The sequence below is a fragment of the Amphiprion ocellaris genome, chromosome 1 (assembly GCF_022539595.1).
Source record: "Amphiprion ocellaris isolate individual 3 ecotype Okinawa chromosome 1, ASM2253959v1, whole genome shotgun sequence".
Classification (NCBI taxonomy): domain Eukaryota; kingdom Metazoa; phylum Chordata; class Actinopteri; family Pomacentridae; genus Amphiprion; species Amphiprion ocellaris.
The window spans coordinates 8,285,309-8,429,487 of NC_072766.1; the positions used below are offsets into that span (position 1 = coordinate 8,285,309).

General features: G+C 40.1%; 3 protein-coding genes and 1 long non-coding RNA gene across 5 annotated transcripts in view; 2 read left to right on the top strand and 2 right to left on the bottom strand.

Annotated features, from left to right (window-relative positions):
• Positions 1 to 44,841: 44,841 nt before the first annotated feature.
• On the bottom strand, positions 44,842 to 45,784 carry LOC129349039 (uncharacterized). Its single transcript, XR_008601855.1, has 2 exons — positions 45,177 to 45,784; positions 44,842 to 45,062 (listed from the first exon to the last, which is right to left on the bottom strand). It is a non-coding gene; the product is annotated as an uncharacterized LOC129349039 (long non-coding RNA).
• Positions 45,785 to 59,023: 13,239 nt separating this feature from the next.
• acsf3 (acyl-CoA synthetase family member 3) lies at positions 59,024 to 99,177 on the top strand. Of its 2 annotated transcripts, none has more exons than XM_023298791.3 (10): positions 59,024 to 59,106; positions 62,046 to 62,850; positions 65,893 to 66,048; positions 70,134 to 70,288; positions 73,036 to 73,181; positions 78,510 to 78,607; positions 78,776 to 78,902; positions 93,776 to 93,910; positions 94,290 to 94,401; positions 97,842 to 99,177. In XM_023298791.3, exons 2-10 carry the CDS (start codon positions 62,134 to 62,136, stop codon positions 97,954 to 97,956), a joined length of 1,761 nt encoding a protein of 586 aa, XP_023154559.1. In that variant the 5' UTR covers positions 59,024 to 59,106; positions 62,046 to 62,133; the 3' UTR covers positions 97,957 to 99,177. The 2 variants fall into 2 exon arrangements, with proteins under 2 accessions (XP_023154559.1, XP_054869522.1); XM_055013547.1 differs by lacking the exon at positions 59,024 to 59,106 and adding an exon at positions 61,811 to 61,949.
• A 23,001-nt stretch (positions 99,178 to 122,178) lies between these two features.
• Positions 122,179 to 142,929, top strand: cdh15 (cadherin 15, type 1, M-cadherin (myotubule)). Its single transcript, XM_023298796.3, has 14 exons — positions 122,179 to 122,427; positions 130,095 to 130,262; positions 132,028 to 132,183; positions 132,632 to 132,776; positions 134,421 to 134,602; positions 134,687 to 134,815; positions 134,949 to 135,131; positions 136,911 to 137,155; positions 137,250 to 137,386; positions 137,642 to 137,866; positions 137,959 to 138,198; positions 140,176 to 140,324; positions 140,601 to 140,792; positions 142,040 to 142,929. The coding sequence occupies exons 1-14, from the start codon at positions 122,377 to 122,379 to the stop codon at positions 142,238 to 142,240; spliced, it is 2,403 nt and encodes an 800-aa protein (XP_023154564.2). The 5' UTR covers positions 122,179 to 122,376; the 3' UTR covers positions 142,241 to 142,929.
• A 125-nt stretch (positions 142,930 to 143,054) lies between these two features.
• spg7 (SPG7 matrix AAA peptidase subunit, paraplegin) overlaps positions 143,055 to 144,179 on the bottom strand; it is a 9,393-nt gene continuing 8,268 nt past the window's right edge. Inside the window, exon 17 of the mRNA XM_023298786.3 lies at positions 143,055 to 144,179. This exon is cut by the window's right edge and continues 200 nt beyond it. Coding sequence (XP_023154554.2) covers positions 144,173 to 144,179 — 7 coding nt within the window. The 3' untranslated portion in view covers positions 143,055 to 144,172.

Sequence of the window (144,179 nt, forward strand, 5' to 3'; positions counted from 1 at the left end):
TCTTGCAAGCATAGCTGCCTGTGTTGTGTACAGTACATACTTACAAACACTCAATCATCTGTCATGGCCTCTCACCATGTGCGTGAGCAGAGGGCAACGTGTTGGTAGCAGGAAGTGACCCTACAGGAACGAATGACGGTTAACTATAAGGTAAAGGGAGGGACTAAGGCAGTAGTTCTCAAACTTTTTCTGTCAGGCCCCCCTTCAGAGGACAAAAAACCGTCGCCTCCCCAATGACTTTATCCAGACTATAAACCGCATCACTGCTAAAATCTAATCAAGTGGTCCTTGTGTCATTTCTGACCTTCCCTGAAAATTTCATCCACATCTGTTGAGAAATGTTGCGCATAGAAGAAAAGACAGATTAACAGAAGGACAAACATATGCAGATTATCACATAACTCCGCCGTGTTCCTTGGCAGAGTAATTATGTGTATCAAAATTAAGTTAACAAGTAAGACACATTAATGCTATTGTTTTAAGTTAAATCAAGTGATTCTTCAGTTTGCATTGCTGCAACTTCATTTTAAAGAAAATCAACCAGAAGTTTTCCGTTTTTACAATTTAAGTATTTACCCAAAAGCAAAATATGATTTTGCCATTAGACGTCTTTTCTTTCCTCTGCTCTGTCATCTGACTGGAATTGCAGCAGAAAATTTTGAAGAAATGACGACAAACAAAGCTGAAGGAATAGTAAACCTATTTTTGTACTTTTACCAAAATTTGGGGGCTGTGGCTCAGGTGGTAGAGCGGGTTGTCCATTAATTGTAAGGTTGGTGGTTTGATCTTAAGCCCCTCTGCTTGCTAAGGTGTCCTTGGACAAGGCACTGAACCAAAAATTGCTCCTGATGGCGGGCAAACTCTTTGAATGGCAACTGTGTTGCCATTGGTGTATGAATGGATGAATGGGAAATACTGTAAAGCTCTTTGAGTACCACTAAGGTAAAAGAGCACTATAAAAGTGCAGACAATTTACTATTTATAATTACAATACCAGTTTGAAGACAAAAAGTGTGATTTCAATTTGGTAGAATTCACAAAAGTAGAAAGATTCAGTACTTTGCTACGACTACAGCTCAAATACACTTTTTACAGTGTTTTACAAAGTTAAGGCTTCTATAATCTGTTTGATTCGTTTTCACCTCTAAACAAGTTTGGATGACATGGGGGCTCGATTAAGACATGTTTGACTATGTCTATTCCTTGCCCTTCCTTGATCTTGCTGCTTCTTCTCATGACTTGCCAAAGCAGGAAAATTTCAGGTGTTACTAATAACATTTACAATGGCTCCGTTCTGTCCCAGTAAGCCACGATAGTGCGACAGTGAGCCAGCGTAAACAATACCAGGAGCCTAAAACTGAAGCAGCTAAATGGATCAGCCATCAATAATTTTGTTATTTACACTTGCGCTTCCCCTGCTGTGATGTATCAGTAATTAATGTGGTGAGTATAATGTTGTTATTACTGATAGAAAGCATGGCGAAAGCGAGCAAAAATAACCTGCATTAAATCTGAATTTAGGTCCAAACACTTCTTTCACTGCCATTAATGACAAAACATCTCCAGCTCTGGGGCGTAGAGATGATTTTTTATTTATTATTTAATCTATATATAGAATAAGCCAATTAATCCAGGTAACACAGGTGCTGTCACCAGCCAACAGTAACAAAACAACTGATCCATGCAAGCAGGGTCTATATTCCTTATGTCTCCTATCAAAGCATGTGAATCCATCAGAATAATGTGATATCAAGGACTAAAAATGTCGATTGGTGCATATCAGCAGGCATTAGGTTATTTATAATGAGGTTCTACTAATCATTAAATTGTAGCCACTTTAAAAAGATGGAAGCTCTATGACTCCTTGTTTTTGCACACTGAAGATGGGCACCAAATAGCATCAGATTCCTATCAAAGGAACCGAAGCCTGCGTAGAATGAATAGAGGAGGAAGAGGGAGTCGTCTATGTTAACTGACATGACAGTGCATCACTTTGCATCACATGTGATGGACTGCCATCATGCTTCACATCCAACTGCACATCTCTCTTTAGCAGACTGTGGACGTCACATGATATCAGTAAAATGGAGAAGTTAACTTGAGGCTCTGTCCCTCCTCACTCTCCCACTCTCCCTCTCTCCTTATGTATATGCTGCTCCTCCACACCCCTCTATCTCCTCACCCTCTCATCCCCTCCACCCCTCCTTCCTCCTCTCCTGCCATGTTTGCAAGAGCGAGGGCTTTGGAGGGTGGCACTCTGATGGCGTGAAGCCAGATGGCAGCCACAAGGCAGGCGACGTGGCGCAGAGCAGCGGAGGGTGCACACGTACGCACACAGCCGCACACAATCACTCACTCACACTTTCTCTCCTTAATGAACAGCCATGAATTATTCATCACACACACACGCACACACACACGCCTCTCGCAGGGCACATACACAGCTCCTGTCAGCAACAGAAGGCTCTGCGACTTCTCTCTATTTTATTATCATTTCTCTAGGCATTTTCCTTGGTTGTAAAGGAATACCAGGTGGTGCTCGACCCCTCAAACTATCAACTCCTCCTCCTTCCTCCCTCCCATTTCCTCCTCATTGCACCCTGTCCCTCACTCTCCCTCTCGCTGTCTGAGTCCTTGTCATCCTCTCTGAGCCTTTTTTTTTTCAGTTTTTCTCATTGCCTCTTCGCTTCTCTTGTAAACAGGCTTCCCCTCTCTTCAGCTCCTCGTGAGTAGGGGTGCATTACAGGTCTATACGCAGAGGGAAAAAAAGGAAGAGGAGGAAAGCAAACCAGGGAGAAGAGTTTGGAGACTGGAGTTTGGTGTCTATGAAGAATAAACTAAAATACCTGCAAGAAATTAGCACTCTTCCAGCCGTAGCAACTCCCCTGAGCACCCAGGGGTGCTTGTTGTCCTGACCGACTCAGTCAACAATCTGTTCAAACGAATGCAAGAAATTCAAGATTGAAGGTGTTTATTGTCGTACAATCAAGGTAGCTAAGTCCCCAAGAGTTTAATCTGATACACTGACGCAAACGCCATCATTTTGTGGTCAACTAGTTAGTGAGTTGTAGACTCTTTGACAACGCTGTTATTTTTTTTTATTGTGCAATTTGTTTGTTGCTCTCTTATTTACTGAATACATGACAAATAGATATACTATATATAGTACATATATATACTTTAATGTGGATTTCTGCAAGAAGACCAATCTACACAAATTTAAAACTAACTTAAAGCAGATAAACCGTGAGCCTTAGTATATATTTTGCAAAGTAGTCAATTTTTCAAACAATGTCTGTATGACATGTAGCAGTGAAAAAATAATGCTTTATACAGAAATGTTTGTTCATCCAGTTGTTGAGTATTTTTCAGAGGCATCCAAAGATGAATGGTAGCTGTCTTCTCCTGAAATTAGGTCTTTTGTTTACAGTGTTCTTTACATTTGTACTTAATACATACTTATAGAACAAAGTGTATTGTTCACTGCTTTATATATTTCAATTCATGTGTCATTTCAGTGCACAAATCATCCTGCACAGCTTCGAAACCTCCTTGAAGCTGATAAGTTAGTAACTTGGATACACGGTATCTTGTTTTATTTTTATATGAGTTATGTTGCATTAAAAATGCAAACTCACTTGGCTACCACTGCTTACTTTTGCACCTGCAGCCCCAGGTTTCCGCCACATGCAATGATGCTAATTGGAGTGATGTAGGTGTTATGGAGGTGTGGTGGAAAGGGTCTTCTTTGTGTGATAGAGGGGGCCCATGCTAACCCCAGGTGACTTTTTAATCAGGGATCCCACTGTAAAAACTGCTGTTTTCATTGGAGCAACGCTCAGCTGTAAAACTAACACATTGTACCTCGTTGCTTTGTTGTACACAAGGTGCTTAGTTATTCAGCTTCCTCTTTTTCCTCAACATGGGGGGTAGCGAGTGTAAAGCGACTGTGACAGATATGACGGATGGATAGAAGAAAACTTGCCCTCACTGTCAGGGAGGTTCAAGGTATAAAAGGGAGATGTGAAGGGGAAGGGGTGTATTTGGTGGAACAGAGGGAGAAGCAGAGCTCTCTGGGGGGAGAGAGGGATGAGGCACCCTGATAAGGTCTACAGTACATGGATGAGAGGGGAGAAGGGGAAGAGCTATAGAGTGGAAGGGGACAGGCTGAGCTGCTGTGGTAAAGGTCACCAGCCTCCCCTGTGAGGTTGAGTGGTATTTGAACCTTACTTCTGTGGTTACAATGTCTGTTCACCGTGTGTGTGAGTGTGTGCGTCTCTGTGTGTGTAGGTTTGTGCATGTCTCTGCAAGAGTGCTTGTTTGTCTGGCAGGGAACACAGACCAGAGCTGAGTTTAATTGTCTGTAACAAAGAGCTGACTCCTTTAGGATCCATTGCTGTGCAGAGAGTCATTTGGGACACACACACACACACACACACACACACACACACACACACACACACACACACACACACTTGCATAGAGTACAGCACACAGTGTTTCCAGAACTGTGAGGTTATCATTAACACATGGACATCTATGGTCTTGGTGAGAAAGGTTGGGAATTCCACAGACAAAATCGCAGTGAGGTAGATGTGAAAAGGCCAAAGATTTCAACTGGAACTTGATGATCCCATATCTTAATATGAAAAACACCTCTATTCATTTTCCTTCATTAATCCAGACCTGGGTCATAGTGGCACCAATTAAGCACAATATCCTTTCTATACTTTTCCTGAGGGATTCTGATTATTATCATGTGAAATCCCTCCAGTGTGCTCTGACTCTGCGTCTCCTCCAGGTTGGACATGGTTTTTTCAAAATATCTCCACACCGAGAATTCAGTAAGGCACCTGATTAGAATAACAACAGATTCTTTTCAAGAGAAGGAGCAGTGATATAAAACTTACCCACTTTCAGATATCCTTGTTTTACACCTTGACCTGCACAGTGACCCCGAGACACACTGTGAATTACATTAAACCACAACTGCAACTTGCTCTCATGATCTATTAATCCGATGATTGTTTTCTCAATCAAGTTGTTAATCATTTAGTGTACTAAATATCTTGAAATATTTTAACAAATATTTCTCACACTTTTCTTAAAATCCCAGTTTATTCTGCTTACTAGCTCTTAGGGCATCAATAAATTAATCAAATAGTCAACTCCTGGTTTCAGCTGTAATTTGAACCAATTCGAAGCAATTAGTTCACTAATAGACTGACAGAAAATCGATTTTCAACTATTTTGTGAGTGAAATAATAATTTAGCTAATTTTAAAATCAAAATAAAATATTCTCCTTTGATTGTTTCTCCTTTTCTATGTTTGAATTGCAATTTTCTGATGTTTTAGAGACCAAACAATCAACTGAATAAATGACCAAAAAAGACTAATTAATGCATGATACTAAAATTATTCTTGCTTTTCTATTTATTTTAAACAAATGTTGGAATTGTTATTCAGATTTTCTTTCTCATTGTCTCCATTTCATCAAACTTTATAAATGGGTTAGGTTTTTTATGTAGGTTATGTTCTCTTACATAAAATGTATCAAATTTTAAGCATTTTCCATAATATTTTTAAAACAAAAAAGGGGGCACAGCTTTTGTTCATTAACTCCATCTCTTGTGGCTTTTTCTATCTGCCATGCAGTGACAGATACAAGCAAATGCTTTCCCAGCAAAAGAACTGAGATGTAAGTGATGTAATGAACAACATCCCAAATGTCAGTTAATATTAAGAGAAGTCTCTGGATGTGGGTTAAAGTTTAATACAGTTATAGTTTGTAGGCCAATTCTTTATAGACATTAAAGTCTGTCTGCGGCTTTTAATTTGCGCTTTTATTTTAATCACTGACTTTCTCGTTGAGATCACGATGTGATCTGAAAACGCCACAATCCGATAATAGACGGAGAGAACGCCATTGTTTTCGGTGCTTTATTTCTGTGAAAGTAAGTGTGACTAATTTTGAGAGACGTGAGGAGGGTGGCCTGTGTGTGTGCATGGATAAGTGTGTGTTTATCAGAGGCAGACAGACAGAGTGTGGAAGCAGCAGGAGGCCCGGAGACGACGTTTAAGGCCAACGTGATCTAGATGAATGGAGACAAGGAGGAGGAGGGCATAGAAGGCCGCGGTCGTTATCACCTGGGCTTCACTTCTGTGAGGCTTCGCTTCTGCACACGACTCACCAGCAGCACCTCATTTACTTAGCCCTCCGATCAGTAGATCTTTGGTCTGATTGGTTACGATTGAGTCTTCAAGAGGAGCTGGGGAGAAGTTGAGGACCTGCTCGTTTTGCCGACTGATCTCACATCGATATCCGTCCGCCTCCACCTCTGCACCGACATACATGTGTGCATATATAAAGAAGCAGTAGAGGTTGGTTGAGTTTGTCTGTGAGAGTTAGCGATGCCACATTATACCTGGTCATCTTTTACATCTCCATTTTTGAAGAAGTACATCTTTCTTGACTATCACATATGGGTTTTTTCCCCACTGTAATAAAAAAAAAACAAAATCCCTTGCAACCCGGAAGGCATTTTTCCCCAAAGACTTCTACATGTTACTAAAGATGCATTTGTAAAATTGCCAACAGGACATCCTCAAACTGCAGTCGGATCAATAATCACTCTGTATATCATGAATTCCAAATCTTTCCAGCATGTAGAAAGCTTGATTTGTCACACGCATGATATTATCTCAGTGTTAAGGTTTGTGAGAAGCCGGTGTGTTCAGGGATATTTGTGCTCCGAGCCCCATGACATGAAGCAATCTCTTGAGCAACAGAGCAGCAATAAACAATGTTAATTAACCCCTTGTTGCCTGACATTAACACGCAATCTGTATTTAGGTGTCTTGTGATTATAACTCAGTCAGGTGTAAAAACAAAAACAAAAAAAGCCAAGCCAGGAGAAAGCTTCAGATGTTGCCTTTGTCAGCAAAAGAAAGCACATCCTCCAGCTCCACCTACTTATTATGCATATTAAGATGTAATCAAAATGCAGGTGGAACTGAGATTACAAGAGCCATATATTTAGCTCAAATTTTAAAGGCAAGCTACAGATACTGCCCTCTCAAGAGGAATGAGCTGTTTTCCTCACAATATTTGATTTAGGTGACGTGTTCACACCAGCATGTACAAATGTGTCTATTTGTGTGAGCCCTTTCGTCAAACACTGGCTTTAGTGTGACTTTAAGGCCAAAAACCCAAGTAGGTTTTCAGATTTATCAGCACCAGTGTGAACATGATCCAAGTCTTCCCTGTTCGTCTAACATGTGTTCTGCGGGGAGCTTGGTTTAAGCTGCAGGCTGTAAAGCTGAAGGCCCTGGTTTGAGAGCTTTAAGGGGTTGGGGCCTCCCTCCCTCTGAGTCTGTCCTAAATGGCTATGTAATCGCCGGGCTGCTGGTCGTGGGCCCCCCGCTGTGTGGAGATGAGAGCTTGACTGCTTCAATCCTGACCTCTTGATCCCGCCTCTCATTCTGTCTTTTTCACTCTCTCCCCTCCTTTTTCTGTCTATTGCCTCTTAATTTCCGCCCCTTTCTCTCTCCCCCATTCTCCTTGTCTCTCCCAGACACACAAACACAGCGAGACGTGCACACTGACTGCACAGATACATTTCTTTCAGTGGTTAAAAAGTCAAATGTTCAGCCCAGGAGGGAGATGGACCCATGCGGGGTGACCACGGCTGGTCTGGCAGGTTTGTTAGCGTACGGAAGCTTTGGGGGGGCTGAGCAGGTGCCACATTTAAAGTCTAAACAATGACATAGAGATAAAGAGAGAGGCAGATGCAAGCAGCGAGGTGAATTTATCACCACTGCATGAGCAACCCTGTCTCACAAAAAATACACAAGTAAGCTTTATTCTCATTTATGTTTTGAAAAAAAAGTTTATTTTCTGCCTAAAAGGTAAGCCTGTGACATAGTCCACATAATAGTGATGAGTGTAGCCCAGGGCACCAAGGTTTATGTCTGACGTTTGTGTCTAAGATAAGGTAAGATATGACAAGATAAGCTCTTATTAATCTCACAGTGGGAAAACTTGCAATGTTACAGAAGCAAACATTTAAGAAATGTAGTACAAAAATAGCCTAAAATATACATACTTCTATAAATGACAGTATTGCACATATCAATGGTCGTGCACAGATTTTTTGAAGAATATAAATACTGAGAGTATTAACATTGCAAAGATTGTACATAAGTAGCAATATAGCTGATATTGTAGTACAAATATTGCAAAGAAAAATCATAAATATCAGGGTTTGGATTAAAATACAACCCCTTCAAAACATATTTAAAGCTTCTCCTCCATTGTTTTTAGGTTACCACGGTGATGAGCCCCACCCCATCTAATAAAGGATTGCTTTGATGAAAAGAAACGGCATTAAAGCAATAAAATAAATTGCAAAGATATGTTGATTGTAAATTTATGCATCGCGACCAAATAAAAATTGTTCTTCCCTCAATACATAATTGAGAATCCAATATTGTCGTATAGGAACCTATTTATTTTTCTTTAACAGCTAATTCAGAGCACGAGGAATAGTCTTGTCACTGTAGGGAACATAAAAACAGAAAGAAATTGTTTTAACAAGACAAAAGGATAATTTTTATCTTTAAATTTTTGCTTTGACAAAGTCATTGTCTTTTCAAACAACAACAACAAAAAATTTTAACTAAAAAACTGAAAATTAACATTGTTATTAACACGGTTATGTGATATTATGGCTTCAATTACGTCTTTGTCCTTGTTATCATTAGAAATTAACTTGCTCATCATGAAGATCTTAAAAAAAGACAAACTCTTAAGTTTATGAGTCAAGTGGTTGACAGACAGATGGATAAACAGATGGGTCGACGGACAGCTCCGTGGTTTTCGTGACAATGAAGCAGGGGATACTTAATGATCAATTTCTTTTCCTCTCTCTAACAATAAATCCTTGTGAGCTTATAACAGAAACGTTGCCATAATGTTGTGTTTTTCTCTCCAAAGTTCAGAGGGATTTAAAAGAAGAAGCTATTAAAATTCATGCGTGCAGCTTGGCTTCACAGCAGCTGTTGACATAATTACAGAGAGAAAAAAGTGTGAAATTAATTTCAAATTTAATGTAAACGATAGTGATTGGCAGAGCTGCGCTAATCGCCATTCATGTACAAAGAAAATATGCATGCCTCGAGCTTGTGCGGGTGCGCAGGGAGCAGTTTGGATAAATAGGCCATCAGAAAATGGACAGACACAGACATGCACAAAGATGAATGTAAAATGCATGAACAAACACACAAGTCCTTGAGCAACAGAAAAAAGGTCAAGTTGCAGCAAACATACTGTAGCAAGTAGGAGCACTGATCATTTTCACAACAAAATAGTGTTAAAAACATTTTTTTGCTGATTTCTGGACATTATGGGTTTATAAATAGTTGTAACTTCTCCTATGAAGATGTATCTTGTATTATTACTGCTGTTGTAAGAAATATTTTCATTAATGATCTGTTTAGACATCTTTCTTCTCATGAGAAGTGTGGACAAATACATGATATTAAAAGGCCATTTAACCATATTAAAGCATGTGTTATATTGTTTATTTAATGTTTATATATGGCTTAACTATGCTATGTGGGATTACTTTTGAATATCTAATTATTTTGGTCATTACTGGCTGCACATCAAACTTCTTTCTGCAGAAAAATGGAGTTTCTTTGTTGTAGTATTTAATTCATTTGTTCACTGGAGGGAACAATGAAGTTTATTTCGCAGAAGAAGTGAAGTGATGCTGCAGATTTCTTAATGGTTAATTATAAGACCACTAAAAGTTTAATCTCAGAAGTTGACTGCTTCCGACTCCTTGCTTCAGCCTGTCTACATGTGTGTTTGATTTAATTGACAGTAAAAATGTCAGTAAAAATGTCTAATGAACAAATGTCTTTGAAATATTTTCAAAACATCTGCAGACACATTTTATGCTAACATCTGCTACGACTGCAGTGAAACACCCACCAACTCACAGATTCTGCCTTCTTGAGCAGGTCCGACTCATTGCACACATCAAACAAAATCATCCTGGTTAGATGATAGTATTAAAAAGCATTTCTCACAACTGTTATGACAACTGTTGATCATTTTCTGGCTGGAAAATATTTACAAAATGCTCTTGACAACTGAAATGAACAAACTGTTGTTGTTTTGCAATCAGATTAATCAAGGGGAGGAGAAACACGACTCCACTCTGATTGAATCTTAAAGGTCATCTTTTGTTTTGTTAATAGAAAGAATTCCCGAAATAATTGTTTTGTTCTCATCTTATTTAGCGTGTCTCAATGCCCATCTTTGTAAAGAAAAGAACAGCAATTAAATATGTGTTATTATTACCCAGCTAAAATGGGTGAAGTTCTTATTTTAATTTTATACAGAATTCAGGGTTTCATTGCATAATCTCTGGGAATTTTCAAGTCTTTTTACCTTGTTAACATGTTCAGATGATATTTCTCATAAGCTAGATGACACATGATGAGTAAATTAAGCAGTCACCTTCATGGCTGAGCACTTTCACCTAAGTGCAGTGTACTGATGACGGTCTCAAAACCATGAATTTAGACAGCCGGAGTAACAAACACAAGAAACTAAAGCTGTCATCTTGCAATGTGGGACTTTCTACATTAGTATTGTACAGAATCAGTGACTGGTTTGTACAGCTGAATACAAAATGATTAGCCGCCCTATGAATTTTAGGAGTTTTTTTCAAAAAAATTCCCAAGTGCTGTTAAAGAGATAAAGGAATTATTAACACAGCTTTTCCAAACATCCTAGGTTTATTTTGGGTGCTTACATTATTTTGCTTTTCACACAGAAACAAAATTACTGAACAAAAATCAAAAACTACCAGGGTCAGAATTGTTAGCCCCCTTAAGACCTGGCCTTTTTATTGAGCCAAACCACAAACCACTGTTTTTCAATCATGTGCATTAACTTTGTAATGCTCACAACTTGTCATCAGTCAATCAAATAAGTTAAAACTGGGGGTTGTCCTATACTTTACACACAGTAGAAAAACTTCATTGAGGATTTGAGCTGTCTTTTGAGAAAGCATCATGCCAAAAACAAAAGAAATCAGTTTAGACTTGAGAATAAAAATTGTTGATGCTTACAAAGCAGGAGAAGAATATACAAAGTTACCACAGCATTTTCAAGTGTGAAGAAGTGGAGTGAGAAGTCTCATCAAGAAATTTAAAGAGAGCCTCACAGTACAGAACAAGTTTGGCAGAGTTAGGAAGCGAAAGATTCTCTGGAAAGAAAACTTGTGAGAGATGTGTTTAAAGATGCTAGAACAACCACCAAAACACTAGTTACTGACTTAGCCAAGTCAGTAGTGTCAAAGAAGACAGTCACTAGAGCCCTGCACAGATATGGACTGCGAGGATGCAGGCCAAGAAAAACTCCATTTCTACAGAAGAGACACCTTCAAGCCAGACTGAAGTATGCTAAGGACAACCTGGAGAAAGATTATAAATACTGAAATTTTGATACACAGAGTTGAGTTTTTATGGATTAAATCAAGAAGAGACAACTCTGGATACAATACAGATGAGAGAATAAAAGACTGAAATTTTTACCACAAATCAAAATTGTTTTGCTCCAGTTCTTTACCAGACATCTGCCTAGTTTCATTCTGTCCTTGAGCCACATCAAGATTCCACTTAGCTTGACTTTTTTTCACAGTTCCCTCAATGTTTTGCCCATAAACACTTGGGCTGAGTGTTTAGTGCCTGTAAGTGGTGGTCAGGTCAAAGGGTAAGTGGCCAGAGAGAGAGAGAGAGAGAGAGAGAGAGAGAGTGTGTGTGTGTGTGTGTGTGTGTGTGTGTGTGTGTGTGTGTGTGTGTGTGTGTGTGTGTGTGTGTGTGTGTGTGTGCGTGTGTAATAAAAGAGAAGGGCAAGAGAAAGAGAGACAAGATGAAAGTCTGCTTTTCCATCTTTTTTGAATTGTGACTGTTTATATGCTATGTATTACTCTGCAAAATAATTTATTAATAATTGATAAAGCAATACTGACTGCACTGTGCTGCATTACACACCTTTGTGTACTTACTTCCTCATGCTATCTGGCCGATAGGTCAGCTGCTGGCTAATTGGAATGGAAAAAGTCTTAAATCCACTCCATTTGGAAGAGAAGATGAAGGAGTAGGAAACAAGGGAAAGGTGGCGCAAGAAAGTAAAACATACTGAAAATAGTGTAACACCTGGAGCATTCAAGTTAATCCAAAGACTGACAGAAGGGTGAGGATTACACATGCTGGAAAAAAAAGAATGGTCCATTGCAACAGTTTCAGGAAAAGACAAAAAAAACAACACAAATTGCATCTAATTTAGTGGCTGAGTGAGACTATAACAGACCACAAGGTTCAGAATGAAAAGAAATGTGGGGGTGTGGATGAATGAATGAGTTTACCAGACGTCTGCATCCCACTGCTCATCTCTGCTCGAGTCTACAGGCCTGATTAGCTGCTATTGGTGTAACGCACCTAAATCACTCACAGAACTGATGGCAGTCATGTTGCATCATGGGTAAATTTTAGATAAAGAAGAAGAATATGTGTAATAAATAGACGGAACAGTCTACACAGGTCCAGTAATGTTATGGGAGTAAAAATGGAATGCTTTCTAAAAACCCTCTTCTTGTTTGCTTCAGATTGTGCTCAACCCACAAACATGCTAGTTACATATATGCATTTAATTCATATCATTTGTCACCACGAGCACATTTTAACTTAATGTTTGTTGCATTTATGAATCTAGAAAGTACCAGCATGTTTATTAGTGAAGGCAGAATTAATCCTGATTCTGTTCACCTAAAATATTCATTGTGAATCGTTCACCAAATTGTTCGTTTACTGTTTGCATAATTATTGTTAAGCAGAAAGCTAAATGTCTCCGGTACGTAATGTGGCTGAGCTACTGGACTCAACTCTCACACCAACTCGGTCACTCTTTGAGCGTTGGCTTTTTCATTACACATTATTTGTTCATTCATTTAAAGCCTATACATTCAGCCCCTGTTAGTTTCCAGCCAAAGTTATAGCACAGTCTTACTCACTGGCTCAAATGACACAGAAAAGAATAACTCTTTGCAGGGAGGGAAGCGAAGCTGAGTGTGTAGTTCCACGTTGGCTGTGAGCAAATCGTTTGTGAACGTCACACCTCCAACGTTCATGAAAAGCGTGAACATACTTTTGTGCAGATACACTCTCCTGGAATGCTGTCACTCAGCACATCACCCTGGCATCTGGAGTATACCCACCTCCACCCAAATTAAAACAAGGAGGGCAAAAAGATATTTTCCAATTCAGCAGATGTGAGTCATTTCATCTTGTGATTCAAATGAGTTTGGTGTTTTGTGTGAACAGATGTCCGTACCCCGCCTCCTTTATCAACATTAGCTGATTGGGTTTTAGCATGCAGCTTGCCGTGCCTCTGCCTCACAGGTACTAACACACTAATCTGCCTCTGCACAGCTGTGCAGCACTGTGGAGGAGGGAGGAGAGGGAAGGGAGAGGGGGAGAAAAAAAAGCAAGCGAGCAAGGGCAGAATGGAAAGATGGAGAAGGGCTGGGAGGGATGAAGAAAGAGATGGAGAGGAGAGATAGTGGGAAGGAGGGTGAGAGGGAGAGCCAGAGGGCGGCCAGAGAAGAGGATGTTAGTGAGACAAAGATTAGATGGGAGAAAAACAGATGCTGGTGGAGGGAGGAGAGGATGAAAGAGACAAAGAAAGTGAAAATAGAAAAATGAATGAATAAGTAAGATAGTTGTGGTAGACCAGAACCTTTCAGCTACAAAGTTTGCAATTGCGCATGTGTGTGTTAGTGTGTGCGTGTGCGTGTGTGTGTGTGCGTGTGTGTGTGTGTGTGTGTGTGTGTGTGCGTGTGTGTGTGTGTGCGTGTGTGTGTGCGTGTGTATGTGTGCGTGTGTGTGTGGTGAGGGCAGTGGCTCTCTGATAATCCCTCAGCGGCTTCTTGGCCTGTAGCAGTTCATACAGAGAGCACCTGCAGCACAGCAAGGGTCACACTGTGGTGACACACTTTCTGCTCTAATAGCGTGTGTGTGCTTGCAGGTGTGTGTGTGTGTGTGTGTCACTTCATCATTGTAATGCAGCTTTGTGTGTCCCCACAGCCATGTTAAACTCCATGCTGGACTTCCACTCTGAACTGAGATGTTAGATATCTGAGTGTGTGATTCTGTGGAATAAGTGTGTGTGCGTGTGCCTGTGTTTGTAGGTGTGTGTGTCTGTGACAATACAATGTGGCATGGACCTCTGGTGCGTTTGTTTACCCAGCCGTCGTGCCACAACAACGGGACTCTTTCTGTCTGCGCACCTGTTCAGCAGCCCTGACATCAGCAGCACTCAGCGCACAAAGACCACCTCTGCACCCCAGAAGGGAGCAGCAGGAGGGGAAAATGAATTAGGGCTTTGGGAGGAGCAGACTAGAGGGAGGGAAAGTGCATCCAATGATGAGAGAGGGAGGTAAGAATGAGTGGCGCGATGTTGAAAGCCTGGGTGACAGTCATGTGGAGACAGAGGGATGCAGTGTGGGTAAGGGTAAAGCAAGAAGGAGAGGAAAAAGTTAGTAAAAATATGGTTAGCCTGCAGTGGAATACAAAAAAGTGGGTTTTAAAACAGAGTTAGAGTGGGTGGTGGTGGTGGTAAAGAGGAAGGGGTGGGTGGTGACAGGGAGGTAAGGTGGTTGGGTGCTGTGTCCCTTGCGTCATTCTCCTCCACCCCGGGAGTTGATCGGGTGCACTCAGCTTGTGAGCTCATTAAAAAGCACCCATTATCCCGACATTTGCACGCATCGCATGCAAAACTAATTTACTTGTAAGAAATTAAAAGTTCATTTTAATTGAGCTCGCGCTGCAGTATGCAAATTAGGAGTACATAATGTACATTGATGCGGAGCAGACAACACACTGAAAATGGACTTAACCCTTTCGTAACAATATAGGGAATCTTTAAGTTGAAATTCAAAACAAAGAAAACTCCAAACTTCAACCTGACTGTGCACAGACGAGAAAGTGGGCATATTTGTAGGATACATACATACATTTGGATCCATTCCGTGCATATACTGACAAATCAATACATCTTGAATGACTTGTTTACTAAAAATGAGGAGATATTTAATCTCAGGCATTAAGTCTTTGCAGGATCATTCAAAAATATGAGCATATTTTGCTTCTTATTCAACATCTGTCTTAAAAGTCTGTATTGCAGATTCATGTCCCCTCTCATGTGCTTTTATGTGTGCATGCTCTATGTAAGAGCTTAGCAATTTGAGGTGTTCACGACTCAATAAGTCGGTGAAGCAGAGTGGATCTATGTGCATATTCCCCAGGTAGAGGTCAGGGGTGCGAGACAAAGATTGGGGTCAAGCAGTAAATAAGATGGAACTGAGCTTTCATTTCTGCAATGTGTGCGTCGCTCAGGAGTGTCAGCTTCACGTGAACCCTACAGTCTGACCTTCCTGATCCGGCCCCCAGTCTGTCAATAACCAAAAACGTCAATAAAATGACACCGTCACCTGGAGAGTTTCATTAGAGGATTGGGGGGGTGGGGAGGACACGTGTGTTAAAGCATCTGTGTGCTGATATGCAAGAATTCAGTCAGTGAGTGTAAAACAATTTTAAGTTAAGTCCATTCTATAGATATGAATGTGATTTTTTTTTCAGCTTTGGCATTATGTCTGCACTAGTACATCAATTTTACACTCAAAAACTAAGCTTTTTGAAAACACTTTTCTGAGCAAATCTAAAAACAGAGATTGGCATAACTTGCTAAGAAGTTACTTCCTCACTTCCAGCTTTCTTTCTGTCTTCCTGAGATAACTTGTTTTAACACTGAAATATTTGCTGCGATGCACAGTTTGTAGTTTGCCAACCTAAAGAGGAAAAAGAAGAGATTTAGCTGTTTTCATACTGAGTATTTCACTGTATCTGTATCTGTGTCTTTACAAATTTAAACTGAATTCACTTCTGTCATCTCACTACATTTCCACATGTGAAGAATAATTTATGTAGCTCTATACACAAGAGTGTGAGAGTGTCAAAACTTCTCTTGTAATTTTTTGTTCTCTTGTTAGTTTTTGGGTGTAGCAGGAGCTGTGAGCTTTTCTGTGGTGATACATGGACAATTTTTTAAGACACAGTTGGATGCTGCACCTTGTATCATTTTCCTGCAGTTTTCTTTTTCACAATAGAGTCTTAAGGTTAAATTATAAAGCTCACATCAGTTAATGATCTGTTACTAGTAGTGATGCCAGTATTTTCAATTAGAATTTATCTGCAACACAGAACGCTGGAGTTTGATTGAGTCATTTAAAGACTGCTGAATCAGCACTGACTCTGCAAAGCGTTTCCTCCATGCTGCTGTGTTCACCCGGCGACGACAGGTGAGTCTGGCACTCGCAGGGCATGGCTGGTTGGCACAGAGGGTCGGATACGGAGCGGCATGGAAGGCGGACGCGTTGTTAGCTGGCGTGTGCAGGCCCTTAATGAGCAAAGTGTTGATTTGGCGCTGATCCTAATAGGATCAAAGCTGTCATTTGGCTCCCCCGATGGCTGACAGGAGGCCAGGCCTGGCATGCCACCAAGAAGAAAGAGAGACAACGTCACTTTCACAGGCGACATATACACCGAGTAAATTTCGTCTTGTTTTCTGTTTTTTTCTGTTTCACTCACTCTCTCTTTGTACTGCCTCTTCATACTTTGTCACCTTTGATCTCCATTCTTCCTCTCCCCTCTCCCATCCCTTTCACAGAGGCATAGACTCACTCTACATGCACAAATGCAAACACACAAAAGAGCTAATGGAGCTCCAGTTCATTATGGGAGTGTATGTCAAGAATATGATACAGGCCTGACGCATGTTCATTTATGTTTGAATGTGCCGGGAGTCCACTGACAAAGCCTCAAGGCCGTTATTCCTCGCAAACTGAAATCACCCACAGCGAGGGCAATAGGAGCGATGTTTATTGAATGTAGCTAGATGATACTGTAATGCACTAAGGGGTGTCTCAGCTGGCTTCAGCTCATTGAGAAGAATGATTTATTGTGCGGGAGTAAGTGGGGTTTATTTTGGCTTGGGAGTGCTGCATGCCCTAAGGGCTGGTGATGGATTCACTCACACACATGCATGCATTGTCATTTACAGATACACGCACTGAGAGGGAGCCAAGAACAACTTAAAGGCAGATGTAGTCACATTACAACACTGTGAAATGGTATACGGAACAAAATAAATTCTACAAATCCCAAACGCAGATATTACCAGAGAGCGCAAGAGCAAGAGAAAGGAGACAAAGACAAAGAAAAAAAATCCTGATTGAAAAAAAAAAAACACAGTTCCCCCCCACTTCCAAATTAAAATGCAAATGTTTTTTCTTTTTTTTGTTATCATTATTTGCCTCATCCTCTTCATCCCACATGCCTCCCCTCCTCCACCCCCTTTCGCCCTCAAACCCCCACCAACCTCACCATCCCACCCCCCTACCCCCCTGTCTCCTCCATCCTTTTGTCTCAAAATTAGTGAAGCAGAGTGCTCGGGCGGCTAATTATGTATTCAAATGAAAGAGGCTCGTTAATGTTGCACTGGGGAGAGGCAAGATGATTGGGAGAGGGTGATGGAATTGAAATGAGTGCCGGGGTGTCGTTCGCTCGCTCGGGTGGCGGTGGCTGAGGCGGCGGTGGCGGCGACGGTGGTGGTGGAAGAGGCGGTGGTGCATCTGGAACCAGCCGAGCGCATCCCGGCAGATGTCACCTCCCGGGGGGTGATTGGAAGGCAGGGTGGGAGAGAGAGGGAGAGAGGGAGAGAGGGAGAGGGTGTGTGCTTGGGGAGCAAGGGGGGTTGGGGTAAGGTAGGAATGGTTGAAGGTGGGGAGGGTGAGGAGGGGAGGTGTGATGTGGGGGGTGAGGAGACAGGAGACGCACACTTTACAATGACAGGATGGGTGGGGAGTAGGGAGGGGAAGCCAGGGAGGGAGGGAGGGAGGGAGGGATGGGGGCAGGCACATGGCTTTGTTTCTGCAGAGGACACACAAAGAAGAGAAATGGGATGGTTAATTTAGCTCAGCAGAGAGAGAGAGAGAGAGAGACAGAGAGAGATAGAAAGAGAGGGAGGAAAAAACCAGAAATGAGCTAATGAGCATGTTGTTGTTCTTGTTGTCGCTCTATGTGGTGGCTCTGCTGTGTGACCTGCTGCAGCACATGTCAGCGAGGAATCCTGAAGAGACACTGATTCCGCCTAATAAACTTCTAGCTTGCACTCCAACAATATAGAAAGTTGCTCACCAGGCGTGCGTCTGTGCTTTTACATCGCGGGGCCAGAAGTGAAAAGGGTGTAAATATTGAACCTGAGATACAACCTCAGGTTTACCAGCGTTGCTGAACACAACTGCTATGTGTGTGTGTGTGTTTTTTTACTCTAGAATTCAGGGCTTGTGTGATGCCGAAGCAGTGAGCGAGCAGCGAGGTACATTGAGTCATGCTGCAGAAGGAAAAAGTCCAGGCTGAATGATGCACAGAGGCAGGCAGAGACGAGGTGAGGTGCTCATACAGCTCCAACCAGCCATCTGCTCCCCGTGTCCTTCATCTGACATACTTCTCAACCATATTGGCCCATACAGACACACACTCGACCTGTACGTAACACACACTCACACACACACACACAGTTTGCACCAGTCTTATCCTGTATTCATGAGGGCTGCTCTGCCAGCTCGGTACCCTGAGGCCCCTGGCCCTGTGGCCTGCAGCTATCATTAGAGAGAGCGTGTCCTCTCATTATTGATCCCCTGCCTGATAATCAAATGCATGCGCTGTCCCTAGGGGGCACCACTGGGACCGGTGGCCCCCACCTGCCTTGCCCCTCCGTTGTAAGGGTGTTCCATCAACGACACACACCGACACAGACACATATATAGACTTGACTTTCCAACCAGCCAGCACAGAGGCATGTGATATGGATACCTAAACAACACATGGGTTTAACTGGAGTGATGGATATTCTGCAGAGACTCTGTTGTACTGTGGGGAGACAAAGTGATGAAAGAGGATTAAAGGTTGCTTATGAGACCTATCAATCTTTGTATTGTGTGCATCTATCTATCTACCTATCTATCTATCTATCTATCTATCTATCTATCTATCTATCTATCTATCTATCTATCTATCTATCTATCTATCTATCTATCTATCTATCTATCTATCTATCTATCTATCTATCTATCTATCATATTTATGTCTGTCTCTCTCTCTTTCTCTATCTTTCCCTCCATCCCCTCCCTGATTTTTTTTCTTCTGTGAATCTCTGACGGAGATGCATGGTGTTTCTAATTTGGCATGCAGACATTAATTCCAGCACAGCTGCTGCCTCCTCCTCCTCCTCCCTCCATCCTCCTCTCCCCACCTCCCTCCGCCACCCTCAACCCCACATCTCCTCCTCCCTCACTCTCTCCCTGAAGGCTTCTCTCTAATGTGCAGCTTCAGAGAGGCGCGGCAAATTAACACCATTTGTTCTGCGGAGCATGCCTTCTTCTCAACACTACAAGCATATCTTATGAGGTTTGTCTAAATGTGAGAGGGAGCAGGAAAGAGAAATCCACAGAAATGCTACGATGTTGGTTGTTGTTTTTTTGTTTTTTCTTCTTCTTCTTCCTTCTATTCAAATCCACAGCAGACACAAGTGCAAAACAAATCTTGGAGTGTCTTTTTTCCCCCCAATTTTAACACAAGAGATTGCAAACCTTGTTACTTTCTTATCTCCGCAAAGTTGTGCCTTCAGCAACAGACAGTCTTTTGCCTCTCTGCTCATAAGCACTGACAAAGATCAAAATGTGTAAACGGCCTCTGATACAAGAGCCAACATCTGCGCAACAGCTCAGATCCATGTCAAAATGCTGCAGTAGTACCATTTATTTAATAGCACGCATCAGGATTGCTTGAAACAAATGTTTTATTCAAACTTAAAACCATCCAATTAGAAACAAATATTGGTTGTGTCTGAAGAATAGCGGTTAAAATGGTGGACCATATGTGAGAGGAGCAAAGGAAGAAAACAGAGCACAGGAGGTGTGAGGGGAGGAAGGAGCATCTGTATCCTCCCAGACAGGTTGTTTTGGTATTCTAAGTCCAGGCTGACAGGAATATTGAATATGTCAGACCTACCTTTGCATACTGCACACAAAGAAACACCGCCACATGCACAGATACGCTCACATAGACACAGAACCTCCAACTTCCACCTGCCCCACCGCCCCCTGCATATACCCAGCAGGGCTCTCTCTCTGTGGGCACAGCTCCTTTTGAACCATGAGCTAATTCTCCTCCCTCCCCCACGACCCCTCCCACCCTTTCAGCCTTCTTTTTCTTCCTCTTTTATTTACTTTTATTTTCCTCTCTGCACTCTTCAATCCCCCCCCCTCTCTCTCTCTCTCTCACTCTCCTTCCCTCCCTCCTTCTTTCTTTCCTCCCGCTTGCCTCCAAGATAACAGCATTATTAACTGGCCTAGTTGACCTACACTCCTGATAAACTCATCCTGCTGAGGATCCCTGCTTTTCCTTTCCCTGCTGCTGCGCAGGGATTACTATCTTTTGGACCAGAGGAAACCATAAACACTGAGTGATCAGAAGAAAGTCTACCTGGGAAGAGATTGTAGATAGAGAAGCACACACACTCACATAGACAGAGAGAGAAAATGAGGGACAGAGAAGGACACTCAATGTAGCATTCACAGGCAAATGTTTAAAATGAAATGTTTAGAGTAGCTAATAATTGAAAAATTATATTAGCTACTAATTAGCTCATGATGTAAAAGCAATTTGATTAGCTGGAGTGGAAATAGTGCCGGATGTGGGCCAGAGAGTAGTCAGCTGTGCCTCAGCTGGGAGAGAGCTGAATAACCTCTTTACCACAGGTGCATGCTGGGAGTCTGCAGGGGGATCAGTATCTCAAAAGAAACAACTGCTCGGCAGCGGACGAGTTTCTTTCTCGAACACAAATCTTCCGTCGTTGTGTGTTCCGCAATTTTCGCCGGATGGTGGGGAAGTCAAGAGGAAAATTTAAGAGAAAAGGTGCGCAATCAAGCCAACAAGTAAACTGTGCAAGACATGCAGAGAGACATACTAGAGGGACAAATGGATAGACAGGGTGCATTTTTCTTAGAGAGAGTGAAGAAGAGGAAGAGAAAGAGGAGGGAAACAGAGAGCAGGAGAGTAGGGATGAAGTGTTGCTGCACTTGGAAAGCTGCCGCCACATCTGCTCGTCCATGATGTCTGTGCGGTAGCCGTCAGCTGTCATTTTGGACCGCAGTCAAGTGGAGCAGAGGTACCGCCTGGCTCTCTGCCTTCTTGCCTCCTTTTGTACCCAGAAAGCTGGTTTGTCTTTCCGCTGCTTGAAAAAAATTGGCTCTTAAACCCTTCTCTCATTTTCTGCTCTTGACCTTGACTTTCTTGAAAACAGACTTTTATTCCCCCCCAGTTAAGATACACAATCTTTCCACGCATTCTTCAGGTTCCTCTTGCCATAATTTGAAATGGAGCGCCAGTATTTGGCCAGCGAGGCAGATTATGAAATGTTATTTGGGCGTCTACTAATAAATAATGGCCTCCAAACCTTTGTCCAAACAACAAGCCGATCCATCACGGAAAACATGCCACTAACAGCCCAACAGGATGCATTACTGTAGAGCATTTAGCCCAATTATCACCACCAAACAAAGAATTTAAGTGTCCCAATGCATTAGGCAGGGTTGTAAATAATGGCATTGTATTTAAGCACCGCCATTAGGATTCACAGACAAACATCAGTTATTCAACACTCTCTTCACTCCCCACCCATCTGCCTAATAAAAGTGAGGGAAAGAAAGAGTGGAGAGAGAAAATCAAGAGCAGGGTAAGAAAGGTAGATGGGGGGGGGTAAGGAAAAGATCCATCAAAGTATCCACAGATATGGAGTAAGGCATGTTTATGTATCCGGGGGAATTGTGGCATTGAAAAGAAGCACACTAAAGGAAAAAGGAAAAAAAGGATTTGGTGAGTAACTCTGAGAGAAACAGGAAGGTGAGAAGATGCTCATGTATGGCGAACTGTTGTTGTGCATTAGACAGCCAGGCAGCAGGGTGATGAAATAAATAAATAAATGGTCTCTGGTCTGCGTGGTGCTGTGCTGCTGTGGTGCCTGGTTGCCCATGAATATTCCATGAGGCGGAGAGTGGGGAAGTGTGCTGCCTGGAACATCTGGTCTAGTCCATAGGGACCCTCGTGGCGAGAAAGCTGCAGCTTCAGGAGGAAAGAAGGGAAGGAGGGCAAAAAATAAAAAAAATAAAAAATGCCAATAAAAAGCAGGGAGATGGGAAATAAAAACAGCAGCAATCAGCAAGCTTGTGCATCATATGGTTGATTTGTTTTGCTAATTTGATTTTAAGACCAGCAGTCCCAGCTAGTACAAAACACACTGAATGAATGAATTCAAAATAAATCCTGCGCCGCATCATCAGGGTCATCTTTTTTTTTTTGAGCTTCGGTTTTGTATGTGACCAAACATGCATTTCACACTGTATTTGTATATATGAGGAACATGTTTGCATACTGATAATTTAGCATTCAAATTGGCAAGGCTCAATATTAGATGTCCATGATGAAAAGAGTTCAGTTTTGCTGCGCTTTTATTCAGAAAGCTCCCAGAGTGTATTGCATGTGAGATGATGTTGTACTCTCTGAGTTGTCCACCTTTATATTAGGTTAGCAGGTATGTGATGGCGGGGCTAAGCATGCAAAGCTGGCATTTAATAGAGTTCACTGTACAGGAGCCTGCTAGGATGGAAATATGAGGATGGTAAAGAGGCGAAGAAGATGAAAGGGGGGCTGTTGTGAGCATAATGCATGTGGCAGAACGCAAAACTAAGTGGCACAATGACTGTGGCCTTGTTCCAGCAGCTGTGTTGTTGGAGAGGTCCTAACACTTTGATGAGATCATGAATGTTAAACGACTGTCCTTAGCTGAAAGATCAACTCTACTACCAGAAAAGAACGCCGGTGCAGGCCTTGAAGCACACTCAATGGGAACCTAATTAAAGTCTAACACCAGCATTTAAATATTCTGCTTTCTACCTTATCTGATGCACATGTCTCAGTTAAGCCTCGATTACACTCCTGTGCGGACATGCACACGCATAGTTGTTTCTATTATACTATTTCTAGTACTCTTTGAGTTCACTTGGAGAATTTGCACTCGTTGGTATATATGTGTTCCGAGCATGCATAATACTGTCAATCATGTGTGCTGCTGTCTTTATAGGGTAGTCACAAATTTTGGGCTGTGCATAGACGTTTGTGGAGAGGTTGACATACTTCAGGAGATGACGAAATTTATGTCACATGGATCCTAGCAGGCTAGACACAGAAAGCATAACACTGGCTAGAAAAAGATTTTGCTTATGGCAAATTATAATGATGGTTTAATGCGACTGTGGTACTTAAAAGTTAAGGTGTTTGCGTAGTAAATATGAAAAGCTCGTGAATGCCAGGCTCCAGTTTCAGAATCTACAATGACACATTAGAGATCATGTAAAAAAAAAAACCAACAACAACATTATCCAAAATTATAGTCATAAATTTGAGATTAAAAAGTCAAGCTGCTTTATTTGATATGAAACAGATGTTATCCAGCAAGGTCAAAAAAAATGTTCATCTGACTTTTTGGAACAGTCATGTGGGTGGTTTTGGAAGGCCCTGAAAAAACAACCTATTTTGTCATTAAGGATCTTGTCACAATGTGGATAACTGAGGTTGGTCACACACACAGTGACACCAACAAGAATGCAAATCCAGACAGTTCACATCGCATATGCACGCACTAGAGATGTGGTTAAAAAGGTTCTTGTTTTGTGCAGTAATTCCACTTTTTTATTTTTTTATTTTTTTTATTCAAAGGTAATACTGAGAATTGTGAATAAATTCTTACTTTCTGAGTGGATCGTTATGCTCTGAATGGTATAATGAAGTTCCCTACTCTGAAACACCTCAAGGTTTTCTGTTTTAGAAAGCATCTGACATTCCTATTTAAGCCAAAGAATACCAACCGTTTTTTTTTCAATGCAGGACTTGCAAGGTTAGTCATAAAACCTTGCACAGAACGTTTCTGTGTTGAAAGTGACTGTCGAAGAAGCAAAAGATAGCACGCTGAAATTAATTAATTTGTCTGACTCATTGTGATTCTGCCTGTGACTTTGCATGAAAGTAAAAAAAAATGTGTTGTTTGTTTTCAGGTCTTGTAAATGTGTGAGTTTATTTATGTGAATGCTTTCATGTTTTGTATTTGGTTTGCCATACAGACACAGCAGCGTACACATTTAACCTGCTGTTCTGTCATTTAGAGTTATTTCAGATTTGCTGCTGTCTGCATCTAGATCATATTTCATCAATCATATTGTGTTGCGTGTGAGATGCGGGCTGTTCATTAGGTTTGTCACTTACAGTCTTCGTTGTTTTTAAGAAAGTAAATGTGACATGTGGTCTGAGGCCCTGTTCACACCCGACATTAACATGTGTCCTGGGTGATCGCAAGCAGACAGCTTTAAGTCCAGGTATGAATTCAGCCAAGACACATTGAGGACACATTGAGGTCTGCATACAACCACATTTGTTCAGGATTGTGTACTTGAATGCGTCCCGGACCACACTGAAGGGCAAATACATACTCATTAATGCAACAATGGTTAACAATAACAAAGAAAAATCGAGATTTCCTCTTCTTCTTTGAATTTCCTGCAAACAAGTGATTCGCTGTTTCCCGTCGACTACAAACAACAACACATTTGTTCTTGGCAGACAAATGATGTGTGTGTTTATTTGCATATGTAACAAGGAGGAAAGAACTGGTTACACATGGTCATTCAAGACACGTGGAAATGCTTCCTAGTGCATAGTGTGAGCTGGTTACCAAATATACATGTTATTTAGCCTGAAATACGACTGATGGCTTGTTTTCACTTTCTGCTGATGATTTCATTCTTGAATGTTGGGCAAACTGGCATTAAACAATATTGTGCTTGTTTAAAATCCATATATAAAGTCAAAGCAAAACAAGCTTAAACAAAGACTTTTTAAGAAAAAGATGCTGAGGTTGTTTTTATAGCAAAAATATTTTGCACTACATAGTTTTTTCCATTGTCATTTTGAATTTGTAAAACACTAACCTTTAATTCCGTATTAAACTAGATATTTTTGCTCTTCAGAGATCATATCAGTGAAGTTCAACATAATGTAACTTGTGAGTGTGTCCTCCTTAATTCTCATTCTTCAGCAGCAGGGCGTAGTAGCAGCTGGTGCCCAGAGCTGGGAGGACTAGTGAATGAGGGTCAGGGTACCCTGTCCTGGATACTGGATCACGGAGATCCCCTCATTAGGCAGAGCCAACTCAGTGATGATTGGCCCTCAACACCAAGCACCTGAGCACTACTCACCATCTCAGCTTGCTCCAAACAATACTGCTGCTGCTGCTGCTGCCTGCCTCAGAAGCCTTCATTACTATGGCAGTTATGCAGTCCTTGCAACTCTGAAAGCAAATATAAATGTATTTATACCATAAAACTAACAATTTCAAATAACTTTCAAATATCATCAAAATGACATCTATATGTATTGAAAATGTACAAAAAATATGGAGTTCAGCTACTTTAACTGAGAAATCCAAGCAGAATCAATGTGAGAAAACCATTGCACAGGTTTTATTTTATAGTTTATTATGAACTGGAGACACCTGCTGAAGGATGAACTGAGTGTTTTTCTCATCTCACTGACTTGTGATATTCTAGTTTGGTTCATTCAAGTAAACCTGAAGTATTATACCTTTTTGTACAACTAAGACACTAAAGTTAATGAATTCAACTGCAGCTTTTACTCAGGATCAGAGGACAAAGCTTTACACAGGTTAAATCTCATGTCTCATGTCCACACAGGTCAATTTATTGTAAGGCAAGGCAAGGCAGCTGTATTTGTATTGCAAATTTCATACACAAGGGCAACTCAGTGTGCTTTACATTAAAACATTAAAAACATTGAAAACATTCAAACAAGCATAAAAAGCACAGTTAAAGTGATAAATATAATAAAACTTAGAAAAGAACAGAAAAATTAGAAATACATTAAAAAATAAAATTACAATTTGCATTTAAAACGATTTAAAAGAAGCTATAATAGGAAAGCAGCTGCAAACAGAGTGAGTAAAACAACAGGAGATAAAAATGCTGCTGCCACTCAGCTAGTTGAGGATTTTAAAAAAATGCTAGATTGATGATATACACATGAATTTAATATTAAATAGATACATTATTGTATACTATGCAACTGTGTCAACACTATATGGACTCACTTGATCTACTACAAACGAAATAAGGCAATGGAAGTATTAGAAAAAAAGATCCTTCTGTTAAATAAACCTTAAAATCTACTGATATGTAAAAAGGATTCAAATCAAAAATTCAGTTTTTATTGTTATTTATGAACTACATATGTGTGTAGGGTCCCATGACTGTCAAGGAGCCCCATTACACCACATTGAACGACCATTTGTTTCCCCCTCAAATATAAATTTGCATTCTTTGTAACTACAGGCCACAGGATTGTTAGGATATGTAACAACTGTCCCTCTGCTCTCCAAACATAATACTCCTCTGTGTGTAGCCTAAGAGCAATGGCTTGTTGGCTCTGTGGGTTGAAGCACGATGCTACGAATGTCGAGGTCGTGAGTTTGATCCCTGTTTCGGCTGATGCTTTTCCCACACTCTCTGAGCAGTGTGTCCTTGACATCAATTAAAGTGCTTTTTTGCCATCTATTCCTGCCTCAGTGGTCCCTCGTTTCACAGCATCAGGCATGTTATTGTGTTCAAGAGTGATAGAACCCTGGATATTCAGATAGGAGAGCAAATGGTTTAATTGTGGCGGATAGTATTTATTTTGTTCATATTTTATGACTTGCACGTTTGTGTTAATTTTATATTAACTATGCAGCACAGTTCCTCAAGCTGAACTGAGTGTAAAATGTAGGATTTGGTGTATTTTATGTGTGTATGGAATATGACACAATTGGTATGTTAATAGGGTTGTGGGGCCCGAAACAACATTTTGCATTTCGCCGCTAAAATGCTTTTTTTTCCATAACTTGACTGACTTCTTCTTCGTTTTTCATCTCAGACAGACATGATTATTCATGAGACACAAAAATATTTCATTGGAGGCTTTTGTTAGATGTTCTGTGTCTGTGCATATATCGTTCAGCAGTGCCTGATTACAATGTTGATGATCTTAGATTTAAGCTATGCCATAATTTACTGTAACCCTATCAATTAACAACATTAGCTAAATGTTTACAGACATTAAAATTAACATTTGCATTATGTATGTTATGTGTCTTGTATCTTGCAGTTTTCACAGAGGACACTGCATGCCTGCTTTGTAGCGCACCAGACTAGTGGCAGTGGAGGAATCCCCTGGTCCAACATGCACTGATGGATTGTCTGTTTGACCATAATATCTGTGGTGAGAGACCACATGAGCACACCTCATCCATCACACACACTCAAATTCACCATACCATCACTCCAAACCCACATATTTCCTTTTCCACCTGAGACCTTAACGCCCAGGGAGAAAAAAACATGCATACGCACATCTGTCCCAAACCCTTCCTCCACAACAGAGCTGACCTCTCCATCTTCACCTCTCCCCTTTTTACACCCACACACAGCAGGGCAGGTAGAATAACGCTGCTCCCTGCCCCCTGCCACTTTGCCAGCGCTTCATATAATGTGTAAGCAGCGTATGACACTCAAGTGCAGTTGAAAGTATGTAACCTTGAGCTATTCACATACAGCTATACTAATTATTGCAAGCTGTAATAGTAAGAAAAAACGTTCCATACATTGTCTGACACTGAATGCATCGGTTTAAAAAGAGCACATTTTTTTCTTTCTTTTTTTTAAAAATAGGTTATCTTAGAAACAGTTGACAGCAATCATTAAACCTACTGTCTTAACCGTGAGGCAACCTTGTGGGTGAATATGTGTGATCCCCAATGATATTTTTTTTTTTGTTTCCAGATAAATGCTTAGAATGTCTGGATTACATCCTAAAGTGTGTAGTGTACTCCAAAAATTTGTGCCTTTAAACTCTTACTTTAATACTTTATACTGCTTATTGCATGCACAACATGCATTATAAGCATTATGTGTACAGTTCAGTCTCTCCCTTTACTCCCTCTATCAAATCAGCAATTTAGATAGGATGTTGGTCTGTTTTCACAGCAGACGCAAGGAGTAAATTAAAAGCAGTGGCTGACAGCGAACCATATGGTACCGCTCTCTGCAAGAGAAAAAACACAGCAAAGATTAATTGATAATAGCTGGCACTTCCACCACCTCCAACAGGGATATTAGTGTGTGTATGTGCGTGTGTGTGAAGGTGCCTGTGTGTATGCATGCAGTACATGTGTGTATGCATCCTGATTGCAAACAGCATGCTTATATTGAAAGGCCCAGGAGGGGGACCTGTCAGGCAAGATGGTTTGTATTATGTGTACCATCAACATGCCTACATTTTTAAACTTGCCATCTTGTAAGAGATGCTGAAGACTTAAACAAGCAACACATTACTCATGTATGAGAGCTTTCAGGGCACTTTTGAATGTAGGTTTCTTTGACTGTGGCTGTTTGTCTGTGAGGGTGTGTTGCCTGCAATCCATTTATTGCACAACCTGGTGCTTTCTCTGACGGTTGCTGCTGCAGGAGGGAAAAGATGACATTAACACAGCTACTGAGCATGATTAAAGGCTTTCAACTGGAGGGGCTGTGCAAACAATTCCTCGCTATCTAAACATTGTTACAAGGAAATCAGACCTCAATTGTATCTGCATGTTCCTTTGTACAGCCTGATGGTCAGTGACCCCTCCAGCTCAGGACTGGCTGGAATTAAATCCGAATGTCAGATGGGTGAAGCGCCCTGCAGGGGTGGAAAAGGGCTGGAGGGGGAAGTGAGGGAAGAGAGGTTCTCTTTGATTGGATGGACTGATGTGGCAAAAAGGAGTGAAAGAAAAAGAGTGAACGAGAGGAAGAGGGAGAAAGACCACTCAGGGGAAATCAGCTCTCTCCACTCATAAACAAATTCATCATCAGCTCTGACAAACCACACGCCGCATAACGATGAGCTTAAGTGCACAGAGCAAGAGGAAGGGAGGGCGAGAGAAAGAAAAGAGACAAGGGAAGGATAGCAGGAAAAACAGGAGGTACATGTATAATGAGCAGTGGGAACCATCATGGATTTATCCTTAATTTGTTAGTATCACTGCTGCCCAGATGTTGAAAAAAAGAGATCAGGCATGTTATGAAAAACTTTTGTGTCTGAATAAAGTGGAGCATGTGAACAGCTTTGAATAGTTGTAGCAGAAATTCAGATTAACTGCATTCTATTGTAATATAGAAAGGCAGCAGCATCTAAATAAAGAAACTCCAGCAGATGTGTGCATTTATTTCCTTTTGTTGCTCTAAAATTAGATTTAAAGCTTTTTATAGTGGCTTAATAGTAGATTTGGGATCGTGTACTTTCATGTAGATATATGTGGAAAAGTGATGGTAGTAAGTGATGGCAGTCTGGGTGTGGTGCAGCAGAGGGGAGGACATGGACCCATGAGATGGGAGAGCAGAGGGGGTGCCAGGGACTGGACTGACAGCCCATAATTACGGCTCATTTTCAGTCATTAAGCCATGGAGTGTGAGCAGCTCTCACACTAAGGGAAGGGCCTTGATTAATAATGAAGCCCCCCCTCTCCTCCTTCTAATACACACACAGATATACTAAGACATGCACTGCAGGATTGGTATGCACATGTATGGGTAACGAACAGCTAATTCTCGGGAAGAATCTGTCATGTGCTCTCACTACGACAATTAGATGATTATTCCTGTGCACAGATAACGCTACATTTTGTCACATTAAAAATGGTTCAAAGTTTTCAGACAAAAAAGCTGCATTGGTTCCTGTTTTCCATGGTGCTGAAGTCTGAAGGAGCTGTCCAGGAAATTGGTGGTACTGAATTTAAAGTGAGCACACAGCAGCACCTTCCTCCCTGACTCCCCACTTCCCTTCCCTTCTCTTCTCTTCCCCCACCTCCTGTCTTACCCTAGCCTCTCCTCCTCCTCCTCCTCCTCCTCCTCCTCCTCCTCCTCCTCCTCCTCCTCCTCCTCCTCCACTCTGTTCTGGCTGGCTGTCAGAGGGCCCACCGTCTCCTTTGAACTCCTACACCAGCACCCTGCAACGATCAAACTTCGAGCTGCTCCCTGCCATGAAATATTTACCACACAGAAGGGACATATTCAGTCAGTGTCGGTTGAGGGCGCCGGTACAAAGGTGCAACATGAAAGATAGAGAGAATATGAAAGGAGGAGAGGAGCAGTTTGAAGCTGAAACCACCAAACTGCAAAGAAACATGACTACACTGTTAGCATTTTATTTAATGATGTAATATTTTGGCAAAGGATGAATAATGCATCGTTTTCCAAAAGAGGAGGATGAAGAAGAAGGAGGGGAGGAAGAAGACACAGAGATGAAACACAAAAGTGTTCTCGCTGTCATCCAGACGAGACCCGTAATCTTCACTTTGACCTCTTGCATGTTTTCTATTGAAATCTACTTCACACTATTCAAAAGCGCAGTATTGCCTTAGTCTAATAATACCGAGATGTGCTGTGCTGTGAGCCTGTTTTGCCATTGGATTTAAACATGTAATGTGGATGTAAATATGAGATATTGAGTCTTAATCTGAATACAAGTTGCACCTTAGAATAAAAAAAAACAACAGAAAAAGTAACATTCACCCAGAAATCTAGACTTTCGATTGCACCTTTTCAGAATGAACAGAAACACAAGCTGTTGCTCAACACTGAGTTCAGCAGTGTGAATATCCACCGATGCCACCTCATCACTGTTGTTTGCAGGTGTCACCGTCTTGCTACTGTTACACACATACAGTAAACACACACACACACACACACACCAGCAGCACCGGCACAGAAAAGGCCGGGACAGAGCCGGCTGGTCCCAGCTGGTCCCTGCTAACACATTCCACTGCACCCTAATGACAGCGGGCCCCCCAGCCTCTGTGACCCCGGCCCTAACACCCCTTCATGGGCCCCCAGGGATCCGGCAGGGCCAGGAGGGGTGAGGAGAAGGAGGAAGGATGGGGGAAGGTGGTGGAGGGGGGGTGGGAGGAGTGACACAGATGAGGGAGGACACTCCAGGTGGTGGGACAGCTCTGAGGGAATTGGAAGTCATGAATATATTAACTGACAGGAGGGGGAGTAATGAATTCAAATTAAATTATATGTGCTGAGCACTATACGAACACGAGCGAACACGCCGGGGATATTTCAAGGGGGCCGACATAATTACACCTTTCATGAAATTTGATAAAAAGGAAATATGTGTAAGACAATTGCAGATGCAAAACACAGCTGCCAGGCTGTGCTGCACTCTTGGAAAGTTAGATAGTATCAAAAACAGAAGTTTACGGAGGATTGATTGTGTCATTTGTGTTCCTTCCATTTTTCTTTTTTCCTCTGTTTTTCTCCTCTTTTCCCCTCTTTCTACAATCTCTATGGACAGTAAACACTTTAACGTTCCTTTTTTTATATTTTAATGATTTTTATCTGCTCATAGCAGTTATTCCCACCATAAACAACGGCTGTAGTCTCGGGCTATTTTCTGATCTGGGTTGTGATAGCCAGCCTCTCTCTCGGTCAAATCCCATAGACGTTGGTCATGTTCCAGGCCAAGGATTCAGTCCTTATGAATGTGGTAACAGCACTGACCCCCACAAGCCAGGAGGTGAGAGGGAGTCCAGCTGTCTCTCAGGGCTGGAACTGACTGAGGCGACCATGTAACCCCCCACCCATCCCCGCACCCTCTTCCCTCCACTTTGTCCCTCAGTCTGTCTTCGCTTCGCCAGGGGCGAAACAGTCAGCCCTGAAATCCCCTCTGCTGTGGTGTGGAGCCAGGTGACTCGAGGGCAAACAGTGCTCGAGGATGATTGGTCCACAACAACAATCGGGACAAGCAGGCCCTGAAATCGTCGCTGACTGCAGAGGAGAAGGGGCCAGATTTGAGGGTGTGCAGGAGGACACGAACAAGGGGTGGAAGGCAGGAAGGGAGAGGTCAAGATGAGAAGTGTTGGCTTGAAGGAGTGGAGGGAGAGAAGTGGGAAGGGCAGACTTCTGCAATGCCTGAGGCAAAATGAAGATAGAGGGAGAAGAGGAGGGCTCCCCAGCCTTTTGTTCAGCTGATCCTTTAAACAATATCCCAATCCCTGTGATCTGCTGATTATTAGCCTGTCCATACGGGACCCTCTGCTTAACAGTATTAGCCAAAGTAAACAGTCACATTAATAAAAACCTTCTTTATTTCCCCATAACAGGGTCATCATCGATATTCAGCTTCTAGACATTTTGTTCCTCCGCCATTTATTACGGTTCCCGTCATGTTGTGACACCGACGTGTTCAATTTTTATACTTTGATTAATTTATTTCTCTCAAAGAAAATGTATTCTACGCAAGTCATCTAATCAGACAAAGCACCAAATTAATCATCTATAAATCTAGCGAGGAATAAACACGACTTTCATAAATGTTCCCACAACGCAAGGTGTTACGTGGAAAAATGTGAGAGCAATCTGCACATGATGGCAGACACTGTGTTGTTAAGGAACTGTGTTAATTATGGATTCTGAAGACCAATTAAAAAAACACAATCACACTGGGCTTTGTTTCAAGGTTTCTATTATTTGGTAAGACAGCAAGATGGGGGAAAGATACGGCGAGAGGCAGACAGAGATAAACGTAGAGAGAGATGACGCAGGGATAACCGGTTATCTCAGCCTTCACATGGCTTCAGCTTTGTCCTTCCCTTACCCTCCTTCCCACTCTCTCTATCTCTGCTTTTCTATCGCTTTTAGATCTCTCACAAGTAATCTGCTTTTTCCTCAAGCCCGTGTCCTCATGTCTTCTTTCAGTATAACATGCTTACTGGTATGTTGCATCTAATATCCGTGTCTCAACATCTCTTTCTATGCATAGTATGTATAATGTAGCTTTCTTTTCTTCCCCTCCTCTCCTCAGCAGCTTCTTCATCTTCTTGTTATCTTGCTGAGCACAGCTAGTGCCCTGCGTCTCACCGGAGAATTACAAGGATTTGGTCCATTACAGTAAAGACAGTCATGCATGCAAATTAATAAAAATGATCTCGTGCAATCTATATACAGTGTATTTAAATGCAAACTTAAATGCATTTTGCTCGAGTAAATATATATAAGAGAGAACAGTGACACCAGTAATGGCCTTGTGTGTTTGTGTGTGCATGCATGCATGTTTGTGTGTGTTGTGTGTGTGTGTGTCTGCGCTATGTTGCAGATTAGGAGGTGCGAGACAGCAGATGGGTACGTCTAAAAAGCCCCAAGCTCCCATCACCAATCAGTGTTTTGCGGGTCTGGATTGATGTTGAGGTGGCAAATTGTTTCATTTGTGCAGATAAAAACTGATTACAAGATATCAAAATTGCATCGCAGTTGTGTCCATTTCAGACAAGCAAAGTTTCTTTACAAAATTTAGGCAGGAATTACAGTGTGTTGGAAAAACAAAGTGGTTAATAAACAGCAAAACGATCGAAATGTAGCGCAAAATTCAGCACTGAGAACATTTATATATGCTTTAACAAGACAGCTGCTCATCCAACCTCATCTTTCCCTCATAAATAAGTATATGACCATAATATCCTGCTATGTCAGTCAGTGTGTGTGTGTGTGTGTGTGTGTGTGTGTGTGTGTGTGTGTATGTGTGTGTGTGTGTGAGAGAGAGACAGATGAACATGGGCTAGTGTATGAGCACAGTGGCTGATGACAATGACAGGACTTGATGAGCAGAGATAGCCCGCTGCTGATGCCCTGACCATATGGATGGGTATTGTTGTGCCTCCCCCTCACCACCACAGATGGTGCCCGCAGCAACACAACACAACAAAACCTAAGCCATTGTTTTACCAGTAGCAATCATAATGAGGGGAAGGAGGGAGGAAGACAGGGGAAAAAAAATAATTACTTCTGCAGCCAGGAAAGAAAAAAAAAATCTGTCCTTCTTCGGAGCTGGTGTCCAGAAGGGCAGATTCCTGAGAGAAAGCAGCCAGAGTGGTTGTTGGTAATTGACTGATATGGTAATGAGTGCCTAATTATACCCGGTACACGGGCGCAGAGGGCCGCCTCCACAGTGACTGCCCCATGACCCGCTTTCTGACAAACTGTCACTTCATCTTGCCACATCACTCAAGCGCTTATCAAATATGACCCCAAAATAGACAAGCGATAATATACACACAGGCAGAGTTGGACATATGCACACACACACACACACACACACACACACACACACACATACATACACAGAAATATGTACAGTACACTTGCAGGCATGCTGCACACACACACTGGCATATGCTTGCACACTTTAGCATTTAAGTGCATGTGTGTGGAGGGATTGATGAGCAGTAAGAAACCTCAACATCACAACTCTGTTACACAAATATTTATTGCTGTTTCTGCTTAGATTCACTATCAAGGGAGTATTGTGCTGTGTTAATCAAAATACACTAAACAAATTTCAGTTGTGTAACATCTGATCAGGATCTTCATTTGTATTATAGCCGTGACACCTGATCTAATATGTTCATGATTTACTGTCCTGATAAAACAAGCCAATGTGCAAACTGAAAACACAGTGCAAGTCACCTCTCCTGTAATAAATCAAAATATGTATGCCACATATAATTACAAGCCTATCACATAATAAAGCCCTCTTTATGTGCACTTAATAGTCACATGGCTTCTCTTTGAAATCAACTTCATAAAACATTAGCTATTAAAAAGAAAATAGAGCCATGGCAGTTTTCTACATTCATTCAAATCCCTTGCTATTGTTCGCCAGGTATTCATGTAGCCTAACATCTGGTTGTATTTTTGACAGTGGTGTGAATGGTGTTCAAACTTGCTCAGCGGGGATTCCCAATTAAAAGCCCTCTTGACCCAAAGGGCTTTTTAACTCAGCAGAGTCCCCTGAGAGGGTGGCAACATTAGTCGACTTAATAAGTTAAAATTTCAGCGACCTCCTTAAAGGAAGTAAACCAAGGAGGACGATTGTAAAGGTAAAAATAGAACAGAAGAAAGAGCAACAAATGAAACATGGCAATTAAACACAATACAGCAAACTGCGTGTGTGAATATGTACAGTGTCTGCTATGGAAGGTATTTTTAATCAGAGCTAAAGTATTTAATTTACAGCATTTTTAGGGTTGGAAAAAGTCAAGTGCTGTGAAGGTAATATTGGAATAAACACAGACGGATATGAGATTTAGTCAAGACATAATATAGACGTTAAATATCGGTAGGCATGGGAGATTCACTAAATATATTTCAGTATAATACAACATATGCTGATCTGTATATGCTATTTTGTTGCGGTCATTATGCAAGAACGAGAAGAATGTATACTTTTTTATGTAATAATTACACGAGCAAGAGATTTCATTTAGAAAACTTGTTTTTTTATTTGGTGAATAGTCTTGTTTACTTCCTTGCCAAGAGTTAGAAGATTGGTACAACTTTGAACAATTATTGTATTATCAACACAAGAACGAAATGAGGGGAAGGAATAAGCCTGGCTCTGTCCGGGGGTAACAAAAAAAACAATCTAAAACATAACCTCTTGCAAAAACTACAATGCATGTGTTTTTTTATGCTTTATCTCTTATATAGCATCTTCATTGCTGAGCTTTAGAGATGCTGATTGGTAAATTTGCAACCTTTGGACAGAATCAGCCAAGTTGTTTCTCCATGTTCTGTTTTTAACTTAACTGTCTGCTGATTTGACTTTGGTATCAATATTCTCATTTAACTCAGGGCAGAAACAGTGATTTCCTAAACTATAGAGATGTTGATTTTGAGTTCCAGCCCGTAACGTAGTAATTCCCATTGCAAATAAGATGTGGATGATGGCATTTTTTTTTCTTCTTGTTGTCGGTGTGTTTTGTTTAATTGGATTCACAATGCCAAGAGTTTATTAAAGTAAATCAAGTACAAGGTGAAATATTTAGTTCAATATATTTAGTTAAATCATTTTTTTCCAATAGAATTTTTTTGTTCTGCCTGAACGTGCATAAAAGAAGCATTAAGATCCATTTTTTGTGTGTTTTTATAAAGTGCACTTATTTTAGAGAAATGCAATATATCATTAAACTGCTTTCACATAACTGAGCCATGCATTTTCTTTTGCGTGCCTGTACGTTACACTGACAAAAATGAGAGTTCAAAGTCTTCCTCGAAGGTATTGACCTGTTGCTGATAAGAGAAGTTCAAGGTAGCTACAGTCTTGTAATCAAAACCTTATCTGCTCCACCTACCAAGACCTTTGCATAGAGAACGTGGAGACTCAGTGTTCATGGCAGCCAAAACATTCTGCTGTGAACTGTACAGTTTGTTAATGTGCTTCAACTACACCACCAGCTGCTGCACGGGCATCCAAGCGTTCATCTATCCATCCAGTGATATAGCAGCAGTGCCCTCCACTCTTGTCCTTTCCTATTTCTTTCTGCTCACCTGAGCTTCGTTTCCTCCTCAGTGTGCTCATGTAGGTTCAGTTATTCTGATCATGTTCTTGTCGGTTCTGCATCACAATATTTGCCACCTGTTATTTTCTCTTGAAAGCATCACTACTTTCCAGTTACTTCTTTGCTAACTGCTCTTTGTTCACCACCTCCTACTCACGGTTTCCACCAATCTACTGCTCTGAAGTCATCAGAATAACTGTGACATCATTCTGTACAACTATCTGTCAAACTTCTAATACATTTCTATGACACTGATGTTTCTTAACATCACAGCTTTTGAACCAAATAACATGTGGCAGCTGAATGAACAAGCTTTGTCACTGTACCTTCAGTTCAGCAACTAAATGCACCACTAAAGATTCATAGGTCAATCTGTGCCCTTACACATTATAAGAACTGTAAAATTAAGACATGTTTCATTTTGATGCATTTGCTCTCAAAAAATAGATTTTTGATGTGGACACTAGATGCAAATTAATCTTTTTTTTCTGTGAGTTTACTAGTTATAATCTGTAGTTTAACAAAACACGGAAAATCTGTAAAACAACACTAAATTATGAAAAAAAAACTGTTAAAATACTTTTACTTCTTACACTCTATGCTGACTAAGTTTCAAGTCTCAGCGAGTTGATTTTGATAGTTTGCTAAAATAAAATCCCTGGAGATTAGGAAAAATTCCAACACCCATTGCAATGATTGTGAAATTTGCTGTTAGTAATTTAAGTTGTAAGCACATAGATAGTATTTGCTGGATTGAAACCACCATTAAATACCAGGAAGATCTTTTCTTTGGCTGAACAGGTGCAAGAATCCAATGATTCCCACAGTGGCTTTTTCTCAGTTACAGGATGCTACAGTAGAGGTTTGATGTTATCAGGTGATGTTCTCAAAGTTAATGCCGCCATCTACACACCCACCCTTTTCCCACAGAGCACCAATAGAGTGGCAGCACATTCATTTGGACACCTCCACACGTCCATTTTAAATGGGTATCATTTTTGCGTATATCTGAAGGTTCAGAATAAACTGGTATGGAGAGCATTTAATTGGAGTGGCTAAATAACGTTTGCCACGGTGAAGCCGGCAACCTCAGTCTGAAGGACAGCTGCACATAAAAGGAGACAGAACCAGAGAGAAAATATAAAGAAATACAAAAAATAAAGAGGAGGTGTAAAAGGGAGACATCACGTTTGGGAGGACGAAGGATGTGTGGAGTGTAGAGAGTGATGTAAAGTCTCATTCCTGTTGCACCATTTTAATAATATGGTGCAGGAGAATGGAATGTTATCGTGTGTGCTTGAGAGTGATGATATCTCGTGAAATATCTCTTTCCGGATTTTCAAAATATAAAAATCCTGGCTGGGGCTTTCTGTTTAGCTGCTGTGAGTCAACAACAAAGAAACTAATTCTGAGGCTCAGGAACTAGTGGTATATTTTATGTTGTTTACAATAAAGATATAAATCAGCGGTATGTGTAAAATCGTAACTGTTTGATCACATATGGCAGTTTGGAGTCGAGGTATAAGCAGAATAAAACACTCTGAGTTCGTAAGTCCCATCACTGTAATGGTTTTTGGGTGATGTCAGGTCATTTTTGAAACTCATTACTTGTAATTCGTACCTTGTGGCCATCAAATTAGCTTTATTTTTGCCATTTTTTATCATAATAATCTTCTGCCGCGAAGGAAAATTGCTAAAGATGTAAATAGAGAAAACATACAGACAGAAGGACAAGCACCAGACACGCAGGACACTTCCTGTCATGTGGTGTGATCATATATCATTGGTCAGCATGTTGGGTCAGACCCTTGGCGGTATCGGTCCGGGGAGACGGCCCACCCTCCAGATGGCCTCGGTCCAACAGGTGGTCCCATAGCAGGGGGTGGGGCTGAGAGGTCTGACATCTGCCATCCTTCGCTAACCCCTCACACACACATACATGCACACATATTACTCACAGCAACACAGAGTAGTTTGCACATTTTCCTCATTGTTCAGCATATTTTGCTGCAGTGAGATCTCGGGGCCTCGCTCTCCTACTGACTGTCTGCTTCCTCGATCAGATTTCACACTCATCTCACACATCGCGGCTCAGTGGGAGCTCACTTCCACGGCTCAGGCTTCAAACAATGACAACTCATTAGCATGTATTGTATGATATTAGACTGCCATGACGACTGAATATGGATTTTGTTTGGTTTGATTTTCATTTGCTCCTGATCTGAGTTGCTGTTTGTGTTCTACCCGAGCTGCAGAATATTGTGTGGAGCCTTGCACTTGTTAATTTATTGATCTGTGGTTAATTGCTTATAAAAGTGATGCTGCACAGGAATTAACTGGCACAAAAGTAATCACTATGGGAAGTGGGGTTTCAGGACTTGGATGGAAAGTGTAATGTTTGGACAAATGAAAGCATCGGAGAGAGCTTTCTGTCTTTTAGGGGAACTCAAACCTGTGTGCAAAGTAGGAAACTTACTTTGTTGGTTTCTCTAAACAGTCTGTGCACATTTAGTTCCAACTGTTTCCCTTTCATTAGAGGCACATTTGGTTGTGTCTGGCTGGAAAAGAAAACACAACCAGCATTTGAATTATTCTTGGCAAATTCACAACAATCTGGTAGAATAACTGTGTTTTGAAAACATGTCCATAATTTTTCAAAGGCCAGGAAATCATCACATGAATGAGAGTGATGATATCAGAAAGAACCTGCTTGATCAGATACTGTAGCGTAAAAAAAGTATTATGGAAGATAAATATCCTGTGAAATTTTAAAACTTTAAAGATGAGGAATGGCATTGAGTGTTGGCTGCACTATTCAAAACCCAACAGTTTTCAACGTGGAACGCAAAAAGCAAAGAAACAGGGAGGCATTTAGTCATTTTAACCCTGTGACCCTCACCAAGGTCTTTTTGTTGCGGAGTTAACAAAGTTAACTCTTAATATAAGATAATAATACAATGTTTGTAATTCTTTCCCCAAACCAGCATGTCTATTTACTCATCAATAGGTTGTTTTTAGTGCTTTATCTATGTCTGAACAAACTTAAATCTTTTATTTTTAGCGCTCTTTTCATCATCTTATTTGGAAACTCAATTTGCCTTGAAAAAAAAATTAACCAAGTTACATATAGTGGATGTATCTGAAGACCTTGTAAGCTGAGTAACTATCCCCGTATAGCTGCCTCAAAATGTTCATGAAGAAATAAAGTGCTTCTTGAATAAACTTGAAAAAACTACACAGTTAAGTAATTTTAAGTAAGAACTGATCATCTGTTATTCATCCTTTTTAAAGAGATGCACCTAATGTATCTTAATCAAATGTACAAAGAAAGCTGTTTCTCTAAAATGAAACCAACCATGTCTGGACAAAAATCGTGGCGTATAATAAAGGACAAAAAATAAAAACAGTTGTCCAAGAATAGAGTGAAATTGAGAAGATATCATATGCAGGGAGCTCACTGTAAAAGTTCAGGAGAGCTAAAGTTGAATTATTCATCAGACATTGCCACTCTTTTTTTACCTTCAATTGACAGGTGTCTATGAGTCCATATGGCATATGTGCCTGGATGCACACATATACTACACACACACACACACACACACACACACACACACACACACACACACACACACACACACACACACACACACACACACACACACACACACACACACACACACACACAACCAGGAAGAGGTGCTGTGGGTGAGAACAGATGATTGGTCCTATGTCATGGGTGTGTGTGTCTGTGTGTGCACATGGCAGAGGTCTCGTTAGCACCACAAGTGTACGGCTAAATTTGTCTCCACCATCCCACCACACCTGCTCTCAGAGCCTGCAGCTGTCACTTCTCTGTCTGTCTGTCTGTCTGTCTGTCTGTCTGTCTGTCTGTCTGTCTGTCTATCTATCTATCTATCTGTCTATCTATCTATCTATCTACCTATCTATCTATCTATCTATCTACCTATCTATCTATCTATCTATCTATCTATCTATCTATCTATCTATCTATCTATGGAGGACTAAAAGTGCCAAAATTAAATAAATAAATACATCATTAAATAATTAATTAAATATGTCATTAATTAATTAAAATTGGAATTAAATATTTCATTAATTAATTAAAATTGGAATTAAATATGTCATTAATTAATTAAAATTGGAATTAAATACTTAAATGTGTTATTAAATAAATATATCATTAAATAATTAAATATGTCATTAATTAGTTAAAATTGGAATTAAATATGTCATTAATTAATTAAAATTGGAATTAAATACATAAATGTGTTATTAAATATGTCATTAATTTATTAAAATAACAATTATTTTAAGTAAAAAACATATTTCATTATTTCACGATTTAATTAATTATTTCATGGTCCTTGTGTTGCAGTGGATCATGAATTAATTTTATCTGTCAACCTCGCCCGTCAAAGTCCGTGGGCGGGACTAACGTGAATCTAGTCTAATCCACTGCTTTTGTCTGCCTTGAAACCGGAAGTAGAAGTCTTTCTAAACATGGTGGCTGTGTAGAGGGAGAGTCGCTGTGAACTTTCTAGAGAGTTGGTGAGAGATCTTTTAGACCTTGCAGAGTATGTGGAAGCAGGACCTGCTGACCGCGAGCATGTAGCGTGTAAAGCAGAGGAATTTATTGAAGTTGTTGAAGTTATTTCCGCACTTTCCGACCAAGATGTTGACCGTAGAGTGACTGCAAATTTAGAGGAAGTACTCCGCCGGTTTTCTGGTACCAGGGTGCAACAGGAGCACACACAGGGACCAGGGCGTTTGGCATACCGAGGGAAGTTCTGGAACATCACGTTCTTTGTGGATTACCAGCCTGTCAAATTGCAGCGATGCTCGGAGTGTCGAGCGCTTTTCCTTTAGGACCTACTCGGCGCGGCACGGCTCCGCTCGTCTTTGTTTAGCCGCGATTCCACAAGCATCTACTCGGCACGGTACGGCTCGTCTCATCTTTGTTAGCGAGCGTTTCCATACGGACTAATTTTCAGCACCTTCTCGGCTGAGGTTCCCAGCGAGCTGAGATGAGCCGATAATGTGGCGTTTACATAGTGCAGGCCACTGATTGGACAGGGAGTGACGACACAGAGCAACTTCAGCACGAAAACAAAATCCTGCATTAAAAAAATGACTGTAAACAGCGACGGTGTGCATTGCTCTTCACGAAACTCTCTGTTCTTCATAATTTTAATGTGACAGCCAGACCTGTACCGTGGGTGAATGAAGAGGTCGAGACTTTGTCTTTGGTGGTGGACCAAAGAATACAGAGAGAGCTGGACGGAGAAAGTTTATCAGGAGGTCTCTGAGCGGATGGCCGCTCACATATACAGTAGACTGTATATAAAGAGGACAGAAGCAGTGTAGGGAGAAGCTGAAAAAGCTCAAAAGTGACTATCGGTCCACCCAGGACCACAACGGCCGGCGTGGGTCAACCAGGAGGTGTTGGAAGAGGTTTCATGGAAGCTATTTACTGGCACCGCACCGGCGAGCAACAGGAGGGAGACTCAGCCGCTGCATTGTTGGAGACGTTCGAGAACGGTGAGTGTTTTGTGACTTCAAGAAACTTATACATCATTTATTCCATTGGTGGCAAGCTTCTTTTAAGCAAACAAGTATTTTTAGAAAGTAACGTCGTTGTCTCCTGGAGCAGACAATAAGATAGCTAGTTAGCCATCGGCGCTAACTCCGTGCTCTGCTTGTATTTCGTGCTGCTGTTTCTAACGTTTAGCTCTCAGAAGCTAATACTTCAGTCAGCATGCCGTGTTTTTCTTGTACTTAGAGTGAGTGTTTATTTCTGTTCAAGAATCCCTTTCCACATGCGAAGCCTACTCCACCTCCGTCGCGGAGCCCCCGGCTGCCCTGTCTCCTCTCCACCACCAGCAGCAGCTCCTCTCCAGCACCAGCTTCGACACCGACCCTGTCAACAGCACCGTCTTATCACCGGTAAGACACGGTAAACAGAGAGCATGGTTGATTTTCGCATTATTATTATTACTACAGGTGTAAATGCCTGCAAGCATGATCAGAACAGTGAGACCAACGACCAAGAATTCAGGCAGGTGTAAATGCAAACTGTGCAGCAGCCAGCTCAGGAACGCCTGATGAAAGCTACATGTAGCTGCAGTGACACATAAACAGAACACATGCAGCTGCATTTATTTTCCATTGACTTAACAAGTAAGTCACTCTAATTAATTTACGTTCTGGTGCAGTGTAGTATTGCAACCATTCTTCTTATAGTCACTAGGTAGCTGTGAAACTGAATGAAAATATACATAAAAATGAGAAAACACAGCTCTTCTTAGCAACTCCAAAATGTGCACAGGATGAAATGAAGTTCACACCACGTCGTTTTTGTTTGTGGTGGAGGAGTTACTGCTTGTGCTTTGGTTAAAGCGAAGAGTGCCAGAAGTTTATTAAAGTATCAAAGACATGATCATGATTGAAAATGGATGGACGGGTGGCTAAACACATCACATCATAGCTGTGGAGTCCTTCCAGCTCCTGGGGACTACAATCTCTCAGGACCTCCTGAAAAAGGCTCAGCAGAGGATGTATTTCCTACAACAGCTGAGGAGACATGGCCTGCCACATGAGCTGTTGATCCAGTTCTACACTGCAGTCATCCGATCTGTCCTGTGCACCTCTGGATCAACCACACAGCAGGACAGAAACAGACTACAGCCCATAGTACGGACTGCAGAAAACATCATCAGAGACCCCACTCACCCTGGACATTTGGACTACAGAGCCCTGTACACAAAAATCACCACTACTGTGTTTATAGCAATTACCATTTTGCTAATGTGTTCATACATTCCAATCTAGCTGTACATTTCTGTTTATATTGTGTTCTATTTTACTACTATTTCTTTTTCCTCCCTGTTCCTCTTTCTATAGTTTATTTTTTATTATTCTCTTCCATATTCCTAGGATGACACCAACAGCCGAAACCAAATTCCGTGTATATTGTGTACTTACTTGGCCATTAAAGCTGACTCTGATCACTTTTCTGTCTTTGGTCTAGGCAAGAGGAAAGGGGGCCACAGAAAACTGGACCTTCCTAGCGTACTTGTGGAGATGCAGGCTGAGGAGGAGTGGAGTCATGCCCAGCATGATGAGAACATCTGGTTGCTCCTCAGCGAGGCAAGAGAGAATGAAGCGGCCTTGCAGCGGGAGGAGATGGCCCAGAATACTGCCTTCAACCAGTCATTCCTGGGTGTGCTGGGGTAGCTGGGTAGGCAGTGGGCAGCCGGCGAGTGTGAGCGAGTCCACCTCCCATAGACTTGAGATTTACAAGTGCTGGTCATATAATTAGAATATCATGAAAAAGCTTGTCTTTTGGACAACTGTCAGGTCAGCAGTCTTCCCCATGATTGTGTAGCCTACAGAACTAGGCTGAGAGACCATATAAAGGCCTTTGCAGGTGTTTTGAGTTAATTAGCTGATTAGAGGTGTCTTCAATATTGAACCTTTCTACAATATTCTAATTTTCAGAGATACCAAATTTGAGATTTTTGTTAGTATTCAGGTATAATCATCAAAGTTAAGAGAAATAAACATTTGAAATATATCAGTCTGTGTAATGAATGAGTATAATATACAAGTTTCACTTTTTGAATGGAATTACTGAAATAATGAACAACTTTTTTCATGATATTCTAATTATATGACCAGCACCTGTAGTTGTATATAGTTTTACTTTTAGTCCTCCACTGTAGGAGAGGCCCACCACAGTTTGTACTTTGCACATTGTAAATAGTTTTGATTTTGCTGCTGACTAATAAACTATTTTGTGACTTATGTGATTGCATCATAACTTCTCATTTTGTCTGTTAAGACACTGGTAGAAAAAGAGTCAACAGTCTGAACCAAACAATTCTATATTCCCTAATAATGTATTTGTGTTTAATGGGATTTAACATGTTTTAACACAAACTCCTTTATGGTTCATAATTCTGGTGACTGAATTACACCAAAGCAATACTGATTTATCAAACTGGAATTTTCTTAAAACAGCTGTTTTAATGTTTTGGCGTTTAATTTTTTATTTAATCTTGCTAACCTTCACAAACAAACAATAGTATAGACACATCTACAAAAGTTTATTGTCAGAATTGCATTAAAGAAAACAATAGCGGTCCGGGGACCGAAAAACAGAAGTATAACAAGAAGAATAACTTTGCATGACACGTAGTGCATCAGTGCATCCTGTACATCTCTGTCCTCCTCCTCTACACCTTGTGCCACTGCAGGCTCATGTGCTGCTGCTTCAGGTAAATCCCATGAAGTCTCATCAGAGAGCATCTGAAACACATACACAGCATACATATTTTAATACCTAATAGCGACAAACTGCAGCCATTACAGGGTCGTTCACAGGACTGATACACGATAGCTAGCGAACTAGCATTAGCTTACCCTCATATGTCGTCTCGTTCATATCCTCTTGTCTTCGGCTTGATACTGCTTTATCGCCTCCCAAACTCTCCTGTGTCTCTCCTCAGTGTTTCGACTCGTCGCTCTCAGCTTTCTCCGACTCTTCTATTACTCTGAATCTGACAGAAAGCCACAGACCGAGCAGCAGGTGTACTATCGCCTCCATGTACATTGTTGCATTGCGTTTGTGTCGCACAGAAATGACGGTAAGGGACTTTCGGACCGCCGTGCTATGACGACTCCACCCACGATGAGGTGGTTCTCAATGTAATGGAAAAACAACTAAACCGAGACGAGCCGTGGCGCGCCGAGTAGATGCTAAAGGAAATGCTAAAGGAAAATTTGTCTTGCACCGCATGTATCAACATTTGGGAAAGAGGACCGAGTCTTTAGCGGTTGCTAATAAAGTTTTGTTTTATTGAGTATCCAAACCAACGTAGAGGTGAATAGCGCCACCCAGTGTATCGGAATGTGTTCACAAGCTCTGCGTCAATCCATTATCTGGAATCGATTTGCCTTGACTTGATGTGCAGGGTAACCAATCAGGTGTTAGGATCCGCCCACCGACTTTGACGGGCGAGGTTGACAGATAAAATTAATTCATGATCCACTGCAACACAAGGACCATGAAATAATTAATTAAATCGTGAAATAATGAAATATGTTTTTTACTTAAAATAATTGTTATTTTAATAAATTAATGACATATTTAATAACACATTTATGTATTTAATTCCAATTTTAATTAATTAATGACATATTTAATTCCAATTTTAACTAATTAATGACATATTTAATTATTTAATGATATATTTATTTAATAACACATTTAAGTATTTAATTCCAATTTTAATTAATTAATGACATATTTAATTCCAATTTTAATTAATTAATGAAATATTTAATTCCAATTTTAATTAATTAATGACATATTTAATTAATTATTTAATGATGTATTTATTTATTTAATTTTGGCACTTTTAGTCCTCCATATCTATCTATCTATCTATCTATCTATCTATCTATCTATCTATCTATCTATCTATCTATCTATCTACCTACCTACCTACCTACCTACCTACCTACCTACCTGTCTGTCTGTCTGTCTGTCTGTCTATAACCAAACAAAAATGCAAATGTAGAATTTTGAGAATAAAGTTTGAAAATTTTAATGTATGTAAAAACAAAAATAAAAACAAAACAAAAAAATATCCATAGAAGTTACATTAATGTCAAAAAAGTACAAAACCTACAAAGTCTTTAGCATTCTACTACATTTCGAAGAGAAATACTCTACTTTTCATTGCACTATATTTCTATGACCATTTAGTTATAAGTCACTACATAGAATATGCACTATAAAGCACTCATTATTAGATTAAACTGTTCAGTTGCATAGAAATACTTAAAAATAGCTAATATTCTATTATCACAAAATATATATAACACTTCAAAATGAGCCACTCTAAAAGCCAAGTACTTACAGTTTTTCTCAGTGGCTTTGGTTCATTTCTCAGATCAGAATTAAAATTCTCAAAACTACTTGTTCAGTCTTCACATCATTGTGTCACTTGTGCACATCAAAAAAGCAGTTTCTCATTACTTTGAAGAAGTTGCAAATGCTTTGGTACCTCTACGCAAATGATTGTGTTCAATTCTCTGCTGTTTCCTACATTATCAATTGCTTATGTCATGTTGATCAAAATGTATTGTAATGGGTCTCTGTTGAATAGTCTCACCCTCCACAACATTTAGACATTAGTTCATCGCATAAGTCTTTACATGTAAAATGGTTGAACAAGTTGTTACAATATGTCAAGGACGATTCTATACAATTCCGTTCGACTTTTTTTTTTTCCAAATCTGTCCTGAATTGGTAAATTGTTCCCAAGTGGATCTTGATTTTCTCTAATGAAGGGAAATGTGTTAAGGGTTAGAGTTTTCTGAAATCGCTCAAAGACGCAAGAGAAGATATTCATGATGTGGATGAGAATTTGTGGCCCAACAGACAGGAACGTATTACAGCACTGCATGTACAGTTTTCCCTAAGAAGATTGTCCTACAATCACATTTCTACTTTTTTGCTTTTGAGAGATGAACTAAGGATTTTGAGCAAGAGACTGGCTTTTGCAAGTAACCCATGGCGTTTTGCTATTTGTAGGAATTGTTTTGAGAAATGCACTTACTGTTTTGCAAATGTCAAGGATGATTTGAGAAATGTACCAAAGCGACTGAGAAAAACTGTAATGCAAAATATATATACCACTGCAAAATGGGCCACTTTAAATACCAAGTACTTAACAAGTGCATTTTGTTGCTAAGATTTTGATATTTTTAAGTTGGATTTTAAATGCAGGATCTTCCAAAGAAGCACTGCTACTGTAACTCAAATAGGAAATTGCTGCCGCAGCCGCTACTGTTAAAGCTAATGCTACTATTATTACAGCTAAAAGTGAAACATGATTCAAGGTAGCATCAGTGCACACATTTTAATCTATGTTGAATTTTTTGTTGTTGTTGGGTTTTTTGTTTATTTTTTAAAGAATACCGTAAAAAAAAAGTTAACCTAATTGAATATAATGGATGTATCTGAAGACTTTGTAAGTGTACACATTTTGAACTGTGTTGGAAAAGGATTTTTTAAAATCATTATTATAAGATATATTACTCCCTGAAAAAAACTAAAAATCAGCCAAATCTTTCCAGTGCAATACCTAAAAATGACTATTTTATATTTTAGTGTTCTAACATATAGCAAGTTTTCAACAGATGATAAAAATTCTAGTTCCAATAACCCTAAAATCTAGGGTTATTATTGTCATCCCCAACCAACATGGTTTTATTCAAATATTAAATTTTGTTAGGATTTTAAACAACTGTCCTCTGCTACTCACTCCCGGTGTTTCTGATCTCAGCAGCCCTTTTTCCATTTCGCCTTGAGTCATTAAATTGCTGTATCTCTTTGCTAAGGTCTTTAATGTCTCTTCTGTCGGTCATCTCATTGACTAAAATGTTATGCTCAGCCATGTTTCTTCCCCCCTCCTCCTCATATTGTGCAATACGCTGAACAAAGGAGAGCAAGGAAGAGCAAATGGACTAGAATGTAAATGGACAATGGACCACAGAAGTAAAAGGTCAACAGGTCATATCGGTCATGACCCCTGTAGTCAGTTAGTATCAGTGAGGACTGTGCTGCCACCACCTCCACAGCTTGTTATTGCTGGTCAGGTCACCACTATGTGCCCTCTGACAGCAGGCGCACAACCAGCAAAGAATATGTTACAAATAGATGTATGCTAAAATGTGTCTGAATGCTAGAAAACATTTATCTTCCTGCTACTTCCTGCGTTACTTTCTTTCTTTATGTCTTTGCTATCTCTCCACTTATGCAAATTGACACGGCGTGACCTCCCTCCAGTATAAAGACAGGCCTGCAGAGCCCTTCACAATATTGCATTTGAACAAGGTCCAATAAACAAACAATTACACGAGAGGAAGATGTATCAGGCTGAACTGCTTCACGATGGTGAGGCGTTTAATTTCTGATTTCACAGTCCTTTGGAAGAGGGGACAGGGGGCCAAGCCAAACAGCAGTCACTTTCCCAGACACACACACACACACACACACACACACACACACACACACACACACACACACACACACACACACACACACACACACACACACACACACACACACACACACACACGCACACGGTTATTTTCATGCCCCACTGTTTATGAAAGGCCCGTAATTACGTCTCATAGCTAATGTCATGGTTCCCATTTTCAATTTAATGTATAGATGTAATGCATTGTGGCCTGAGGAAAACATTCATCTCTATCTGGGTTTTACATGCTGCTCATAACTGAATTGCATATTGAATAATTCAATTTGCAGCCATATATAATCACTACACATTGTGGAGACTGACCACAGCTTCAATATTCACCTAATGGATTGATTCAGTTATAACAGTGGGCTGGAGTAAGTAGTTTTCCTACTGGCTTGTCTAACCACAATGTAGCCATAAAGACCAACATTAAGCTACACACAGATCAATATGTACCACTGGAAGGGGGTATCATGAGTAAGACCTTGATTAAGCCTTTCCATAGTGAAAGTTAAATGTCCTTCCCATATAAAATCTTTTAACTCCTTTTCCTGTTGCGTGAGTTGTACTTATGCTGTCTTACAGTAAATAACCTGGCCCTGAATGTGAGGTTAACAACAGCAGTCAGCAGGACTTTGCAAGAGGTTAAAAGATATTTGAAGAAAATATAAATAACTTACCTATATGTTTTCTGACTTTTCTGTCATTTTTCTTCTTTTATTCTAAAATAAATATCGTCAGATTTCACTGTAGATTGATTATTATATTATTATTATAAATTATTATTAAACAGCCTGAGGAGGAAATGCTACTTTTGACCACCCATAACTCATAGATGAAGTAGCTTTTTAGTCGCTTTAAAGGGATACAAGCAAACCACTGATCTACAGCAACAGCATACCAAATTAGCCAAAATGTTTATCACTTGGTAAGTGCTGTGGGGGGGAGGAATATTCACATCCTTCAAACTACTTAAGAAAAAGTAGCAGCACCCCGGACTACAAATAAGCCATTAAAAACTCTTGCATTCAAACTTTATTTGAGGAAAAGTAGGGAAGCATTAGCCATAAATTTAACTAATGTATTAGAATGACTCATTCGAAAGACTGGTTCCTTCCAAGTTGTTAAATATTAATGTTTTAATGTGTAAGCAGCATTATAATGGTGAAGTTCATCCAGGTGCTGCAAGATTCAACTAATGCATGTCATATACTGTCAGTTTGTATGAAACTATAAAGGTAGGAAGTACTGGAAATGCAGCCTTTATGTACTGTGGAATAAAGTACGCAGTTTCTTTTTTAAAAATTTGTTCTTCTATTTTTCTTTACTTTTCATTCTGTTACTGTTGCGGCAAGCGTCCAGTCAGGATCTGATTAATGAAGTAAATTAATGACGCTAAAATAGAATAAAAAGAAGGGTCTTTTATTCTGGAATTTTGGAAACCTAAATATGTGTGTTTCACATAAAGAAATGTTCAATTTTAATACCAGCATTGAAACAGTAATACTAACTGGACTTACTGCAATAGTGATACGTTCAGCAAAACAGTAGCAAAGTGAACTAATAGACTCATGAATCCTCTCACTTTCTCTGTCTGGACACACACACACACACAAAACACATGCACAAACCCACACATGCACTTGCCTGTTCCCATTGTTCCTGCAGTATTGTTCTCATTGGCTTTGTGCGTATCATTCACCCCCCTGATACATCTGCCAGCCCTAATCTATTGTACAGCAACGTGCCACACAGACAGGCATCAATTAGGCAAGCTGTCCCTTTCTGTAGCAACATGATTGTTTTGGCCTGGTCTCCATCACAGCACCTGTCTCAGACATGTTGGAGTCCTTTGATGGGCCGTAACTTAACCCCTGTTCAAATTACACAGGGGTAAAAATAGCACTGTGCCACACGGGTCATGTTCAGCTAATGGCTAGTTCAGTTCAAGATCTCGTTACTGTACAAATTATTACCTGGGCAGCGTGTATGACATTAGTGCCATTTTTTTATTCACAATCGACCTGCATTTTTGTTTACACAAATGAAAGCTGTTCTAATAGTTATATATATATATTTCTGTGAAGAAATCACACTGCTCAGATTACTGCCGGTTTCAAGGGCATTTAGTGTGGTCAGTCCTTGTGGAACTGACTGGGCTTTGATAATGAATGATGATAGCGCTAAATGCAAGCTGTAATGTTACGGTCATGCAGGAAGTCCATTTGCTAATACCAGGCTTATATTAAATATACTGTAAGCCAGTCAATGACCACAACTTCAAAATAGACCCTGTAAGTACTCCAAGTTTATTCCCTTGTCACACATCATCTATTCATTAATTTGTTCAGTTTTTAAAGATTAGTCAGACAGGAGACATAATGGAGGAGGAGAGAGAAGAATTTTGATCTAACTGGCATTAACACAAGGCTTTGTGTGTCATTTTTGACTTAATTTGTTCATGTTGAGTCTGCTTATGTAACATAGTTTGATTCTGTTTCTTGGCTTTTCGTGACTGTGCAGAAAACATGTCACAATGTTTTCTTTATCCAGTAGTTTATGGACATTTTACTGGGAGGTGAACCCAAAACAGAGACATTACAGTTCATGCTAAGAGCCTTAAAGGCCCGGAGAGCAGTACAGCTCTCTGTAGATTTTAAGCAGCTTGATTTACTGGTCACCTTTGTTGATTAAGTGTGTTTGTAACTGAGTAAAATCACTGTAAAATGACCATACCTGACTGTACTACTGTACTAATAGCTGTGCTGTACTAACCATTCCTTACAAGCCCTGTTTTATTAGGATTCAGTAGGAAAAAAATCATTCTTCACAGTGTCAATTCTATTTATGTGGATTTTCTACCCTTCGACTGACGTTTTGCTTTTGTTGACAAATGCAACGAAGCTGAATATTGTCACAAATGTCAGCAATAGCTTCCAAAAAGACAAATTACTCAAAATATACTCATTGCACAACTTGATCCCCTGATAAAACTATTGCAGTAACGAAGCTGTCCTGCATAGATTTCTCTATACCTACATGTCATAAATGTATTTTCTCTGAAAATGTCTTGAACAAATGTTAAGGTTTGAGCTTTAGGCGTCAACCTATTCATGTTAATCTGAGAAATGCAGTGTTGGATTAGTTATGAGGCTATAATGTGTTATTTGGCTTCAACTCCATTTTTCTAGATTCCAACATATTACCCTCTGCAGGTAACAGAAAGCAGCTATTAGATAATAAAAGCAAAGTGCTGTAAGGAGCTGACACTTAGCTGCTAAGTGTCACAGAGCTCCTAAGAAGGTTTTAGAAAGGACTCTTATTTTGGCGACACTCCAAGAATGAGCATAGGCTGACATCACACCAGTGATAAGCAATATAATATATCTGGTTAAAGCTGTAGTAATGCTTATATCTGGACTTTATTTGGACATTTATATCTTAGTCACTGAAGTAATAAAACAACATCTCAGTGTAGTTCTTCCAAACAGTTATTTTAATACAAAAATAGAAACAAATGATAAAAGCAACACAGTAAACTAACTGAAAATGTATAAATCCACTCTTTAATTATAGTGGATCAAGCTAATTTGGAAATATTTCATGCATATTTAATGCAAATCCAGTCTGAAACATAAAAACATCGAAATATGTAGAAGAAGTCACTCTCTCACTTATCAATATGTAATGCTAAAAATGCCTCTGAAAAATCTTTTTTAAAAAAAGCTTAATCACCCAGTGAACTCATTGTGTTTTTCTTTTTGTTGAAGTTTTCTTGTGTCAACATCTTCTGATATGCATTTCATACATGCCTGCATAGATGGAGCAGAGGTAAATATTGTCTTGGGTACAAAAAAAATACTGTTAATCTGTTCTCAAACTTCATGGTTTAAAAGAACCGCAGCTAATTAACCGCACACCAAAACAGGAATACATTTTAATATTGATCCCCTTATGTCCCCAGTGCATTGTCTGTGTGCATGTATGTGTGTGTGTGTGTGTGTGTGTGTGTGTGTGTGTGTGTGTGTGTGTGTGTGTGTGTGTGCGAGTGCAGGCAAGAGTATGATTATGAATATTTTAAGAGCACATTTAACATGGCGAAGCCGGAGCAGGCTCGGTGAGGGATTTGCGCCTACTCTTCAGCTAATGACCCCAGGCGCTTCCAGCAAAGCTTCTTCATATTTTAAAGAAAGTCGATAGAGCTGCAGCCCAGTCAGCAGCATTAAGATTCATACAGACGCCACAGGGACCCTGAAAAAATTAATAACACGCGTGTCTAACAATCCTTCCTGCGATTTAGTGGAGCACCCAAGCTCTCTGCCTGAAATGCAAAGTAGTAATGAACACACAGATAAGATAAATTCTGAACACGCGTCCCCTACCCCTCAAGTCAATGCACAAACACACTCTTAGCCCCGCTCTTTCCTTCATCCCATTTTCAGCAAACACGCCCGTCAACACCCTGCACTCCTGACCAAAGGTATCCAAACACTCTCTCCATCACTCTGCACTCTATGATTTTACTGTCTGCCTGTACTCTCCTCCTCGTCTTCTCTCAAAAAGAGAAGAAAAGCACAAAATCCGGCGACTTTAAAAGACCCACCATGGCACAAGTGAACAAAAGCTTTTTCATTTTTTTCAACTTTCCCTCGCTGTAATGAATTTTCAAGATGTCTTATCTGCAGATGTGCAGAGGCACTGACAGGTCCTCTCACTGCAAGGTTAGTCATTGTCTAGAATCCATCTCAACAGCTCTTTGCTTGTTTACATTTTGCCAGAAGTGTTAATGCTGCACTGCTGGTAGCATTTTCTATCGCCCAACAAGGCAGGGACGCTAAGTGCACACAAGAAATGTACAGTGTATTTGGACATATTTTGTCTTTCTTTGAAGGACTGCAAGAACAAAAACACATGGGACACTAGGTTTGTATGAACTCGACACACTAGTAAAAGCTGCTCTTGTTTTTCAATGTATCTTTCAAGTGTAAATATCGGTTAAACGAATTAATAAATACAAATCCTCGCATCCTCTTTAGATAAATTGTTTATGCGTTTGGCTGAAATTTTATTTTTCTTAGACAGACATTCACTGAATATCTCCCTTAGTGTTCAAAAGGCAGACTCAGTGTAAACATTAACAAGTTGAAAAATCAGTTGCATAAAATTCACATGAATAGGCTGAGTTTGGAGGGTACCGGTAGGTGAGGTGCTACTGCGGTGGGTTTCCCCCTTAGAGTCAGGACAACGGTGCAGCGGCAGGGCTCTGGGAGGCTAGACAGCATATGGCACCGTCTCCCAGAGAACAACACACCACCCAAGCAGCCTGGCATCCTCAGAGTGAGTGTGTATGTGTGCGTGTCTATGTGTGTGTGTGTGTGTCGCTGCTTATACTGTACTATGTATATGTTTTGCGGGAGATGGAGCAAGACAGATGGCTGGCAAGTAGAAATATAAATCGAAGGAAATTCTACAAAGAGGACGTATGGGAAATGTAACTTTTTTTTTCTTTCTTGCGCATTATCTTAAGCCAAACAGACATCAAACATGACTAATGCTTCCAAGGCTTTTGGAGACATAATAAACAATAAACATCTCCTGATATGAACTCTATCTATTTTTATTGTGAACATGTTTCAAAAATGAGCTGGATGATGTAAGAACTAATTGTTTCAGTTTACATCTGGCTGTAATGTAGTGCAGCCGCTGGGATGCTTGTTTGGAGGAGATGCTATAACACTTTAAATGTTCACAGGCAGCCTGAACACTGTTGAGGATGCAGGACGGACTCGATAAGCTGAATTAGATAGGAGAGAGGAAGTCCTGATCGTCTGTCTGGCAGAATACTTTCCATTTCTATATGTGAGGGTTAAAAGGGAAAGAAGGGAATCGATAAGGCATTAGTGGAAAGCCATCAAAAAATTCTGGAGCGATCTGAAGCTTATTAAAGCCAGTAGGTCAGGAAGTTGGATATAATTTATTTAGGGTGAGTTACCTTAAGACTACAGTTAAATCAACTTTATTCTGTCCATTTGACCACACCGTCTGCCTCAGTTATTCACAGAACGTGTAAATTACAATAACAACTTGCAGGCATTTTTACACACCCTTTATTGTTATACAGAGTCTGTCCCCTGTGGATTTGGATTGGGATATTTTCAAGTAATCTAAAGGGAGAACATTCAAGCAGACAAACGTATCTGCTTTCTAAGCATCGTGAATCTAAGATCTGGTGCCAGGCCAGACAATGCAGATCCACAGCACCACTTCAAATCCTCTGGTGGAGACATCTCTCTCTCTAAGGCCATGATGAGAGGCTCATACAAGCAGCTCATCAGCAGCCTGTTTGCCCATATGTGCCTCACACCCCTGAGTCCCCAGTGGGTCCTGGCTCTGTGCAATGAAACCATCTCATCTGCCAACATTGACAAAAAAAAAGAAAAACTCAATCCCTCTTCTGGTTGGCCTATTCTGCCCTAACTGGCTTGTATTATGATCTGCACACACTGTGTAGCCAGTCTGTCCACCAAAAGTCAAGTGGCCAATCAAGGGGCTGACCAGTAGAAAGAGAAGAAATGCATGCATATAGTCAGTCGAAGAGGTTAAGCAGTGAATGAGATGCAAAGTCAGGATGACAACTCAACAGAGAGACAGTGAGGTCCAGCATGTAACAGTAAACACACGCCGAGCATGAACAGGAATGCATTAAGAAAAAGTACAATAAAACAAACTTAATATTTACAAAATTAATTCCATTTCACCAGGTAATCACATTTATAACACAGCCAAACATGCATGAGTCAGAGGAGAAGTAGAAGAAGTGATGGCATATGCTGAGGGAAGCAGACAGACCGGAGACTGGGGTCCAGTGTCATATCTGCAGTGTGTCTGCAGGTCCCGTGTGGCGATGGTTCGCTTATCCCCCTGCCACCCCACATATGTTTGGGACATGGAACAGTTGGACGTGGCCGAGGGCTAAAATGGGTCAGACTGACACAGATGGAGAAAAAAACTCCCACTGGGTCACTGTCAGATGACTAACACCCACAGAAAAAAAAAAAGTGCGAACGTGTGTGTGTGTTTGAATATGTGTTCAAGTGAGAGATGTATTTAAATTCTGACAGATTCTAACAGCTTGCCAGCAACATTTCTCCTGAAACAAAATACTAACACAACAAGTTTTGAGTTCAAATCGGGTCATGCCGTTTTCGAGTAGTCGAGAGCAAACCGTGAACCCTACGGAAAGCGAGGGGGATGTCAGGAATTCCTAATGTTTGATTTAGCTTTTTGTTTTTCTATTCGCTCTTCTGCTTCCTATGAGGTTACATATGTATTAAGAGAACGAAAAACATATGATCAGTAACTTGAGTCGGTGCCCATATTGTCACTCAAAACTAAACAGTGTTTACAATAAACACAATGTAATTCTTTTATATAGCGCTGTTATCAGTCTTGGACAGCAGAGGAGCTGACATTTGGGATAAACAGAAAACCTTACACTCCATGTGAGGGTTTCTCTGCAGGAAAAATCAAGGGAGAGCGCAAAAGAACCCAAACACATTTCTGGGCAGATGGAGAGGAGCTGGCATTAAATGCATGTCGGTGATGAAACAGAATCATCCAGACCAGTAGATGCCGTGTTCACTGACAAATCAACATCACCTGATACTATCATCTTAAACTTTGCAAAACAAGGTATAACAAATTAAATCCTTGCGAGCACTTCTCCACGGATGCCATTGAAATCCTGTTTTTTTGTGATCTAATGTGACCTTGACTGCCAAGAAAGATGCCATTCAAAGAAACAGTTATTATTATTGCTATTAATATTATTAAATTTTCCTTTCAGAGGGGAGGTAATCTTCCGACAAAGTGGTTCTAACCTTTGTCAGCAATCCATGGTGTCACAGCTGAAATACATTCAAAGCGCTTCAGGCAAATGTCCCTGGTTGTCAAAACCTCCATTTGAAATGGAATGTGAGGCTGTAATTGTAGAGTTGAAAGGTCACCCATCCATTTGTTCATTGTAAAAACGAGACAGAAATTCCTTTCAGTGTAATCCTTGGCTTTTGATTAGATCTTTCAAGAACATTTCCCAATACAAAGGCTGATGCTGCCGGATGAAGAGCACTATGCCCTTCTGAATGTTGTGTTACTGCCACTTACATTTGCCTTTTGATCTGCGCTTCTGTTGATTTGAGTCTTTAAAAATCAGCTTCTGTAGGCCAAAAGCTTCCAGCTGTCCATGGCGAGTTTCTCGTTGGGTCAATTTAAAAGCGCTTGTCTTTGACGCAGATATAACATGCAGAGAATCCTCCCAGAGCAGTCTTCATCTTTAACCTCAAATATGCCATGCCATCACATGACGAAACCGGAGTCCCACTGTGCAGAATACAAGCCGTGCTGTCAGCATTGCATTAGTATGTGGGTGGCATGTGCTCTGTGAGGTAGTCATATGTTTACAGTGAATCTCTTGGATGAAAGTCAAGTTTGCAGCTGCAGCCTCGGAATAATTCATCGCTCGCCTTTTTACCCAGGAGGAGCCACAGGTAGTTGATGAAGTGGCAGTGCCAAGACTCCCAACTGGCGAAGATGAAGCGCAGCTGCCAGGAGTCAGCGTGGCCAGATGCCGCTGCTGATGTACCATGTGTTCCAAGCAGGGCAACAGTGTGTTTGTGTGTGAGCTGGGGTGGGAGGGGAGAGAACGGAGCGCTTGCCAAGACATTCTCACATTGATGCCAACCTGACACATGCTTGGGTACTCCCCACGGTTTGTGTTACCATCTCAGCCTCTCTCACAGATCTGTGGGGGGTCCCCTCTTTCTCTTTTCCTCGGATGCGGTCCTTTGCCAAGATGGGAGTTGGCGCCTGCTTGCGGCCGTCCTGCCCATCAGTGGCGAGATCCTTTCAGGTGGTCTTTTCTGAATGGCGCTCTGGCAGCAGGCCATTGCAGCAGAATGCCAGCTTCTGCTTGCTAGACACTCTGTCTAACCATGTTTTTTTGCCATAACCGCAACCATAACTCCTTGTGATAGCCGTGATGCTGTTTATTATCCTCCATTATTTATCCATCCTTGTGTGTCTCCAGTAGCTGTGAATAAGTATCACTGGCTCAGATTCCTGTCCCCATATAATGCGTGTCGAAAAAATATGGCCAACTTCCAGAAAACGAATCCAAAAACATGGGTCGTCTGTGTCTTATTTCATTTCATCAGAAGCGGCATTCGGTCATTTTTTGGTCGAGTCCTTAGAAAATGAGTCAGTACCATCTGCATCAAAAAGCAAAACACTAAAGATGGTGCAAATGCACTACAAAAAGGATTGGATGGAAACTACATAGTTGCTGGGGTAGCATAGCATCCCCCTCAATAGCGTTTTCCCCACGAATGGGAACGAGTGGTCTTTGACGATACTATTCCTGAGAGTGGAGGGGAGTTCTGTGAAACAAAGGCTCCAATTTCGTTAGGAACATGCCATCCTCGTCTGCAGTGTAGGGGGTTTGGGGAGGGAAGTGAAAACTTTTTGAACGTGTGCCATGTCTGTACCATTCTCTTATCTGAGGCCCGCGACTGCCAGCTGGCGGCTGAATGTGCCCACTTGCACTGTGATGATGGAGCCAGCCAAGCTAGTTGGCACACTAAGTGGTAGGACTGGCATGTGATCTAAAGCCAAACACAGCTCTGCGTGGGGTAGCTGCATATATGCAGCTCTCTCTCCTCCCCTGTCCTCATCTCTGGTGGGCAACTTCTCCACTGGATCTGCAGGTCTTCCAAAATTGGGCTGGGGGTGGGGGGTGGGGGAGTGGGGGGTTGAAAACCACAGGATGGCAGGCAAAAACATAAGTCATGCTAGTAGATCTATAATTAATGATACAAATATTATAATAATAGTAGTTGTCTGAGGGCCTGTATGGAAACTTAATTGCAATTACTGTGTAGGCTCTTAAATCTAGGAGTACTACATCAGGTTAAGTGTAATATTCAAACACAAAAATATCAAAGTAATAAATGTCTATAAAAAGTGAATTAACTCAGGCTAAAATCAATAAAGTTGTCTGCAGATATAAGATATTAATCTCTAAATATGTGCATTTAAACTATAGTGGGATGTGTTCAAAATTAAGAGCATTAAAATCACAAAACACATCGTTCTTGAACAAATAAAAGCTAAGTGCGGCACAAGCTGTGGGTCCATGCTGAGTTCTTACGTGTGCGGAAACTTTAACCGACTCTCGTTTCATGCCGGAAGATTAATGCCGTTGCACAGTCCTTCACTCCAATCGGAACCGGCTTTTGTTGTAGGTAAGGTGAATGTGAAATAGTGAAAGGAGACACGAGTATAGGGAAACACGGGACTTAATTAAGACGTGTTAACGTATAATTTGCTGTAGAAGTGTGTTTTTAATTTTTGATGTTGTGGCTGAAACGCTGTCATTTGTTTTCATTTGTCAGTTACCGAAATAAAGTCAGAAGTGTCACAGTGAGAGTTAGCAACACATGACAGACACGGTTAAACACTAAAAGAGCAGCTACTCGGTTATTTTCTGCTGTAACTCATTTTTATTATACTCCTTAATGTTTGCTATAAATAATAACACAGAGTGTATACTTCATGAGAGGTAAACCGTTGACAAGCGACCGAATAACGTAATATTTGGAAATGTTCTCATACAACAGATAGCAGTTTTTTTTCATGCTGACAGGTGTTTCTGAAAAAAAAAAAGGTTAAAGACAGTGATGGCTGTCAGATACTTTACTTTGTTGCTTAAATACTCTCTTTATAGGGGTCAGTATATTAGAAAAATATATAATTGAGGAACTTTTGAAGTCTATGGCATATATCTTGCATACATTTTTATAAAAAATAAAAATATATATATGCTTTTTATGTTCATTATGATTGTGACAAATTTCATAATTATTTATTATGGAAACAATCACTTATTAATAAAAAAAAATACTGGATATCACTAAAATGTCAGCTAAATAACCCTCTGAATTAAAATACCAACCACCTTCTAATTAGCTAAACAATAATAAAATGAGCTTATTTAAAAAAATGTTTTCATTTTTTTTTCTTTTTATTAAGTTGATGTAATCATGACAGATATTTCTTTTTTGGCAATTTCCACATGATGTCATTTCCTCCTGAAGAAAAGACTGGCAAGACTCCAAGGCTCTCTGAGTTATTTAATATAAAGTAGTGTGTGAGTCAAGTGTGGATTTATGGCATGTCAACAGGTTTACTACAATATCTTTATGAATAACTTTCAATTTCAATTTTGCTCAATTGTATATATAATTTTTAGAAGAATCTTTCTGTAAAAATGCCATGCGGTGTTTGGTTATAGGCGGCCATGTTGATTTTAGGCCTGAAAACAGGAAAAATGTCAAATATGATGCCTGTCAAGTATGTTACAAAAAGTCCCGCAATTATATATTTATCCATATAATTAAAGTGATGTGTTGTTTCTTTTAGAAGCTACAGACCTAAACAACCTCAAGGCTAGACTATCAATTTTTTAAAAATCAGCTGCAGGTTAATTGTCACATAGATTATTGTTCTGCTTGTGAAAACACGAGTAATATTATTATTATTATTATTATTATTAATAACTTTATTTATGTAGGACCTTCTAAATGCAGAGTTTGCAAAGTGTAGTAAATGAGGATACAATGTTAGAACAGATAGTCAGACCAAATAGAAAGAATTTAAGAGCAAAGAAGCAAAAAGTGGAGAAATAGAGCTAAACATGGTAAAATATACAAAATCTGAAATGCAGAAATTCAGACTGATAGATTGATACAACAAAAAAAAAAACAGCTGATACTAATACAATAATACAAGTACCAAAAATGTCATATCACATTGAGGGAAGGGAAAAATAAAAATATGTGGGATAAGAGCAGAAGGAGAAGAATAAATAGTAGAAAAGAAAAATAGTAAAACTGTAAACACAAGATGAAAATGAAAACAAAAAATGGAATAAAAGAGAATAAAATAGGCATCTGTGAAATATTTTTAGTGGGAGTGGAGGGATATTTTTAAAGTCTGACAAAATAATTCTGTCATTTGAGTATTGAATTTTGTCTTCACTGTTTCAACAGAAAGAACGGTTTATAAACTGGAGCTGTGAGGCAGGGCTGAGCGATTTGGGGAACATATCTAGTTGTGATGATTCACAGATATAGTGATTAGTTTTGCAATATAATTCCAACCTACAATTAGGTACTCACTGTACAAAAGGTGATGAAGCATTACCACAAGAGATACCGTCTAAAGTTGTTACACAAGGAGGACATGATGAATTTGTAAAACCACTGACGGAACAGTTTAAGCTCTTGGTCAGATGGGTGGCGCAACATCTATCCTAAATTGCAGCGTTTGAGATTTGCTTATTGCATGATTTCAAATCGGATTTAAATTGCAAATTGCTTAATTGTTTAGGCTAAGTATATGGTGTAGTAAGTTATATTATGGATAGGTCTGCAACTAATTATTATTTTTGTTGTTGATGAACCTGTTAACTCTTTATTAATCAGTCTTTTTTTGGTCTATAAAATATCAAAACTTTGAGAAAAAATGTCCATCAGTGTTTCCCCTCACCACAAGATAGCATCCTCAAAAGTCTTGTCTTGTCCATGATCCCAAGATATTCAGTTTAGTATATTAGAGGAGCAAATTAACCAGAAAATATTAAAGTTAACCAGCTGGAATCAGAGAATTTTATCTATTTTTTCCTCAAAAATGACTCAAAACAATTAAACAGTTATAAATACAGCTGTTGATTAATTTATTAGTTGACAACTGCTTAATTGTCACAACCTTATTTATAGGAGGTTTCACTTGATTCACCTATACTTGAGACTAAAAGTCAGAATACTGCTGCTGCTCTTATTTTAATGATCAGTCGCTTGCTGTGTCCCCAGGTTTATGGAAGTGCAATACTAAATCGAGTGAAGACGGAGTAATCTTTGAATTCTTCTGTCAGCTAATCATTTTCTTTTTCTTTTTAGGTGTCTTTAAATATTGGAGTAACTATACAGTTCAGCCACATGCAGTAAATTTGGGTCGATGGGTGCAATGCTAGATGAATGAGAGTGAAAGCAGTGATAGCCATTTGGTGAAATTAACTTTTACAGAGGTCAGGAAGCTAATTACATTTGCCTCTTGATGACAGTCTTTGTGTGCTTCTTCATCAAACTTAAGCTCAAATGCCTTTTTTCTTCCCACCTCACAGATATCATCTGATATTAGTAGATACAAGAAACTCAGGATGGAGTCATCGTGATGTAACTCTTGAGGTTATGAACAGCTAAGTCTCAAATATGCTCTCAGGACTTGTTTCGGCTGCCGGCCGCTCTCTGAAGTGGACTTTTCCTCACTGGAAAGCTGCTCTTTACAGACCTTATTGTCCATCAGTGCCTGGAAAATGGCTACCGGGAACTGCGATTCAAAGAAGGACTCAGAGATGGACTATGGCACCATCAACAAGAGTAAACCAGAAGCCAGTATTTGCCAGAGCTCCAGCATTTGGAGAAAAGCTTGCAATCATAGACAGCAGTGGCAGCCACAGCTACAAGCAGCTGTACTGCAGCAGCTTAGGTCTTGCGAGTAAAATCAGTCGAGCTCTAAACTCTGACTTAGGTGGTCTGGAAGGGAAACGAATCTCCTTCCTGTGTGCTAATGACGCTTCCTACACAGTGGCACAGTGGGCAGCTTGGATGAGTGGCGGGACGGCAGTGCCGCTCTACCGAAAACACCCTCCATCTGAACTGGAGTACATAATCTCAGACTCCCAGAGTTCACTGCTTGTGGCAGCGCATCCCTATGCTGAAACCCTGGAGCCACTGGCACAGAAACTGGGACTGCCATGCCTGACACTTCCCCCTACCTCTAACCTGGATGCTTTAGAGGCAGACAAGCAAGAAAACGACACGACCATCACAGACTGGGCTGATCGACCAGCTATGATCATCTACACCAGCGGTACCACAGGGCGACCCAAGGGAGTTCTGCATACACACAGCAACATCCAAGCCATGGTAAATGACACCATTTAAACACTAATTACATTTCAGCTACTCAGAGGCCTCTAGATTGACAACAGTAGATGTTTATCCGCAGAGAAGAAAAGGTTCATTTGCAACTTTGACAGAGCAGAGGATGGTACAGCATGGACTAAAAAGCTGTGGCTAATTAAAGAGCACTGAGGATAAATGTGAACAAGCTATAGGCTCTTTGGAACTGTTATTCTAATCCTTAATGATGCTCAACATACCATTGTTTTGAAATTTTTTCAATATTGTTCGCCAGAGACTTGTAATATTTGTAATATAAACTGATATTGGTGTACTACTGTTACTGTATCATACTGGTGTACATGCTGACTAGTAATGAACAAGAGATTGCAGTGGAGAGATCCCCGTTTAGGTTTGAAGTCATAATTTCTCTGTTTCACAGTTTGTACGACAGAGGGACAAGTTGATTTTTAACTGTAAAATGCTAAGTAAGCTATTAATGGTATGTAATAATATCAAATAATATCAAAACTAGTAAATGGCCAATGTCAAGTGAAAGGTACACACACAGGCTTTGATTTGCACAATTTACCCCATGAAATACACAGCACCATTACATTACTTACAATTGAATATTAATATTTAGTATTTCATTGGCTTAATTGTGTGAAACCATTGGTAATACATTCAAATACTTTCCCATGTCTCAAAATAATGACAGCAAATTAAAATTTTTAAGGCAAGGTTGGTTATATTAGCAAAAATCACAAATCTCTATATATTAATAAAGATCACCGTTTTGTTTAGTTAAGTTTTTGTCACAGGATGCATGCAGTGCAGGCACAAATTGTAAGGCGACTATTTAGGGAAGCCACAAAACTAACAAATATAAACACATAAAATGGGTGCATGTTTCAGAGTGCAAGAAGTGTTTAGACACCCACACATGCATATTCAACTGCCTGATTAGCATCATTCCTCCTTTGTTCCAGTTGAGCTTCCTGAATAATCACTAATTTATGCCATTAAAGATCTCCTGAAGATTTTCATGTATATTTCTAAGTGAAATTGACCTACATGTCCAACAGTGTGGAAAATTAAATCAGTCTGAAAGGAGTCAGAGCTTCATTTGTCTCCGGTTGGACCAGGGAAGTGAGTGAGTGAGTGAGTGAGTGAGCGAATGATTAAGTGAGTCTGTCTGTTTTCCTGGAAGGCAAAAACATCGGGTTGTCAGAGTTCCTGGAAAGCTCCGCTGTCAGGTTAATGTGAGCGAAGACTTGAGACAAACTTGAAAGGAAAGTAAATCTCCCTTATCAGTTCCAAATTTAAGCTTGGATGTAAGATGACCATCTGATTGTTGTCTTCCACTTAAACTAGTTTTGATGCTGACACTTTGGGTATAGTGTCCACACCAATATCAAGGATGTAATATTTCCTACTGAATTTTAAAAAACATTTACCAATTCCCAAGTCTAATTATTGCAAAACAAATTAGAGGTCTGTTATTCAAATACCTACTCTTAGAAACATTAACATGAGGTCTGATCTCTGTGTGCACGTGTTTTTTCTGCAAATTTGTCACCAGATTGTGATCTGTTTGATGATTTTGCATTTATATTCAAAACCATGTGGTTGAAGTTCAGCTTGTGCAAACATGCGACAAGCAGGAGACTAACCAGAACACAAAAGTGATGCAATTTAACTGAACTGAAGTAGAACAGTGCTGCTTTATTTTCCTGTATAGTGTCATATTTACAACAAAATGCACAATTAACCACTTTACATTAATCATAAAATTGCACAGGGGTGCAAAGATGATGTCCAGTCTTGTCCAGGCCCTCCATCATCATTAAATCAAATTTTGTCACCTAGATGAAGATTAATGGGAAGATTAGTGGAGTATTTCTCTGTCTGAAATGTGTGGTTTTGATCTTTATAAATAAAAAGGACTTGACTTATTTTGCCTAGAAGAAATTGAGATCATATAATTCATTATTGAAACAACTGAGGGCTTCATTTCCATGTGATAGCCCTGCAATCAACTACTTCCAATTCAGAGCTTATAGTTTATAATATTTTTGTTATTAAAATGCTAATCAATAAGGAACAAACCCTTTATAGACACAAAGAGAGATACTGCTTTCAATGTTGTATTTTTAAGTCATTTTATTTGGTTTGGTGCAGTGTTTTTTTCTTATTCCTGTGAATCACCATTCAAACATATGATGATGTGACTGACACTAATACAGAGCTGCTACGTTCGCAGGCAGCTGCATTTCAAAATATAAAGGATAAACATCAGATTGTAATGTTCTTTCTTTACTAAATGTTATTTATGCTCAGTTTGCACATCACACAAGGTGAAATCACAGTTGAAGAGGCTCATACCAGTTTCTCCACCAACGAGAGCCTCAGTCGAGTGCACTGCCAGTAGATTAAAATGATTTTGAGGTAGTATTCTCTCCAAATGCAATCAGATTCAGTGTTGGCAGGGGTCTCGGCTTTGTCAGGCATCACTCTTGTAAAAGCTGGAAATTATTAGTAATTGGTGTGTGAATAGAGCAGGTCAGGTGGAAACTGTGCACAAAAACATCATTTAGTGTCAGCATCACATCACCATAAAACAGAGTTATAAAAATGTTTTTTTAAGAAAAAAATACCATTACTGTTACATGATTTTATGAGTTCGCTCTTCTCGAGGTCGAGAATGAAGATCAAAGTTTATTCTGTTCATCCTTAAGTGCCGCCCCTTATAAACAGTAAGACATAAGTACCCTACAGATAATGTTACATAAAGCCTTTCATTTAAACCCTGCTGTTGCTGATCGGTTCTCTTTTGCTTTCAGAGCACATCGCTCCAAAGGTGAAGAATTCAAATAAGTCACAAAAATCAATTCTGCTATTTGGAAGCACACCAAACGACAGCTCAAAGGACATCACTGTAACAAATGTCTGCAACAGTGGAAGCTGATTGAGGTGATTTATTTTAAAGACAATATCATGCTGACACCCCATTTTCCGACTCCCCTCCTCCCTGTCCTTCTCCCTCCCTCTCCTTCCACTCAGGTCCAGTGTCTGGCTTCGGAGTGGGCGTGGTCCCGAGATGATGTCATCCTCCACACCTTGCCGCTCCACCATGTGCACGGCATCGTCAACAAGCTGCTGTGCCCTCTCTGGGTGGGCGCCACCTGCATCATGCTCCCTGAATTCCAGCCTCATGAGGTCTAAAAATTGTCTCTTTCTTCTGCTCTGTCTCTTGGCACACTTCACCTTTCAGGAACACACTTGAACAGAATATTTGACAGCTCTGAGGCTCAGGAGGCAACCGGGGAGCTTGACAGTGAGGCAGAGAAGTATTTCACATTGAGGTCTTGTATGAACAACGTCCTGCTGGGTTGAAAAAGACCCTCAGCTCTTTCCACATCAATCCCTCTTTCTCTATCAGTGTTTCCCTTTCCCCTTGCTGTTTTTTTCCTCCTCGCTTCATCTACCATCCCTCTATCCTGTCTTTTAGCCTCTCCTCCTTCTCCTCCTCCTCCCTCTCTGACTGTCAAACTAAGTGTTTGGGGCTCAGTGATGAATTGCCCTGTGTGGCTTTGTATCTGACCAATGCCAACTCACGGCAGGGGCTTAAGCAGCAGATCAATCGATGAGCTGACATTGAAGGATGATAGTGCTTGTTTGGCCCTGAGAAGGGAGGGGAAGATGGGGTGCTAAGTGTGTGTGTAGGTGCGGCTTTATGGGAGTGTAAATGCACATGTTTTCCAGTGTGTGTGCATTTTTGTTTGTATGTCGGGAACCCTACAACTTAATGCCAATGACAGTAGATGAAAAAGAAAGGACTTTAAAGGACATATGTGGCTGTCAACATACTTATTGCTACACTTTTTTTTAGCTATCTGTATTCTTCTGTTATTCCTGACCTTGTGTGCCAAACCACAAAAACCCATTCTCTCACCATCAGAAAAAAAGCCTTTCTTCTCGTCCTCCTGAAGTTACAGTACATTGATGAAGTGATCGATAGTCTGTCTCTTCTATCCCTTAAGATCTCTGAAGGGTAGCCTAGGCAGCAGAGGCTGGCATTGATTTTCTTCTGATTTTGCCTGGAGATAGTGACAAAAATTTTCAGTGCAAGAATTGTGAACCAGTAAATCGCACGTAAGTCTATTTCAAGTGTGCTGTTGCAGACTGATGGAAGCAGATACTCTTCCCAGGTTTCACACAGCACCGGTCAGATTTAGTTTGTTTATTTCAGTCCCTATTGAGTGCTTCATCACAACAACTACTCAGATGTAATATGTTGAGATATTCCTCAAGAGGGAGGGATAAGGCATCAGTTTATTGTATTCTAACAGACAGAGGCATTTTATTAAGCAGCCTGATTGATGAGGGTGCTACTTGGAAACACTTACGTGTGCCTGCTCTATTATTCAAAGTCAAATTGATATCTGTAAAGTAATAAGTAATTCGTTGTTGTGGTTTGACGGGACTTCGGAGGGGAAGCGTTTTGGCAGTTTTTGGCTCGAAGGATCGCAGTAACACTGTGTACAGCAGGCCGATCTTTACTACAGTCACACCCTCTTTGGTCCATACAGAAACATCTCATAATCTATTAAATGAATTTCTTTTTAATTTTCTGTATTCATCTTCCCTTCAGAATTCATTGTTATTACCCCTGGCTTTTCAACTAGTGCCAACATCAGTTCAGAAGTTTCTCTGGTGCTTTGATTTATGACAACATTCCTGCAAAACATTTTACATTCTGATCAGCTGAAGCAATAGTTTATGATTAATGCAAAATTGCAAATGTTTTTATGCTAATGCACCAGACTAGATGATCACTTTTACACTAGCTAAACGCCAGCAAGTAAGCATTTTTCATCGTAAGCTTGACACCATGCTGACGCTCATCATTGTTGGCTATAGACAGTTAAAATTTTATTTCGATAGCAGTACTGGTACAAAATCTCGCTATTCCATCCATCCATCCATTATCTATACACCGCTTAATCCTCACTAGGGTCGCGGGGGGTGCTGGAGCCTATCCCAGCTGACTCAGGTGAAGGCAGGGGACACCCTAGACAGGTCGCCAGTCTGTCGCAGGGCTACATATAGACAAACAAGCACTCACACATCCACACCTACGGGCAATTTAGAATGATCAATTAACCTCAGCATATTTTTGGACTGTGGGAGGAAGCCGGAGTACCCGGAGAAAACCCACGCATGCACAGGGAGAACATGCAAACTCCATGCAGAAAGATCCCGGGAAAGCCGGGACGCGAACCAGGGATCTTCTTGCTGCAAGGCGAAAGTGCTAACCACTACACCACTGTGCAGCCCCAATCTCGCTATTCCTTTTTTTTCTTTTTCTTCTCTTGCGAGGAAAATCCAAATGCATCTGTGTTTAATTTTGTTGCTAAACAAGTCACAACAAAAACTTTCCTGAATAAAACACACAAATTAGAATAGATAGGAATTTATATAACAAAATATGCTATCTGATCAAAGAATAAGTAAACTGTACTGGAATTCTGACCAGGCATCAAAGTCAACTTTCGCTACCTGACACTTTTCCGTAGTCATGACTGCTGACACACTGACATTCAACAACCGGTCCGCTTCGGGAAGAATTGGCAATTGTATCGGCATCCTGAGTTGAGTGCAGGGCTGAGCAGCTCATGGAGTTGTTTGGGATGCAGGCCGTGGCTCTGGGTTCTCACCACATCCTGTCCCCCAGGTGGAGGCCAGCTCTTTGACGGACATAAATTGCCTTCCTCTCCCCTCCAGAGTGGACTTGGTGGAAGCGCTCCACTGCACTTGATAGACACCACCCAGAATGGTCAGGGCACACTCAGTTAATAATCCTACCCTCTGCACGAAGTTTTATTTAGTATGTGTGCAGGTGAGCTGCAGAGTTTTAGATCAACTCGTAATGATATGGTGAGAAATGGGATTGGGATCTGATTTGACTGTTAGCACACCTTAATCATCTTACTTTTATTTGTCTATATATTTCAGTTCTGTTTGTTTATTAGAGGCAGAAGAGGTGAGAGGGAGATAATTTAACAGATAGCAGATTAGGTGAGTCTGTATGAGGTCACACAAAGGAGAAGTGGAAGGAAGAGTCTAGAAATTGTTGGCACATTAAGAAGGATGTGGTGTTACTATAGGTGAGAGTGATGATGGGAGAGACTGCATTTTTCTGTGCGAGTATGTGTCTTGGTGTGTGTGTGTGTGTGTGTGTGTGTGTGTGTGTGTGTGTGTGTGTGTGTGTGTGTGTGTGTGTGTGTGTGTGTGTGTGTGTGTGTGTGTGTGTGTGTGTGTGTGTGTGTGTGTGTGTGTGTGTGTGTGTGTGCAGAGAGAGACTGCAGAGGCAGCGAAGCAGGAAATTACGAAATGGAGAGAGAAGGTAAGTGAATGTGAGATAGGGAGAGAAGGGTAGAGGGGAGGAAGAAAGATGAAGGGAAGATGTGGGGTCAGGGATGAAAGTAGAAAATGAAAAAGAAGCACTTGGGAAATGGAGGTAGAATGAAAGAAGACGAAGAAGAAGTGAGGATAAGTAGACAGAGTGGGGAGACAGCTGGGGAGGAGCATTTTGTCTCCTCTGGAGGAGGGGGACGGGACTTAGAGAAGCTGTCGTTCACCTTCACTTAATTCATGCTGTCGTCCCATCCACCCATCGTCTACTGCAATGTTTCCAGACTGTGTGTGAGCGATGAGGTGGAGTGGGTGGGGCGGGCGGGGTGTGTAAAATGACTTTGTCCTTGAACAAGTGGAGTTTATGTGATATTCCAGTGGTATATTTATATGTGCATGTAGTTTCACGATGCACGTTTATGTCCATTAATGCCAGTGTGTGTTTAAAGCAGCAGGCTTGATGAAGTGGAGGACACGAGCGGCTCTTTCTGTGACCGTCAAAAAGCACATTTGTCAAAAGTAGCTGTACAGAAGGTCTTTTAACTGGCTAGAGCTGCTGCTCTGCCCTGCAGCAGCTGAATGTTTTCCTCCTCCTGACCTTTACAAATCTCGACTTTTTTTTTTCTTGTCTTTTTTCGGCGTTGTGTTGACAGGTTTAATATGAAGCTGCTGTCTGGACTTTACTCTGCCATTTACATCAAATAAAAGAAAAAAAACACTTTTTTTCTATTGCACAGACTAATGGAATAAATCTGGATGTAATATATTAGTTTGCTATGCCCCTCTGTTTGATACACTGCCTTTCTTTTTGCCTTTCCTTATCTCTCTCCTTTTTAGCTATATATTGTGCTTATCTCCCTCTCTTTCTCCCCTCCCTCTCCCCCCAGGTGTGGGAGATGCTGTTGAGCTCCAAGGCTCCGGTGGTTAATGTGTTCATGGCCGTGCCAACTATTTACTCTAAGCTGATCCGGCACTATGATCAGCACTTCACACAGCCTCATGTGAAGGACTTTGTCAAAGCAGTCTGCAAAGAGAGGATCAGGTAAGGGTTGTTGGATCAATGGCAAACAACTTATTCACCGATAGATATTTGTGGATACATGTATGTGTATGTAGTGACTGGTGACAAACTATAGGGAAATGTTTAATAAATGCTTAAATAAAACTAATTAAGATGTTTTAGCACAGAGCAAAAAAGACCGTAAACTGCAGGGCTAGGGTTAGTGTGTGATGCTTTTAGTGAATACCCCTCCTACCTCCATTTCAAAGGGATATTTAGAGCTCAGTTAAAGCGCAATATGAGGAAAGATCACATTCATTTTACACTATATTCCCAAAAGTATTCACTCACCCATCCAAATAATCAGAATCAGGTGTTCCAATCACTGCCATGTCCACAGGTGTATAAAATCAAGCACCTAGGCATGCAGACTGCTTTTACAAACATTTGTGAAAGAATGGGTCGCTCTCAGGAGCTCAGTGAATTCCAGCATTGAACTGTGATAGGATGCCACCTGTGCAACAAATCCAGTCGTGACATTTCCTCACTCCTAAATATTCCACAGTCAACTGTCAGCTGTATTATAAGAAAGTGGAAGTGTGTGGGAACAACAGCAACTCAGCCACAAAGTGGTAGGCCACGTAAACTGATGGAGCGGGGTCAGCAGATGCTGAGGCGCATAGTGCAACAGCCTTCCCAGATGAGTTGAAGCTGTTCTAGCTGCAAAGGGTGGACCAACGTCATATTGAACCCTATGGATTAGGAATGGGATGTCACTTACGTTCATATGCGAGTCAAGGCAGGTGAGGAAATACTTTTGGCAATATAGTGTTTGTCAGTGGTAGAAAATTGTGTTTTATCTGTCCTTATCTGGATTCTTGAGCTGATGTAAACGGTAGGTATAATGTTGCTGTGTAGTAATTTAGTTAACTGTAGGCTACAACTTAAACCCTGCCCTCTGGCCTTTGAAGCTAAAGATTTCTCTGGTAAATAATTAAATCCAATAAAACTCATCTTTGTGTATAAAAAATATTTATTTAGGTTTTTTTTTCCATGAAAGGAATCCCTTTATGCCTTGAAATGGCTTAAAAGTAAGTCTACATCGTTGCTTACTGTGAAATGTGCTGATCTACGTAGTCCATACTTCTGTCACATTTATTTGTGACTCACATCAGAGGTAATCAGATGTCACACCGAATTCAAAAAGAATAGCTATTTTGATCACAAACTGCTCCACTCTTACGGTTTTTAGGTACCTTAATTGCCTCTGAGCTTTGTATCACTTTCACTGCTGCAGCTCCAACTGCTGACCAAGTGGGTAAGCGGACTGAATCAATAGGCCAAACCACAAGTACTAACTTCCATTGCCTTTAGAACACCAGCAGGCACCTGTCCCTTTCACGTCAAACAGTAATATACTGCCTCTCTCCCTCCACAGCCTCAGAGCAACTCCCCCACATGGCTTGAAAACTTCTGGTTTATGAGTGTGAAATATTTATACTTCATATGCTAAAACACGCATAGTCACAGTCACAGAGTATGCGAGTATGACACAACGCTCTCCACCTCCACAATCATAACAATGAATAAGGGAATATCTTTTGGAAGAATAACATTCATACCTCCAGTGGAATCAGTGCCAATGAGGTTTAAAGTTGTTGCAAAAAACTTGTAATGACCCCTTCCACATTCACTTGCATTGCTTTTTTTTTTTTTTTTTATAAAGATCCTATACTTTTTTGTTTTTTTTCACCTTTCTTTTAGTGTGTTGTAGTTTTTCTGTGCATGTAAAATGTCTGCAAACTTACAAAAATCCAAAGAAGGTACTCTCTCACACAGATAACAGTGCTTCTACCTGCCTGGAACAGCTCATTTGAAGTCAAGGCTTTTCTTCCGTTACTTATCAATGTCACCATGTAACACTTTTGCACGTCGGCCTAGTGGCTAGTTTGGCCCTCAGAAATGAGCAGTCTCCTCACAGTCTGCCATGTTTTCCTTCCTAGAGCTGCTTCCACTAGAGTTGCTTCCCTGTAGTCATAGATCATAGATCTCTGTAACCAATGTTGCCTTGCCTTTGTCAGGCCAACTGACCAGTCAGAGCAGACTTGGCTTTTCCGGAGGCGAGTCATAAACAAATAGGATGCAGAAAATGCTGAATTTCAGACACAGAGTGAAAAAAGGTGCTTCAGTACAGTATGTAAATAATAAAGTGCTTTTTCTTACATTTAAGCATACAACCCTATTTTAGTAGACTCAAATAATAAAATTATATACCTGTAAATGTGAATAATATGGCCTCTGTAACTGGTCACTTCTCTGTATGTATGCAGACATGTCAGTATAACACTTAACATTTTTGTTTGTATTTTATTATTTTATTGACCTTTGATACTGTTTTTCCCTTCCTTGTTGACAGTGTGACAACACATTAGACACATTTGCAACATATCTTTTACTCCTTAGTGTAGTTTTTATTTTGTTGGCACTTTGTGTTTGGTGTCTACATTTTCCTATTTTGTTGACTACCATGATTTTCTACCACGCTGCATTCTGTATATTCATTAGTTTTAGAGATGACTGCCGACACAGTCTTCTGCTTACTGACGCACATAAATCACGCACCTAACATCCACAGTGGGACACTGCATATGTGTCTTTGGACCCACAAAAATCACATTTATAATGATCAGACATGATCAATATGCATTTTTTTTATGCTAGAATACAAACTTGGAATGTGTAATTTGAAGCCTGGAGTGTTTCCCTCACCTCTGGCCCTCTCTCTTCAGGCTGATGGTCTCCGGCTCGGCTGCTCTCCCTCTGCCTACTCTGCAGCGCTGGGAGGAGATTACAGGCCACACACTGCTGGAACGCTACGGCATGACTGAGATCGGCATGGCCCTGTCCAACCCTCTCAAGGGCCCACGCATCCCAGGTACTTAGGTTTGACTAACTGAATACACTCCAGGCACCCACACACCTATATGGTACAAGTAAAGTAAGGGTAAAGGTGAACTAAGGTCACACTCTCAGCAGCTAGTTTTCAGGGTTGTTCATTCTGACTCCTTCACTCTGGTGGATAACAATAAAGTCATGCGGCCTCAGGTGTCAGAACACTAACCCCACAGAGAGAGCAGGCGTTGGTCCTCCTCCAAGCAGACTGTGGTGAGGTTACATGCCAGCTGCTGGAGCAACGGCAGGAAACGAAGCCAGAACAAAACGTCTTTTAAAGACAGGTTTGACATCTGATCATCGGCAATTACTCAAGTATGAGAAGTCTTTCATGCTTGGGGTTTATAACTGTTACGGACACCAGTAAAGGGAAATTATGGCAAAGAATGTTATTTTTGTGTGAACCGGTCGTACTTACCCAGGTTAATGAACATAGTCTGCCGGTAATCTGTGTGTCTGTCTTGTTCACAAAGACTTTGAAATAATAAAAATACAGCACCGCCAATCCAAAGAGAGTGTCATTTGGAGGTCGCTCTGTTGTAATTTACCTGATAGTGAGTGTTTGGATTGGTTGCCAGGCACCTCTCCAGTGGTAAAGGCAGCCTATGTGACTAACAATGTAGTAACGTGTAGGCTGTGGGAGAGAAAAAATACACTTCAACATTACCTTCTCTGTCTGCTGTTGCTGTGTAGTAATTAAATCAAACATGTAGTTGCCATTACTTTCCACAATTTGGTAGCATGTGATTATCAATCAACAACCTTGCAATCAGTTACTTTTGTAAAACTTTGCTTCTAGGAAACATGGCCAGGGAGTATGGTTTTAGAGTGAACTAACTGGAGATGAATTAACATGAAAATGATTTAATAGAGCAGAGAATTAAGGTTTTTACTTCTCATTTAAGCTAAAGATTATTGTTAAACAGCTGATAATAGCACATGCCATCAACATGATTCTCCTAATCTGTTGGAGAATTCTGCTTGGTTTCTCTGAAAATGGACCAGATTTGGCTAAAAGACATCTAGGTCTTCATCTGGAAATTGTCTCGGTATATTCATGGTAACGCATTTAAATCTGTAGTAGATTCTAAGACGTCTTGGACCACCATAAAATGTCTTAATCAGGTCACCACATTCCATCAGAACAGTTTAAGTGTACAGAGGCATTGATTCTCCAAGTCTCTGTAGCGCTACTGGAAGGATGAATCATCATTCTTCATTGATATTCCCTCATTTGGTGTTTTAATATTCCCTGATTTGATGTTTTGATGGTATTTTGATGAGTGCTGGTTTACATATTAGTCCAAAGCCTCTCCTAGATGTTCAGTTGGGATGAGATCAGGTGAAGGACATATCATATTATTCTAGTCATTTTCATATTTATCAAGTCATTTAGTGAGCCTTTGTGCTCTGTAGACATTCATCCTATAAGAAATCACTCCCATTTGGAATATATATGCTTCAACATAGGATAACGGTGATCATTATGAACAGCTTTGTATTCGTTTAGAATGATTCTTCCCTGTAAGTAGATAAATGGACCCAATCTATGCTACCAAAATTCCCCCACAGCAGAACAGGACCACTAGACCACCTCACTGTACGGGTCAAAGATTCAGGTTTTTCCTTTTTTGTCACCTGTCTGTACTTCTCAGCAGATACAAACCACAGCAGTGGTTAAAAGCAGGAGATCCCACAGCTGTAATAGCACCTTGTGTGATTGAGGCTGTTTTATTTTTTGCTTTTGACCAAGGAAACCAAACTACTGATGTCACCACACACTTAGTAACTTTCTTCTTCTTTGTCACGCATCTTCCAAACATCTCTGATATTATTCCACCTCCCTCACCGCTTTGACTGCACACTTCAGCTCCTTGTGTTGTGTTGATCACAGGCAGTTTTCTCTAGTGTGATGTCAGGCAAAACCCCATGATCCCAACTACACCGCCCTCACACATGCAAGAAACAAAGGTAGGGTCTGGAAATGAGGTCAGACAAGTTGTGGTTGCTTTCTTCTCCTGTCTTCTCCTGTCCCCCCCCCACCTTCTCTTCCTCTCTCCCCCCATCATCTGCTTCCTTTCCTGTTCCCCAGCCAACACTTCCTCTTACAGGTAAAGCTAATTAGCTTGCAAGTGGATTGGGTAATCCTCTGTCTGCTGTTTTGTTGGGGTATTGTTGTGTTTGTTTGTCAGAGAATGTTTGGCATAAGCTGAGCAGGCTGTGTTTGATTCCTCTCAGGTGATTATTAAGAATGGCTTCAAGAGGTCTACGGTGCTATTGATGTTTCCCCTGCAGCACTTGTGGAAGATGTGTACATGTTTTTTGCGTGCATACGTAGGTGTGAGCGTATGGAGACATGAGCTTGTGCCTGTTTGAGTCAGTGTGTTCCTGTCTTGTCTTTAAGTAGGTTAAAATGGATCAATAACAACCGCAGGAAACACTCTCAGAAGAGTAGTGGAGTGGAGTCACCCTCTCTCTTCTTCTCTCCGATTTTCTTTTTTTCTGCCCCCCCTCCCCAACAACATCGCAGGAGACAGCTCAGCTTATAATACACCTTATTGACAACAATTTTATTAATTTTTTCCTGTATTTAGGGCATCTAACTGGCCTGATTTTATTGTGTAGGATACAGTTTCGGAGCATACCATATAAAAAGCAGTGCGTCTATCTAGGTCATATTGCCCTTGCTGAGATGTAAACATATGAGATTAGTTCTTCCTGGTTCTTTCCATCTCATTATTATCTCACTCTGCTGCCCCTTTCATCTTTTTGAATCACTTTTTGTCCTACTTTTCAGCCTCTTGTTTAGTCGTTTTGCAGGCGTACATACAGATACAGTGTCGCAGCAGTCTTTCAATAAGCTCTTGGGAGAACAACTGTAGAACAACCCTTTCTGAACCTTTTCCATTCCTTCTTCACTTCATACAGACCTTTTCCCCCAACAATCATATAGCGGTTATAACCTGCCCATACTCCTCAAAGTAGCACTCGATCTTGTTGAATCATCGAGACCAGAATTGCACAAGTCTTGCAACTTTCTCGAGCTACTGATGTCAGAGAGGGGAAAAAATGATGATAGAGGAGGGCATAGAAAGACAGAGAGATTCCAGTTGTTGAACCGTAAATGGATTTTAGGGACTTGGTCATTGTGGGAGAAGAGGCTGTTTTTGTCATTTTGTAGATGGCAGTTTTTTGCTCAGTGGGGTGAAGAACTCGAGGAAGATTACCCAGGCTACACCTCTTCACCCCAATCAGAGGACAATAGAAGGAGAGGCTGAGCGTTTGACCTTTCTTTGTTTGGGTTTTGTAATCTCTTATTTGACAGGGTGTTATTTTCATAGTTTGGGCCACTTTGGTATGATTGCTGACATTACTGTCTGCTCAAAATGTTAATTTTGGATACCTAGAAATATGGCAACAATGCTAATCAGACATTTGAATTATTAGCCAAGCTTTTTTGTTGTTGTTGTTGTTGTTGTTGTTGTTATTACTTGACATTTCAGTTGCATTTTAAGACCACCCTCCAGTGAAAATCAAGTTTGTCCATGTGTTTTTTATATGCTTGAAGACCCATCATGAGGAAAATAAGCAGTCAACGCCATGCTGAGCATTTCCTCCTTGAAACTGCAGTCTTAAAAACACAGATTCAGACAGTCTGGACTTTATAAGCAACAAACCTAAAGCATCAAACCTGTCAACCTAGGAGCAACTTTCTGTGTAATTATTCCTCAGAATCAGTTTCTGGTTTAAAATATTAGAACTTGCCACTGTGATGTGTGGAATAGTTTTACATTGCTTCATAGGCCATGAAAGAGAGTCATAGGTGAGCTGGTGTGCTTCAGCTGCAGCAAGTAGCAGATTCATCTGCATTTAGGCCATTTTAAGAGAAGAAGGGATTATTTTCATGAAGAAAATTTAAAATATTTAATTTTGACATACTGAGATGAGTTTTAGGGGTTTATTCCACATGGAGGGACTTGGTGATGATGTTTAAAATCTGTTTGATCATCTGACTACTATTTTCATTCTCCATCAGACATGGAAATATAAGTGCTCTCACAAATAATATGATGAGTCATTAAAGAGACAGACCTAGAATTATCCTTTAAAAAAATACTACTTTGAAGTGTCTCACATTGTAACTTAGCAAAATTCAGCTTGTCTGACCTTATACCTCTAACTTGTTTGTTAGACCGCTTCTCTGCTGAGAAGCAGTCTGGTTACTTCTGTGGTCAGTTGGTTTTCATATTGATCTCATCAACTCAACTCCCCAAATCAGGAGTGGAGTTGATGAGATCAATATGAAGTGAGAGAATCGTTCTTTAATCAGGACCTGACCTGCTCTTTATTGGGAGAGCAGTAGTCTGTGAAATGGCATAATAGCCTGGAGGCAGGCACACACACACACACACACACACACACACACACACACACACACACACACACACACACACACACACACACACACACACACACACACACACACACACACACACACACACACACACACACACACACATAAAAGACCACTGAGACCTTCTCTGTACATCCCCTGTGCAGTCTTTGCTATAATTACTTCATTCAGGAGGTCACATTTGCACACACACATAGCGATGGAGACCACAGGTGATGTCAGTACATGTGGGAAATTTCAATTTGTAACACTTTTTTTTTTTTTTTTTTAACACATTTCATATTAATAGTTTTACTTAACATGACTGCAGCTCACAGTCAGGAACACTCTATTTCTGACACTGAGTTTCTATTCTATTTCCTTACTTGTCAGCTCAGTTAGAACATTTTAATGCTACTGTGTTTCAATAGAAAACTTTGTCAAGCACTCAGCAGTAGCTAAGACTGAAGGAATTAATTCTATTGTACAGTCAGCTGCTTTTTTCAGAGACCGTATGAAACAAGTGCAAGCCAAGAGAAATGTCCAAAGACAGTTCTATTATTTGAAGTTTACCAGATGTTGCTGCATCAGACATTTGCTCAGGAATCACCATTACTGTCCAAGTAAGCTGGCTTGTGGTGACTGAGACGAATGGCTTTCGGTTTAGTGTTTTACAAGCTCAGCAAACCATTTAGTGACCAGTTATGCCCTGCAGACGGAGGTTAATGCCATCTTGGAGAAGAAGACTCCCGCTCTGTTAGAAATCCTTTAGTAAAGGTTGCAGATGGTCACTTCATTAATTATGAGCCGTAAAAATGTTCAGCTCCTGTAAGAGGACCAAAAATCTTTCAATCGTACCTCAATAAACTATATTTTTTGTGTGTTCATGGGATTTTTTTTGTGTTTATATTTTAACAGGGGCTGTGGGGTTGCCACTTTCTGGTGTGGAGGTTCGGATTGTCATGAATAACACAACCAACACCACCATAGCAGAGGGAACTCACAGAGAGACTCAGGTAATCAATGATTTAATAATTATAGGGTGATTTATGTGCAGGCTGTGGATGCAAAATAGAAATACAGTACATGAAGAGACAGAAAATATATCAGCAGAATAACCTACCTCTCTTCAAAAACTGTGTAAGTGTACCTAGATGATCATTTAAGCATTGTTGTGGCTGCAGGTACGTCCAGGTCTGGAGGGGAAAGAAGGGGAGCTCCTGGTTCGAGGTCTGTCGGTCTTCAAAGAGTACTGGAACAAACCTCAGGAGACCGCTGAATCCTTCACCGAGGATGGCTGGTTCAAAACAGGTGCCAAACTTCCTCCTCTTCCTCTCTCTTTACTCATCCCTCAGTACTGTACAAGCACACACACATACACACACCCAGAAGGGATTGAATTCTGCAACTAATTGCATCTACATGATTGGTAGTGTCAGAGGGATTCACAGGAGGAGGACAGATGTCGTAAGACTTTTTCATCTGTGCTTCCGACTGCACTTTTAGGACAAGATATTTTAAACACTTTAAAACCAGGAGTCTAGTGTTGGAAGCACACACACACACACACACTCACAAATTGAGCATATGTGTGTGTCTGCGCACATTTTGGGGGGACTATGAGGGAGTGATAAATGGACTATGTGTGTTTTTGGTGCTGCAGGGCCTTTTTCCTCCTAAGTGGTTGTGACTGCTCTGGGTCTTGAGGAACCAAGTATTGCTCTCTCGCTATTCCTCTCCCTCCCTCACTCTTTAATGTGTGTGTGTGGTGGCACAGAGGGAAGCTGTCATCAGAGGCTTTCTCTCCCTGTCATGTAGACGACAGGAAATAAGAGCCAGAAGCAAAAGAGTGAGGAAGGAGCTGGAAGTACTGAGCTCGGAGATGTGGCGCCGGAGGGGTTAGAAAGAGTCAGCTGCAAAGGCTGCGAGTGGGGACGGACAAGGTAGGGATGGGGAGCTGCCGGTGGTGGGGGAGAAGTAAGGAAGGAGCGAGTGATGGAGAGTGAAGCAGGGCGAGGCAATGGGAGAGCAGGGCAGAGTGTGTTTAATTGGCTTTGCAGGCTGGAAGGACAGAGATCCAGAGCACAGCACGTTGCTGTCACACTCCATTACAGCCACTGGCCACATAATGAGAGCCTGTGCAATCAGCTCCCCACAGACTGGTCCCTCAAGCCACACACACACTCACACACACACTGTGGAATACTCTGTAGGAAGCAAACATGTTCCTTGCCCACCCAGCTCCCTAATGCCAACTTCAACTCACACATATCTACTACAGACTTGTGAAGTGGGAGGAGTTTCTGGGTATCCGAGGTTCCAGAAATAAGGACTTCTTTTTTAATTTGTTTTAATAATAATTAAAGGCAGGTGAAGCACTTTCAAGTTGCAGCTTTTATTATTTGATTGGATAGTTTAAGCGCGAGTCAAGAAAGATAGGTTTTTGTTGTTTGTTGGGGTTTTTTTTGGATTGGAAAAACTGATTTTGCCCATCAGTCTATTTACAGGTCTTGGGGATTATGTATGCATAAATTAAAAAAAATAGAAATCCTTGTTGCTACAAAGCTGCCAGAAATCAGATAAACTCCATGACTTTATGTGATTTCAGCATCAGATGGGTCGACAGACTACAAGTTTGAAAGTGAAACAAAATCTGTTGGTTTGGCGTTAAAAAGCTCTCATTTCATCTCCTCTCAAGTCTCTAGGCCACTTTAGCTGCTACTGGTATTACACACCTGAATCTCCAGTCAAACAACCTATGTCTGAGTTGCATTGTGGGTAACGTAGGCACCATCTTTTGAGGAGGAAGATGTAATAATGTAAATAGTAGTTTGTATTTTTAGTTATATGATCATGTAGCAAACAGTGAGCAGGACCTCAAATTTTTGCTTTGTTAAAAGATGTGTTGCCTCCTGATGTAATTTTCAGATTTTTTTGATCATTTTGCCATCATAGTGAGATTGCCAGGCCACCAGCACAGATGTCAGGATGTAACTGGAGCGAAGTATTGAGAGCACATAAATCTTCATTAAAAAACACTACTTGTGTGTTTTTTTTTTTTTAAATGTTAGTCCATATGCAGATTAAATAAATGAGGTACAGCATGTTAATTAAAGAGCATCAGTGGCTGGCATGTGTGTTTTTCACCCTGATTCCAGACATTATGCCAAGATACACTAATTGCCAGCTTGCCTGTAGCTTCATATCATTATTGTATAGATGGGAGAATGGTGTCAATGTCCTTATCTGTCAGCTGTCAAGTGAAATGTGTTTCCAAAAATGTCTCAACTATTTGTCAGTTTACTTTGGATTGAATTTGATAAGTCACAGAAAAACATACATTTTTCAGACACAAAATTTTGATAATTCACCCTTATGACCTTTAATACTGTTAAATTATTCTTCCTTGTTGAGAATACCATTTAAAAAACATAGAAATGTGAACTGATGTTGGGAGAAATATTTGGGCAACCAGCAACTAATCCCATTTCTCAGTTCTATATACACAATGACACACATTCAGTCAATTTATAGTGACACAAGTGATTCTTGTCCACACACGCAAGCCATTTCCGAACAAACCCTCTCGATGTGGATATCTGAGGGGGGAGAAGTGTTAGATGGAAACTCCTTGCACTTAACCCTCTTTTTAGCTTCCTAACTCCTCTCTCACACTCTTACCCTTTTTGACCTCACACCTGCTCCCTGTTTCACACCACGCCTTTCTCTCCAACACTCAGTCTCTTTCTCACACTCCATCTGTGACTTGCTAACTCTGAGCTGCTCTCTTGCCACTTCCACATGGAACTTTCTGTATCTCACTTGTCCTACGTCCTCCAGGATTTGACCGTCTGGTCAGCTTGGAAAGATGACTGCTGCTTTTCAGGTAACTGACTAGGATGTACTTTTCGAGACTGACAATAGGTTGTCAAAATGGATACGGTGAACTTCAAATAATCGACTTACTAAGATCATAATTGAGGAAGATACACAACATCTGATAACTTTTTTGACTCTGTGTATCTAAGATCTAAAGTATTTGATGTTTAAGTGCAGAAAAAGAAATGTGCAGTTAGGTTCATTCCTTGTAGGTTGAATATGTTTAATTATTACATTGGAAAAAAAAAAAAAAAAAGTACAAAACAGGTCAGTCATTTTTGAAGAAATCAAGAATTTTTACATTTTTTAAAAAATCTGTCAATAATCCTGATTGTTTTCCAATGAATGATTCTATATAATATGCGTGATTTTTCTCATCAGTAGGATGAAATAACTGCAATATTGACAGTACCAATGATACCACCACCTACTGAAATTATTGTTATTATTGTTTGTCCCTTCTGTTGGATAACTACCCACATGTTCAAAAAAATGCAAAACTTGTTTCTGTCAGTTAAAGGCATCCGTCTGCTGAAACCTGTTAATGGAAGTGGAAAGGCGTAGGTTAGGATGTTGTTCTCTGTCATTTGTAATTATGCATGACTCAACTGATAGCTATACTTTTTAAATAGTGCCCTGTATTCTCACTGAGTTTTAACATGCGGTTATTCGGTGCTACAGTGTTTCAGATCTTTAATTAATCTTTGATTTTCGTTGATGTGCTAGTCAGTTTTCCCTTCAAATGTTGGACAAGTTTTTTAAATTACCTCAAAATCTGCAAGAGAAAACGTGACCTAATAGACATTTACATGCGCTGCTGTTATGGGAATTTTAGTTGATGCATAGACATTCAGTCGGTGGTGGTTCTCTAGTCAGTTATGAATAAACCAAGAGGATGCAAGAAGTGTGTAAGTTACTGTAAATATCTTTCAATTTTTCAATATAAGTCACCGTTGCAAACTGTGCAGCTTATTCCTAAAGCTATCTGTTGATAGCCTGCATGTTTGTCATTTCGTCTGCATTGGTAAATTGTAGATACAGAAGATAACCTTGGTTACACTCTCTCTCCCTCTAAACTGCATGATTCTCTGCAAACATATTGGTCACACATCACAAGTAAATTCTCTACTTGTAGTCGTGTAGTTGTAAAATTTGGGCACAATGATAAAAAGAGCAGCACTCAGGTATGACTCAGTTCCCTTTGTATGTATTAGTAATACATAATTAGTAATTAGAAATAGACTTTGAAATGAATTAAATCAATTACCAACGTAACATCACTATCCTGCATTAAGGTCTGATTCCTTCTTGTGTGTAGTGATTTTTTTTTACTTCAATAATTGTCGCAAAAACTGTTTTGTAATATTTGTACTTTTTCTTTAAAATTTATGACATTCCCATTTAGGCTTTTTAAAATTATCTTAAAATTGTGCTAAAAAGTGACTAGATTGAGTAAACATCAGTTCACTGTATTCAGAACTGAAACCTGCTGCATTTTGTTAGATGAACCTTCTCTTCTCTTCACTCAAGGATTAGTAATTCACAATCTTTTGCAGAAGAGGATATATTTTTCAAAAAAGATGCTTTTTGCACTGTTTGGCTCTTACAGAATGGGAGACGATCTGAGAGGAAAATAAAGCTAATGAAGAAACTGAAAAGTCAATATTAAGAGGAGGCAAAGGAGAGATGGCCAAAGGAAAGTAAAGTTTAAAAAGTGGAGAAGAAATGTGAGAGCTTAGATCAATAAGTTTGCAGCTGGCCAAAGGTGTCTTCTCCAGTGTGAGCAGGTGCAGTGTAGCGTGATTGGCAGCTCTATAGGGAAGCTGTCACCTGAGCGTTCTCTCTTTCCACTCATCTTCACAAACATCTCGGAGCACATTGATCTCCTCTCACTTTTTTTTTTAACTCTCTTTTTGTGCTCAGTAATACAGTCTGTCTGCTGTCCAGAGCTACAATGCGAGTTCTGCTCCAGATGACGGCACTGTAAAGCTTTTTTTGTTGGATTTGATGTACACATGTAAATACGAGCGGAGATGAGAAAAAAGGAAGACGTAAACTGTAAGTGAAACTGCAGATTTAGGTTCAGTTGGTGTCAGAGAATCCAGTTCTCCTCCCAGAATGAATGAATCAATCAGACTTTATTTATATAGCATTTTTCATACAAATAAAATGAAACACAGGTAATAAAACAGTACAAACGGTTTGATAACAATAAAAGACTCTAAGACACAGGGATTGAGGAAATGAGCAAACACCAGATGAAATAAAATAAAATAAGCTTGATGAATAAATAAAATTTTAAAAAGTCTATTATTAAAATAGAGATAGAAATCGAAGTCAAAAATTATACACACTGAATAAAAAATAATAAAACTAATTAAGTAAACTGTACATTGAATAGACTAAAATATGTAAATAGGTGAATAAATGGAGAAGTCAATAAATATAATTTTGAAAAAAAATTCTAAAAGTGGATTATGATGTTGTAGGGTTTTCTGAAAATTATGAATGCATAAATTAGTAAGGACCCATTAGGCCTTAGAACTTTCCAAATTTTGCATTTCTGTTCCCAGTCGTGCTTGTGGGCTGACTATTAGTCCTGCCTTATCTGATGTTTAATTACTTATTTCATTTACTGCAAGAGACTCAGGCCGAGGACCAGAACTGTTAACAAGAGGGTTAAATTCACACTGTTAATGACTTATCCCCACAGAATCTATTAGCGCGAGCCAAATGAATCCTCCAAGAACTAAAATTAGCAATATGTGTGGCAAAATCTATGTTGAATTGGTTTGCATTTGGTCATCTTTCAAAACAGACGCTATTTTCAAAGAGTTTCGTTTGACACAGCACGAGTGTTAAAACATATTAGATCGAGATTGTGCACGAGTAAATGTGCATCTGTGTCGGCTTGAGTCTGACAGAGAGGGAGATGCAACCCCAGCTGTAAAGGTGAGCTTCAGGTCTGCAGGGTAAATTCTCAGCAGACAGACAGACAGACAGACAGACACGAGTGTGGCTCATATCCTGCAGAGCCATCACTAGTCATTTGTGCATCGTTCTTTGGCTCCCAGCTGTGCTCTCCTCTCCCCTGCCTCCATCCCTCTCTGTGTTCCCAATGTCATATTTCACCCCAAGTCACATTGTGTCCTCCTAACTCCAATGTCAGAGCTCCCTGTGGGATTCATTCAACACCCAGCAACCCCCCCAGCACCTTGATCAAACTGGCTATCCCTGTAACATTTACAGTCAACACATGGTGGTCCATGTTTTATTAACACCAGGTACAGGTAAATCTGGTTAAACACCAGTTCACGTGAGCCACTAAGCTCCAGGAGTGTTTGGCAAACTGTTGTAGCAGCTGGTATTTATTTTTCTGTCAATTTCCCTGCACAAAACATTGAAGAGTCAGTTACCACTCTTTTGTTGATTGCTTTCTTCTGTCATTCATTCATCTGTTTTGGTCAAAAAGGAAGAGAAAAGAGGTGCTGTGATTTCAAAAGCACCACAACTAATCAAAGATTTGAAATCTGGATTGCCAGTGTTCAGGTATTATAATCGCCGTCTGTTTCCTGGAGTCGACGTGTCACGGTTGAGATCAGATTTGTGTGATTCAGTGCAGACTAGGTGCATGTAAACAGCAGTTAAATAGTTTCCTTGATGAACATGGCAGATCTGAGACCGACATCAATCCTCAAGTTCAGCCTGTTATCTGCTGTGGGAAAGGCAACCTAGCAAGGAATATAATCAGTAACATTACCATAAAGCAATTCAAGCTCCTTTAATTGCATTATATTAAACAAATTAGATCACTCATCCAAGTGCAAAGAGCTTTCTTGTATGATATTAATTACTAAAAAAGGAGCTGTGACAAAAGTTAAGGATGATAAATAATGTCAGAGCTGAGATTTCAGTGCTCGGCTGTCTGTTATTTATCCTCATTAACACTTCCATCTAGGCATAGGCGCTTTAATGTGGAACATTAATATTCATATATGCTAAGTGTTTACAGTCACTCTGAGAAGAGGCATAACTCACATTTAGACCCCTCTCATCTTTGTGCAGATAAGGTTCTCCTCTCCACAGTGATGGAGGACGCTCAGTTTTAACCCGCACTGTGAGAGTTTAGGTTGTGCTGAATGGGATGAAAGACCGTGACTCCACTTGTACCTTCTTGCAGAAGAGGAGCGCCTCCTCATCGGGCTCACGTTCACCACTTCAGTGATGCTTGTATGGAGGCACGTATAAACACTACATGTCTGTCAAAAAGCATCTCTAAAGTATCAACTTTTTCAGAAGGAAAAACACTTGTGAGTTAGGTAATTTCTGAAATTATTCGATGGGATTTTAAAAGTTTGTGTCGGCATGCTGAGGTGTGTTCCGAGAACTGCACTGTAGCTTTAAGGCTCTTATTTAAAATGAAATCACAGCTATCACCTACACAGCAGCCTGACTGGATCGAGTGGAGATTATCAATAGTGAAGACAGCAGTAGCAGGTCAAAGAGAGGCCAGCTGAAGATGTGCACATGTCACATTTAGAAAATGTTGAACTTCATGCCTCAAGAACAGCAAAGTGACTTTGACTTTATGGATTTGGATCACCTTAAACATTAGACCCATTTTACAGCACTTATATTACAAGTTAATAGGCACAGCTTAGTCGGAGTATAAATCACTCCATTTGTAAGATTTCTTTTTTTGTGTGTGCCTTTGGCTTAGAGGTTGAACCTCGTTTGGGAAGTATAGCTAACTTAGGTCTGTAAAATCTTTAAAACACTATATGTAATATTATGTCTTGAAAATAATCTCGACTTCTACAGTGTCTTCTAAAGACATCTCAACACTTTGATACTAATGTGGCTTAAACAATGATATTTTTACAGTCAGACTTGTAAATCCTAAAATGCTGTAAGGAAAATTTGATTTCATTAGCATTTCACATGATAGAACTTTATCCATTCTGAAAGGCTGCAAATGATGTTTAGTATTAAATATAAGGAAATGACACATTTGCTTTGTTTAATTATGATGAGATTAAACCCTGATTTCCACTGGGTCAATATATAATTGAGGGACTTTTGAATTGGGGTATGGGATAAATCTTGCATGCATTTTTATTAAAAGTAAAAAAAAATAATGATTTTTTTTAATCTTCATTATAATCATGTCTTTAAAAATTCCATAATTATTAATTATGAAAACAACCACTTATTAATAAAAAATGACTGGATATCACTAAAATGTCAACTAAATAACCGTCCAAATTTAATAAAAACCACCTTCTAATTAGTTAAACAATAATAAAATTAACTTATTCAAAAATGATTTTGATTGTGTTCTTTTTAAGTTTAGATAATCATGCCAGTTGTTTCTTTTTTGGCAGTGTATAAAATTTTATTTGGAAAATAACAAATTGTATCTGTGTCCAAGAAATCACTTTCAACTAAGTTACCCATTACAAAAACACCTCTCAAGGAAGTGTGTTAATTCCAGATCACATGACCTGCTCCACATGATGTCATTTCCTCCTGAAGAAAAGACTGGCCAGACTCCAAGGCTTTCTGAGTTATTTAATATAAAGTAGTGTGTGAGTCAAGTGTGGATTTATGGCATGTCAACAGGTTTACTACAATATCTTTAGAAATAACTTTCAGTTTCAGTTTTACTCAGTTATAGATATATAATATTTAGAGGAATCTTTCTGTAAAAATGCCATGTGGTGTTTGGTTATAGGCAGCCATGTTGATTTTAGGCCTGAAAACAGCAAAAATGTCAACTATAATACTTGTCAAATATGTTGCAAAAAGCCCCACAGTTATATATTGACCCAACTACTGACTGATTGGTTTAGATATTAACATTTGTTGGTTACGTAGATTCCTTTTGTCACCATGACAATAATGGGAGATTTGGACAAGTTGGTTTCAGAGTAAGACTGTGAGATGCAAGTGTGGCGTTACGTGTTTGTGTATTTTTATGTGTTAGCCAGTATTTATGAATATATATGTTGCAGTCTGAGTGTAGCGTGCATTAAGTACAAGCCAGAACGAGATATAAAATGAATGAACATAAACTGCACTTCCCATGAAGCTAAATGCCAGCCACATCTCCAGGGTTGAGCACGGTGTGTTCATGGTGCTTAGATCAAGGTCACACGCAAACCACACTGAACTAACTTCGCTTCCCATAACAGCAGAAATCTGTTTTGTTTCTGGAAGGTCGTGGCGATCTAATAGACGACTTCCATCACCTCCTCACAAACTTGTTTTTTGTGGATTTTGGTAGTCGCCTCTCTCCTTCCCCCGACACCTCCATCAGTGACGCTGGTGCCAGCAGGCTGAAGTGTTTTTGTGATGTTGGCCTTTGTCATATGTCACACTCTGCCCTTTTCTCTCACACGCTTTTAGTCTAAGAAAAGCAACATGTCCAGACTCTCACTGTGTGCCTGCATGCAACTTTGAGTACTTGTGGACTGAAGCCTGCACACATTTACATTTTAGCCAAGGCACAGATACATTAATGACAGAAATTAATGGTTTGGAGAAGCTTTAAAAAATACCCCATAGCTACTTTTAAATCTAGTCAAATTATACTTCATATTTTCTGAGATAATAAAAAATGGTAGCATCATTGTGGAGCCCTTGTTCTGCTTCCCTGCCAGCTCTGAGTGTTTGTCGAGTGGATACTCAGGGAGAGAGCAAACATTTTATTTGATGGATCCAGAGCCAACAGCCTGGTGCAGCCAGAAGGATCTTACATGTGTTGTCTGGGCAAAATTTAGGCTCCAACCTGAGCATATTGCATGTAGTCCTCCAACTAAATATTCAATAGACTTTACATGTTCAAAATTCTGTTAGATACATTGACATACATTAGCACAGGTTTTATGAATGTGTGCCTTAGAAATGTGCGTAGAAATTTGTCACCTTCCAGCTACCTTAAGGGATTATTTGGTCATTTTAGGCTGTATGGGATAATCATCTTCAGAATAACTGCTTTTAACTGTTCCACAATGGAGGTTTGTGTATGAGGAAGATTGTGTTTTTGTGGTAGCAGCTCCAAAACTTTGAAATATCCTTCCTTTTCTCAACAAATATGCCTCTTCTATTAACATTTTATTGTTTTTTGTGATTAGTGGTTGCTTTGAGGTTTCAATTTATTTTATCTATTTTTTACAAATTGATCTTAAAGTTTCAATTCATTTTTTGGCTTGTTTTTTTTCCCCAACACATATTTTTGTTGCTGTCTGTCTTACAGTGTGTACTACTCTTTGGTCATTTCAGTTATTTCAGGAAATGCTATGTTAATATGCTTAATTTGATTTTATTTAAAAATGTTTTATTCTACATTTTCTAAGTTGAGTTCACAACTAACAGATTCCGTGGCATTGCAAACATTCATATTTCTCGTCTTTTTGTTCCTTTCAATTGATTCAATATATGTAGCCTGGTTTACTGTTGAATCTGTGAAGAATGCCACTCATGCAAACCTTTTATTTTCAAAAAACATGAGAGCATGAATGCTGGTTTTGTACATAGAATTACTACAGTTGCTGATAATACCCTTCTCTGTACAATGCTGTTTTAGAAAATTATAATTAATGGTTTAAATTAATTTAGTATTGATTTTCATTCTGCTCTACTGTTACACTGTAACCAAGGATGTTTTTCTGCAGAGCCAACGAATGTCATTTTCTCCTTTTCTGAAAGATTATCACGGAAGTTTTCTCTGCCCTCCATCCTCAGTTAAATTCTTGATCTGTTTTTATTTCTTTTTTTTCCACACCATGTGCCTTCACTTTCTTTAATGCCTCAGAATGAGATGAAAGCCCAGTGCAATTAGGCTTCTTATCGTTTTAATTAAGAAAGCCATTCGGCCATATCTGCCTCAGACGCCATAACACATAATGGCAGAGAGTCTCTGATGCCTGAAGTAGTGATTGTGTGTGTGTATGTATGTGTTGTGTGTGAGTGCGTACAGTATGTGTGTGTGTGTGCATGTGTACAAATGTGTGTGTACGTCCCAGTAACACAGTTCCCAACAATCTCTCTGCCGCCCTTCTTTCCTCTTTTATCAGTCTGTGTTCTCCAATCGCTATTCCCACTTGTGCGTCTCTCCAAACATGCTGTTCTATCCCTCGTTATTTCCTTCTCCTCAAAGAGACAAGGTCAAAGAGTCCTGTAAAAGTACTTTAAACTCAATTCAACTATGTTGTCTGAGTGTTTCTTTTCAACCCTTTTGTCAACGATTGCTTCATTAATGCTGTTTCTTTTCTTTACGCTTAAACATTTGCAGGCAGATGGACAGATTTTATGGTATTTTTATGTTTCGGCTCGTGCGTACACACACAGGACGCACTAACAGCTTATCAATGTGCATGTAAACTGCTCTTTTCTCCATATCTATTTGCATACGATGAGAGAGCTACATAGCTGTAACCAAATTATCCCTCCACTTTTTCCCCCTTTTACCCCTCATCCAAAAGAGGAGGCGAAGAGGGGAAACTGTAACTACCCTGATAGTGGTGTTAACACCCAGCCAAGCTCCTCCACTCTCCCCCTCTCCCTCCATCTTCTCTCCCCTCCCCTGTTACCCTGGCCTATCAGTGCGGAGCAGTGGTCTGTGAAGAAATTCCCAATATCTAAATTTACACACTGTATCAATCTTGTTTAATAGACTGGAAAGCTTATAGCCGCCATGGCAAGCCGGCAGAGAGGGCAGTGGTGATAAATTGTCGGTGTGCAGGCGACAGCCGCCCGTGATGTATAATGAAATATTTATGATTTATCCCAGCTAATAAACTGAAATGAAGTGCATGATGTATGGGAACAGATGGGCCCTCTATTGATGCTGAGGTGGAGAGGCAAGAGGGGGAAGAGGAGACAGGAAGATAGGTGGAGAGAAGGAAAAAGGAGATGTGATGAGAGATGTTCGAAAGGTAGTGAGATAAAAATGAAGGGTAAGGATGGGACTGAAGAGTCAAAAAACATTGTAGTTTTGTGTTTTCCATTTGCTGGAACAGAGAAGGTGGGAAAAAGTGAACATATTAGTAAGATGGATGGAAGGATAGTGGATGAAAGTGGAGAACTAATGAGATTAAATGATGGAATAGAGGACAGACAGAAGATGGCGGTAAAAACAGACCATCAACAAAACATAATTCTTCTCCTACAGTGTTGCATCGTGTTGATTTCAGGTAAGGCGGGCACAGTTGTTTTCTTTTATTGACTCCATATTTCAGATGGAGACTCTTTCCTGCTGTAGTGTCTGCAAACAGCTTAACCTTAAATGTTCAGAGCTGTGCCCAGGATTTTAGAAATGCTGAGGAGTGTAAAGCCTCCCAGTGCAGCACCACCCCTCTGAAGAAATAAAGGAATTGCTCAACATTATTGGAAAGTTGTTTGAGACGACCACTCTTTCATTAATATGAAGCTACCACCAGCAAACAGTTAGCTTAGCAGGAATGAAGGTAATAGTCGGCATGCTTGTGTCCAAAGGTGACAAAATCTCTTGACCAACAACTTTGCAGATGCTTTGTTTTCAAGCGTAAAATCAATGATTTGTCATTTCAAAATTCTAATTTCAATGGATCCAATCTCCCTGCACCATGGTGTAAATGGTTCAGAAGTATTTAAATCTGTAGTAAAATAATAATTAATTTTGGCTGTGTGGTTTAGTAAATTAATTTTTGTATAATTCCGTCCGTGGCCTCCCTTTTTTTGTTGCCAGCCTTGTAGTGCTTTGTAGCAGAATTATGATACAAGAAAACTATTTATGAACCAAATGGCTCAAATAATGCGACATGAATATTACAAAGTAGTGCAGAAGTCAGGAGTGTTTGTGATGCATGGATGAATGTAAGTGGTGCTTTGTGTGCTGTATGGTGAAGCAAAACAGACAGAATGAGGAGGAGAGGTTGGGGAGGATGTGACGAGCCCAGGGAGAGATGACCAGATGGCAGTCCTTTATACACTTTGCACTCTGCTCAGCCCAGATGTTGCAGGTTCGAGCAAACAAGCATCCCAACTCCACCTACCAACTACCTGCAGGGAAAAATAACAGAACAAGATAAGCAGGCACACAGAATGGAACGGTTATCACAATAAATGTGTAAAAGAACTGTTAAAAATTGCTATATTTATGTACATTAAATATTTTCTATTAACCCTCTGAACCACAAAACCCACCAGTGAGTGTGAAAGGCACGTTATCTTGAAGAATTCTCAGAATGACACCATTTATTCGTGCAAGAAACTACAAATAGATCAAATAGATAGTATTGTCAGATTTTTAACATTCCAGTCGTCCCTGAATGTCCCAACTGTAGACACATAACGACAGTAGAAATATAAAGACAAATAAATAAATTAAGAAGAAAAAATAAGAAGAAATATGTTTGTAAATTAAAAAAGAAAAAATGTTGCCATATAAAGCAATATTAATCAAAAAGTGAATCCATAAAAGAAAAGGCTAATTAAAGCAGAAATATAAAGACAAATACATAAAATAATTAGAAAAAATAAGAAGACGTGTGCTTTTCCTTTGCTTTTAAAACATTATACTATTATGTCATTTTAAAAGCAAAGGAAAAGCACATTTCTTTTCATTATTTTATTTATTTGCCTTTATCTGTCTACTTCTATTAGCCTTTTCTTTCATAGATTAATTTTTTGATTAATATTAATTTATATGGCAACATAATTTATTTTTCATTTCATGTATTCTTCTTTATATTTCCGCTTTTATTATTCTTTTATAGATTTATTTTTGTAATTTGGCACTCTCACTCCTCCATAATCAGGGACCATGCAGTTAACATAGAAAACATCTGATGTCTTGCATATAGAGTCTACATCATTAAGCTAATTTTCAACTCCCGTCCCTGGTTGGGCTTTTCAGTAAAGATAAGTCATTTGCACTATCCAGATTTTGCAAAAAAACAAAAAATTCTGTGCTTATGGATGCAACCAGGAAGCCATAAGTGACTCAACTGGGACCAAAACTCGTGTGACAAAAATTCTGGAACTTTTCAGCTGAACTCAGTTGAACTGCAGGATGTGTTTGAACAAAGTAAAAATAGGAGACAAATTTAGAGAAAAGATACACAGAAAAATAGTTAAACATAGTATGTAGAGTCATGATTTTTGTCCACTTTTGGTAATTTAACTTAGGTTTCTGCTTTTTTCTAATTTTTGTCTTAACTGACGTACTGCACAGAAGACATTGAAATTCTCTACTTCTAGCCATGGTTGTGCTGTTTCTATAGATGTCCAGGACTTTATATTGTTGTGAAATTATAAGGAGAAGCATTACAAGAGCAAAAAACACCCGGACATTGCATCGGGGTTTCAGAGGATTAAAACTTCAGAGCTCACTGTGCATATATGCATGCCTAAAATGAAAACTCCTCTCATCATTATCCCACTTAAATTCACACAGACGTGGACAGATACTCGTCTGCCTGTCGCTGTACCTTTACTGACCTCTCTGCCTCCAACCTGAACTACAAAACCCTGCTTAACTTCATCGCAGTGTCACACACACATCCATTCCTTTGCTACCAGCTGTGGAGCGCCTGTAATACTCCAAAAGGACATCTTCCTCTTCCCACCTCTCCTTCCCTCCTCTGTCCATTTTTCTCTCCTTCCGTCGCTCTCCACTCATCCATGCTGACCCATTTCCTCGACTCGTCATGCCCAGGCCCAGATGCGCCCCTCATCCCATATACTGTACTCCTCCTCCCCCACACCTGTCCCCCAGACACCTACGTATGTGAGCAGGTGGTGGGTGTGTGTCTGGGGGATGCGGGGGGGGATCTTAAACACTCATCCATCCCGTGCACTCTGACTTTCTCTGTCTCAAACACACGTGCATGCTTACAGACACACACACCTTGTATTCAACCAGGTTTACCTACCCTACATTCCTTGCATCTGTGCTTTTGTGTTTACTTTAATTGATCTTCACATATATTTTCCCCCAGAATCTGAAAAGTTCTTGTATTTCCTGCTGCAAGAAGCTATTGTTAGGAGTCTACAGTAATAAAAAGCACAGCTCAGAATATGCGTCATGTAATAGAAATTAAGCGCATATACTGTGTGGAGAAAATGCTAATAAGCTAATTCAGACGAGAGTTGTTTTAAACACAAAATAAATGCAAATTCCTGTTTTTTTTTTTGTTTTTTTTTTTTAAGCAATCTGTCCGTTGTGTTACCTCCTCCTAAACCAAAAAATGACGAGCCATTACAGATATGACTTTTTTCCCCATATTGATGACTCTCCTCTGTCTTTGTATGACTTTTAGGAGACACGGCGGCCTATAAAGATGGCGTATATTGGATTCTGGGTCGCAGCAGTGTTGACATCATCAAGAGTGGCGGCTACAAGATCAGCGCGCTCGAGGTGGAGCGTCACTTACTGGCACATCCAGACATCATAGGTAAGAGTTCTGTATAGGTTCAGTGTGTAAGTAGTAGGCCAGAGGTGAACTTTTTGTTGTTTTGACCTAGTTGTGCACACCGTATGTGAAATGAGACAATTCAGCTGAGGAGGTTTTTATGACACTGGAATGCTCTTGACTGAACCCTTAAATGAATGCACTGCATAGAAAACATCCAACATTGTTCAGCTTTTGTGCATGTATGCACCAAAGAGTCAGCACCTTGAAACACAGCGTCACTGTTTATTTCTAAAACCACTGTGCGAAAGAAAGCTGAAAAAATGTGTATTTGTCCTTGCTCTGCACAGCAAAATGAAAGAATGTACGGGTTGAATTTTAACAACAGCAAGTCTGGTTTTTGTGTCATATAATCTTTCAGATGTGGCTGTGATCGGGGCACCAGATGCAACATGGGGCCAGAAAGTCACTGCTGTGGTGCAGCTGAAAAAGGGGAAGACTATGACCTTGCCAGAATTGAAGACGTGGGCAAGGTACTGTAGATTTCAGCTCAGTTTGTGAGTTATCATGTGTATACTTGCTGTGAAACTGAAGCTAAAACTATGCCACAGATTGATAATGGTCTTTATAGGCTGCTGACTTTGATAAAGAAATTGTTGAAGGGATAGACAGGTTGACATCTACTACTGCTAAAGTAGGTAAGATGCTTTCCACCACACAAGTATACAGTGGTGGAAAAAAGTTAGACATACATTTGTGAAATGTTGCACTAAGAATCACTCTTAGGTGCACTCTTCAAGTGCAATTTTTTTTTAGTACAATCACAGCCACAATAATAAACAAATCCTAAAAAAAAAGCCATTAATAACTTAAAATTGATTGGTTCCATAAAAATAAGAAATTTTGAGTATTGAGTGATTTAAACAATTAACAAAAAATACATTATTTGTATTTGTTTGTGTCTGTCTAATACAGCCACCAGGAAACACACCTTTTGAAACACACAAAAAAAGTTTTCTCACAAATATTTCATGATAATATTTGAGATTGTGTAAAATTTTAAGGGTTTTTCCGCCACCGTAAGCTTGCATTCTTCAGTCTAAGGTTATCTTGGTGTAGACAATGCATTAAAAATGCAGTCCCTTCATTCATTTTAGGCAAATAGATTGTCCAGCAAAAAAACTGAACCTTGCTCAACGTTGCAGCAGTAGAGTTTCATCCAGCAATGCACTATGTTCACCAAATAAATACATGCAAGTCCATATTCCTGGTAAAAGCACAATCTATTACTTGATGCAATTGTACTGTTTGATTCGTACTTGTAAAGGAGGAGAACAACAGCCCAGTCATACCAAAATGTGTAACAGCTACATCACAGCGCAAGACATATTAATTTTACAGAAAAAGATGTAAAATGGTGAGATACTTACATGTTTTAGTAGCTATTCTTGTGGCAGAATTAATCACCAGTCAATAAAACAACCCGAGTTTTGCAGTTAGCATTGGGAAACCATAATCTTTTCATAAACCTAATTACCTATATTTTGTACTTAAACTTAAGTAATTTTGTGGCATGAGCAATAGCAAACAGCAACTGAAAAAGACAGAGAACAGAAGCATAAAACACAAACTGAGAATGAAATAAACAGCAACATAAAAATGTGTAGGTAAAGGTAATGTGAAACAGATAATGGTGCTACACAGAGGCTTAACTTCAGTTCTGTGTTGGCTAATTTGGCTGACTTAATTGCTGTTTTTATATGTAAAAGAAGTAGAAACTTGCGAGTAATGTGACATGAAACTTGTGAATCACATGACAGCAGCAATATATAGAAGTAGGTCACAGAAAACACAGACATCTCACATTTTACTGCTTTTATTGTGAAATCAATACGTTATATTGTGGATCAACGTTGAGAATACAATGATAGTTCTCCGGTAAGTATTCAAGGTTATAAAATTCATTGTCATACTGTAATAAAGCCTACAACTCATGGATGTATTATTCTGACCTGGTGTTTCCTGGTGAATAATTCAAACACACCATCATTTTTTTAAGTATAGTGTTATTTTTAGACTCAACAACCAGGAAGGGTAACACCACTAACCACTGGACCACCTGCCACCTTTAAAAGTGCTTTGCGACCGCAGGTGGACTCCAAACCGGCACCACCAGTGGAGACTGTGACCTGCATAAGTTAAAACCAATCCATCATCCTGAATTCACCAAAAACACACACACACACACACACACACACACAAGAGCACCATATTCCATTATAGCAAAGGAGTGCTGAGAGTGTGTTGGTTAAATCTTATTACGCTGATTCAAGAAGACATTCTCCGCAGCTCTTTGTCAGCCCTGTAGAAACCAAATGGAGGCTCCTGATTCAGACTCTGCAGCTCTCTGAGCAGTTCTCTGAGCAGTTCAGCACACATATCCCCAGTGAGCGGCCCTGAAGTCCTTAGATCAATAGAAGAGGATGTGAGAGAAAGAGAGGCCAGAGATGGACTAATGAGGGGAGCAGGAGGAAAGACGGGAGATGGAAAAAGAGGAAGATGTGGAAGAAGCAAGCAAATGATTGTTATGGGGGCTTTGTCCTATGAGCTCACATTGTCTGTGGGTTTTTTCCACCTCCTTTTCTAAATGTCTGTGTTTGTCTGCTGTAGACAGCTACTGGTGACATGCAGCCCTCCACATTGCAATGGCACAAACATTCCTCTTTTTCTTTCACCATCAGTTTTCATAAAATTCACTCATTTTTCCACCCTTTTCTCCACTTTCCCACCATCTGTTTTTGTCCTCCTCACCATCTTTTGTACAACCCACCGGTGTCATTTATTCACATCTCTGAATTCTGTACGAGTGCAGTTTGTGTGTGTGTAACTTTGTGTATTAGTGCAACTTTGTGTGTGTGTGTCGGGGATGTGGGCTCCATATGGTGTACGGATGTTAGATCCTACTGCTGCTGGTCCAGTGTGATCATTTACTACAGCAGCCTGTAACCCAGGTTAACACACACATGCACACACAAACATGCACAAAACATATAAACAAATGCACACACAACGTTTGCAGCCAGGGGTGCCGCCAGCGGACAGGTAGTGCGGCACACAGTCCGTTGCTGAGGCCGGGGAGTAGGGGAGCGAAAAGGAGATAAAATGAGACATAAACAAGTAGATGGATGCTCACTCTTCAGTGCCCCGGCTTCAGCTGTCAGTCTGAATCTCTGTCACACCCTCTGTGCCCCAACACACATGTTCACGCACACACCAGCACGCTGCCCCGGAGAAATTGGTGACACGAGCGAGCCCCATTACAGAGCCACGTATGTATGCACATATACTCACTCACACTTTACTCACTGAGTCAGAGAGACGGAGACATCTGCTGTAAGGAGCGTTTGATGGCAACCGTATGAGTCATTATGTTCTCTCGCACAACAGGAATGCACACAGGAACACGCACGCGCACACATACGCACAAACAAACAAACTAGGTTAGAAGATAATAAAAAAGCTCCAGGCTTCGAGACTTGACGTAACAACCAAGCACTCAAAACGGAAAAAATAAAACACTTTTAATTATCCCAGCCTTCTGTTTTTCCTTTTATTATTTGTTTTTTTTTTTTGTTTTTTTTTATTTCATCTCACAGTGATTATATTGTTTTGTACAAAGGGAATTGTCTGTGTCTGGAAGGCGAACTGGGGATATTAGGGAGGAGAGCTGCAGAGTGTATGAAGGACGTTTCTTTCCTTATCTCGACCGCTCTGCCACAGGGCTAGCCTTTGTTTTGCAATTGTTTTCTGTTTTTGTTTCCTATTGCATATGTGCGCGTGTGCATGTTTTCCCATCCACGTTGGGGAATTTGTCAGTGCTGTGTGTGTCCTTGTGTGTGTCTTCCTTTGTTTAGTCTGTGCATTTCTCCTGTCTAAACAGTCGTCAGCGTATTAACATGAGTGTTTATTGCAGGGAGCACATGGCGCCCTACACCATTCCTACAGGCCTGGTGCTGGTGGAGGAGATGCCGAGGAATCAGATGGGCAAGGTCAACAAGAAGGACCTCCTGCGACACTTCTTTCCATGACTGGACAACTTTGATGTGTATGACAACATACAGATTCACGATTGAAGAACTGCAGGTGGACATCACTGCCTGGTTGTCCCTTTCTGATCAGATAAACATGGACAAGTATACAGCAAGAATGGTAAATAGAGGAAAAACACCTTATGGAAAATTCTCTACCCTCTGAGGTATGTTAATCATACTGCAAACACTGCTGCAAGGGTATTTCTATTACATTGAATACCAGTTATCCGAATCATTCTTCCTTTGTTTTTTGTGTACGAGAGTTCCGGAAGTCATGACTTTGATATGTAAGAACACAAAATGTGTTGGCAAATGGTTTGCCAGTTAATTTATCCAAAAAAAAAAAAAAAGTCCAAACTAGCTGAAGTAGCATCGGAAACAATGAGTAACAATTCATTGACCAGAATTCATGTGACAAACAAGCAATACGAAAGAAGTTTACAAACACTGCCAATGGCTGTTCAGTATAATGTGAATTTCTGAACTCTATGCATTCTTAACCGTTTTAGTGTATGCAGTACACTCACCAAAAACTCCAGTTTTGTGAGTGTGTTCTCAGATAACACTAATGTTATTCCCAAAATGAAATCGAAGGGAACTGAGCTGTTCACATCTGCAAAATAAATGCAAATGAATTAGAAAAGTTTGTGAGGCAGCTCTTGGAAAACAAAAAAATTAGTGCTGAAATTTTCATGATTTGTCTTTGGGATGTTCATTTTTGACTGGCACTGATGATCTGTTGTGTTCTAACTGCAAAAACAAATGATTAATATAATATACTGTTAATATGTAGTAAAGGACTGGGATGAAATGTGATCTAGTTCCTTCAGAGTCAATATCCCTTGTTTCTGAGACAGTAACAGCTAGGTTTAGCTGCTGATTTGTGACCTGATTTTCTGATAAAATCGCTCAAACACAGCTGCAGCTTTGGGTCAAGATTGCCTTAAGCACTCCTACCGGCATATTCAGATGTTTTATTTGTGAACATGATATGATCAGAGAATACACAGTGACATTTTGAATCGTGGAAGTGTGACCACGATTAAGGCTTATGGTTAATTACACCAGCACGAAGCAAAATCAAAGACAATGTGGTGGCAGAACAGGAGAATGATGATCTTTGGAAACACGGTGTGGCTAAATTAGCTTCTTAGCACACAGTGATGACATGGATTATCTGAAAAATAAAAAGCTGTTTTAAAATTTTAATTTAAACAAGTGTCTTGGAATTGTATTTATTTGCCTTTTTTTTTTTCCCCAAAGCGGTGTTGCTCCATTAGTTTTCTCTGTGCATGTGTGTGTGTCTGTGCAGCTGTGGTTACACAGGTGTGATGAGAGCCTGAAGGCGGATTCTCGAGCAAGGCGCAACACCACAGCTGGATGCCCCACACTCCATCTGACTAACCTTCTCACTCCACTCGCTCTTCTCACCTCTCATCCTTTCTCATCTCCATTCCTCCAATACTTTGCCTCGTCTGTCTTCAGCACAAGTCACAACAGATTGCAGTGGCACCGGGACCGACTTGACTGTGAGAGTTCTTTTGAATGGGCCCTGGCATGCTGCCAGAATAGACAGAGCGCATGTGAAGAGATGAAAGAAAAGGCACAGAGAGGAGAGAAAATATAAAGCATGTCTGTCAGAAAGATTGGAGCCTTAACAAGAGCTGGCTGGAGAAAGAAAGATTAAAGAAATGGAGATGCACGCACAAAAAAAAGTCAGCATACGGTTTTGAGTAAGTGATATGCAGTGGTTTGGTGATAAAAACGAAGGGGGACGAGAGAAAGAGGCACTAAAATACAGTTGAGATAAACAGTCATGATGAACAGCCAGAGAAGTGAAGATGGAAAGAAATACAAGTGCAACCCCCAGCCGATACAACCTCCTGTCCACACACACATGCACACACTCGTCCGCCCACAGTCACCAGAGACCTGATTAAGAGAGCAGAGCTATCGATCTGTGGGCTGGCAGGCTAGGATGGATGAGCAGGCAGGGCTGCAGGAGCACCAGAGGACAGCTTCAGTGCCCCCAAATCCCCTCGCCACCCCACCCAACCACCCACGCCAGAGCTGGGAGTCAGCCAGGGCCCACGGGCAAGAAGGCTGGGTCTGCCACGCCGAGGCTGCTGCCAGCAGCGGAGGGTCAAAATCAAAACTGAGGAGTGTGGAGCTGGTGTGCGGTAATAGGTGCGCTGCACTGTAGGTGTGTGCGTTTGGGGAGGGGGCGGGTGCACGCAGAGGGAGGGGAGGCTGGTGGATATTCCCTGGACTCGAGCTTGATGGAGTACTCGTGCCCTTGAACTGTCTCCACCTCCCCTTTTTGTCTCGAACCCGACACACATTCAAGCACACTCTGCCTATGTTTGCTGGAGCGTGTTGGAAGAGGTTGTCTGCAGATGGCTGCTTATTGGGCCCCAGGGTCCTGGAGGGTGGGTTATGGGGGACACCGGTGAGGTTGTTTATGTGTTGGAGAGTTTGGGCAGAGTGGCAAAGGTTTGAAAGAGGGTGATGTTACAAAGAGACGAAGGGAGAGTTCATGTTCTGTTTTGCCGTCCTTAGTCACAGTTTCACTTCTCATGTAAGCCTGCCTGCAAGGTGAGATTTATTTTTCTAGGCGAATTTAGCCTGCTGTTCAGATGATGGATGCATTAAATTATGACAGGAACCAGGTGGCATCACAAGCTAACAAACGATTGAAACAGTATTGCATTTCAAAAAGAGTTTTCTTTTATTGCATCAGGCACGCTGATCAAATGCCACTTCATTCAATCACTGATTCATTTTCTCCACCCGCTTTTCAGAATCGGATCCCAGCGAACACCTGGTTGAGGGCAGCAGGCGGTTTGCAGCTTCGTCACAGGCTGGACATGGCCTGTGGGCAGTCAGTTGACTAACAAACAGAACAAAAGACACAAGAGCAGGTACAAACCAAGAGAAAAATCCTAATATGGAGATTTTCCAAGTTGTTCAGAATAAAAGCAGTTAAAGAGCACCTGAACACCAGCTGATCTCCGGTGGTTTGACCTCTCACCTTGCTGCAGTAGTGAAATAGTGTACCTCTGCACAGACTGGAAGCTTCTGAGAGAAGGTGAAACACTGCTTTTCAGAGTGGTATTTAAGCATGACTCACTGGCCAAATTGAATGGAACTCAAGCACAACACCACCAGCTAAAACACATGTAAATCTATTGAAAAATGGAGACATTTTGTAACATGAGATGATTGGTACCACTCTCATGTATGTACGTTATATGTGATCCAGCATCCAGGTAGCTTAGCATCAAAGCTGAAAACAGAAGAAAGCAGCTTATAAGGAAGTTGCCCACAGCCCAGAAATAATCCATATTTCACCCCCCTGTACAACCACAGCTTGTTGTTGGGACATCCTGGACTTCTTACAGAATAAACAACACATGAAAGTGTGATAGAATATGCATAGTATTGATTTTCACATCTAACACTTAGTAAAAAAGGCAAATAATTGAATTATTTCTTCAATATGTTATTTTCATATGCAGCATTTCATTATAACATGTGATATAACTTTATTCTAATATTATTTTAACATGCTTATTTTTATTTCCAGTAATGTATTGTACTTCTATGGTATTGTTTTCCTACTATACACTTATTTATTTATTTTCATGTTTTGTAATTTTATTTTCTGAGAAATATCTAGCAAAAGAATTTCATTAGGGATTAATCGGTTTAGAAACTTCGAAAGTTCCGTTTTTTAATATTTGTTGAATGGGATAGTCTAATGGTAAGTAGTAAATTATTATTATAGTTTGGTGGCAAAGGCAGCAAATGTAGAAATTTGCTTCATTAAGTTAAGTTTTGGGTCTTAATTCAGTTGAAAATTTTCGGTTACTCTCTGGACACAGTAGTTCAGAGATCCTGATTGACAATGCAGCCAATACAGAGAGGTCAGCACTGTGTTAATGTCCTCTGAGGGTGTACTTGTGCATACAGTATGTAATTTTGACAGTCACCCTCTGTCACTGTGACTCCACAGAAGTCTCAGTTCATCATTGTGCCCTGAACATGAAAGCCATCCATCATGAATGATCCTGGAGAAGAAAGAAGTTCCTCCCTCTTCTCTCGGAATTCTGACTGCATAATAAACAGGTCAGACTGAGGCAGTGAGCCACACAAACGCAACATCCCCTGAATTCATGGCAGAGCATTTATACACTGCTGTTCTGTTGTACGCTGCAGACACAAACAGAAACTCGGGCTATAATTATACAGTCAAACACTCACGTGTACACTTTTGACAATCACAAAAGGCTCCGGGCCTGCGGCTACTTGATCAACATGACAGGCTTTATGGATGTAAGTGGGTAGAGAGACGAGTGATAGGAGGATGACAGGCAAGGCTCTTCAGCCCCAGGGACACCCAAGTATACAGCACACACACAAGCAAACACACATCAGTGAATCCAGAACCCCACCAGGCCTGTGTGGGTGTGTAACCAATGCTTGTAGTGGCAGGTTGTTGTTTACATGGAGCTCATGTTTATTCTAAAGCTACTTACACCTCACTGGCTCGGCCTCAGGCTTCATTCCTGTGAAACTCCCGCTGACTCGCTCTCTGTTTTCTCTGCCTTTTTGTCTGTTGATGTTTTTCCCCTCTTTTTTTATTCTATTACTGTCGCTTCCTTCCTTTTTACTCTGCGTCCCTCATTAATCTTTTTTTTCTCTCTCGAAACAACAATACAGACATGTGTTCAACATAACTGTACACAGAAAATCCAAAATTTCATATATATATATATATATATATATATATATATATATATATACCTTGCTTAAATAGTTTAGGTTTAAATAGGTTTTATGAGGGGAGCAATCTCTGTTTTGTAATGTAATTTCTAAGCTAATGGGGTTTGTTTGTAAAATTTTGATAACTATATAGCAATTTCTTAACGTTATTACGAGTAAGTAACAATATATTGTTTTGTTGAAATAAAATACAATGCAGAACTTGAATTTTTTTTTCATTTTCTTGATTTTGACTTTAGGATAAAAACTGATAGAACAGGGTAAACATGTCTTGAAATGTCCTCAGCATACTAACAAAAATAGATTTGTCAAGTTGAAACCACATATTCATGATACATCCAAGAAGAAAATTACATGTTTGTGTAGCTCACATATCTTTAATTACATCAGTATCTAAATATATGACCATTTTTCAATGGAATATTGCCTAATCTTTCATCATCTGCATCAATTTGGCTTAATACATTTTCCAATGCTAAGAAGCAACCCTGAAGTCTCTGGAAATTCATTAATAACTTGTATAGTTCAGTTTGGTGTTTGTCTTTCAGGAATAAAACTGCATCATCCATAATTGTATAATTCAAAGTTCTTTCTGTAATATAGACAGAACATTTATATTGAGGCTGTTAAATTCTTTAATGGAAGTAACTTTGTGACACTTCAAAGTAAAAATGAAGAAACTGGACAGTGTTGGTTCACTAATCTTTGAACAGGAAATCTTTGAAGCTATTAAGACAAATCATTTTGGACTCCATATAGAATCTTATATGTAGATCATTGTTCCACAGTATAAAACAAGAAAAGCACTCAGAGACCGCAGTACTCCACCAAGGCTGCTCAGTCATTGTATCATTTTGACAGATGAAATCTTTAATTAAAAAGTGACCTTGCACTGAGCACAGCTGTGTGCTATGCACGTGTACGTTATGTACGGATACCAAATCGTGTGACCTGAATATGTAGCGGGCGGCGGGAATGGATGGGACTAGGAAACATCCCCACAATTTAATCAATTGTTACTTGTATCATTTCCGACGGATAAGTTCCGATAAGCTCGCAGGGGTGGATTTGTAGTAGGATCGCAATCATGTGATCGTCAGCAGGCAGCTGACGTACTGTTCACTTGTTGTCATAGTTACAGTGATGCCATGCTGTGTTTTTCAGATTTAGTTTGAAGAATAGTACAACTACATTCCTTATTATTTACAACGTTGTGTTTTGAATCTAGATTTACATATAAAGACCTTATATATGTTGCTGTTTCTTTGGGATTAGCCCATATGTTTGTTTTCAGTGTTTATTATTAATTTTACAATTACATTTTTATACCATCATTATTATATCTTAACAAGGTTAGTTTCATTGTAATGTTTTACAACATAGCTCCAGGTGTGCAGTGTCAGTCTGATGATCCGTCCATCTCTTTATCACTGACTGAAATATCTCAACTATTTGATGGATTGAGATGATTTTGCACAGACATTTGTGATCACCAGAGGATGAATCTTACTGACTTTGATGATTTTCTGACTTTTCTTCTAACACCACCAGCAAGACATATTTTTCACCTTTCTTCTGAAATAGCTTAACTCCTATTAGATGGATTGGCAGCAAATCATGTGGGTCAATATATAATTGAGGGAGTTTTGAAGTCTGTGGGATATATCTAGCATACATTTTTATTAAAAGTTAAAAAAAAACTAATCTTTTTTATGTTCATTATGCTCATGTCTTTATAAATTCCATAATTATTTATTACAGAAACAACCACTTATTAATAAAAAAAAATGACCAGATATCACTAAAATGTCAACTAAATAACCGTCTGAGTTTAATAACAGCCATCTTCTAATTAGCTAAACAATAATAAATTGAGCTTATTCAGAAATTGTTTTGATTGTGTTCTTTTTATCAAGTTGAGATAATCATGACAGATATTTCTTTTTTGGCAATAAATCAAATTGTAGATGAAAAATAATGAATTGTTTCTGTGTCTGAGAAATGACTTTCAACTAAGTTACCCATTACAAAAACACCTCTCAAGGAAGTGTGTTAATTCCAGATCACATGACCTGCTCCACATGATGTCATTTCCTCCTGAAGAAAAGACTGGCAAGACTCCAAGGCTTTCTGAGTTATTTAATGTAAAGTAGTGTGTGAGTCAAGTGTGAATTTATGGCATGTCAACTGGTTTACTACAATATCTTTATAAATAACTTCCAATTTCAATTTTACTCAATTGTATCTAATATTTTAGAAGAATCTTTCTGTAAAAATGCCATGTGGTGTTCTGGTTATAGGCGGCAATGTTGATTTTAGGCCTGAAAACGGCAAAAATGTCAACTGTGATACCTGTCAACTATGTTACAAAAAGTCTCACAAATTATATATTGACCCATGTGTGAAAATTCACTGTTCCTAAATGAAGAATCGTACTGACTTTGGTGATCTGTGATGATCAATCTGGTCATTATAAGCTTGACATTTCTGAGTTAAAGTGTAACAAAAATGAAATTCTCAACAACCACCGAGAGGATTTTTGTAGAATTTGTATCCCCGCCAGTTGGAATTTTATTAATTGTGATGTTTCTATTCAGTCTTTACACCAGCATTGCATCAAAATTAAAATTTTTATAATCTTGTCCAATAATTTTACTTAATGCTAATTTCCAGTTAGCAAATATTTGCATGCCAACATATCGAACTATGATTCTGAGCAATGTAAACATTACACCTGCATAGCGTCACCATGTTAGCATGCTGACATTAGCATTATGTAGCATGGATGCAGACTTTCAGTTTTTGCAGTGGAACCCAGCTTAAAAAAACTTTTGGGGAAAAAAACCCTGAATCAATAGTGAATTATCATGTTCTGGCGCTCATAACTCGGCCCACTCAACAATGGAGAGAGACAAGGTCATGAGAGAATAAATAGCAGGCAGACTAGCTAATGATCTATCATTCTGGACAAGCGGCTGCACCCGAGAGCGGGCTGGCTGACAAGATCATTAATAAAAGCTGCTGGGAGAGTGATCGATCGGCTTGATGGATGATCAGAGCCACAAATACTATAAAACACCTGGATGTCAAGCCTCGTCTCTTTGAGGAGAGGGAGGGAAGGGAGAGGAGGGGAGAGGAGGGGAGGGAGCCTTAAAGAAAGAAAAAAAAAAAACAACCCAGACCCCAAAAGGGAGTCGTCAGAGGGGATCAAACCCTGACGCTCAACCTCTGTGCTGTGCTGGAAAATGAATTCTGCGTCGCATGTGGGGGTTTTTAGGCACGTGTCAGCCGTGTTGTGTATCTGCCTGTGCTGCTTGATGCAGTCAGGGTGTGTCGCAGTCCACAGAAGCTCAGTGTGAAAGCATCAGTGTAATTTCAGGTAGATCAGGGAGTCAGCGGGTGTCGAGCTGTACAGCAGTCCGCCGTGGTCTAATGGGAGGTATTTATTATTGACGTGCTCCCCTCACACCATTACTGAGCTCTGTGGTGGTAATCTGTGTCTCTTCTAGGTACCTCCACTCCCGTCTTCTTTCTGCTCTCCCTCTCCCTCTGCTCTATCTGCAGCATCTGCCAGCATGTTACAGTGTCTCTTTTGTCATCTACACACAAATACGCTCTCAAACCTTACTCAGCAGTTCATCTCGATTCCTAATCTTTTCAGAGAGGGAGAGAGAGAATGAGTTCAGAAGGAGTACAGTCTCCTTGCATGGCTGCGTGTATCAATATCTGTACATTGATCTGGCCTTGCCTCTCCTCCTCCATTCATCCAGATATAGATTGGTTTTCCCAGCAGGTATCTGCGCCTAGAATCTGACTGATGGGCAGAGTGCTTAAGGGAGGCTGTATTGAACCAGGGTGTCCCACATGCCACTAGAGTGTGTTAGACCACTGAGCAAAAAGGCACTGGGAGGAGACACTTGTTCCCAGCGACAGCCACAGAAATGACACTCTTATCAATTTGTGAATCGATACAGTGGTAAAGATTCAGGTGTGTAGGGCTGCAATTATCATTTTTATTATCAGCATTATCAACCGTTGACTACTTCTAGCTTTATTGACTAATTGTTTAGTCCGTAGCGTATCAGAAAATCATAAAAAATAGTGCAAACTGACTTCTTCACATTGCTTGTTCCAAAGATAATTAATTTACAGTGTGATTAAGAGCAAACAGCAAATCCGGGAGTTTTTGCTTGATAAATGATTTCAGCAATTAATGGTTTATTCAAATTGTCAAATAAATAATATTTGATTGATTTATTGTTTCAGAATTAGCATGTGGGCAGACATTTGTAACCCTCATTTGCTTGGCTGTTTTGCCAAACATTCTTCTTGGGTCCATAGAGAGCAGACACATGTATGCAGACTTTGTTTTAAACTTTTCAGAATGTAGTATTGACAACAACAAACCCCTGAAAAACCAAGCTTTTTCCCCACCAAACTATTATGTTATGTCTAGTCATCTATTACATTTTACTGTTTAAATGCATGTACATAATGTGCTGTGATAGCTTTGCAACTGGAACATACCAAACATAAATTAGTGAGCACAGCAGTCTAAAATAAGACACATTTACGTATCCAAAACAATAGAAAGCAACAAAATTAATGGATTTTGTATGAGTGGTACAATTGGCTGCACTCATGTTTTTACTTGCTATTAAAACATGAAAGCACAAACCTACTGGATCAAGTCCATCCGGTAAATAAAAAGGTGTGTTATATGAATGGGGTTTGATGTGTGAATGGAAAGGATGTGAATGCATTCTGTCTGTATGTCTGTTGCCGTTGCCATCAGTGCCTGACCATAAATCAGAGGCCCTCCGGCCGTGGGATTGCCCAGTTCGTGGCTCCATGTGTAATTACAAAGCTGACATTTAAACAGCAGCAGCCATATTTCACTCTCGCCAGCGCTGGACGCAGAGTGGTCTACGGATGGAGTAAAAGTTTTTCAACGAAGGAGGAAAAAGAAAAAAAAGAAAGAAAGACAGGAAAAAATCAATAAGAGATAGAATGCATTCTAATGTCGTGTTAATGGACCCACATATTAATTATTCAACAGTGGCCATTTTGTCTGCTCATTAAAGTGGCAGCTGAGAGGAGAAATGTGCAGCATTACTCTGCCCTGCTCTGCTCCGGCAGCATTATTACCACGTTCTCTTCTTCTCACAACGCTGGAAAACACAACACATGCCGCCGTGTGTTTGTGCTGCTTATCCTCTCGTAGCACTGATTGGTATCTGTTGGTTTTCATGTCAGCATTGTATCTATTTTACTCTTATCTGCTTATATAAGAGATGTTGTGTATGCCACTAGCAACCTCTTACAATAGCTGAATGCGTCATATAATGGCATCTGTAATGTAGCTGGTCAAATTATTTGACCTGTTGTAGTTATTTGTGTGAGATTACTTTCGATAAAAAAAGCAACATACCGTTTTTCTCATTGTGATTGTGACAATGTGTCTACCATAATTGGTGCAACTTTTTCAGTTGTAAAAATTTCACTTTAGCTGCTTTCTGCACTGCATCACTGTGACATGGATGCATCATGTTTCAACGTTACTTCTGAGAAAAAGGCAGCTTCAGAATTTTGCATGCTGATATGGATGTAGGCGAAGCAGGCTGAGCCAAAGTGAGAATATAGAAACTGTAAATAGCCGCTTCATCACCAGCTACCACGTCTCCATCCTGCCTCCGAGAAGTTACATTTAGAGTTTTTTTCAGACAGAGTTGCATGTTTGTTTACAAAGTAGTTAAATGAACAACCCAAATGCTCATGTTGGCATCTAATTTATCTAAGTAGAAATACTAGATTAACTTACAATTGCAGTTATTGATCCAGAAGCTGTGGTTGAAATGCGTTCGGTTTGACTTCTGAGTGAAATTAACAGTCTGTAATTGTAGTGTAGTTGTAATATTGCTGCCGGTTTTATGCAAGTAGGGCTCCTGCTGGTGGATGAGTTTGACGGCTACTATTGGCAGGGTGGGCCAGCAGTTCTGAAATGTATCTGAGGTGGGAGTTGTGAGACAGGGGGTAAAATTAAAATTCCTCTTTGGCCTGCTGTCAACCTGCGTCTGCTGACTGCTCGGAGGAGCTGCTGCGTGACGGGAGTCCTAATGACACTGCAGCAGCCATTGCCACGAATTGCTTTGACTTGATTTATTTCTCCTTTTACAGCCCCATCCCCACCGCTCCTCACCACCTTCACCACCCACCCACCCATCGCTGCTCCTCCTTCTTCCTCCCAATGTTGCCATTCAAGCATTCGGTCTCTCTCTCTCCCTCTCTGTCTCTCTTTCTGTGTCCTCGTCTCCCTCTTGTGTCTTCATAGACACATAAACTGTGCACACATGGGATACCATCTCCTCTTCAGCACCATGCCAGTGGCAGGGAACATCTGTCTCTAGGTCTCCCTGCCACACAGTGTTAGAGTCAGGGGAGGTCGCTCACTCGACTGGCCAGTCTGGAAAGGCCTGTGGGCAGAGCAGGGCAGGGCAGGACTGGATTGGAGACGAGGGCATCCAGGCAGAAACTTGTCCCCGGGTCCATCCTGCTTTGCCTGCCTCATGCTATTTGTGTTTGTGTGTGAGATTTTCCGAGAATATACAGTGGTTTTGTAGGTCAGAGGGCAGCAATGCATTAAAAACAACTAAAGGCTGTCTCTGTGCGTGTCCTCCTCTCCCCTTGTGTGTCTTTTTCTGTCTCTTCTGTTTCCTCATTCTTGCAGCAATGCAGTACCAGCAGCAATGCATCCCTGTGCTCAACCTCTGTTTGACCAGTTTTAATCTCCTTACATTTAGACTGTTTAAATTGTCTCAGTTCAGTTAAGTTCCTATTTACCTAACCAAAGTGGAATGCTATCAGAGGCAGCAGGCAGCAGTGTGCCAGTCACACAGCAGATAGCTCCTTCATGCAGCGACAGCTCAGATAAGGGGGGAAAGTACTGTTTAATCAAACAGTGGAGCGAATATGGGGGGTGAGCACAGGGAGCCGGGGATGGGTTTTACCAGCTAAATCCATCACTAGGTTTGTGTGTAAAGGCCTTCTGAAGTTCTAGCGTTCTTTAAACCAGTGATTTACTAAATTGGGTTCAATCTTTAACACCTGGTTGCCAGGAAATATCACAGTGTTGTCCAACTGTGTAAACAGTAAATCAATGCCACATCACAAGCTAAGATGACATCACTATGTAGACATGCCAAAATGTAATATTAGACATGTGATTTCATCTCACATTTAACAATTTAAGGTTAATTTTGTTTGTTTTTGTGCACTCAAATTTAAATTATTTTAATTTTATGCTTATTAAACAGCATTTTAATCAAGTGCCTGGTCAGATGTGTCAGACATGTTTCATTTTTTTTTGACAAATGACAGAATGCTACCATAGACTTTGTCAGCTGGTTCAGCTGGCAATGCATGTAGTAGTTACATTTGGCAGTTTGTAAATGTTTAGTAAAAATAATCTTTAAGTTGGAATTCTAGTGAATTTTACTAAATATTTTGTTAATACTGTTGGTATTTGTGCTCCTTCTGTGGACATTTTGGTTCTACTTATCCTGCTCCTCAGTTTCTTTCATCTTGAATTTCTCCTCATTTTTCTCCATCAGTCTGCCTGCTTTTTATCCCTCAATCACTCCATTTCGATATCTTTAACTGTCTCTCTCTTTCCATATCCATCCATCTTTTCCGCTGCCCTTTTCAGGAGGTGGGGTATTTATCATCTTTATACCTGGAGGTTTGAGGGCCGTGCATCGGCCTGATAGATGGGCTAGCCACTGATGTGCAACCACCTCAGGAGACACAAACCAGACAGCTATTTAGTAGCTGAACAAGACACATTGCTTTTCTTTTATTGTTTTCAAACTGCAAAGATGTGTTTGTGTGTGGGTGGGTGGAGAGAGGGAGGTTGAAGAGGAGGAGGAAGGAAAAGACAGAAAGGAAAAAACCCCACAACAACAGATGCTCTTTGGCTGTCCAGAAAAATGCAGCAACTGTGCACAAGATGGGCCATTATCCATCTACAGTGTATCACTATGTTGTTGACAAATCAATGGCTCTGTCGGCAATGACTCTGTGTTACAGCAAACATAAAGCACTCAGACAGTCTCCCTGCCTGCTATGGAGACTGCAACGAGGGAGCACTCGGGGCAAGGGTACTCATAGCCAGGAGGGTTGTGTGCCAGAGTGTGTGCAGTGTGTGCATTGTCGGTGTTGACGCAGAGAGTTTTCTCTGAGCCCGTTTGTGTTGCTTGTGTGCAGGTGTGGGTGTGAAAATTTAATGTGGAGCAGCACAGGAGTTGCTCATGAAAGCTGCATGCTATTGCTCACGTTTCATGATTCATACATATTATTGCTAAGGCAAATTATTAACATTAATTAGAAATATGTCTCAGGCTGATCCAGACGTTTTTCTGGTTACAAGCACTGATGGGAGAACAGCACTCTTGGCAATGTCAGGACCATGGGCAACAATGAGATTTGTTTTTCAGTTTTGGTCAGTCAATCAGTCGATTGATCGGTCGGTCGGTTGATTTTTGCTCATATTTGACTCTAAACAGCCCAAATCACTTGGAATCCAATCTTTTTGGTTCTGATTTTGACTATTTCCATATCAGAAACCGGCCCGTTTTTTGAACTGTGACTTCAATCTGAACAGTAATAGTGATTTCATTTAACTTTTACGTCACTGTTGATCAACATTTGTCACATTTTCTGAGAATACAAACATGGCAGCTGTGATGGAAGTAGTCAGTAGAGAGACAGAGAGGTGTTAGACTTTTATAAGTATTTGAGGTGACAGTATTCACAAATTCACTGGGTTCCACCGCACTTAAATTTAGAAATGAAACTATAAATGTTGACTTCAGTGGTCCAGTGTGCTGCTTCTTGCCCTCACTCAACATCTGACTTTGGCCACATTTGAAAAAATAATGTAAAAAGACCAAACAAATTTGATCTGAGCTATAAATCAGGTGAGAACTAAGGCTCAGGGAGTGACTGTAGCCTCATTTGTTTTGTATAATTCTCTCCTTTCACAAGCTGGCTCCTGAGGCTTTAATGTAAAGCTTGACCTGTTCCTGGTTAAAGCTGCTCCGTATTATTATCCGACAGACTAGACATCTTCAAACAAGGTTGTAACTCGCCTCAGTATGGAACCACAATCACAGCCTATAGCCGCAATAATCCATTCATACAGACGTTGTGTATGTGGGATTTACGGTTAACATGCAACGTGCAGGCAGGCTCCAGTGGGCACATATTGAGTTATCATCTTTGTGGGGAACCGAGGGGTCGGAGATGGGGGAGGATGGGATGTAATGAGTTAGCCGAGACTTGCATCCTGACTCCTAAGAAAAGAGAGGGAAGGGTGCTGGTGCTGGGTTGATTGACAGGTAGTCTGAGAGCCCCCCGTGGCAGGTGCCAGGGGCAGGTCACTGGGGCGAGAGCGCTGTTACCCATATAGATGTAAACGCCTGACTGCTGTTTTCATATGGCCCTCTCGTTGCACAAGACACATGAACCCAACGGCGTCTCATTTGGAATAAGAAAAAAACGATGAGAGAGTTCCACAGAGAAGAGAGGCGATTCAGTGATGCTGCTTTATTCTCTGCTTCACTCTCTTTTTCATCCCTGTTCAGATGTAAAAAGCCTCCGTACTTGTATTAGTGGAACATATATCATCATATATCATCTCTGCACTTTTAAACTTTATTTTTATTTTTATTTTTTCTGTTAAAAAATTTTGCCACCCTTGTATATATTGTAAATAAAGCTGCTGTAACAATGTAAATTTCCCCTGGAGTGGGGAGAAATAAAGAACTTTATCTTATCTTATCTTATCTTATCTTATATATATGTATATAAAGTGTCACAGTGATGTAAAATAAAAGAGCAATAAATAGCATACATACAAAAAGAAAACCACATTGTTGTTTAGTTTACATCATGCAAGATAAGATCAGATCGAATAAGATTAATCTCTAGAAATCCTAAAGGAAATTCTTTATAGCTTCAGACTGGATTTTACTTTACCTCAAAGTATTTTAGATTTATAATAAGGTACAAGTACACTTCTTACTGTTCGTGCTAATTACATAAAAAGCCTATATACTTCTATTGTGTTTGTGATGTCTGGCCAAGCATATACTGTATTTATTTGTCCACAGTTCCTCTCCAGTCATTCATTTAACCTCTTAAAGCTCATCTTTGTGTGTAAAAGTTACATATTTAGAATTTTTTTTTAAAAGGAAAATAACCCCTTTGTGCCTCACAGCGGTCTAGATGTGCAGATCTCTAGTCCCCACTTGTTTCCAATCACTTCTTCCCACGCGCTGCAGCTCACACACACCAGCTCACCTCAAACACAAAACCACTCTGCATCGCACAATGACTAATTTTGATATTGGAGTAATTCAACCCCACCTTGCAAGCTGACGTGTTTGGTTCCTTAAGTTTGTTTTGGAAATCTGAATCTGTGTTTTTGAGACTGTGCATTGGTAAACTGCAGGTTCAAGGTGGAAAAGCTCTATCATGGCATTGGCTGCTTATTTTGCTCAAGGTGTTTCTTCCAGCCCATAAAAAAAACACCATATCGACATGTTATCCTTAAGGTTTTTGCCTGTCCAAAACCATCAAATTTTCTACAGAATAAATAGTAAGAAGGTTGTATAAACCAGTAGAAGAGCATCGCTGCCGGATAGAAATCGTCTGAAGGAAAGTCCTCGGATTCATGCTGCCCAAAATAAAGAGGCTGCAAAATGCACTGTGATGTAAAGTAAGGAAAAAGCATCAGGGAGACAGAATCATGCTAGACATTAAAAAAAAAAATAATAAAAAAGCCCTCTGGGTGTAATTGTCGACCTAACTGATGTTATTCATGGCAGAGATGGAGGGAGGAGAGCAGCGGGGGAGAGAGGACAGGGGGAGCTGAAGGGGTTAAAAGGGAACAACGTCAGCGGCACACAGGCAAGAAGACAAGTGTCAACAGCGACAGGAAAAAGACGGAGGCTGCCCATGTGCCTATGTCTCCTCCACCCTCCTCCAACACCCCTCCTCCACTCCGCCACAGACGAGCATATGTGGGCTGACAACATGACATTGCCAGTGAAGAGAGGGAGGGACAGACAGAGAGGGAAAGAGGGAGGACCACGAGCCTCTGGTAGGCCTGACATCCAGAACTCCTGACAGCTGATGGAGGCAGCCTCAGCTCAGGCACGCACACAACTGTCAGCCCACCTCCTATCTCCATCCACCCCTCTCCTTACACCACCCTCCTCCATCCCAAAAAGCCAAGCAGAAGCCTTCCTCCACTCTCCTCCATCCCTCAGCTGCATCTCCTCCTCCTCCCTCCATGCCTCCCCTTCCTTCTCCTTCAGGGCCACGCAGAGACTAACTCCCAAACTCTTGACTCCCTTTAGTGTACACATACACCAAAAGCCCACACTTTTACACACATTTTCCAGAGACAATGAGCGGCACAGAGGTAGCGCTAGGGGGTGGATGATGTTATATGGGTGGGTTTGCATCACACAGAGCTTTGTGAATTTGCTCTGATGCAATGTTTGTGATTTCGCTTAACCAGCTATGGCCCAGCTGTATTTCTGCAGCCGGGATCTAATAACCGAATCAAGATGCAAGTCAGAAACTACAATGCCGAGACCCGATCAGTGAGAGCGAGTTCACGCAAGCCGTCTGCCTATTACTGTACACAGCATATATCCATTACCGTAATGTCTTTAATCCCCACGACTCAGGTGCCCTCACACAGCCCAGGCGCCTCCTGTGGGGTTAGCTAGACGTATGAACACACTTAGCCGATGCATTAGCTGTATAGCTACATAACTTCACTATGCATTGAGGTGTTTTGTAGCAGTACTGTCTTGTCTTTTAGCGGATAATAAGGCCCATTTTTCTGCCTGGAAGTCATTGTTTATTGTTAAAAAATAGGGGAGGAATGAAAATGATTGTGCTTTTGTGTGTCACTTGTGTATTTCCATGTGAGAAACAAAAAGAAGACATTGCACTCTCTGACAGATAAGAGGTAGAAAGAAAGTATGTGTGTTGCCTGTATGTGTGCAGCGAGGCAGACATCCACCCTGGGACTGTATGTCATCGATTGAGCTGCAGGAAGAGGCCTATTATCTCCAGCCATGGTTCAAGCGGGGGAGTCAAGTGTGTCATATGTGTTGGCTCTAATTGGCAACCCACCCTGGTGGAGGCTGACTGGTGCGAAGGCAGAGCTGCAGTAACCTAAAGCACCTCCTGCTCTCACACACTCACCTCCTTTTACTGTAGCCTTCAGGAATGTTACATTATTTGTTTGAAGCCAAATGCATTTTCAAGACTTTTGCACGAACAAGGTGATGAGCAGACTTTAATGCAGTGATTATTTTAGTACACAGTAGCACGTCTTTTGTTTGCTGCAGTTGTGTTATTCTGATTAGCAGGCTGCTGGTAAATTGTCGTCTTGTGAATCTGTTGTTTTTCTGCTTCATGTTTAGCTCTTAATTCTGAGGGTCGTTATTTGTCGTGCTCTTCAGATGAATTTTAAGTTTCATAAGTTTCCAGGTTCTTCTCACCTCTCCTCTCCCTTCAGTGCTCATGTGGTCTGACACTGCCCTCTGCAGGTGCAAGTCAAAGCATTTTCTGCACAAAGAAAAAATACTGCCTTCAAAACGACATGATTTTGGCTAGTCAAAGTCAAATTTGTAGGTTTTCGTTTGAAGCGTGGATTTTAAAAAGGCCAGAAACATAGACGTTTAGCTGACAAACACGGAGTAAAAACAGATTCAGTACACCAAGTGTAAAATGTCTCATTCAACCTAACGCAACCTGTGCAGGGATGCATACAAACTACTTCTTTTTTTTTTTTTTTTTTTTTAAAGATTTTACTAATTTTCCTCTAAGTGAATATCACTAATTTTCTGTAAGTCTTTATAAGTAAATAAAGATAACAAAATATAGCTGCATTTTAAAAATAATAATGTAGACATAGCAGAATTGTTTCCACTTTTCTTTTTAAATTATTTGAATACCTCCTACACAGTGTACAAAGGTGGTCCTTTAAACAAATTTACAACTTTTTGCAAAAACTGCAACTTTGGCAAATGTTTTAGCAGCTGATCAATGACTCAAACTGAAGATGGCAGATTCACTTCTATATTATACATGCAGAAATTATATTAGTGCTGTGCAATGCACTTCAAAATGAGTTGGCCTAACTGGCCACTTACTTAGAGGCTGTTATACTCTGTTGGCTTTGGAATCGACTTCCTGTCGAGAAGGTAAGCAGGCCACAATGATCCTAATTATAACCCAAAGGTCAAATTAAAGTAAATAAGTCTAGTGTCAATGGCTTTCTTGTACAGGGGGCTTTCCAGTTTATTTTGTGACTGAGCAAAATTAGTAGACCAGCATGATCTAATGAACTATCAGCACAAGCCGTCTGCCTTGCATTACTCAGTAGTGCCACACAAAGCTGAGGCAGCTGCAAAGTGGAGCAAAATAAGGCGAAGAGTCGATGTAATAAAAATACAAGTGTTTATCTGAGGATGTTTGGGCTGCATGGTGGCTCAGTGGTTAGCGCTGTCGCCTCACAGCTAGAGGATCTCCGGTCTTCCTGTGTAGAGTTTGCATGTTCTCCCTGCCTGGTGAGCCAGACAGCTACCAGGTTGGGTTCTTATTTCCTGATCAGTGGGGCTCCAAGCCACCTGTGTGTTCAGAAGAATATTGTATCGTGACCTGACTCCAACTTCAAGAGCACCACAGGTCTCCTTCACTATTACCGCCTCAGTGGGACTCTGCACGAACAAGCCTTTGAAACTCACAATGTCATTTCATCATGTTCTGCTCGGTCTGATATTCTTCAGTAATTCAAAGTTGACAGTGTCATGCAGTGCACAAGTGCTGCTTTTACATATCGTCTGCTTCTCTGTATAATTGGCTTACATATTTCTGCAGATAATGAGTTGTTTGTAGTATATAGTAATATACAGTGATGTTGTCTAAACCTGCTGAAATACTTCTGTCAAAGTAAAAAGTACTGCAGTTGTGATGCTCTTTGGGCTGTTATCCAACATGGTAGCTATCTTTATTTCTTCCCTATTTTGTTTTTCTAGATAATTCATTATGGAATCAAAAATATCAACCTAAGTTGCAGTCCCAGAAGCTGAGTTAACTGCATTGCTAGCAAGTGTCATGGCAGAGACGGCTCAAGGCACTGCAGCAATCCAAGTCTAATTTAAAATTTCATACAAACTCTAATGAGAAAGGTGACACTGATAATGAGAAAACTCACGGAGAATTAGTACCTCACTCTGTAGCTCTCCTCGGCTCTGCAGTGAGCATCTTTCAGCTCATAATATTGGTTTTATGGCCCTCAATTTAGCATTTTGGTTGCTAAATGTTTGTTGGGAATCTGTGGGTCATTTCATGCACACATAGTTTAGAGTTAATTGGTAACTGAGAGTTGCCATTCAGATTGAAGTGCTGTTGTCTGTCATATGAGAGCAAACAAGGCTGGGTTTATTTTAAAAACACAGATACTCATATGACAAGTAGAAAATGGAAAAAGACCAGACACACAAAGGAAATGTGTTGTTTTGTGGTCTTGTGGATGACCGGATTATCATTTTATTGGGGAGAAAAAACGTTTTATGACTGTTTAGCAAGTCAAGGTGCAAACAAATCCAAAAAGGATCAGCCTTTGACCCAAAGCATACCAACTCATCCGTTAAACGTGGAGGTGGTTTTGTATTGGTTTTGACATGTAAGCCTGCCATTGGAGCACTAGCATTCATTGAGTGTTTCAGTGCTCACAGAAGCAACTTAAACAATGCAGAGGTTAAAACAGGACCATTCTGTGTGGTCAGATTCAGTCAAACGCATCAAAATTGTATCCATCAGCAGGACAGCATTCCTAAACATACAGCCAGAGCTACAAAAAAGATTTTTGGGATGACAAAGTAGAATATCCTTGACTGGCCAAGTGTCCTGATCTCAGTCTGACTGAGTGGGATTCTATTTACTGAAGATAAGACTAAAGGCAGAGAGACCTAGGAACAAATAAAACCTGAAGGCGGCTGCAGTGAAGGGGTGGTAGAAGTCAGGCTCTCACTGACTGCAAGGAATTTTCCACCAAATATTAAGGACAATATTTTAGTCTGATTTGTGTGTATCTGTTTAAATTCTTTTAAACCTTATGGAGTGTTTTAAAATATCCATATCTTGGGAACAGTTTGTTCAGTATTGATTTAAACCTCATCAAATTGTGAGATTTTGCACTGTATTATCTACTGTTTATCCCGATCTAGACTGTATGCACAATATGCTATACAGTGATCTATTATTACCTTATAAAAATGAGTCATAATTAGATTATTCTTTTAATTGCAGAGAAAAAAATAGACTAAAATGTGTACATTTCGTTCATTAGTGCATCAAATATATCCCCAGCTCAGCACCTCTGAAAATTCTTCCTTCACATAAACGGGTCAGTATACAATTGACGGACTTTTGAAGTCCAAGAAAAAAAAAACTGATGTTTTTTTATGTTCATCATGATCATGTCTTTGCAAATTCCATAATTATTTATTATGGAAGCAATCACTTAGTAATAAAAGATGATTGGAAATCACTAAAATGTCGACTAAATAACCGTCCGAATTTAGTAACAATCACCTTCTAATTAGCTAAACAATAATAAAATGAGCTGATTCCAAAATTGTTTTGATTGTGTTCTTTTTATTGAGATAATCATGACATATATTTCTTTTTTGGCAATAATTCAAATTTTATATGGAAAATAACATTGTATCTGTGTCCAAGAAATCATTTTCAACTAAGTTCCCTATTACAAAAACACCTCTCAAGGAAGTGTGTTAATTCCAGATCACATGACCTGCTCCACATGATGTCATTTCCTCCTGAAGAAAAGACTGGCCAGACTCCAAGGCTTTCTGACTTATTTAATATAAAGTACTGTGTGAGTCAAGTGTGGATTTATGGCATGTCAACAGGTTTACTACAATATATTTATAAATAACTTTCTGTTTCAATTTTCCTCAATTGTATATACAATATTTAGAAAAATCTTTCTGTAAAAATGTCATGTGGTGTTTGGTTATAGGCGGCCATGTTGATTTTAGGCCTGAAAACAGCAAAAATGTCAACTATGATACCTGTCAACTATGTTACAAAAAGTCCTGCAATTATATATTGACCCATGCACTCTTTTTTTCAACTGGGTAGATGGTGTAGTGTAAAATTAAACATAACAAAAGTTGCATTCTTAAACCTGTCCAGTTGTCTCCTTGTAATCATACAAGACACAGTTGATGCATGTGAGCAGCTATTTCTGCCAACAGTGGGCAGCAGAGTGTTGCCTGTGAACCTGAGAATGTTTTCAGATTTCAGATTTTATTTGGTTCAACTTTTAAACCTTAGCATCACCTTTGGACTTGGTCACATTTATAAGAAACTCAACTAAAGCCCTTTAACACAAAATATTGATCCAGACTACCAGATGTTCCAACAGTCTTTTTTGCTCACATGAAAAGTCCACATGCACTCCGTAGAGCCCACTGTAAGAGAGTGTGGGGGTTGAAGGAAGTGAAACATCAGGGTGGCTCCTGCCAACTGCTTCTGCCTGAAATGACAGAGACAGGTGCTGTAAAATCACCCCTTTATACCAGAACTGTCACACACACACACACACACACACACACACACACACACACACTGATGAAAACACTGACACATGAAAGCATGCAGACACCCACTCAGCACACATGGTCACTCAGCCAACACATTCAGTTATTTCACTGCTCTACTTTCTAGCAGTCATAAGAGTTTCATGACTGTAATATCAACCACAGCTGTACTTTCAGAACTCTGAGTATAATTTATGTCTTGTTTAATACCCAAGTTAGTCTTTGTGTTTGGCTTTCGACATGAATCTGATCTCCAACTAAAGAAGTCTTTGTAAAGTCAAAGTGGACAAAAGTTGTTTACTTTCTAAAGATCCGTATCGACCTTTTGACCTGTGAGCAGACGTGCTGAGAGGGTGTTGATGAGGGTTGAAACTAGTGTGGAAAAGGTCTGGTCTCCATTCTCCACATCTATTCATCCCATAATGCACACAACTGCTGTTTGCATCTCCTGTGAGGAAAACTGAGCAACAAAGTGAGCTCACTCTCCCACTCCGTTTTTCTCTTATTCCAACAACAAGACCCACTTGACATGACTTGCCTGACAGCCTTGGACCAAATCGATCATGGCAGCCTCTCAGACAAATTTTAAGCATCATAAAAATGGCGATCTCGGCTTTGACATCACCCATAGAGCACCATAGATCTTCATCTTCTGCTTTGACAAGAGTGTTCAAAATAGCAGGAGATCAAAGGGTTCTGGCTGAATGTTCCGAATGTGAGAGGCCACGACACGCACTGTGCTGGATGGGGAGGTTATGCATGCAGCCTCACAACATGAAGGTTGATCTGGACAAGAGGAAAGAAAGTGATTAACTATTTCCAACTTTAAAGAGGACTTTAGCGCTGCCAGTGGAGCCTGTAGAATGTTAAAATGTTGTTACGATAGTGTATGCAGACGTCAAAAAAGTTGCTGTTAAGTTTAGTGAACACGGTGATGCTGTTATGCTTTTATTAGCTTGTTGTCACAGTAACATGATGGCGCAGCACCTGGGTTACAAGTATAGCGCAGAACAGCATTTTGCATCATTTCTAACTCTGGAAGTCAAATGATTTAAAAGTCTTTTGTTCTTCCAGAAATAGAATCACTTTAGCTGGGCGCCCAGGTAGCTCAACTGGTTGAGCGGGCGACCCATGAACGGGGTCTATAGTCCCCGAAGTAGCAGCCTGGGTTTGATTCCAGCTCACAGCCCCTTTACTGCAGGTCTTCCCCCTTTCTCCTTACTTTCCTGTCTGCCTCTCTACTAACCTGTCTAATAAAATCAGCAAAAGGCCAAAAAAATAACTTAAAGAATCACTTCAGCTGACGATCCTCTACAAAAATGCTAGAGATGCTGCATTGGCCCATTCTGCTCAACAGCAAAGCGGACGTTGCTTTTCACAAATCTGTCTCAGAAAAAATGTGTTCCTATTCTTAATCACCTTTTTCTCCCCAGAAGGCCAGAACTGTGACTTAGTTAGACACGCTTCCAGTTTGAAAGAGCCGCAAAGTCCATGCTAGAAGGTGGTGGGATGTCAGTAAGAGAATTTTAATCCACAGAGTGGGGATCATTTTTCCTAGAATTCAGTTTCATTTTCACTTTATTTTTATTTTCAGTCCATGTTCTGTTTACTTTTATTTTCAGTCTATGTTCGGTTAGATTTAGGCGCCAAATCGAATTTGTTAAGCTTAGTAAAGCATCATGGTTTGAGTTGTAATACAACCCATTCACAACATATTTGAAAGTTCTGCTCCATTTTCTAGGTGACCAGGATGGCAAATTCCACTCAGATTGGCTAAAAAGCATCAACAGTGGAGCAATAATGCCTGATAGTACATTTCCCTCAAGGCATAACTGATAATACCATTTATTTGTATTCCTGTAGGACTGTGATTAGTGATTACTTTAAGTACTAATTAGAGTTTACTAAGTGCCACTCTTTGAAGAATTAAGTGGGCTGCGCTCAAGATAAGACAGTGTAAACATGAAATATGTCAGATAAGCCTAGTGCATATTGAAAAAGTACATTTTAATGAAGAAAAACACATTTTGTGTGTTTGCTCATGTCAGTGATACGCTCGGAAAAGCACCTTATGTAAAAGGAATCTAACAGTTTTTGAAAAATGATCCGATCATTTAAGGTTTAAACAAGAAAGATAAATACAAAGTGGTATTTTGTGAGCTTTAGAAGAGCTGTTAAGACTATTTTTGGTCCCTGAGGACAGAGACAGGATGTCTGTTTCCCCATTTCAACTCTTCGTCCGAAGCTGAGCTAACTGGCTGTAGCCTTATAATGAACAGATGCATATGAGTGTCTAAGTCTAGGCAAAAAATCAACTTTCCCAAAAAGTCAGGCTATTCCTTTTACATTTTTGATCCATTTGTAAGTTGGTGAGTAGATGGAAGAGAAAAAATACACTTGATTTCATATTGTTTTATGTCTTGTCTTGTCTTGGCTTTCTATTCTTTTTCTCTGCTTCCTTCTCTGTAAAGTGTAAAGAAAAGTTTATGTACTCACTAAGTGGCGAAGACACTGATTCTGTCTACACCACCAACAGCTGCCTTGCTTCTCTCTTCATCTCTCTCCCTCTTTCTCTCTCTGTCTCTCTCTCATTGGCCTTGTGAGTGACAGCACATGTGCAGGGGTACATGGGAGGCCCGCTGCTGAAATTCTAACCCCTTACCCCACCACTGTGAGACATACCCCAGCTATGGACAGGGTGGAGCTGTGAGAGACAGATGCTGGGAGAGGGAAGGAGGGAGACAGACAGAGAGACTGCAGGAGCAGGAGGATAGGGGAGGAAAGAGAGGAACAGGTTTCAGAGTCGGAGAGTTTGGCCCCGTTTTGTCCAGTGGAGCCCTCAGGAGCCCAGCGCAGATCTTCAGATCTTTCGGTGGTCAGAGATCTGTTCAGACTGAGTTTCTGAGAGCAGGGAGTGAGGATGGCGGGACGGTTGTTGGTGGTGTGTGTGCTGGGGACTCTGTTGTGTCAGGTAAGTAAAATCATGGTTGTGAGGTTCCTTTTCTGTGTTATAGCCAGTGTGTTCTATCCTGTCCTGTAAACAGAAGTTTTGTGGAGGGTGTTATTCGAGCACAGATGCCTGAGTTAATGGAGGGTTCATATCCGTTTCCACTCTTTTTGATTGCTACAAAACCCCCAGTAACAAGTATTAGGCTAGGCTGCTGTAAAGACACTCCACTTGCACTCGAGTTGTGCCATTTGATACTGCTCTCCTCGCTGCACGGATCTACACTCAGCCTACCTCCAACGCTGAGCCAAAGACTCTCTGCTTCCTGCTCCTCAGTGTGATCTCATTTAGCCCTTTAGCTGCCCTGCTCTTTAAATATACAGTTTATGTTTTTACCTGAGGAATGTCCTCAACGAAACAACTAAAATTTCATCAATAGAGGCACGATGCTGGCCCTGCAATCAGAGGTTGTGGCTGATCTAAACATTTCCTCCTGGTTGGAGGGAGGATGATGGAGTGTGTTGAGGAGGATGTGTACAGAGGGCTCGGGGCATCATTAGTAGCCCCCTGTCAGCAGACGCCATTATGAGATCTAAAATGGATGACAATGTAAACTGACTTATTATCAACAGCACTTCCAACCGCCATCAGTCTCTCTCTGTGTTTGGAGTAGTAATGCAGCCCAGGTTGTGTGAATGACTGAGTTGGCCTCGAGTCATTCTTGTGGGGAAATTGTCGTGATGTGTTTTAGAAGTCAGTGTAAATGTTGCAGATGCTAGTCACAGTAGCTGTGGAGATATCAGATCTTCTCAAGGGTCTCCGACCTGCTAATTGTTAAAAATTTCTACAGCTTATCAGTGTCTGCATGCTTGAATGTCTTTATGGTGAATTTATGCTGCCATTGTGCCTTATTTTCACATTCTATAGCCAATTGATTATGGAGAAAGTCACAGAAAATATATGATGTCTCTTTTGAACATGTGAGTGATAGATCACCGACACAGCCAGGGGGAAAACTGGTTTGTCGCAGTGAGGCCTCGGCCGTGTGGTATTTTGGTCAAATCCTCAGGACCTCAGTAATAAGTCTGTTTATGACCTCCCATTAGGCATAAATAAATAATTCTGTGAATGATTTGAAAGGCCAGTGAACTCTGAAGCATGACCTTTGAGGTGCAGGATCCTCTGTCCTCGGGTCTGATGCAGACAACCGGCGACTGCTTCAGCTGTGTGTGGTGAGGCTGATACGGGGTTACATTGCTCCTTCAAATGCCAGAGGTGTTACAAGTCCCAGAGGGATGATAACCGAATAACAAAAAAGTGCCTCTTTTAGTTTGTTTACAGTGTAGTTATTTAGGCTAAATGGAAACAATCTGCTTTTAGAGAGATGCTCTACTAAAAATAATCACCCCCTGTCGGCTAGAGGGCTCAGAGAGGCTCACTGAGGGGCAGCTAAAGTCTGGATTTACAACAGTTAGAATGGACAATGACAATCCAAGTAAGAAACAAGCATTACAACTTCCCCTGAATATTCTCAAACCTCCACTTAGCATTTCCCGAATGCTCGTCTCTTTACTCATGAATCGCTAATCACACTTCCAGCAAAGTGCGTTTGGTTATCTTGTGGAGAAACTGTAAATGTTTGGAACATACTGTGAGAATGCTTCAATAGAGAACATTTTCTTGGTGAAATTCTGAGTCATCATTCCAGTATAATTGCTGTGAATCCAAACTGATTTCAGCCACCGTTTTCCACGAAGGAGCAAGCTGATATACTATCAGGGCAACCGTTGAATCTTTCAGGTGTTAAGTCCATAATAGATTTTTATTGGAGTGGATCTACATCATTAATGAGGACTTTTACACAGTCTTGAGTCCTCATTTTTCCAGCATGTCTGAAAAAGATAAATAGCTAAGTGCTAAGCAACAATTGCTATCAGCTCACACATGAGAAATACGCAAATGAGAAATCAATTGGTGGCTTATTTCTGCAAATAAACCATATGCATCATGCTATGAGAATTACTGCACACATTTTTGTTTTACAGTAATTCTCAAAGGTTGCAGGTGCATGTTGACCAATGCATTTGGGCATTGCTTTTATTCTAATACATGCTTCATTAGGAAAACAAGTGCAAATTTGTCTCAAGTTCTAATAGACAAATATCAAAATAAAACCAATTTAAAAATCAGCAGCTGTCAATGAAGTTCAGTGCCTTCCATTAGTGTCACCTGATAGCTTTCAGTTGTGCTCCTTAATGCTCAGTAAGCTGGTGTTTGAACTGAAGTGCTGGGGCCTGTTGGGTGCATGTTGTGGTGAGGAGTGGGCAGCAGCCACAGCTGTTCCCAGATGCATACGTGATGCCATTTGTCCCGCTCTGTAATCCGCCTTGCGGAAAGAGGAGTGGGTCGCTCCTGGACCATGAAATCGGGTACAAATCGAGCGTCTGTAGCTGCGACCAGCTGGCGCTGAGGTCTCACTCATCGGAAACAATCAGTCAGAGGATTTAGAGTCTGAATCACAGGTCCTGCTGGGTGTGTATACCTGCAGGCTGTTTTACACTGACTAGAGTTTCAGGGGGCTGGACAGGCAGCTTCCAGATCATAAAAAATGGTCAACTGAAGAGTGAGGGCAGTTTCCGGTTCTTTGTGTTGCCTCATTATGCTTTTTACAGACTGACACATGGAAGACCAAGTGGTGACAGTTGTCAATTTAGAGGTCATACACTAGAATCAGCGTGCAGCAGTGTTATGACTGGTTTGTGCCATTTTGGATCCCTAGTGAATAACTTTAGTAACTCATGTAGACATGTACAGAGGAAGTTCTCTAAATGGCCTCAACACAATATATACAATCAAAATACTTTTTTCTTTTCATTGGTAAGATTTTATTTTGGATTTTCAATAGTTTACTGCATTTTAATTTGTCTCTATTAACCTCTTTTAATATTCCTTTAAGTTTCCTACATTTAGTCACTATTACAGCTCCACTATGTGGAATATTTTAACCCAAGACTTCATCATTTTGCACAAAGTTACATTTAAATAAATTAATTTCAATATTGTTGGTATGTCTGGAAACTTTTCACAAATTACTGTGGGTTTAGAGAATATTTGCCCCAATAGTATGAGTTTTTAAAGATGTCCACACATCCAGAAACTTAGAAGTTATATAATATTTACATTAATTAATTGTGTGTAATGACATTTCAATACAAATGGAGCTTTTACACTGAGAAAACAGAAGAGAGGAACAGTTCATCAGGTCATGTATCACCACATTAATAGTACTGTTAATGTATGTCTCTTTCTCATCAGGAGGATTTCTACCATATTGTATTTAACATAGATACCATGTTTATGATATTATTTAATTCAATCCACCTCTGTAACTGTCAGAAGACATTTGTTTATAATTTTGCATTAACTCCATATTTTTGGTTCTGTTGATTACTACTTTGAGCTTAATGCGCTAACCTTACTCAGCATTCCTAAAGCTGAGACATCTGCTCAAAGGGGGAGACACACTTGTAGTGGTACCAGAAATAGGGTGTCCATGTCAGGCAGTCATGACTTAGCAAGGAGTGGGAGTGTAGGACCAACACTGCTGGTGACTGACCGGCTGAATGTCTGCGTCTGAAGACCAGCAACAGAAGTGACCACAGGACACCTGTGCGACCCCTAGCCCTTTTCCAAAGGGACAGTCTGGCATGCTGCAGGCCATCTTTCCTTGAGTTACTTACACGACTGTTCCACTCAAACACGTCTTAGGAGGAGATGTAGTGTAGAGGTAAACACACAAAGTCCTCTTCACAGCTACAGTGGACTCTCAGGGCGAGACTTTTACCAATAAATGTTACTGTTAAGCGATGGCACATAGCATTTTTTGTTGTTGTTGTTGAAATACCACAAACTGGTAGAATTTGTCAGTTACATCTATTTCTTTTACATTTCTCCACACAAGTAGCATGGTGTCAGCCTTTCCCACTCCTCAAACCATTTCTTTAGGCTCTCAACAACAACCAAAACATCAAATAACTTTAATATCTCATTGTATTTTACAGACGTTTGTATTTTCTCATTAAAATAAAGTAAAAATTGGGCAGTTTATAACCGTGCCAGAAAAAGGACAGCCATCATTGCTCATGAATGTGTGCCCAAGAAGTATTTCATTTGTAGCAGCAGCAGCACTTAGGTGGTGAACACCTCACACAACTCAGTGAATGAATGTCTGAGATTCAATGCATGCAAAACTTGTAAAGTAATTTTACAGTCATAACCACATGAGTGTTTATTACAGTCACACACTATATGTTTGAGTGTAGCTGATATGAGATATGTGACCCCTACACACTTCATATCTGTCTGACAGACTTTGAAATGTAATACGTACAATCTTTTCTTGATGTATGACATTATTTCAGATGTGTCAAGACATTGCATATCTGGTCTTTACGTTTTCAGATTAGTTTTTTGTTGATACAACTTATACAACCTCCACGATCATCTTGCTTCAATTATTTTCACCAAATACTAGTGACCAAATGTAGAGGGATTTGATTGATAGCATTTGTTTTTAAAATTTCTGTAGATATCAAAGCTAAATTTCTTCATGAATTCTTTCAGCCACAATAATCATGTAGTGAAAATCTGATGTTGTGATACCTAATTTAAAGTATTTCAAATGTACCAGAACATCGATTACGTGACAGTACACTTTTGTTCTCCAAAGCAAACATCAATGAGGTAGAGTCCGACTTTCTCAGACTTAGTAAAGGCTCCTTACAGCAACAGACTGCTTGCAACGGTTCTTGCTAAGAGGCCATATCATCCCCAAACAAGCTGTCCATACTTCTGTGAGGGTCCAAGGTGAAAGGCCAAGTTGTAAAAGTATCTGGGAAAAGCCTCTAAAACAGTTAATCTGTGTGTGGTGTCATCACTCAGTCTGTCAGAAAAGCCACTCACTGGTCTAATTGGTAACGTGACACTTTAGTGTTACTGCATCGTGGCCTGGTAAAAGCATTATAACGGTGCAGATACTTGGTGGAGCCACTGTAAAAAACATGGCCTATCTCGAGTGATGTAGAGTGTGTGAAGGGGAAGTGTGCAAAGTAACAAACTGTAAAAACTGTACATTCTGGTGATTGTGTGCTTTTTCCAATTATCTCTGTGTGTTACATTCTGGAAAAGCTGGAAGACTTTGTTGCTGTTGTCTGCCAGTGGGCCATTGTTCAGTTGTGTAATCATTATTAATTCTAAATATGCAAAATAAACTTGCAGTAATTAGAAGAAAAACTTTTTTTCCACTGTTTACGAGAGTCATATCAATGATCTGGACAGCTGTGTATAATAAATACAAATCATTCAGCACTGTAACAAACTTTTTGAATATTATTTAGCAAATGCAGTCTTTCATCTTTTACTATCATTGAGTGAAATGGTTGAAACTCCATTTGTATCCAGATGCAAAGAATAAACTGACCCACTCTGAAAGTCGTAGTTTCACCAACTCTGAAAAATAATTTATGCAAAAGCTTAGGTTCCCCAGATGATGCACTTTAATTCATTTAGTGATCCTGTGACTTTAGCTGTGGTGCCTCTTGAGGTTTACATTTATGCTTGGAAGTGAAATGCTTCAACGAAGTAAAAAATGGATTGTCACAAAACGCATTCATTGTCCCTTCAGGATGAATTGTCCTAACTTTTGGGAACCCTTGTAGCACCACCAACGGATGATTTTTTTTTCCCCCTACAACTTTGGTTTTATGCTAAATAGGTGAAAATCAATAATATTCTCATCATCCTCAGCTGTAGTACACATTTACGTCTAAAATTCTGAAATCTTTCCTCATTTTGTAAAATGCATTTCTTCAAAAACACACAGTTTCTTCCATGTTCTCAGATTTATGAATTAAACCAGTTCATTACAAGGCCACTCTGTGGTTAACATTAACTAAATTTCCTGTTGTTTGTTTGGTAAATAAAACATTGTGTACTCAATGCAAGGAAGCTTGTTGGTCTGCAATTTGCTTTGTGTGCATTCTCAAAGTTCAACAAAGGCGGTCGTGTTTGCCCGAATGTGCACAAATCAGGCAAACTTAGAGAGCGCTATCTTTGGAAACGCAACTGTGATGCAGCTGTTATTGATTTTGAGGTTAAGTAACGATGCATGTGCGCTATGCCAGGGAGCGTTAGAGAGCTCATATGTACAGTATGCAGAAGTGTTAAGTATGGAGGAAGATAACTATCAGCATGAATCTATGAGGGTGACATGCACTGCTGGAATGTGAGTGTAAACATCTCGGCGAGTGTGTAGAGGATGATGGCTACAAAAAGTTAAATGGGTAGGGGTCAGGAATATGCAGCAGTCTAAGATTAGTCCGCCCTCTGACTCGGCCTGCACATGCCAGCCATGGTTGCCATTCCTTCCTGCACTGTCCAGCAGCGTGCCACAGGATCGGTGTACCAGATCAGCAACCCCAGAGACAGGGCAGGGACCACAGGCCATTCACAAAAAAATCCCAAATTCTTCCTCCATTGTTTAGTTTCTTTATGTATGCCTCTGCTAAAACTCTAGTGAAACAGGTTAATCACCAATATTCAGTTACATCTCTTGTGAAAACACTAAGACAGATATATGAGAAAGTTCATAAATCTACATTTATTTCTGGTTGTATGGATTCTGCCTTTAAGCTGTTTACCATATGAGTAGTGCTGAATCCAGTGAAATCCCAAAGAGAAGCAGGAAGCAACTTGCAACGGAAATGTGTATAGAGGCTTGTGCGTGGGTGGGTGTTTTGGTGATGCACATGCAATGTATGTCCGCCTGTATGTGTGTGTGTGTGTGTGTGTGTGTGTGTGTGTGTGTGTGTGTGTGTGTGTGTGTGTGTGTGTGTGTGTGTGTGTGTGTGTGTGTGTGTGTGTGTGTGTGTGTGTGTGTGTGTGTGTGTGTGTGTGTGTGTGTGTGTGTGTGTGTGTGTGTGTGTGTGAGAGAGAGAGAGAGAGAAAGCACATACATGAGTGTGTCAGTGGAATTCCTACAGCAGAGCAGATCCGTAAGGTGACCCCAAACTCCCAGTCAGGTGCAGAGCTGAGCATAAAGGGGAATTTGTGAGTGTGAAGGGGAATGCGGGTGGGAAAGCACAGGATCTAAATCCATAGTCGACAGCTGCTGTGTGAGTGTGTTTCTCACATGTGATGTGTGCGTGGGTGTGTTTGTGTGAACGCAGGCAAGATGGCAATGTGATGAAGGGGCGCTTGTGAAATGATTGTGAGTGGTTGTGTTGCCTCATCCTGAGATGAATTTGCACCCAGATCAAAGGAAGCTGACAAAGATGCGTATTAGTGAGTGAAACCCGAAGCCGCGGCTCGGCATCCCTTCTGCTCTGTACAATCCCATGGACTCCACATTACACACAGTCTCAGCACTTCGGCTAGCATACGACCATTCCAGCAGGCCACAGGGGGTGTTGTAGCACTGAGGGAGACTCTTGGCACGGTTGTAAACAGCTGCAAATATATATAATGATATCATTCATGTCTTGCTTGAAAGTGACTGGAGTTTATAAATGCATGTGATCTCACTTACTGCTGCACATTGTATCCCCTTGTCTCAGCAGTGGAAAGTGATATGTGTGTTGATGTCTGACTACATTTTCCTGTGAGTTTCACACTGTAGCTTTTCTATCCCTCAGGTATGGAGCTCTGCAGAACCTCACCGCAGTGATGAAGAGCTGCTTCCTCAGGCCCTTCACCCATGGAGAAGTCAAGGAAAGGGGATGGTCAGAGTGAAGAGGGACTGGATCATCCCTCCAATCAGGGTGTCAGAGAACAGCAAGCAGGTTCCAGAAGACCTTGTGCAGGTAAAAATGTCAATTTGCAGCTTTTCGCGGCAGGATTTCATCTGTTCAAAACTGCTGCAGCTGCTGTCAGTTCTCTTCTAAATGGTTCCCAGTTTTCGAGTCTAAAAATACACTAAAGCAGATTTCTCTTGTTGTGATCATTCCTCTTGTTAATACTGGTCAGTAAAAAAAAAAATCCCCTCCAAATCTGCTTTCATGTTACGTGATGGGATCCATGCACTGTCGTCATTCTGTGTGTTGTTCCAAAAAGTTTATTTGAAGTTATGAAGAGACTTCAGAGATGTTTTTTAATAATGCATTTGTCCAAGAGTTACAGATCCCTTCTATACTGCCCAACATCTCCTACATAACAGCAGCACCCAGAGGTCATGGGTGCACTATAAAGAAGTAAAAATTTTTTAGCAGGTTTCGACTGTCATTTTTTGAATAGTGAGCTGTTATTTTACAGACATATAAAAATCACAGAATCACAGAATATATATATATATATATATATATATATATATATATATATATATATATATATATATATATATATATACATCTTCCATTTTTACTCACTGCAGGCTCATTTTTCATTACAATATAAAATCCTGCACCTCCATAGAAACAACACAATCATGGCAAAAACTCAAAACTGTCTTTTGTGTAGTATGACACTTTCATAATGCCATAAATATTAAAAGTGGATAAAGCAAAAGTTGAGTTTCTTTGATTATTTATGTTACTGAAAAATAATTTAAACCTTGAAACAACGTGTACAACTTTTTGCAAGTGTCCACTGATGTTACCAGTGCTAGAAAAAAAAATGACATTACACACTCGAGATGTTTCACCACTTAATTTTTTTATTTTGTTTCCACACTTGTCTCCTATCAGCAGCTCAGTCAGAGTATATCAATATTTGTCATCTAGGTTTTGGTCACAGCTGACTCACAAACAGCTTCATGGCTTCACACTGGAGTGCAGAATTTTTTATTTATTTATTTTGCGGGATGCAGATTATTTATTTTTGGTACATTTTTGAATGAGATATGTAGAGTTTAAAAGTTTGATAAACTATCACGATTTTAGGCTTAGCATTGGTTAGGTTTCTTGAAAAAAAAAACAGACATATTATAGATAAGCAATTCTATGGCCTTCCAAAGTGTGAAAATCAGATCATTCTTTCAGTTTTTACAGTTTCTAGCTCTAATATATGATATATGTGATTTTGGCAGTTTTTTAAAAAAATAACATTCCTTTCAAACCCGCTGGCAGATTCTGGGGTTCAAGGGGGTTAATATCTGACTCTTTATGTATATTTCAGTCTTGGACTGTGTCGAAGCTACATACTAAATCCAGCTGAACACATTTCTATAACACCATGCACTTTTGATTATAATTACATTACAGATACCTGCTCACTGCACAGAGCAGAGTTTGAAGGACACGTGAAATATAAATGTTATGTTAAGGTTCTAACAGTAAGTGAACTAGAAGAAATACTGACCTACTTTTATAACGTGATATACATTCTATATAAGCAATATGTCAAAAGATGTACGTGCAAAATGCATAAAATATTGAGCCCTTGCTATTATTAGTTGAGAATCTTATTTCCTGCCATTAGTCAAAGTCCTCTCTGAGTATAAACACTCAAGTCTCAAGGTTCTTAGCTGTCAACAAACTCACATCTGGTGTTACGATATATGCTTTACAAGCCTTCCCCCACCGTTCCATGTGGTTTTGATAATCATCAACTTTATCTCCTCTCTCTGTCCAGATCAAATCAGACAAAATCTTTACAGGTGAGGTGATTTACAAGCTAGAGGGACCGGGAGTGGACCAGGAGCCCAAGAATCTGTTTGAGATTGATGATAAAACAGGAGTAATCCGGAGCAAGCGACCACTGGACCGAGAGAAGCACAACAGCTTCACGGTAAGAGAGCATTTACATTTCAAATCACCTCAGATGTGTTTTCAAGAACGAGCCTCCAGAAGCACTTCTAACAAGCCACAATGTGCTCAGGAAGAGGCAGCACGTGTAGGTTCATGTTTCTCTCTTAAAGCATATATCAGTGTGTCGGACACTAAGACAAACAGGCAGAGGTCAGTTTCCAAGAACCTTTATGGGCATCTAGGGAGAGACTTGAGCATGTTTCAGACCAGATGACTCGTGATGTAACTCGCCATGCTGAACCAAACATCCTGAACATTTCTCTCTGCCAGCATATGTTGTGCAGAGATTCCACAGATACATAAAGTCACCATGAATGGGCTGTTGGGCAGAAAGCTTGAGATTTGAGATAATTCATTTTCAGAAATCTCATTAAAATGATGTTTTATAATGAAGCCTTTTTCTCTTGTATCTGTGTGTTTGTGTGCAGCTGAAAGCCTTTGCGCTGTCTCCCAGTGGAGAGAGACTGGAGAATCCAACCACCATAGAGATCGTGGTGCTGGATCAGAACGACAACAGACCTGCCTTCGCTCAGAGCCAGTTTGTTGGTACTGTCTCTGAGTTCTCAGTCCCAGGTACAGAGACTCGATACATGCTGCATTATAGATGTACAACCATCTAAAATGTTCTTCCTGTGCTTCAAAACTGTATCAAGTAGCACTGACTGGACTATAAAACCTTTACCATACTGTGTGGTAAGTGGCTGTTTCAGTGGGTCATTAATACTCCTATTTACAGCATAGCAATTTAAATCTGTGAAGGTCAATATTTTTATATTAACAAAGAGGCCACTTGTGATAAACTTTTGATTCTGCAGTTTCTTTAAGCGTCTTGTAGTTCATTATGTTTTTTTGCTGCCTTCATGTTTAAGATGCATGCAGATTATTATAGCAAAGCCATTGTATGCAATCTACCCAAATTACAACAACACCAAAAAGTGTGAGATGGACGAAATTTGCAACTAGCTGGTAAACATAGTGGAGCATTTTGCAGATATAAAACCAGATATTTCCCATTGGGATTTGATACAGATTCGACCAGAGTTAAAAGAGAGTGAACACTGGTCTTGCATTCATCAGGTGTCTAGAAGCCATCTCCAAATGAATACTGATGTTGGGAAGCTTTCTTAATGCAGTTCTTAGTGAAAATGTTCAAATCCAAGAATGTATTGTTCAATAGCTGCATTATTCCAGGTGAATTTCTGTTGAAACATTTGCACAAGGCAGAATAAAGCATCTTCATTTGAACCCTTGTGTTGTCCTAAGATTCTGTACACCCCCCTTGTCCTTAGGGTCAAAAATTACCCACCTCTACCGAGCCTCTAAAATAAAGCCGCCTAATTGAATATTCAACCCAAAATCTATTTTACATGAAGAAACAACCTGTCATGCATCACACACTTTGTGAATATCTGGGTTTTTCCTTCTTCAGAGGCCAGAACGACTGTGTGGACACCACTCGTTTTTATCTCATCACACAGGTTATAACTGTTTTCTTACTGAAGTCGAGGTTTATTGTCACTATTATTGTTGCTAAAGGTACTGCATAGACGTAAGGATAATTTGTTTAGCAAGAGATAGTACTTGTATATCCTGAGAAAGAACCAGAAATGTGCAGAAAGTAGCTTGAAATGCATTGTTTTTGAAGGGAAACAACAGTGTACTGTATACTGTACAATGGAATTCAATGACAAAAGCTCAACTACAGTGGGTCTTTGTGGTTTTAGGGGTGTGTGGTGATGTAGGTGTGTTTTTAGTCCAATGTGACTGTGATTTTAACTGTCGGGTTAAAAATGACCCTAAGACAATCTTTTGTACCCTGGTGATGTACAGCTTTGATGAAAATAGAAACAAAGACAATGTTTCACTTTTTCTAACATTGGGGGTCACTTTACAAAAAGCCATCGAATTTCAAGTTGATAAAAGGTCATTCAGGGGTTTTTCTCTGCTATTAAACATAGTGACTTGGTAATTTTTGACCCTAAGACAACATAAGGGTGAAAACCAGCGGATCACAACTAATGGCAAACAAATGGTTCAAAACAAGGTGATTTGCATGTGAACCAAGCAAACTTTTTTCATATAGTCACACAATATTTCTCCCGTTTTAAGAACACAATGTTTTGAAAAGCTTTTTGTAAAATTCTGCAGCTGTCCATATAAGCGATTCACTCTGGCTGATGTTTGCAGCTGACTGAAACTTTCAATTACTTCTGGCAGGTACGTCGGTGATGTCAGTATTAGCCACAGATGCAGACGACCCGATGACAGAAAACGCTGCTCTGAGCTACTCTATCATTGGCCAGGAGAGCATTCCTGCCAACGCTGTTACCAAGACTATGTTTGGTATCAACAACCAGACAGGCGCCATTTACACAAGAGATGTTGGCCTGGACAGGGAGGTAACTGAGATGCAGATTTGTTGCAGATCATCAGCATCATTTGGACGACTCATGTCACTAAAACGAAGCTGTATTTTGTCATAGGTGGTGAAAGGTTTCAGATTGAAACTACAAGTTGCAGATATGGGGGGCATGGGATTAACAAGTGAAGGTGTGGCAATCATACACGTATCTGATATCAACAACCACGCACCACAGTTCAGCCCTGCATCGGTGAGTCTCACACAGCAACACTGGAGGCATTTTCTCAGTAATAATTGTTGATTCTGCATATTTTATATTATGATGATCGGTTTACGACACTTGTCTGAATCCTGTGATCTGTTTTTCTGTGTGTGGTATTCAGTACAGCATGACAGCGGTGGAGAACAGATACGACTATGAGATTGGTCGAGTGAACGTGACAGACAGAGATGATGAAGGGACAAGAAACTGGGAGGCCCAATACTCCATTTCCAATAACGCTGATGGCCACTTTTCCATCAGTACGGATCCAACCACCAACCAGGGGATCCTGACAGTGGTGAAGGTACAGCTGGGCAGAGGAGTGTGAGGGAGTAGAGGTTTCCAAGTCATCCAAAGTCACATTTAAATAGAAAATTAGACAAATTTATTAGTTTTTAGCTCCTTATTTTCTTTTCAAGTTAATCTGTTTAGCCTTTTTATGCCCCCCACGCAAGATATACATTTCTGGGAAAGAAGTATGCAATTTGTGTTAGTCATAAAAGCTGTGAAACTGTTTCATTTTGTTGAATTTATAAGCAGCTGGCTAGTTTTTGGAAACTGTATTCTCTATATACACTACCGTTCAAAAAATTTGGGGTTATTTAGACATGTCCTTATTTTTTGAAAGAAAAGCATTTTTTTCAATGAAGATAACATTAAATTAATCCTGAATCCAGTCTAGATATTATTAATGTGGTAAATGACTATTCTAGCTGGAAACAGCTGATTTTTAATGGAATATCTTCATGGGGTACAGAGGAACATTTCCAGCAACCATCACTCCTGTGTTCTAATGCTACATTGTGTTAGTTAATGGTGTTGAAAGGCTCATTGATGATTAGAAAAGCCTTCTGCAATTATGTTAGCACATGAATAAAAGTGTGAGTTTTCATGGAAAAAATTTAGATTGTCTGGGTGACCCCAAACTTTTGAACGGTAGTGTACATTAATATGTTGTTTATAAATCTAATATATGTATTTTTTAAGTTCAGCTGACATACATAGGCATTTAATTAGAAGTAATTGAATGAAAGTCGACCAATTGGCTATTTTTTCTCTGTTCTCTGGTCCTTAGAAAAAATGCTGTCAGGAATTATGAAATAGGAAAATACTGGGAAATGATTTGGAATTCACAGACCTGTAAAATAACATGATTGTAGAATCTAATGGTAGATATGATCGGTGTGCTCTAGCATTATTCGATCAGTGTTTGAAAGTGTGCTTCATCCATTAAAAATCTGTTACAACATTGTTTTACATCTCAGAAACACCATCAATAGAATGTACTTTTTCCTAAAAGTTTCCTAGATTCTAGTTGCAGGAAAAACAATCAAAAGACAAATTCGCAAATAGTGGTGGATGTGTTCTGGGGTGCAGAAATAAAAGGCATTTTCAAAATGCATGGTATTTCTCTTCACATAAAAAACAAGAAAAGCACTAGAGAGCGCGGTACTCTGCCAAGACTGCTCAGTTGTGTAATTTCTGACAGATAAATCCTGCTCAGTCTGCAGCGGTGGATTTGTAGTAGGATTGCAATCATGTGATTGTCAGCAGGCAGCTGATGTAGTGTTCAGTTGTTGTCATAGTTACAGTGACGCCATGCCGCTATCTGGAAATGATACAGAAATCTTTAACAAATCTGTGGATCCAAACTAAAAGACGCATCACTGCCAAAATCTAATCACTTGGTACTTGTGTCATTTCTGAACTTCCCTGAAAATTTCATCGAAATCCGTTTGTTGGTTTTTGAGTAATGTTTCTAACAGACAAACCAGCATTGTTCCTCACATAACTGTGCTGTGTTCCTTGGTGGAGTAAAAAGCATTGTGGCACTGAGCACTGTCTGATACAACACAACGGCACTCTCTAGTGGTTCAGTTATAAACTACAAATTATCCAGTTATTAGTTAGCTTATTTACCTGTTCTTATATTTTATGTCAGATGGTAGATTATGTTAAAAATAAATCAAATTATGGATTTTATGGCTTTTGTTTTAAATCTGCTGTGGATTTATTCATGAATTCTTATATAATGACAATGCCGTGCAAAGTTTTCTAAGATCTCTCCTGTCGTGTCTTGCAGCCTCTGGATTACGAAGCACAGAGTGAGCACATCTTGACTTTGACTGTGGAAAATCTCAGTCCTCTGAGCAACAAGGCTCCCAACCTGCCACTGAGCACCGCCAAGGTGGTGGTCACTGTAGTGAACGAGAACGAAGCTCCACATTTCAGAGAGGAGCCCATACAGATCGTGGTCCTCGAGTCTGTGCTTCCCGGGACGCTACTGAAGAGCAACTTTGCCTTTGACCCTGATAATTCTGACCTGAGGTATGAAAAAGCAGCAGTAAAATATGAAGAATAGTATGCTGTTTCTGATAATTCAATTAAACTGATGATTTCCTCTGCTCTCTGTGTGTGGTAGATACGAGATTATCAGAGATCCTGAGAGGTGGCTGGAGATCAACAGAGATACAGGAGACATTACAGCGAGGAGAAGCTTTAACATGAGATCTCCGCATGTTAAAAACAATATCTACACTGCAGTTGTCAAGGTTACAGGTCAGTTTATTCCCTTTTTCCTATTCTGTTTGATCTCTAGCATTTAAAATACATCTGCAGGTTTTGAATATCTGTGTATCTATTCATAAACATGTGAAACCTTATTTAGGAAAAAAGGCCTTAATGCAAAATTTAATTGATTTGGTTTACACTTCAAAAAAGATTAAATAATTGTTCTGACTTTTTTTTTTTGTAGACATAAGCGGTGAATATGCATTTTGTGAAATTGTTGTGTATTTATGTTCCCTTGTGTAGATGCTGGTGGTGTATCAGCCACAGCCACAGTGGCCATCACACTGAAGGAGACCAATGACTTCCCCCCTCAGCTCTTCCCTCTGAGTGGTTCTGTATGCAAAGGTTCCAGCAGTTCTGGTCTGGTTCTGACCGCTGTGGATGAAGATCTCCCTCCACAGGCTGCACCTTTCTTCTTTGAGATACCTGATGATTTATCAGTCAACTGGACTGTTGTTCAAGTCAACAGTAAGCAAAGAGCAACAAGAGAGAAGATGGGAGGGAGTGGTGTGAATGTACATAAAGGATGCCTTCTTATGTCTGTCTTTTTCCTGCTTCAGGTACTCATTCAGTGCTTCAGCCCGTTGTAGAGCTGGAAGCTGGAGAATATGCCGTCACAGTGCTGGTGTCAGACTCTGGCAGTCCAGCTTTGGGTGCTTATGCTCAGGTCAATGTCACTGTGTGTTCCTGTGACTCCTTTGGAGACTGTAAATCAGTGGCTGGGACTCTCTTAGGCTCTAGCGTGGGAATCAACTTCCTCGCTCTCATCATCATCATGGCCAGTATTGCACTCCTACTGTGTAAGTTTCGTCTTTAAAAATGTACTATTTCATTTTTTACAAGAAATATAAGCAAACACAACCCTAGTTTCAGACAGGAGCACAAAGTGGCACACTTGTAAATTAATTGCAGTTTTGAAGGGCGAACGGGGGTCGAAATGCATTGGAACATAGCAAATGCATGAGAATTGGTGAAAAATGACGTGTGTTATGAATTTAGGGCCTGGCTGTGGAAAAGTGGTTTGATGTTTCCACTACAAAACTTCAAAGTTGCAGCCTCTACATTAGGCTTCACCTACTTGTGCTAAATTTAGTCGTCACATGTGTCATGTCCAGACTTACAGAGAAGCCTCTTGAAGCCACACTCCTGCCATTTGCCCTTTGAGGCCACGGTACTTTAACAAACTCCTCCTGCACCATTAAGCCAAGTGACTTCCTATTTGATCAGTGTCATCTTAACACCTTTGTGATACAAAACTTATCAAAACTGCAACTTCTCATTGAGCACTGTTGTCACAGTGAGGCAGCAATTCCAACATTTCACTATTAAACAAGAAGATTGTTGCAACTGAAATGTACATCCTCCCACTTGCCTCATTTTTCATTTGATGGGAGTCCTGGCTTTAACAGCTCTACAGGTCAGTTTTAAATCATAGTCATAGTGCCACCTGCTGGCAACAGAAAGTCCTTTTGCAACAAAATGTAATCTGTGTTGCACTAAATTTCCAGTCGGTTCTACACATGGGTCAATTTATAATTGAGGGACTTTTGAAGTCCATGGGATATATCTTGCATACATTTTTATTACAAGTTTTAAAAAAATAAATTACAGGTTTTATCTTCATCATGATCATGTCTTTACAAGTTCCATAATTATTTATTATGGAAACATTCACTTATTAATAAAAAATGACTGGATATCACTAAAATGTAAACTGAATAACCGTCTGAATTTAATATCAACCACCTTCTAGTCGGCTAAACAATAATAAAATGAGCTTATGCAAAAATTTGGAAAAAGTTTTGAGGTTGATTGTGTTCTTTTTATTGAGATAATCATGACAGATATTTTTTTGGCAATATATCAAATTCTATACAGAAAATAACAAATTGTATCTGTGTCCAATAAATCACTTTCAACTAAGTTACCTATTACAAAAACACCTCTCAAGGAAGTGTGTTAATTCCAGATCACATGACCTGCTCCACATGATGTCATTTCCTCCTGAAGAAAAGACTGGCAAGACTCCAAGGCTTCCTGAGTTATTTAATATAAAGTAGTGTGTGAGTCAAGTGTGGATTTATGGCATGTCAACAGGTTTACTACAATATCTTTATAAATAACTTTCAGTTTCAGTTTTACTCAATTGTATATATCATATTTTAGAAGAATCTTTCAGTAAAAAGGCCATGTGGTGTTTGGTTATAGGTGGCCATGTTAATTTTAGGCCTGAAAACAGCAAAAATGTGAACTATGATACCTGTCAACTATGTTACATAAAGCCCCTTAATTACATATTGATCCACATGATACAAAGTGATACATTGTATTATTAGTGGATGTTCCCGAACACATAGTGTATAAACAAAGTCATATGTAAGTCATTTATTCACCCTCCAGGGCAGAAATACAACCACACGTCCACAATTAAAGCCCTTGAATTGGGCGACCCACCCATGCATGAAGGTCTGTGTCCGATCATCACTGCTTGCAGTTGTATTTGAGATGTTTGAGAGAATTTTGAGTTTAAGTTTTAGGAGGAACAACATATAATACACAAAAATGTCAATAAGGGAATCTAAAATGTGAGTATGCCTGAATTAAGATAATGAACAGAAAAATACTTGCAATGATTTTGACTAGTTTTTTAAACCCTGATGCCAAATAATGTGGTGTTTCAGCCAAGATTCTTCCCTGACATACTATGTATGACAATGAAGAAAATCACTAGTTGCAGCCGTATAATCGGATAAACAGAAATGAATTATTATTTGCAGTGCTGCTCCTGCTGGCTGTGGCTTTGACCTCCTGTGGGAGACGCCACCATATCAAGAAAGGAACAGGTCTGCTTGTTGGAGAATCAGAAGACGACATACGAGACAATGTGTTCAACTACGATGAGCAGGGAGGGGGTGAGGAGGACGAGGTGAGGTTTGCATGATTTGAAGGTATGTTGAGAAATAAGGATGCCTTTCTGTTTTGTGAGGTCTGCTGTGGGTGCAGCAGTTGTGAAACTGATATAAATACTATTAGTTGGAGGTTGAGGAATGCAGTTGCACAAAAAGACCACGTAACTGGTTATATTTAGATGTAAATTAGTTTTGTTGTTGTGGGTTTGTTGGACTGTCTAGTTTGTGTGTTACCTCTTTATTATTAAAGCACACGAAGAATCAGCTTGTCGCCTTTTCCTCTCCTCCTGCAGAATGCCTTTAACATCGACCTGCTGTGGAATCCCCATGATGCACCTTCGACCCCGGGGTCCTTCTACCCGGGGTCTGGTATCCCGCGAGGCAAGCAGCCCCTCAGGAAGGATGCCCCACATAACCTGCCCTCCCCGACCTACCCACGGAGGCCTCCTGCAGATCCCACTGACATCGAGGACTACATCAATGACGTGAGAGGCTCCTTATATTTTGTTCCATTTCGTTTTACCTTTAACAATCATTACAAGGCCCAAACCATAACGTAAAGTCACATCAAAATCCATATGCAACAACAGATTTCAAAATAAAACGCAACAGTTTACTCTCGTTTGCAAGGTTATTGACAAGCATTTGAATATACAGTCAAACACGAGACAGCTAACTCTAGATTTTCATGTTTTTTTAATAATGCCATTAAATGATACTTGCTCATATCTGTGATTATAAAAGAACACCTATATTTTCGGTTTACAAAGACAATTGTTATTTTTTTGTTTGAGACAAATTCTTCTATTTTCAGGTCTTGGAGAGTGCTCAGCTACTATGTGGAAAGAAAAGTTTTTGGAAGCCTTTTGTGGCTCCAAAATGAGCTGCATGGTGTTTGACAAACTGTCTGAACGGTATCATATTCTAGCTTTGCACAAACTGTTCACCTGTGCTTAAGACCAGCCGTTTGAGTCTACAAATCTCTGACCAAAATGTTGATGGCAGTTTAGTTACGTTGTTAAGGAAGAAGAATGCCTGAATAAAAGCAAGACATCTGTGGTCCAGCTGAATCAATTTTGATCCTTTAAAAAAAAAGAAATGTCCATAGTAAACCTCATCAATTGTTATATGCATGAAATGATCAGTCACACTTATTAGAAAACTAATTACATACTTGGCTGTACGTGTAGGTTTATTATGTGTGCTGTTAAAGTAAGTATTGGTACAAAATATACTCAGGAAAAGATAAATCAAAATTGTGAAGCAGGTTAGCTTCACAACTACAGCGCTTTTTGAAATGAAAGTTTAAGCAAAGGTATTTTGGCTGGCAGAGTGAAAAAAACATTGCATTGTGACTTCATCAGGTCACGAAAACACTGTCACTATTTATTTTATGAGACACTATGTTCATAAAATAAACGTTGCCTTTGTTGGAATAAGGTAAAACTGTCTGTGATGTAGTTCCAGCTTTTTTCAAGAAATAAGTGCCATCATAATATGTATTAATTCAACAGAATCCAAGTAATGGTGATTAAATATCTCATCATTATTTGCCTTACACGTTATCCTAGCCCATTACACTGGATTTGCATGTGTAGATTTCAGAGACTGAATATAAAAGTACATTCGTTGGTTCACGAGTAAACTCCATTTATAATTAAAACTGAATTCCCAGAGTATTTGCTTTACCTTTTACCAACTCAAAAAAACGTTGCCATTTGTCTTCCTTCAGGGCCTCGAGGCTGCAGACAACGATCCTAACGTGCCTCCGTACGACACAGCGCTGATCTACGACTACGAGGGAGAAGGCTCACTGGCAGGCAGCCTCAGCTCCATCGCTTCAGGCAGCTCTGATGAAGATCAGGACTACGACTACCTCAACGACTGGGGACCACGTTTTCAGAAACTGGCCAACATGTACGACCCACGTTAAGGGTTGGCAGCACCGCACAGAAAGAAGACCTGTGTGATTCACCAGTAGTTAGGGACACCGAACATGCCTCTGGTGTTTTTATGGACACGTATGAAAAGATTTTAGTCCAGGACAAGATTTGAAGTGTGCCAAGGAAAAATAAATGCTATGCAAAACTATGGGCCTTAAATCTAATGTGCCTTTTATTGAGGATCATTTGGACACAACTGACAAAATGGCTCACTGCAAAGTTTTGTGGTTAGCTCAGGAAAAGGAAGAGACAAGAAAACTGTGTGTTCCTATGAACAGCCATGAGGAAAAGAAGTGTGCATGCTACAAGGCAGAACGTGTGTTGAAAAGCGTGCCCGAGTCTGCCGTCGTTGTTTCTCTTCAGACCTGGAGGCTAAGTAATGATGCATACAAGCCTGAGATACTGAAAAACATATTTTAAATGCATTTCTTTTTTATATAAGGCGTTATTATTATTTTATAAGATGAATTTGCTTTGATGTTCATTTTGTTTGTTTTTGATCACAAATCCTCCATTCCAGCATCCGTTGATCTTTCTGGAAGTCGTCTCAGCACAAATCATCCTGTACCACCCAATATTCTGCAGTCATCGTATTTGAAGGTGAAGTCTTGTATTTTTTTTTATATGTTCATTGAATTTAGATTTTACTAGCATCTACAGAATAAATGGAAATCTTTTATTTAGTGTTTATTATTCATTGTAAAATAAGGCCCACTTCACAGGCTGCATTGATTTCATCATAATGAATGCATATACTGCATATCCGTAAACACAAAAAGTAAATACTGCTTAAGGAGCAACACACAATATTTAAATAAAACTTTATTTAAATATTTGGCAATGCCATACTTTGGGACTTCACATTCACTTGCAGCAAACAAACCACTGCACAGTCCCGAACACACAGACTCTTTTTTTTTTTCAAAGAAAACACCACTGATTCCACCTACTTACTTGGTCTGTATGTCTCATGGTGAAAAAAGGGCCAAAGTATGTAGAGTGATATCTGCTACTCAGTCACCATCAGGACACACACTTTGTTTTAGTCTTAGGGGAGTACTTCAAAATGTAAAATCCGGTTTCATCAGTGCTAAGGAGCGGTACATTTGTTCCATACAGCCTCTGACAAAATGTACTCAAATGCAGCATACTGTAAATATTCTCAGCCATCTACTACAATCTTTTACAATTCCTAACTGCAGCTTCACTGCAGAATAATGCAGAGCTTATTGTGTGAATAAGAGTCACCTGATTAAATGGAAATGTATTTGGTGCATGTCAACTGTGACAGCTTAGAGATATTGTAAAGTCTACTTCCTTCAGTAAAAAATAAGTTGTTACAAATGGCCTAGCTGTTTCTTTGCTGTGGCATTTGCAGATGTGAAATAACAAATTTTCCAAAGAAATACTTGAATTCAAATCTGTATATGCTACAGTATATTTGCATAAATCTGATCGCATCAATTACAGGCATTAGTACACGGTGTTGGGGAATTCTAAGACACAGCATTCAACTGTTGAATGCAGGTACAGCAAGTGCTCATAAGAGGGCTTTTCTAGACTGTCTGCACTCAATGCTTGTTGGAGACATCCGATTTAAATAGACTTGCTTTTAGTGCTGCTATGGCATAATCATATGGCTGGACAGCAAGTGCATGAGAAGAATGGTCCTCCAAAATAATCAGTGAATTGTAGATCAGTATTCAGATTAGCTGAACAGCTAACCAGAAAACAAGTGCAAACATTCTTCTGCACAGAAGTCTGCATGAGCTGCAGAGTTTTGGAAAATATGATTTCACTGTTGAGAGCGTAACGCTTTGAAGTGAGGAGTCCATATCGGGTTTTACAGAATATTGAGTAGCCCTTGATGATCCCACGTGACACAGCAGTTGGAAAACAGTTTTGAGACCTACGCTGTAAGATCAGGCC

Coding starts and splice junctions, on each gene's coding strand:
- acsf3 (XM_023298791.3), top strand. CDS start 62,134: ATGCTCTCAGGACTTGTTTCGGCTGCCGGCCGCTCTCTGAAGTGGACT. Junction 66,049..70,133: donor CTGAATTCCAGCCTCATGAG/GTCTAAAAATTG, acceptor CTCTCCCCCCAG/GTGTGGGAGATGCTGTTGAG. Junction 93,911..94,289: donor GGCACATCCAGACATCATAG/GTAAGAGTTCTG, acceptor ATAATCTTTCAG/ATGTGGCTGTGATCGGGGCA.
- cdh15 (XM_023298796.3), top strand. CDS start 122,377: ATGGCGGGACGGTTGTTGGTGGTGTGTGTGCTGGGGACTCTGTTGTGT. Junction 132,184..132,631: donor AGAAGCACAACAGCTTCACG/GTAAGAGAGCAT, acceptor GTTTGTGTGCAG/CTGAAAGCCTTTGCGCTGTC. Junction 140,325..140,600: donor GAGGGGGTGAGGAGGACGAG/GTGAGGTTTGCA, acceptor CTCCTCCTGCAG/AATGCCTTTAACATCGACCT.